The sequence below is a fragment of the Ictidomys tridecemlineatus genome, chromosome X (assembly GCF_052094955.1).
Source record: "Ictidomys tridecemlineatus isolate mIctTri1 chromosome X, mIctTri1.hap1, whole genome shotgun sequence".
Taxonomy (NCBI): domain Eukaryota; kingdom Metazoa; phylum Chordata; class Mammalia; order Rodentia; family Sciuridae; genus Ictidomys; species Ictidomys tridecemlineatus.
Window position 1 is genome coordinate 114,676,348 of NC_135493.1, and position 104,869 is coordinate 114,781,216.

The following is a 104,869-nucleotide window of genomic DNA, read 5'->3' on the forward strand; positions in this document are numbered from 1 at the left end:
CTGCCACGTAAATGTCCCAAGAGACTGGTTATAAGCCAAATATAGGATGCTATTCCAGAAGACCTATTGACAGTGTGAACTTGGCTCACAGGTTATGGTCATCCTGAAAGAAAGATAAACAGCATAATAGAGGAGAGGGAGAGAGGAGAAAGTGCTCACTTAATATAACTGGTGTCAGGGTCATCATGAAGGAACACCCAAGCACATACCACTCATCACCTTAGGAAGAATTTGTAGCCTGGAGACCTTAGCTTTATCTTTTTAATGGTGATTCAATTGCATATGGGATGAAGCTTAGCTAATCACAGTGGAGGGAAAATGTTGTGTTCAATTACATACTGTCATAGCCAGTCAACACTATTGGGATCTGTGATGGGGGAGAGAAGAAATAAAGACTGTTGGATAATGGAGGTGGATGGGAAAGGATATATCTGGCTTGGGAGGATTTTCCAGGAAAAGAGAAAGTCTTGAAACTTTAGTTGCAGCGGGGACAAGACCCTTCAGCTCACTTCCCTCCTGCTTTACACTGCTGCTGAAGCACATACGGCTCTAGCCTAACTTGATATCAGGCAAGAGTTCAAGAATTGTAAAGAATCCTACTGCCCAGAGCCCATTAGACCCCAGGAAAAATGTAGGGTAGGCCAAAATAGAAAAAAGTCTCAGTGAGGTCTGAATAATAATGCTCTTCCTCAAAATGTGGATGAAATGGTCCTCCAAGCAGCCTCTTGGGTGACTTTAGGGCTTCCTCATACTACAGATTGATTACATTTCCCAGTCTCCCTTGAGATTAGGCTTAAAAAGACGGTTGGATTCTGGCCAATAGAATGTAAGGGAAAGTGATTATGAGACTTCCAGAACAAGAACTTAATACAGTAGACATGTCTCCTCCATGTTATCTTTCTTCTTCCCACCAACTGGAACCTACAGCAACCTACCTTCAACTGAAGAGATAAACAAAACCCTAGAGAATGGCAGACCTGCATAATAGAAGGGCCTTGGGTTTCTGACTGTCCCTAGAACAGAGCTGCTTCACAGATCTGGACCATGTACCTCTGAATTGTTATCTGAAAAACAAACTTCCTGGTGCTGTAGGCTACTATGATGTTAGGTGTCTTCGGTAGAGCAACTTGCTTTTTTACCTTGTCGAATACTTTTGAGTCATTGAACCTAAATTTTGCAAGGCTCCTTTGAGAGCATTTTCTCTGTTCTTCAGGTCATTTTGTTTATATATCTAATCCCCAAAATTAGATGGATGGGGTTTTTTTTCCTGAAATTTTCTTGGTGAGAGGGAGAGGAATTATTGACATTGCACATGACTCAGTAAAACTGCTTCAAAATATCTTTTTCCTCCCCAAAGTTTACTCCCTGTGGCAACTACCATACTCTTGGTGTTTCTCATCCTTTCTCTTGCTTTTTTGCTACACACACACACACACACACACACACACACACACATACAAATTCTCCTTACCTTTTATTTGCTATACTTCTACAGTCTCCTCCTCCTCCTACCTTATAGTCTGGTGTCTCTCGACTTCCTGCTTTTCTTTTCTTTTCTTTTTCTAAAATTTTATTATTTCTTACATACATGACAATAGTGGAGTGCATTACATTCATAATTTTTTGCATTAAAATTCTTAATACACCTTCATACCACAATTTATCAAATCTCTGTTTGTATATATGGTATGTTGACATCAAATTCACATTTTCATACATGAATTTTGTATAATGGTTGACTTCCTGCTTTTCTATCCCTATCAACCATCCAGGTCACAAAATGAAACATCCTTAATGCACCCACCCTTATTAGGAGGCAGAAAAAAATCAGTGAAATAGTAACTAACTTAATGCTTTTGAAGTCAAGAAAAATACAAATAACAATACTTTTCCATCTCCTACCCAGGGAAACAAATTTTACTTGGGCATCTACTACGAACTCACAAGATGGGCATAGAACCATCTGGAAGAGAACTTGAAAAGCAACCAAAGGAATGAACCCCCAAAGTTCAGAACATTATTTGTCTCTGAACTATTAATGGAAGAACCAAGAGTAGACCCTGGTCTGCTAATCATGCATGCCCAACTTGTATCCTACCCTCCTTCCTGACCCTACCCCCATCCCTACTCTGAAACTTTCAGAAGAATACATGAGGTCCCAGATAGAATGCTTGCTAGAATCTCAGTACTCAAGACTCAGCAGGAAGGCATGCCAGGCAGAGGACTGAGGAAAAAAAGTCAACCAGAGACAACCAGAGTAAAGGCTTCACACCTCCTCTATGATCTGACAATTTCATTCCTAGATACTCAGGAGAAATGAAAACATATGCCCATAAGAAAACTTGTATATGAAAATTCATACATAGTAGCTTTATTCAGAATACACACAAACTGGAAATAAAGCAAATACTCAACATGAGAAATGATAAATAAATTATGCTATAATCATACAATGAAACATGATCCAGCCATAAAAATGAATGAACTACTGGTATATACAACAACATGGATAATCTAAAAAAAATACTGAATGAAGAAGCAAGACATGAAAGAGTACACGCTGTATGATTTCATTTTCATGAAATTCTGGAACCACCAAGTCTAATATAAATTATGATAGAAATCATAGCAGTGGTCGCCTCTGATGGGGCATGAGAAATGAGTACAAGCAAGAACAGGAGAACATTCTAGGGGTGATTGAATTAAAATGCTCTATATTTTGATTTGGAAGATGGTTATATTGGTATTCATTTGTTAAAGCTCATTTAAAAGTTCATTGAATGAGAAAAAGAAAAAAAAGTGTGTCACATTAGATTGGATAGAGAGAAAGGATGGGAGAGGAGGGGAGGAGTAGGGAAGATAGGAAGGACAGCAGAATAGAATAGACAATATGATTGATGTATGTACATTCCATGTATGTATTATATGTCAAAATACATTCTACTGTCATGTATGACTAAAAAAATTAAAAGAATCCAAAAATAAAATAAAAGTTCATTGAAGATCTTTTTCATTATATGCAAATTATACTTTAAACACATACACACCCAAAAAATAATATTGAAAGGGGGAAAAAAGACTGTTACAAGAAAACCAAACACGTTAAACTGGCAGCTTTTGTTTCTTGGTTTATAAAGTACAAAGCACGTCTCTCCTGGTCTCATTCTTTTGTCTCTCAACCTCATCTTATTTTTGACCTTAACTCCATCTCTGATAACCATTTCAAAATCTCCCACCTCCCCCACCAAAACTATCATGCCAAATCTTTTGGGTGTAAATGTCCAGCTTCAACCTGTGACAGAGACTAAATGAGAGTCTTAGGCTCATTTCTGAGTCATGTGTTTTAGGCCAGGCTGCAGATGAAAGAGGCAGGGAGCTCTTTACCAAGTCCCAGAACACAATCCCATTAGAGACAGTTTGGAACAACTTGATTTTCTGGGATATTTATAAACTAACTCTCTTTAGTCATTGATTGAAGGTTGCTTAAAATAAGCATTAATTCTCCAGAATTTTTGGCCTACAGTGAGCATAGGCAGAGTAGACTCTGATGACTAGAGAAAGCCCTCAGGCAAAGAAATGCAGAAACTGGCAGCTGGAAGTCAGGTAGACATGGACAGATATAGTCAAGTCATTAACACTGTCTGCTATAAGGCCTAACAACATAGGATCATGTATTGTTCCCCAATTGAGTCTGGAATCTTGATCCAGGTCGCCTGTATTGGTTAGCTTTTGTTATATAACAAAACATCCCAAATCATGATGGTTTAAAATAATAAATATTTAATTTATCTCATAATTATTCTGTGAGTTTCTCAGGGGATTCTTTTAGTCTGTATTAGCTTAGCTGGTCTTTGCTCAATCTGTAGTCAGCTGGTCAAAAACTGGAAGCCAGATGATCCAGAATGGTCTTACTCACATGTCTGGTGGTTGGGAGGCACCTTCATGAGGTCTGTATTCTAATTCTCCATCAGGCTAGCCTGAGCTTGTCATATAGTAACTTTAGTATTCAAAGCACAGCAAGAGAATCAACCCCAATGTACAAGTGCTTTTCAAACCCTCTGATTATGATATCTTTGTTCATGTCCTATTGTCCACAGATTTGAATACAAATTCTTCCACTCCTTGTATCCATACATTTGCAATGTGACTTTAGAACTCTTCCCATCAAGAGGTGAAGTCTTTCTCTTTCCCTTCAATCTGGGGTGGCCTTGTGATATGCTTTGGCTAATGGGGTAGTTAGACATGCAATGTAAGTAGAAACCTCAACTTTTAAGAGTTTCACATTTAAGAGCTTGAACTTTTGATATTATTGAAACTATGCTTCCTTATGAGCTAACTCATTTTAGCCTTCAGAAGGATATACATGGCCTTATCATCTCCATCACCCAAAATGACAGCTAGTCACTCACCACAGTCACTTCAGTGAGGTCATCTAGGAGCAGACAGCCTCCAGTCAATCCACTAATTGAGTTCAGATCCACAAGTGAACCCAGCCAGGCATAGTAGAATCACAAATTGAATGAATCCCAGTTGTTTTCAGCCACTCAATTTTGAGATAGTTTTTGGCATATAACAAACCAAATGATAAATGGTATAAAGGAGTGAAGTTATATTAGGTGATCAAATAAAGCCCACTGAGAAGGATCTATTTAAGCAGAGACTGCAAAAACAGCAGGGAGATATGAATGCTAAGAGAGGGTGGTGCATTCAAGGCATAGAGAATAGCAACATCAGAGGTCATGAGATACGAAAGGGCATGGAGATTTGAGAGAATTGAAAGAAGATAAAAATGTGCTACTAGGGCTAAGGAAGAGAGAAACAGAGACAAAGGGTTGCAGGCAAATCTATTCATACTCTGACTCATAAGAGGAATACAGTTATAGAATGTGTTCTTTATTAGTATTTTTCATTAACAGTACAGTCTTATTCAAGAATAATTCTGACGATATATCCACCATTTCATTACATATTATTAATATAGAAGATGTTAATAATAGTTATTCATATTCTTTATACAGTCCTTTCAAGGCTCTTCATTCTCCCCTTTCTCTTCTCCCTAGGTTCAGCTGTAAGTAGGAAGGAACTGGGAAAGAGGCAAACTTAATATTCTTTAAAATGAAGATGAAATGAAAATCCATGAACTGAACAAAAGAATTCACAAAGGCGAGACTGTGGTGTGAATTGGTCATTCAGCAAATTGGTCACTTTGCATACTGGATTCTAGAAAATTGGTTTCTTTAAAAACTTTTCGCTCCACCCTCTCTGAACCTTAACCTCTTCAGAAGATAGATGGGATGAAGCCTAAGTCCATTCTAGCTCTAGTGAACCGAGGTTTCATAGGAACCACAAGTTTCATGGGGATGAGGATAGGGATGTGCAGTGTCTGCATATGAGGAAGCAGAAATTAATTAATCTCAGACACCTGAAAGACATTAAAACAGAAAGGGATCTAGAGGATTTGGAGGTTAAGGAAGGAGAGAATAAGAAAGGAAAGCTTTTTACCTGGTCTTGAATTGTACCAGATTTTAGTTCAACAATGAACTAGTCCCTAATTTCAAAGTCTAATGCCTGGGTATAATAGGAAAGTGAAGATGGAAATTAAACAGAATTGAGACCACTGTCTCAATGATTAATTATATTCACCAGGAAAATCCCAAAATAAGTTTTGTTTAATTGTGTTTTCTTAAATGGAGGAAGGAAAGTACACCATGTCTGGCATAGAAGCAGCTTTCCCAAAAAAAAGTGGTAAATGTGGAAAGAAAATTGAAAAATATATTATACCTGAAACATCAATAGTAAAAGAAGTTTCTTTAATTGGTTTAGTGTCATGGAAAAGGCACTAATCAAGAGATTAGGAAGCTAACTATGCTTCTGCTATTAACTGAGCAACAGAGAGAAAGTCATGTTATCTTTCTGTGTCATGGTTTCCTCTTATAAAGATAGGACTGCACCAGAGATAGCAAACATTTAGCATACATGCCACTACTATTCCTGTGCAGACTGGTAAGAGAGATCACTCATAGCAATTTTTGCTATAACATCTTGACATGTCCTCAGAATCTATCTCAACACAGACTTCTAGTAACCACTGCCAAATTAACAGAGTTGCTCTCAAAATTAAACCTGTGTACTCTTTCAGACTAGACCACTGGTCTCCAACTGTGGGCTGCTGACTGCTGAGAGACTGTGAGGATACTGGAAAATGTTAAGTCAGATGCTCACCATGCCTTGTCTGTAGGATCAATAAAGTGCTATCTTATCTGGGTCTTCATTCCCAAAAGAGGCTAGGCATATCTGGCTAGGGGAGTTCAAATTCCTTTTCTACTCTGATATTTTCTATTCCTAGGTGACATTTCTCTATCTTCTACCCACTTCCCTTCTATGTCCTTCCTCCTACCCCAAATCTTCTAACATTAACACAGGCTCTTTGATCAAAAAAGAATTTCCCCACCCCACCCCCCTGTGAAAAGGGGAAAGAACCAAGCAGCATATAACATCAAATGAGTCACAGAAATCAAGATTTCTTTGTCCTTGAGATAATCTGTAACAACTTGAAGGTTGTCTGCCAAAAGTGGCTCAAGGCTTCATCCTCATATTTAAGGTCAGAAGGCTAGGGTCTTTCTTTCTGAATCATTTCTCAGACTTTCTTAAATCCTTAATATAATCCTGGGTCCAACTTTAGTTTTTCCTCCTTCATTTTAGGTAACCCAAGCTTAGGTTACATCCTAAAACCTAAGGCAATATGGAATAGGCACTTGGTCACCATCACTTACTAGTTGAATAAACTTTAGTTTTCATCTCTTTGCACCTCAGTTCCCTTACCTGTAAAGTAGGATAGTTGTGGTGACAAAGATAATGTGTGTGATAATGACAATAGATATATCTGTGGAGGACTTACTATAATGTCAAGCCTCTGTTAAGCTTGTTACAGACAACCTGTTTAAACAAACATACTTCCTTTTTATGATTGGTTGCAAAAATGGCCACAATTCTTTTCAGCTTCTATATCTTCATTCCTTGATTCTGATTATTTACCAATAATGTGACAGAAGCTACCTTGTGTAAGTTCTGAGCCTAGATCTCAACAGGGTTGGCAGATTTCTGCTCTTGCTCCTGGGAATCTGCTTAGCTCCCACATAAACAAGCCTGATCTAGCCTGCTGAAGAGGGAAAGACAGATGGACTAAAGACCTGCTTTCCCAGAAAGGCTATCATAGATCAAGCAGTCCCAGTCAACATGGCAGCTGACTCATTTGCAAGAGTGAGCCCACCAGTGACCAGGTAAGCCTGACTGTGCTCAGCATAATCGCCTAACTGATTCCATCTCAAATTGCTACCACACAGAATTGTGACACAATAAAGAGCAATTGTTTTAAACCACTTGTTTTGTGGTGGTTTGTAATAAAGTAATAAGTAATAAACATTTATTCTTGAGTACATAACTAGACTACATTTCCTATATTCTCTTGTTTCTAGATTGGCCTCATGAATGGTTCTCCCCAGTGAAACATGAGTGGAAGGTGATATGTTTTCTTCATGACAAAGTGGTTCAGGAGTTGATGTGCCTTCTCACTTTCTCTGTCAACTGGATGCAGAGGCTCTAGAAGAGGGCTCTACAATAAAAAACAAACAAACAAAAAAAAAAACAAAAAAAACCCTGAGTTCCTGAATCATCACACAGAGGAGAGACACTCACCAAACGAAAACATCCATTTGGACTTTATGTGATTTAGTAATAAACTTCAATTGTGGTAAACCTCTGAGGTTTGAGGATGTATCTGTTAATGGTAGCTGGCATTACCTTAACTGGCACACGAGGATTATGTAACAGAATTATCCTCATTTGCAATTGAGGGAAAAAGAAAAGGGAGTGCACAGACATTAATAGAGGTTAGTATCTACTTAGATATAAATGAATATCCAGCATAGATAAGTAATGGTGTATTTGATGATTATTTTGCCAACATCTAAGTTGTTAGCTTGTATGGGGATCATCTAGAAGCTATTTAAAATGTACACAATGGGACTTCACCTTCAGAGATTTTAATCTGGAAGATTAGTAGAGATCCAGGACTCTGCATTTTTAACACACTCATTGGGAAATTCTAATGTAGACAGTACTTTGAGAAACTCCAGTCTATAGTAAATGTAGCATTTCCATTGAACTTTGTAGATGTGGTACTAGAACTCATGGACAGATCTAAGCCAGGTTTCTGCAGCCAAAGGCTAGAGGCACTGAGGAACAACGTGACAGTGCATAGAGCAGCTAGCAAGATAGCCCCACACAATGCCCAGACCAGAGAACAAAGAATCTGGTTAAGTCCATTGAGTGTGCATGGAAAGGTGGAAGGAAAAGGTAACTACCACTGTTCAGACAAATAATGTGCTGAATGTGACTATTTGGCTTGAATTAAGATAGCAGAAAGTTTTCATGGAGTGGATTGTAGGAATACACTAAAATAGCATAACAAACTGAAACACTTTAGGAGAACTTGGATTTTTCTTACTTTAAATCAAATATTCATTAAAAGGAAGATTTCATATCCCAAACAAGCAGCACTGAATTATTTCAAGAAGAGGCACCAGTTATAGCTGTATCTCTTCTCAAGGCCCAGCTCAGGGAGCAGATCACTGCCCTCTAATAAGAGATTTAGTTTCTGAGGACAGAACAAGGACAGGTAGGTAGAAATTACAGAGAGGCACAGTTCAGCCTCTCTGTAAGGAAGAACTTTTGAATAATATAAAAATGGAACAGGCTGCCTTTGAGGCAGCAAACTCTGTTATTTGAAAAATTTGAGCCAAGCCTAGATTCACTGCTGTCTATTTACCAAGCTTTCTTTGTATCTAGAGATTCAAATAATAAGATGAAGACAAATCCTTGGCCTTGATGGGCTCAGATTCTTGTGAGGGAGATAGACAAATAAACTCATGACTATAATATGGTATAATGATAGCATGACCATAGCACATTTGAGTACTGCAAGACTCCACAGAGGATGCTCTTTCAAGCACAAAGGTTGAAGGCTTCCTAGAAGAAATGACATGAGATCTGAATGCTAGGTCACTCAGAGGAGGAGAGCTGGAATTCCAGGCAGATGCAACAGCACTGTGAGGGCCAGGAGGCATGAAATAGAGTTATGAGGCTAAAAGGCAATAGGATGTAGTGTAGGATCCTGGTGGATGGATGCAGGGCAAAAAGCTAGAGAGGTAAGCACAGATTAAACCTTGAGGAACATCTTGGGCTAGGGTGATGGGTTTTAGCTTCATCTTGAAAATGATAAGAAGGTAGCAGAATACAACAATTACTAATTGGGCATTATGTAAAATTGTGGATGTGTAACCGACGTGATTCTGCAATCTGCATTTGGGGTAAAATTGGGAGTTCATAACCCACTTCAATCTAATGTATGAAATATGATATGTCAAGAGCTTTGTAATGTTGTGAACAACCAATAAAAAAATGGAAAAAAAAATAAAATTAAATTAAAAAAAAAGAAAATGATAAGAAGCCATTTGAGGTTCAACTAGAAGACCTCTGGAGCCCTTTTTGATAAAAAAAAATCTGTTGATCCTAGGAAACTATTCACTTCTTCCAGATTTACTGTTTAAATTGTTAAGATGTATGTAAAAATCAATGCAATTTTAATCAAGCATATAGAGGATCTTTGTATGTAAATGAGATGGTCTTATAAATCAGTACAGAACACACTATTAGTGAGATTGGGACAATTGGTTAGCCATAAGGAAAAAGATAAAATTAGATCTATACCTTATACCATAACAAGTATAAGCTTCAAATAGAACAAGAACATAAATATAAAATAGAGAAACCATATTAGTGCTTGAAGAAAATACGAGTGAATTAATCTGTAATTGGGAATTAGGGAAAAGCTTTATAACTATGCCTCACAATCCAAAGGCAATGAAGGAAAGGGTAACAAATTCTATTACTCAAAAACAATATTTTCATGTATCTGAAAACACTGTAAACAAAGTCAAAAGACAACTGACAAATGGAGAAAAGAATTTTCAAATACATCACAGAAAAAAAGCATTAATACTCCTAATATAGGAACAACTCTGAAACTGAAGAAGAAGGTGCTGAGGAAAGAGCAAAATGAAGAGTTATTGCTTAATGGTTCAGGGATTTCTCTTTGGAATGATGAAAAAGTTTTGGAAACATGGTTGCACAACATTAGGAATGTATTTAATGTCATCAAATTATACAGTTAAAATGGCACCCCATTGTCGTATATATTTAATTAAATAAATATTTTTCAAAAATCTCAATTATAAGACAAAGGACAAGGAGCAAAAAAATCCTGACAGAAAATTTGACGTTACAAGTAGTACAAGAAGTTACGAAAATGGCCCTTAAACATAAGAAAAATGTTTAAACTCACTCATAATTAGAGAAATATAAAATAAAGCAACATTAAGATACCACTTCTCATGTATCACAGTGGTAAAACTTAAAAGTATGAGAACAAATTGTATTGGCAAGGCTGTGGGAAATAGGTACTCTCATCCCTTCCTAGTAGGTATGCAAACAGCTACAACCCTTCCAAAGAGACTATTGCAATATGTACAGAGTTGCAAAGGCAAGTTACCTTTTGGTGCCCCAAGATCTTTTCTGGGAAATGCACTCAACAGTACAGAAACACATATGCAAGAAGGTTATTCATTATGGCATCATTTGTAACTGTAAAATATTGGAAATAATGTAAACACTGATACATGAGAAAGTGACTGAATAAATAAGAGTGCCTACCCAATGAAGTACCAGAAAGATGTAAAAATAAGAATGATAAAGATCTGTATGAACTGATGAGTGATTTCTAAGACATAATGGTAAGAGAAAAAGGAAATTGCAAGATTAGCTTGCTATACTTTATGTAAGATAGAGGAGGATATAAGAAAATAGCCATGGATCTGCTCAATTGTGCAAAAGAAATACAGAAAGGATATATCAGATATTGAAGAGATTGGATAACTATAGGAAGTGGATGGACACAAAGAAGAAAAAGTGGAGGGATGGGAATAGGGAAGTAGAGATGAGAGGAAAGTGACTCTTATATAAATATACATTTTTGTTTAGCTCTGGCTTTCAGAACTCTTAGTGCTTTGCATATCCTTAAAAAATAATTACATGCAGGATGTGAAGAGAATCTGAAATGCAATACAGTCAGTAACAAATGAGTCTAATTGTGTTACTAGTGAACAATATAATCACGCTGAAGGGAAAAGAACTAATTTAAGTAACTTTGTTAAACAGTTGATTGATTGTACACTGTCAGGTTAAAGACAGCAAGAACTGTATATTGTTCTCTAGTTAGCAAATTGCTTTTCACGGGAGTGTGGATTAGCAATTTTGAAACTACTTATGTGTATACTAGGATGGAGCAAATATAGAAATTTATTGTGAATAATGAGAACCATGTTTCTTGCTGTTGAGGAAAAGAATTTCAAATTTTAAAAAAGACAAAGACTAGAATGAGGCTAGTAGTACTGGGTTGAAGGAAATGTCAGTATGAACTCATAGTTTTTAACATGTGTACATATGGAGAAGCATAGAAATAAATATAGATATGATTTCTTTTTATTCCTTTCCTAGTTTTCACCCATCTCCCCTCTTCCCTCCCTTTTTTTTTCAGATTTCAGTCACCATTCATTTATCCAAAAGGAAGTCTGAATGCTTTTTCTCTTTTTTTTATTGGTTGTTCACAACATTACAAAGCTCTTGACATATCATATTTCATACATTAGATTGAAGTGGGTTATGAACTCCCAATTTTTACACCAAATGCAGATTGCAGAATCACGTCAGTTACACATCCACAATTTTACATGATGCCCTATTAGTAACTGTTGTATTCTGCTACCTTTCCTATCCCCTACTATCCCCCCTCCCCTCCCCTCCCATCTTCTCTCTCTACCCCATCTACTGTAATTCATTTCTCTCCTTGTTTATTTTCCCATTCCCCTCACAACCTCTTATATGTAAGTCTGAATGTTTGGGGGAATAATTTGATTAGTTGATATTGTCAACAATTGCATTTTCAGGAGAAATTCTCTTCTTCATAATGAATAGGAAAAGGGGAAATTTCAGGAAATGGTTTTTCTAAAGTACAAGATGTTTATTTTGTGATAAATGATCAGGAGGCTAATACTGTACAAAACTTGGAATATCACAAATTAAACTGGCAGCACCCTCTGTACCCCATTATACCAGTTCAGTGCCTTGACAATCATATTGATCAGTGGTAATTTCCATCAGGGTCTCTCAAAGGTAGGAATCTTGTCTTGTTCATGTGTATATCTCCAATGCCTTGATCCCAGTAAGCACTAAAAATTTTAAATTGATTAGAATTGAGTCAGTGGCTCTCTTCCTGAGAAAACTCTTAGGCTTTCTTTCTAGCTCAATTTAGAGGGTGCTGTGACATGCCATCCTGCTCCTCCCTTCAGGATTGAAGTACTCATTCCCCTCAGCTACCCGGAGTGTTAGCAGCCGAGCATTTTCCCATTGGTGGAAGAGATTTGCCTCAGCAAAAGCAGTGCCCTTTACTGGGGGTGCCCACATCTAATTAACTGGTTAATGCTCCAGAGCTCTCCATAGGATCAAGAGAGGCCTTTGTTGCCACTGCACTGTAGCTCAAGTTCTCCCCTGCCTAATCCTTTCTTTTCTTTCACAGGTGTTGGTTCTGAAAGCACCCCTATTAAAATCTCTGCTCTTGAATCTCTGCATCAGTCTCTGCTCCTGGGGAGCATGACAGGCAACAGTCTAACCTCTGTTTCAGCTGTACCCTTCTCAAGACAGTCCATAAAACATCCAATGCCTGTTGGAGTCCAGGTCCACTTCTGAGCTGTTTTCACTAAGGAAGTCTGCAGGATAAGGAGCTAGGGCCACAGCCTCACCCACAAGACACTCCTATTTCCCTGCTCCTCTCCTTCCCACTCCTCTACAAATATCTGTGCATTCCTACTCAGAGATCTTGTTACCATTCAAGCAGACAAAAATTCCCTCTTTGGGTCCAAAGTAACTGTAAACTGAACACTGTTTAGTTGAAACTGAATCCCTTTGCAGGAAGTGTCTGCTTCCAATGTCTTTTAACAACTGAGCGCATCCCAAGTTCAAATCCCAGCCTCCCTGCTGAGAGGTTGTCCTGCCTCACACAGCAAAACACTGAGCTCAGCAGAGGTCCCCTTGGCACAGACCAGCTGCTCCCCCAGCTTCATTGGCAGAGTTACAGCTCAGGGTTTCCACTACCTGAAACTCCTTTCACTTAGGGATGGCTTTTGGATTCCTGTGAAGGAGATGGCTCCCACTTCCCCTCAACAGAGAGCAGGCTAGCCTGGAGTTTCCCCAAGTCAGTCTAGCCCCAAAACCAACCAGAAATGGGAATAATTTAGAGGAATGGGAGAATGATTGGGAAAAAAATCAGATGCAGATTTGACCTAGTGGGTTTTGAGTCAACAGCCAGGGCTGAGATGTCCCTTGACTTCAGCCCTGGAGATATGCAGTGTCTTCTTATGTCCCACACCCACAACAGACACCAGACCTCAATCACATAACTGTCTGGGTATCATCACATAAATGTCTCTTTATTTGCTTCTTAACATGTAGGCCTTTTCCTCCATTTCTACCTCTGCTTGTGGAACATTCTCTCATGCCCACAAAAAAAAAAAAAAAAAAAAAAAGCTTCTCTGGAAGCTCTAACATTCCTTTTTTAACCATCCCCCTCCCACAGCAATACAGATTTTTCTTTGTATTTGATGGAATCAAAATCAGATGGGTTGCCATCAGGTATACAGTATAAACTGTACTCTTGGTATTTCATCATAATAGCAGGTTCGGGACCAAAGCCAAACAGTGGCAATTTCTTCCCTTCAAAGAAAAATTGTTTTTAAGAATTAAATAGAATTTTCCTTCTTTATGCCATCCTCAGCAGACCCTTCCCCAGCCTATGGTATAATATTTTGAGGGAGATCTTTTTTGTAGAATATCATGAAGATTTCCATATTTCAAAGCAATACACTTGATGCCTTCAGCAAAAATAAATAAGTAGATTTATCAAATGAGTTCAGAGTCACAGGCCAGATAAAATTAAGGTAATCTGGCCTTAAAGAGGAAAGTTTTTTTTAAAAAAAGGAGAACTGGGGAGAAAGATTATACTGCCTTGCTGTGTAAGCATGGGAAACTGATCTGGAGTGGAGATTTAAAGGGCTTTATTCTTACCCCTGGTATTTGGGGGCCTTCCAGCACCCACACATTTTTGTCAGTCAGTGTTTAGAAAGAACTGAAGAAGCAGCAGCAATTCAGGAAAAGATTTTATTTCAGGATGGAAAAGATTAATCAAGAAGTCACATGGTTCATTATTATGCAACAAGAGGTAATGGAGCTTAAATGGTGAAAGAAATGACTTCGTAAACAATTTTTTTTCCCCTCTAAAAGGATAAAGGAAAGAAGAGGTGGAGAAAATTTCAGCACCACTTAGGAGGTGAAATGGGAGGTTTGACAATCTCTGCAGACCTCCAAAAGAGTAGGTAGCATTTCTGAGGTTGTAGTATCATTGTATAATTGTTATAGATATACTCTGCAGCCCTTAAGAAAATTTTCTTGGATCAAGGTTCTGCCCCCCCCCCCACCATTGCAGTTAGCCCATTAGAACAAAATGGTCATTTCTTCTGCTTCCTGCACTGCAATTATTTTGTTGAGAGCTATGTGGAGACTGTCAACATATAGGCCTTTTACTGTCTTCATGAATGTCTAAGGGAGATAATGGTAAGAGTGATGGTAATGGTGGTGATGGTAGTAATGGAAGTGAAAATGATGAGGTGATAATGGTAGGCATGGGGTGGTAATGACTGGTGACAGTGATGTGGTAGAGGGGGTAACTGTAATGAGAGTATTGGTGGAATGGAACTATGGTGGTAGAAATGGACTGGTGATGTGGTGATGCTAGAGGTTGTGGTGATTGTGGTAGTGCTGGTGGTGATGTGGTGGAGGAAATGATGATGATGATGATGATGATGATGATGATGATGATGATGATGATGATGGTGATGATGATAGTGAGAAAATGGTGATGGTGGTGGTGGTGGTGGTGATGTTAATGGAGATTATGATGGTAATAGTAATAGTGATGATGATAGTGATGGTGATGATAATGATATTCATGATGGTGGTATTAGAGAGACCGGTGTGGGAAATATAATGATAAGACCATTTGTTTGCAGAGATTATGTCCCTAAGATACCAGAACTCATTTCTGAACTTCCTTTAATGAGTCCTCAATGGAAATAGGTGGATTTATTTATTCTGTCATTCAATAAATGTTTGTTCAGCATCCACTATGTGTCAGGCATTGTTCAAGGTCTTACTGACACAGAAGTAAACAAAACAAACAAAACTCCCCTGTGAGTCTTCACTATAACCAGTGAGATAGACAATAAACAAAATGAGCAAATACAATATGTCATATTTAGGGTGGTGATAAACCCTAAGGAGAAAGACAAAACATAGGGGAAAGACATGAAGATGGGTGGGAGATAGTAGTGTATGTGTGTTACTTTGAATGATTGTTAAGCAAGTATTCTTTACCTTCCCCCTCCCAGTGTGGGCAGAATTTAGTTCTCTGCCTCATAAAAGTTGAGCTTTGGTCATATGATTTACTTTGACCAACAGGATTTCAGTGATGTGATGCAAAAATCATAAATTTCTTATAGTGTTTAGCTTGGATCTTGAGTTTTTATGATAGAGCACAAGAAAAGCATACCCCAGACAGCTACTGCCCTTCATTCAAGGCCTCAACAAAAACACACTGGGTAGACGTGAACCCAACCTACCACCTAAAGCATATGTAACCACAGCTGAACTCATCTTATATATAAATCAAACCTCAGTGGAACTCATGAGTATGGAAATAAATGCCTGTTGTTAGTCATCAAGTTTGGGGGTGGTCAATACAAGGCCTAATTCTGGCATTAGCTCACAAACACAGATGAGATGCAATTTTCAATAAGGTGACCAGGGAAGGCCTCATTGGGAAGATGGTATATACAGAAAGATCTGAAGGAGGTAAAGCAACAAGTAATGTAGGTAAGTGGTAAAAGATTATTCCAGGCAGAAGGGAAAGCAAGTACAGAAGGTCTGAGAAGTGAATAGAAATGACACATTTAAGCAGGGAGGCCAGTATGCCTGTAACAAAGTAAAAGAGCAGGAGAAATTATTGATGAGGTTAGAGAAGTAATGGGGATGGGGGGCAGATGGTATAGGGCCTTGAAGGTTATAGTAAGAATATTAGGAAGCTGCTAAAGGGTTTTGAGTTCAGAGGAGGAACATCTAATTTGACTTGTATTTTAAGAGGATCACTCTGGCCTTGGTGCAGGTAGAAAATAAGGTATTGATAGGTAGGAGTGAAAGCAAAAAGACCAAGTAGAAGGCTACCACTAAAATCCCAGTGACAGCTGATGGTGGCTTGTACCCAAAAGCGGGGAGCAGTTGCAGTGGTGATTTATTGTCTTGGGCCATCTCCAAGAATGCCTGGACTCTTCATCGCAACACCCCAGTAGCCAAGGAAGCTGAGGCCAGGAGGCTTCTGTTTAATGGTGGTTATCAGTAACAGAACTGAGATTCCCACTCCCACATCTCCAATCTGTTGCTTAGCACAGGGAGCGTCCCCACTCTGTTCCTCTATTGTCTGTGGTCTTAGTGATTCAGGAAAGGAAGATCTTTTTAGAACAGCTCAGGCAGACACAAATCCAGCCTGACAGCCCAGCCACAGCTCCTTGTGTACGTGGCTCCTTTCTGCTTTGTCTCAGTCGGCCATGCTCCTTTTATTCCAAGCCTCAGATGAAGAGCTTGCCTGCATTCTGGGGGCCCCAGCTGCTCTTCTTGTTTCATGGTGGCACCCAAAGTGCTGGCATTCCTGCATTCTAAACCTCCTTATTTTCTATTATCAAAGGCTCCACTTGAAAGAACTGGCCTGGCTTAGTCATTCAATAAACATCCACCTCCCTGTGGCACCATATTGTCCTTAACCAACCACTTCTCTACTTGGCCTTGGACCTTTGTAGAATAATCAAAAAGGCAGACTTATTCCAACATTTTCCAAACTCTGCAAGGCACATTGCTTATTTTTCTTTACAGTTCACTCGATTCTATGAAAAGGTAGATAAGGGGGAAAGTAGGTGCTGCATGTTTATAGGTATGCTGGGAAGGGATACTGTCCAGAATATCATTAGTTATTTAAGCTTGTGTTCCCTGCCTTTTTATCCCTCTTGGCTCAAGTTGAAAGTCTCAGAGAATATGCTTTAGAAGAGAAAATAATATTTTCAAAATCAAAATATGGCCTACAATAGATGCATCTATCTGTAAAAACATTAGAAAATGTTAACAAAGTGAACTGAATTGGCCCTAGTCCTCTCTTATTTTGTCAAGTGACCTGCAAGAAAACAAAAGGGAAATTTTGTAACAAATTATCAGAGCAGCTAAAGACCGTTCCCTATTAGCAAATCTCCAGGTTGGAAGAAATGTTCTGTCCTGACCTTGTGTGGCCACCCATGTGAGTCTATTTGGCTGGATTTATTGTGGATCTCAGAGCCTTCAGCCACAGGTTACCAAGACAACAAGCTCCACCCCAGTGATGGGAGGGGGAGAAGGTTTTCAAGGAGAGAAAAACTCCAGGCAGAAGTGTTCTTTCCTGGCTTTGGGGAAGGAAAAGGATAAGGCAGAAGTATACATGAAGCCACTGAAGAGAAGGAACAGTGAGAAGACAAAAAGGAGCTGGACGGTGAGTGTTCACCTCTTGGGGGCTCGTGAAGGAGGCCCAGTTTGTGGCCAATTTGTTAAAACCATGTACCCAATGTACCAAAAATCAGCCTAGGTTGGTTCATTAGCCAAAAGAGAAAGCAGAGGAGGTTGAACTAACTCCATTCAAAATCTAAGCTGATGTTCAGGAGTCACAAGATCATCTTTGACCATCACAGTAGGCTGGGAAGGAACCTTGAGACCTTCAGTAAAGCCACCTCACTTTACAGATAAAACTGAGGCCCAGGGCTGGAGGTCATGAAGTGTAGTCCCCAGGATATCCCTGGGAAGTGGAATGGAGCTTCTAATGCAGCTCAATCCCAAACATAAACAGCTAAGCAGAGATACTGCAGAATTCCAAGTAGAGAAATTAAATTGAGTAATGTAAAAGGTGGCAGCCGGGTTTATGATACGTGAATGGTGGATAGAACGGTGAGGCAGGACCACTGCTCTGTCTGAATTCACTTCAAAGAAGGTATTCAAGGATGAATCAAAAGTGTAAAACCAGCTGAAAAAGAAAAAATGAATTGTGTGGTTCTCATCAGCTGGTGGTAGTCTCCATGCACCAATATTGAACAGTCAGTCCCTCCCTGATTTCTGGCTCTCACAGCCTGACTTCCAGGCGAGGCTATGGATTTCCTACATCCATACTTTCCTACCTTCCCTCCAACTGTATTTCTCTAGCCATGTGACTTTTAATTAGCTGCTGTCATTTGCAGAACAAGTTTCTGGAGAGTTCAATGATCAGCCCAAGGTCATGCATCTCTTAAGTAACAGAAACAAGTCTCTGGGACAATGGGCCTAGTGCTCTCTGTCAACTCCACCCTTTCCCTGTCAGAAAAACATTACAGATTACTAATTGGATACTCAGTGCTAGAAATGGTTAACAAATAGAAATGCCACAAAAATGCACAGGTGTGAACAATCTAAGTAAGGCAAGAGAGGAAAAGGATGGCTGAAAGCTAGAGGAGAGAGGCCAAACTGTTGACAGGAGGAAAAAATAAATAACTTCTTTATTATCTGAACAGGCAGTCAATGAAAAGAGGAAATTGAGTGGCGCCCACCTCAATCACTATTAGATCATGAACCTAAGATAGCAGGTCAGAGTCAAATAGAGAATTTTGAAAGGGAAAAATCGTCACTTATTAAACAAAATGAGTTTGAGATGGGTCTCTTTTATGAAAAATAATTAAAACACCATCAAATGATTTCAAGGAAAAAAAACTGATTTTTTTAAGCAAAGGAAGAATTAATTATCAGGCTATCAGGAGCTAAGAGAATGAATCAGAAGGTGGAGGACAAGACTTGGACAACTTGTAGGACCCAAGGGTTCTCCTAAAGCGGCAGAAACCATAGCCACAGCCTGACTGCCACAGGTATCATATTTTCCTTAAGTTTCTGTTCCCTGCTAAATATTTAATTCTGATACTCCCTATACATTGGTACTCCTTGTTTAAGATTCAGAATCCCAGAAAACCTTTGCCATCTGCACCTAAGATACAGTGTTAATCTCCAGGATATATGAAGAACTCAAAAAACTTAACACCAGAAAAAAATAATAACCCAATCAATAAATGGGCAAAGGAACTAAACAGACACTTCACAGTAGAAGAAATATGATCTGTGTTTTAATCAGCTTTTTTGCTGCTTCAACTAAAGGATCTGACCAGAACAGTTTTATGGGAGGAAAAGCTTATTAGAGGACTCAAAGTTTCAGAGGTCTTAGTCCATAAAAGGCAGGCTCCATTCCTTAGGGCCCAGGGTGAGGCAGAACATCATGGGGGAAGAGTGTGGCAGAGGGAAGCAGCTCATATGGTGATCAGAAAGCAGAGAATGACTCCACCTGCCAGATACAATATATAAACCCCAGAGCCACTCCCTCTCAATGAATCACTTCCTCTAGCCACACCCCACCTGCCCTCAGTTACCAGTTAATCCCACCAGGGATTAATTCATTGATTAGTTTAAGGCTATAACCCAATCATTTCTCCTGTGAACCTTCTTGCATTGTCCCATACATGAGCTTTTGGGGATAGCTCACATCCAAACCATAACAGTCAGTTAACAAATATATGAAAAAATGTTCAACATCACTGGCAGTAAGAGAAATGCAAATTAAAACTACACTGAGATTTTATCTTACTCCAGTCAGAATGGCAATTATCAAGAATACAAGTAATAAAAAATGTTGGTGAGGATGTGGGGGAAAGGTACACTCATACATTGCTGGTGGGATTGCAAATTGGTGCAACCACTCTGGAAAGCAGTATAGAGATTCCTCATAAAACTTAGAATGGAACCACCATTTGACCCAGTTATCCCACTCCTTGTTATACACCCAAAGGACTTAAAATTAGCATTCTATAGTGACAAGGCCACATGAAAGTTTATAGCAGCTCAATTCACAATAGCCAAGCTACAGAACCAACCTAAATGCCCATCAACAGATGAATGGATAAAGAAAATGTGGTACATATACACAATGGAATATAACTCAGCCACAAAGAATGAAATTATGGCATTTGCCAGTAAATGGATGGAACTCATGCTAAGTGAAATAAACCAATTCCAAAAAACCAAAGACCAAATGTTCTCTCTGATATGTGTATGCTAACTCACAATGATGGGGGGAGGTTCACCAGATTGGATGCGGGGGTAGAGGCAGAGGGAAGGGAATAGGATGGGAATGGGAAAGACAATACAAAGACTTGACATAACTTTCCTGCGTACATATATGAATACACAAACAGTGTGTCTCCACATCATGTACAACCACAAAAAGATGGAAGTTATACTCCATATATGTATGATATGTCAAAATACATTCTACTGTCATGTATAATTAAAAAGAACAGATACATTTAATAAAAAGATTCAGTATCCCAGGAACAAGTGTCTAATTGGCTATTTACATCTTGGCTATACCAGGGGGCATAAAGAAGGAGAAACAGTTCCCCTCTGGCTTCTGTAATGAGATCATTAGCAGGAGTTGAGACCGATATTGCCCTCCTACTAAGACATTCACAATGGAGATGTATTAGCACATGCTAATTACAATGGCAAACAAGTCCCAAGGTCTAATGGTTTAACACAATAGAAGAACAGTTCTTAGTCATGTAACTGTCCAACGCCAGAATTCCTGGTTGGTGATTAACCTCCCATATGATTACCTGCAGCCCAGAATTCCTCCATACTGTGACTCCACCCTCTTATTGGACCTTGTAATCCTTTGCATTCTGCTGGAAGATGAATAAAGACAATGAAGAGGAGCAGGAAGAAACACCAACTGCTTGAGCTTCTTGACCCAGATGTGACATAAGACATTATTGCTCCCATGGGCAAGAGTAAGTCCTCTGGCCTCAACTACATGTACAAGACATGGGAAATATAATTCCTGGTAGGCAGCTGTTTCCAATCAATAATTTTACTCTCTGCAAGAGGGAGTCCAAGTCTTCAGTGGGCAAAGATAAAAAGGAGCAGGAAGGGAGTAGGTCGGATATCTGACAGCCTAAAGCCAATACATGTTTGTTACAAAATGTATTTCCAGAGACTGATAAGGAAGCCTGTATTTTCATTTAAATTAAGTTAGCTGTACCTCCTTCACCAGAATTTATAATTCTCAAGGTCAGATGTGCCCTGAGAGGTCCATCTGCTGCCCAGGATAGAATTCACATTTGACAACTCTGATGGCAAGGTAGTATTCTACCTGTATTCACAAACATCCTCTGTTGGGCAGGAAGCCAGAACAGGGCCAGGCCACCGCCCAACAATGGCGACTGCCCCTAGGGCTTTTGGCTCTAGGCTTCTGGGGTCTTCTTCCTGTTTGAGAAAAGGGGCCTGCCAAAAGAGTCCACCAAAGGGCCATCACTGGCCCAGGAGCCCAATAGGAAACTGACAACAGGCATGCCAATCAGAACCACACACACTTCCCATAGGAGTGATTTAAGTCCCTGAAAACACTGCTGCAGCTGCAGACACTTCCACTTCTACTGTAGCCTGTGCTGAATACATTGATCTCTGGACAACCTGGTGTGCTCCCTCACTGTCATGTCTCGAGTGGTTGGGGTCTTCAGGGATCTTTCATCCTCAAGATCAGTGTATTAGTTAAATGTTTAAAGCTAGACATAATGGAAAACTCAATGCAAAGTGAAATTCAGAGGGAGAGGAGATTTCGGCATAGGGTGATCAGCAGCTTAATGGGCAGATTTTTTTTCTCTCCCATCTGCTGGTTTCATCCTAAGGGTGGTTCCCTTCATGGCCACAAGATACCTGCCAGTGACAGTCAAGACTAATGTGTCCTGATACAAGTCCAGTAGGAGAAAGGTAAAACCTTTCCTCCAACCATGAAATACAAGATATTTAAGTATGATTGGGCCAACTTAGTCTATGTATCAATCTCTGAACCAGTAACTAAAACAGTGCCATGTGCTAAAGGGCTTGGACTAATCATAATCCGTCCCTTAAACTGGGAATGGGGTCTCCTCTCTCATAATCACAAAAGGACAATATGTCCATAAAATTGGGTTTCTGTAGCCAGAGAAGGAGAAAAATGGATACTGTCTGGTAAATCAACATTATCCAATGAAGATGGAGGAGGCTTTAAGAAAGGCCATTCCACTTTGGGAAAGTGCTTATTATTAAAAAGTTCTTATTTATACTGAGCCCAAATCTTGCTCCCTGATCTTCTTTTTGAAACTCTACAGCATAAGACTAAACCTTCTTCCTTATAACATAACTTTTTTTCAAAACTTTAAAGATATGGTATGTTCTTATTCTACCCCAAAGTTTTCCCTTCTTTAAGCTGAGCCCCCTTGCTTATATTCTCCCCATATGTCATTTCTCCCCTCCTCATTACTCTTATCTTTCATTTGTATGCATGCTTCCATTTGACAAAGTCCTTTCTATAGAATAATGTCCAGAAGGGAATCACATAACATACCTTGTGTTTGTTCTATAATCCCTCTATTAATATAGCCAAATCTATATATCTAATTAATAAAAGCTGCTATAACAGATAAACCCCAACATCTCACCACCTTTATACAACAAAGGTTTATTTCCCACATAAAAACCCAACTGGCAAAGGGCTCTCCTCTATGCAGTGATGCAGTGATTCAGTGACACAGGCCCCTTCCATCTTGTGGCTCTGCTATATTCAACACACAGCTTCTAAAGTCACCCTTTTTATTTGTGTCAAGCCAGAAGGGGAAAGAATATGGAGGATCACATAGAAGCCTACTTATGGGTCAGACATGGAAATAGAGCACCTCATTTGGGAGGGGTACTAAGGATTGAACTGAGGGGCACTCAACCACTGAGCCACATCCCCAGCCCTATTTTGTGTTTTATTTAGAGACAGGATCTCACTGAGTTGCTAAGCACCTCGCCATTGCTGAAGCTGGCTTTGAACTTGCAATTCTACTGCCTCAGCCTCCCAAGCTGCTAGGATTACAGGTGTGCACCACTATGCCCAGCAGAGCACCTCACTTTTGCTGGCTAGAACTCAGTCACATGGCCATACCTAACTGCAAAGAAGGCTGGGGAAAGTAGTGCAACTATTTCTGCCACAGATATTTACCTACTGGGCACCTGCATCCCATTACTGGTTTTTCTTGAGCTTGCCCAAATCCTACTAGATTGTATCTTAATGAGCTGCTACTAAGCTGACCTTCCCTTCCTGTAATTATAGAACAATGAATTATAGAATTCATCTTTTGAACCATGGGACACAGCTCTGCTTTGATCCCACTCACTGCCCATTTGGGCCTCTCATTGTGCCTGCTGCTTCTACTACTACTTTCCTCACTTTTAGAAAGGTCTCTTTGGATGTCATATAACTAAAACCTACCTGGAGAAGGGCAATTTCAACTGAATGCAATCCAGTTTATATAAAGTCAAGCAATGGTGCCGACCTGTTTCAAGGACACCCAAAACCTAAGGGAGTTCCCAATTAAATATCTCCAGTAAAAAATGGGTGAACATTGTCACTTTCTATATATTCTTCCCACTGTGTTTTTCCCCTGAATTTGCAAATAGACTTCCAGATACTCAGTTGGTTCACTCACTCATATCCTAAGTGCCACGTGAAAGAAAGGAAAAATTGTATGGCTGGCTCTGCACTGAAATGCTGGGAATTTTGAAAATGGAATTAAAGTCTGTGTTGCTTTCATTGTGTTTGGGGGCTATATGGGCCAGAGCATTTGCTCTGTGTATCTATTTCCAACCCATAATGCAAGACATGTAATTAGTGGTACCTCCGCCTCTCCCTGGCAAGCTCAATCAGGCAGAGCCCATCCAAATGTACTCCACAGGCTCCTCTTCCATGGCAAACCAGCACAGATGTTTCTTGCTCCAAAGCACCATTTTCAACCATTCCTTCTGCCAAAGAATTGTCACTGGGATGTCCCTAAATGGTATTTGCTCTGGAGCAAAAAACATTAACTAATAGGGTTATTAAATACCGGACATGAAGTTGTATGTGGCTAGAATTTTGTTACAATAAAACTTCAAAGGAGTTATAGTACCATATAGGTCAGAAAATGTCTTGAAAGACCCTTCCCCAAAAAGCCACTGTCATGATATTTTTAGAGCTGTAAGAAATTTATAGGCTTATTTGCACATTAAAGAATTTACTAAGCATCTACTATGAGCCAGGCACTATAGCGAATGAAAGGAATAGAGATGAATCCCTGGCTAGAGAAGATTCTAGGCCAGTAGGAAAGACAGACATCAGCAATTTGATATAATAATATAATAGATTTTTTTTTAAATGCGGTAGAAAGATATTAGATCTAGATGAGGTCTTACAGATCATCAAAATACAGATTTTTCTCAAACTTTTAGAACCAATATCTTCCTTTATATAAAAGTGAAAATCTCTAGGCTACCTCTGTGGCAACTAGAATACCTTCCCCACTCTTAGGAGGTATGACCCTTTTAGGAATTGGAGTTGCCTTCTGTGGATATTCTTTACTTTTTACAGGTTTATTTTTTTTCTAAACCTTCATGTTTTCTAAATACTGAAGTGCCATGTTTAAAAGGCCTTTCCTCCCATCCACCACTCCAATTAGGAAGAGGTCATGTAATCCCAGCCCCCACCCCCATTTTGAAGATGAAGACATTAAGGTTCAGAGAGAGTAAGACCAAATTTCAGGGATCCTGGTGTCCCTAGTGTTGTTTAGGATTAATAATGTAGGATGATGAAAGGAATCATAGAACTGATTTAAAAAATAGTGTAGCCCTTACTTTTCAAAATGTGGTCCATGGGCCAGCAGCATGAACATCACCTTGGAGTTTGTTAAAAGTTCAGAATCTCAGTCATTATTCACGAGCTACATGATGAACATCTGCATTTTAACAATCCTTAGGTGATTTGTATATACCCACAAGCCCCCAGAAGCACTGTTATAGCAGTCATGTGGATGCCCCCATCCCATATCTCATCTGCCCACCTGAGTTCATCAATAGGGGTGGTCGAACGTTTCAAACATGCCAAAAAATTCCTGCCTGGAATGCCTGCATCTAACTCCTTGCAAGTATAGTGGAATTAATAACCTAGAGTGAACTCTCAACCAATTAGGGATGGAAGCCAGGGAATAAATGCCCCATTCTTCCCATCCTTTAACAATGGAGTTGATGAGTCCTCAGCTGATAGGTTTTGTCCAATGATACAAACATCACCAAAAAGAATACCAAATGATCCTGAAAGATTCCATCCCCAAACTGCCTACTGGATCACAATGACCTTTCTCAAGTTCTACCTGGTTCAGGTGATTGCTTGGGTTTTCCCTGGCCCTTTGCCATTCCTCCACCTCCTAGTCATCTCCTATGACTTCAGATTACCCCAGGCATGGGAAAATGGCACCCAGTAATTTCTTGCAAACAGACTCCACCTGCTTCTCTCAAACAGGTTCCCCATGTTGCTTTGGGAATTCATCCAACAATCTCTACCTTTCAAAGCCTTGAATCAGACACCGATCTAACTGAGGCTGGAATTTCAGGGCACCACTTTCTTTATTTGGGTTAGTTTTTAATTGTAGGTTTGCCCTTCTCAAGTCGCACTGACCATAGTCCCTCGGGGACTTATTTTACTTATTTTACTTGCTCTAAGAGACATGCCTTCCACGAATGATGAATGTTGATATTCTGCCACCTAGTGGAGGAACTGGGGCTGCAGGGATGAAGCTTAAGGCTGAAAACAAGGGATCAATATAGTAACAATCATGTTCTTATTGGAATGCATATTACATACAGACTACTTTATACATAGGAGCTATTTTAATCCTAACAACCCTTTGAGGACAGCACTATCGAATTTCAGAGGCTTAATAAGATTAAGCAACTTGGCAATAGTGACACTGGGATAAGATGAAAACAATAAATGAGTGCATTAATTAGTATGTTACAACTCTGGGCAACTGAGGCTCAGTTGGGCTGGGGATCTGTTGAGAAACCATTTGGAACACGCCTCAGAATCATTTCACTGGTGAACTGAGAAGTTGTAGCATTTAGCTACCAACTCCCATTCCTCATTGATTGAGAGTTCCCCGCAGGGTGTTAACTCACACAATTCTGAGTTGTTCTGGCTTGTGACTAAGCAGGCTCCAGTGGTATCAGAAAAAAAAACTGTCAAGAAAGAAACAGAGAGATTCAAGATCCTGAGGAGAAAAGCTGCCACTTCCAGAATAAGATTCTGGTCCGGGTATGTTTGATTCCAAAATCCATCTCCTAATTCATCCCAATCATACGGTCTCAATAGCTCAGCCATATATAAAGCAGATCACTTGTCAAGTTCTTGCATGGAAAGTTCTTCTGTTTAGTCAGAGCTCTAACAATGATCAGTTAGACTTTGAGCTTGAGAGCTCAAAGTTCTTATTCCAACTTTAATTTGAACTCAGGGCCTATGTATTTATATGACTCCCCTGGTTCACTATGGGTGACTCTGGTCTTCAGTCTGTTTCATATCACCACGTTCAGAAACAAAGATGTTTCCTCAGATTTTTTAGCTTTAGCCTGGGAATGCCTGATGGATGGAAATCCTAAAGCAACCAGCTATTGCCTAGGACAGGTTGTGAACACACAATACAGCAGCCTCATAGTTCTTGACTTTATCCAGATCTTCCAGTCTTTGCATTAGTACCTTGCTCAATGTTAGAGAAAGAATACAGGCTTTCACCAGACAGACCCAGATTTCAATCTGAACCCTCCTATTTACCAGTTGGGTGATCTTGAGAAGATCTCTTGACCTATGTATTAATCTGTTTTTTATTGCTATAACAAAACACCTGAAGTTATTTAACTTAAAAAGAATATAGTTTTATTTAGCTCACAGAATCAGAGGTCAAAAATGTAGAGTGTGGGGCTGGGGTTGTGGCTCAGTGGTAGAGCACTTGCCTAGGACGTGTAAAGCACTGGGTTTGATCCTCAGCAACACATAAAAATAAATAAATAAAATAAAGTTATTCTGTCCATCTACAACTAAAAAAATATATTTAAAAAAATGTAAAGAGTGTGGCACCAGCTCTAATGAGGGCCCCTATAGCTATATCATGGCAGATAACATTATGGCAAATGGCATCATGGTGAGAGTGTGTGTGAGGAGAGATCATGTGACAAGACAGGAAGACAGAGTAGGGAGGGGCCCATCTAGCTCTTTTATAACAATCCACTCTCATGAAAAGTGCCTACGGTACTATAAGAACAATGATAATCCCTGTAGGCAGCACCCCCAATGACCTAATCATTTCTCACTAGGCCCTGCCTCTTGAAGGTTCCAAAGCCTCCCCAAATTATCACACTGAGGACCAAGTTTCCAACACACAAACCCTTGGGGGCTGCACTCAAACTATATCCAAACCATAACAACTTGCCTAAGCCTGTTAACCTTATTTGACAATTGGAGCTTATAATATCTACTGCCCTTAGGGTCATTTTGGTGATTGGATAAGATAATGTGTTTAAAGTAGGCCATTAGATCAGGCTTTGGGTACAACTACTTTATTTAGGCCACACAGAGAAGACTAGTAGGGAAGAAGATGACAAGCAGAAAAGAGAGGACAGTCAATAAAGGATGCATTGTTAGGCTGGGTACCATAATGAACAATTGTTTTCATCCTGCAGGAAAAACTGGAAAATAGTGTCAAAACTCCAGCTCAAAATTATCCCAAACATGAGTTTCTGGGACTGAGGTATTTATATACCAAGTTTTCAGAGTCATTAGTTGAATGCTACTTCAGGAGGATGTTAATTCTTCCACCTACACACCTTTGTGCAGGTTGGAAGAGTCAGGAATAAACCCTCAGACACAAAGATACCAACACTGTAGTCAAAAGTGGGCAATAGGATCCTGAAAGGACCGTGGGCTACAAGCAGGGAACCATAGCATCTGCTCTAAGTAGCCAGCCTGGGCAAAGCACTGAGGAGTTGTTCAATATGTTGGTGCCAGTCTCTTACCCCTTTCCCATCTCATACCCCTTTAAAGTCTCTATTATGCCATTTTTCTGTGAAGCACTTGCCATTCTCCTTCTTAATAATCATGGACTTATTTAATCCTTATGCATCATTCTTATTCTTTTTAAACTACATTCACCTTTCCCTCAGTCTATATTACTACCCCTTTGAAACTTACTCAACTCCCTCACCTTTGAGCTACTGTTCTTTGTTTCCCCATTTATGTCAACCATCAGCTTCTTTCCCAACTGTTCAGGAGTCAGTCTTTGTGATACTTCAGAAGTCACTTCTTCCATGACTTGTTAGCAAATGCTTTTCTTTCTCTCTTTCTCCATAAAAGGTCAGGTAACCCATTCAAAGTAAGAATCAAGTTAAAAAGTACAGTGACAGGCACTATATTACCCAGCCAGCTAATAACCATTCTGTCCACTTCTTTTTGTCAACTACACGATGATTTTTTTTAATCAAGGAGAAGTCATGTACTTCAGAGGAAACTAAGCCTCTCCCCAGAACCAGACAGGACACACATTTTGATCAAAAATAATCAGAATGCTAGCCTTTACCTTGCAAGTGACTAATTTAGATATTGTCAGGTTAGGCACTTCTGGACAATGAAACCTATGGAATTTCAGTGGAGCTTTCTGGGAAAATTTGCCTTACTCATAAAAAGGGTCCTTTTTTTTTCGTCTTCTGCCTCTGGATATTGTCACTTGCACATAATACCCAGTATGGCCATAATTATGTTGCAACCATGAGGGAAATACAAGAGAAGATTAGAGAAATGGAACAGGATCCACCATGTTGTTGACCCATTTACTCCACCCTACAGTCAGTTTACCTGATTTTATAAACCTATTTTAATTGGATCATCTTATACTTGCAAGAAAAGACACCCTTAAATAATATGACAAAGTCCTGAGACTTTGGGACTTCATTTAAAAAAACACCTCTAAAGGAATGATTTTAATGTACAGATGATCTGCTCAAAAATAATGGCTCATATATTTTCATTGGCTTTGGCCACATTCTCTAGCATTAGCATCATGATGTATGTAATGTCTGTTAGAATAAGACTGAACAGACACAAGAACACACCTAAATGAGTACATCTGGCCTTTAATTAATGAAATTTCTGAAAAGTCTGATGCAAATTGAATTTTTCCTCCATTGAGGAGGAAGCCAACCAAACTAAATGTGTTTGGAAGTGTTCTGGGTAAACTGAGGTAGTGGTAGTTTATGAATCACTTTAAACAATAAGATTTCCTTTAAATAAGCAAGCCTATGGCCAATCCATTTGGGTTCAAAGAATTCTTTTGTATAAATATATATTCTTCCTCTGATGAAAGATTCCTTAAATTGGGGTTTGGCTTCAGGGAAACTGTGAATCCTGTAAAACTAGAAGCAACATACTGTTTATGTGCAAATATGAATTTCTCTGAGGAAGAGACTCTAAGCTTTCTTCAAATTCTGAAAGGACTTTGTTACTACCTGTACACCTCCCAAAAAATGGAGTTTAGAGGCACTGCCAATGTGGTTGTTTTCAGAGTCTGGATTTTCTTAAAGAAGCAGACTCTTTTATTTGAAGGAAATCTGACAGAAGGCTAATGTAATATTTTGAGGAGCCAATGTTCAAATCCAATTTGTGAATTCTGTGATATCACACCAGATATCCTTATTTTCATGAGGGCCATAAGCTCTATGGGAAAAAATACATAAGGGGAATTTAGTAACTAGTTTCTGGACCCTGTATTCTCAGGTGGTATGGTAGATTGTTATAGTAATGGCCTTCAACTTTTAAAAAAATATATTTATTTTGTTTTAGTTGTAGTTGGACACAATTCCTTTATTTAATTTATTTATTTTTATGTGGTGCTGAGGATCGAACCCAGGGCCTTGCACATGCTACATGAGCACTCACCACTGAGCCACAACCCCAGCCCTCCTCCAACTTTTTCCACACTTCCCTGTATCCAGTCCTTGGATAGTCCCTTCCAATGCTGACTCTGAGCTTGGTTGTGTGACTTTTTCTAACTAAAGGAACAATGGCAATTGTGACAGAAGCAGAAATTTGAAAAATATTATATTGGGACTTTCCTTCAAGTACTGCTCCTGAAGCCCCTGCCACACCATCCATATGAAGAAGCCTGGGTAAGCTTGATGAATGAAGAGAACTATATGATCCAGTTCCATCCATCTTCCCAGCGTACAGCCAGTCAATCTGTAGAAGCAGAGCCAGGTACATGGTGGTAGCTGGCGGTGAGCACATGGGTGAGTTCAGTTGAGAAAACAGTAAAACCACCCTAATGAGCCTATCCCAAATTGCCGATCCTGTAAGCAAGGAAGTAGTTTTTGTTATGGTTGTTGCTGTTATTTTAAGCCACTAAGTTTCAGAGTGGTTTGTTATATAATAAAAGACAAGTGTTACTGGAATACTATTCTTCTCAAGCACCAGTGCCAGTTGTGGCCATGCATACTGGGGACAGCAGGAAAGCTGTAATATTATAGCTGAAACAGTTCTGGACCATAGGGAGGCTCAGTGGCAGCCCCTGAGGTGGTAGTTAACAAGTCAGGCTGGGAAGGATGGGTGGCCAGTGAATGGAGTGGAAACAGGATCCCCACACTGGATCCCCACTGACCCTGGACTAACTGGAGCTACCTGGCCCCAGAAAATAAAATCTACAGGGCTCCTCCTTTCAGTTACTCCATCTCCCATTTCTTCTGGAAGATGGAAACTAACAAAAGTTTTTTAAGGGCTACTCGGGCCCTTGTTTTGAGAGATTAAGCAAGAGAAGAGAAAATCGAGACTTAAGTGTCAAAAAATATCAGTGGAGGGAGGGTGGTGGAAGGAGGGAGGGTGGTGGAAGGAGGGAGGGTATTGGATGGAGGGAGGGTGTTGGATGGAGGGAGGGTGTTGGATGGAGGGAGGGTGGTAGATGGAGGGAGGGAAGAACAAAAAGAAAAGAAAGTAAAATGGTGGTGCTGGGTCAATAAATGGTGTTGGGTCAATAGACATTCTGAGAATACAGTTCTACAAGCCTCATTGTTAGGAATTTAAGAGAAGATATAGATGATTGGATTTGTTTCATATTTTGTTTTTAGAACTAGTATACGGCTGTTTTTTCCCTGTGTTTCATCATTTTGTCTTAAATGTGATATAAAAGAAACTAAAATAATAAAATAATCTTTGTGTGTGTGCATGTGTGTGTACATGTGTGTGTGTGTGTGTAAAGAATTGAGTATCAGAGAAGGGGGGAAAGAATCAAAGATAAATAAGAGAAAAAAGATATTTCAGATATCACTGGGATGTTATCAGAAGGAGCAAGAAGGAAAACATACCTTTATTGATTTTCAGGTACCTGCTCACCCATTAGCCCATTTAACCTCTTCCACTATCATGGGGAAAATGAGGTCTAGCTTCAGTTGTGACCATGCATGGAGGGGACAACAGGGAAGTTGTAATATGTGAGTGGCTCTAAAATTACACAATCCCAAAGCAGCAGAAGCAAGACAGGTCAGTACTTGTTTCACTAAGAAAACAGATCTTGATGTGTATAGTCATATGAGCATTTGGGGAGTTCCTACTAGTTAATACTATTCTAAGTGCTTCACATGATTAACTAATTTGATACTCAGAAAAACCCAGGCATGATTATTATAATCTTCTCCAATTTATAGATGAGGAAACACACACAAAGGGGATAAGCAACTAGCCCAAGATCACTTAGCTAGTAAGCAAGGAAGCAAGGACATGAACCCATACAGTCTGGCTTCAAAACCTACGCTTATAACAACTATAGTACTTTAATGGGTAACAAAATGCTATCAGATAACAAATCCACTGCAGCTGATGCTGCTTTTCTGAGGGTTCCCAAGTGGCCCAGGGATGGGCCCAAGAACAGACCTTGAATAAGAACTGACCACAGTAAAGATCTGCAAATGCAGGAATATCCACAAGGAGATCCAGTGGAACCTTCTGAAGCTTAAGCAAAAGCAGTAAATCCAGTGACAAGGCTGACTGTTTTATGCTCTTTCCAGAACCAAGCATACCTCTGGTGCAAGGGCTCTGAAGATCAGCCAAGTAAACTGACCCCCACAGGAAAGAACAAGACATAGTTTCTTCTAATCTTGGTGGCTGGACTCTTGGAAGCTATAGAAAGACTTTGCTAGGAGCTGATTAAAGACAGAATAAGGGGTTACATGGGGGAAATGAGGGCAAAGAGACACAATTGCACAGACAGATGGAGGGAAGCCATAAAGGAGAAGGTGCTCCCCAGTGGTATTTTTGTATTACTGACTGCATAGCTCATAAATTTATTTTAAGTCCTTTGGGAGCCATGGGTATGTATCCCAGGTGTACCCAACAAGAGTCTGGAATATGATTTCCCTAGAAGTTTTTCATCATTTAGACTTTAGATGATAATCCCAGGAGAAAGGGTGGCAGATTTTAGAAAGTCATTTAGTTCAGAAATCAATTGTTTTGAAGTTCCTCTAAAAGAAAATTGCCTTTGCCTTCCAATTTCCTCTAGTCTTACTTTTCTGATCTTCTTCTCAGCTACTAACACATTGAAGGCACTTTGAGGCAAAACATATCAGCAATAAGTTTAACATGAGGATTCATCAAAAAGAAGAAGAAAGAAAAATGTTTTGATGTTGGTGTCAAGGCCCAGTTTTGTGATATGAATCCAATTGGAATAAGGATACTGTAGCTTTGGCTATCTGGGGAGACTTTTTCTGGCATGTGGGAAGTCTCTGGGTCTCTTTCTCCTTCAGTGGGTTGCAGCATCAAATCATCTGCCCCCATTCCACATATAACAGAAGAAAAGGAATGTGAAGTCCTTCATTTCTCTATTCTGTGGTTCGAAGAGTTTCTAGGAAGTGTTAACACTCTGAAGAACCCAAGGTATATATTCAGATTTCTGAGATGGAAGTTAAAGAGAAGAAAAGAACACAAGGCTTCCAAAGGGAGACTTCCAGAAGTAACCATGGAAACCATTCCAAGGTCTTCAGAGTGGTGTCACATTGAGCTGAGAGACAGCAACCCCATTAGTGGGAAACGAAATCCTAAAGCAGAGAAGCTGAGCAAAAGAATGAAATGAATTGAAAATAAATGAAGCAATTTTTAATAACCAAGTGAATAAGACTCAGCAAGCAGTAAAGATCAAGGCAACAAAAACCATCTGCATCTGGAAATGAAAGATGCAAATCTAGGTATGCTTTTAGTAGCCCTTCTTCTTGTGAACTGTATTTCAATGGCATGTATAACCCTAGGCTCTTCCAGCATACCAGCTCCAGATTTCAAGACTATCCATTCTCATGCATTTATTCATCAGTTCACTCTTTCATTCAACAGCTGTTATAAGTGTCTGATGCCACATTTACTCATTCAATATTTATTGAGTACCTACCATGTGCCAGATACTTGCCTACATACTGGAGATATTACAGTAAGAAAGACAGATATATTACCTGAATTTACACACCTTGCCATGTAGCTTAAACTGTGCTCAGAAATCTGGAAAATTCAGAGAAGGATAAAACAGAGTTTTCTAACCTCAAGTAACCACAATTTCTATAGGAGGATTAATCCTATTATACAAGCATAGTAGGAATTAAATATTATACAAGAGCTGTGTCACAATTCCAGGCAAGCATATAAGCAATGTCACAAGGCAATATATTTCCATGTTCCTGTTTTATAACTGGGCAAGCTCGTCCCCAACCTTGTCTCCAGCTCTTTAATATATCACAAAGTTCTTTGTGAGATGAATCCTTAATGAGGTGAATATCTTGAAATAAATCCGCCCAACTCCTGTCTACATTTCACTCATCCCTTAACCTCTATCTCCAAGGACAAATTTGGTTTTAAGTGAATTTCAAAATCCACTCGATGGAGTAGTGGGATAAGAAGAAAAAATATTATTAAGTCTAGCTATTTAGAGGGCATTGTAAATAGGTGGTCCACTTTGAAATATGTCCCTGAGTCTGCTCTCAGCCTTTATGTACTACCAAAAGCATTTTCACTCTCACCTTTGGAATTAAGCCAGTACTAAATAACTCTGTGGAGTTCAGAATAAAACCTTAGGTCCTAGAATAAAACCTTAGGTCCTAGAAGACCAACAAAAGGTGTGGGAAGAAGAGGGAAAAATGGAATGTGAGTATCAGCCTTGACCATGGATCTTGCAGTGGTGACCATGTAAAAATAGGGCAGAGTCAGGCCTTGGCAGCTGCGTTCCTTCCTCTTACCCAGCACCTGGCATAGCCCCCTCTCCATTTAAATGACACAAGATGACAAGTTTCTCACATAGCAAAATGGCTGTACTTACTCCAAGAAAGTGACCACTGGGTAGTAGAAATGAGACTTTTAAAAATCTCTAGCTATAAAATTCTCAAAATGGGTTAATAAAAAAATCTGTTATAGGTCAGTGAATATCATTTGGACAGGAAGAATGTTTCCTTTCTATTTTGTCTTTAGCTTACTTATCATTGGCAGACAAATACAACTTAGTGAACAAAACAAAACTATTCCATAATCCTGAGCTATCACTCACTCAACAATAGCTAAACTTCAAGAAGCTAGGTGGGGGAGGCAATTTCCAAGAGCCCATGGCAAGGTTTATTGATGGGCTATTCTCAGACAAAACTGTGGCAGTCTTGATGAAGAGAGAATACATACTGTGGTTAATTTCAATTTTCTTAAATTTCTCAGTGCATCAAAATCGTTTTCACTTCATTGAGCTTTGATGGTAATTGGGTGATGAGCTACTCATTTGTCAGAATTTTCTAATTAGTAAGGAAAGAAAAGGAGTCGTCAACATTGCTTTTTTTGTTTGCTTTCCTCTAAGGAAGAGGTCATAAATTGCAGTTGGGTGCAGTTGGGTTTGGGGCGGGGGATTGTTTGTGTTTTGTTTTGTTTTGTTTGCTTCATAGGGAGAAGGCAAAGAATGAAATAAATCTTCATTTCTGGACCAGGCTCACAACTTTATACCTGGCCTAATTCTTAATACTCCAAAACTTTAACTTAAAACAACAATCACTTCTTAGCTTTTGATTCTGTAGGTCAGCGGTTTGGTCTGGGATTAGCTAGATGGCTCTCTGGTGGTTTCACCTGGAATTATGCATACAGCCACAATCAGCTAAAGGAATCTGATTGCTCTAGGGTGGTCTCACACGTTTGGTGGTTGGTGCTGGCTGTTAGTTGGTGCCAGCTAGTGGTTGAGATAATGTGGGTAGTTGGACCACACATCTTAGGCTGGCTCAAGTTTATTAATACAAAAGGCATTCTCAGGGTTACAAAGAGAGGACAAACTCTTTGTAAACAATTACCACATCCTCGTTGTCCCATGCAAGGACTCTTGCATCTGGCTGGCAATGGACTCCATATTTCATGGGGTTTTTGTATGTGTTTGTATGTATGGTTAAAATGAAATGGTTTGGAGGAAACAAGGAAAAGATATAAAAGTTGTCAGAATATTGTTTCAAATACATTTCCAGGGCTGGAGATGTGGCTCAGCGGTAGCGCGCTCGCCTGGCATGCGTGCGGCCCGGGTTCGATCCTCAGCACCACATACCAACAAAGATGTTGTGTCCGCCGAGAATTAAAAAATAAATATTAAAAAATTCTCTCTCTCTCTCTCTCCTCTCTCACTCTCTCTTTAAAAAAAATACATTTCCATATCTCTACAAGAAAAAAATCACACACACATGTACATTTGAGATACATATATAAGTGTATATATATATACATACACACACATATACAAATTGTGTATAGACAAATACATACTATGTTCCTTTGGTAACTGTTCATGCCAGAACAGATTCTGGGCACGATTTTCTAAAACAATGTTGATTATGTCTAGTCAAATAAATGAATAGTTCCATTCTTGACTTATTCATTTGATAGCAATAAAGTTTTCACACCAATTTATAAAGTGATCCATGTAATTTCCTATAGTACACGCACACATATTACATTTTCAATATTTCTAAACAAGTATTTAAAAGCAATACAATTTTCTTTTTACTTCCTAATTTTTACAGCAACATCTGTTGATCTGCTCTTTAGATGCTTTGTATAAGGAGCATAAACTAGAGATTACAAAAATAATGCATTGTGTAATATTGTATATAATACATATTTTTAAAATAATATTTAGCCCAGAGAGGCATAATAAAATGGTGGTTGAACACATATTTCATATGTTTAATTATTATATAATGTAAAGCAAACCAAAGGATTACAAAGACCCTGTATCAGTCAGAATTTGGTCAGGAAACCAGAAACTACTCTAGGTGTTTCAAGAAGTGGTTTTGATTAAAAAAATTCAATGCTTACAAAACTATTAGAAGGGCTTATGGAACAAAGTTCAGGGAAATCTGTCCCTATCTTTATTTTTATTAGTTCATTATAGTTATACATAATATTGGAATTCATTTTGACATAATCATGCAAGCATGGAACATAATTTGTTCAAATTATGTCCCAGTACTTCCCTCCTTCCCCTGTTATTTTTCCTCTACTCTACTGGTCTATCTTTTATTTATTTATAGTTTTAAATTTGTTTCTTATAGATATACATAAAAGTAAAATTCACTGTGGGATATTCATACATGTACATAGGATAGTTTGTTCAATTACATTCCACTGTTTCTCCTTTATCTTGTCCCTCCTCCCTCCCCCTTAATCCCCTTTCTCTTCTCTACTGATATCTCTTCTAATTTCATGGAATCCCCCCCAATTTTGATCTAACTTGTCCCTTGACTTTCTAACTCTGGCCTATTTCACTTAGCATGATGTTCTCAAACACCATCAATTTACCAATAAATGACATAATTGCATTCTTCTTTATGGCTGAACAACACTCCATTGTGCATACATACCACATTCTCCTTATCCATTCATCTGTTGATGGGCATCTGGGCTGATTTCATAACTTGGCTATTGTGAATTATGCTGCTATAAACATTGATGTGACAGCATCTCTATAGTATGCTGATTTTTGTTATTTTGGATAAATGCCATGGCATGGGAGAGCTGGTTTATATGGTCATTCCATTCCCAGTTTTTCAAGGAATCTCCATACTGTTTTACAGAGTGGTGGTACTAATTTGTAGTCCCATCAAATATGTATGAATGTTCCTTTTTCCCCACCTTCCCACCAACATTTATTATTATTTGTATTCTTAATAATTGCCATTGGGTGAGATAAAATCTCAATGTAATTTTGATTTGCATTTCCCTGATTGTTACAGGCATAGGTAGTTAAAACATGGGTTCAACACTCCAACACACTGGCACAGGCACCAATATCCTTAACAACACTCCTAAAAATGCAAGATACAAAACCAAGAGTCAATAAATGGGACAGAATAAAATTAAAAAGCTTCTTCACAGCAAAGAAAACAATTAAGAGCATGAAAAGAGTCCAAAGAATGTGAGATCTTTGCCACCTGCTTCTCAAACAAGGAATTAATATCCAGAATATACAAAGAACTCAAAAATATTAACACCAAAAAACAAATGACCCAATCAATAAATGGGCAAAAGAACTAAACAGACACTTCTCAAAAAAAGAAATATACCAGTGGCTCAGGAAGCTGAGACAGGAGGATCACAAGTTCAAAGCCAGCCTCAGCAAAAGGAAGGTGTTGAACAACTCAGTGAGGCCCTGTGTCTAAATAAAATACAAAATAGGGCTGGGGATGTGGCTCATCCTCAGTGGTTGAGTGCCCCTGAGTTCAATCCCTGGTAAAGAAGAAAAAGAAGGAGGAGGGGGGAGGAGCGGGGGAGGAGAAGGAGGAGAAAAGGAGAAGGAAGAGGAAGAAGGAGAAGAGGAAGAAATATAAATGGTCAACAAATATATGAAAAAACGTTTAACATCTCCAGCTGTTCCTAGCTTTTAAGAAATCAGTAGGAAGCTTCCATTAATGATCTCAGCTGCTAGCACACTGAAGTAGATAATTTACAAGAGAATACATGGAAGGTGCTGAAAAACCTCATCTATTTTCTGGGAAAATCCACACACTTTTCTGCTGCTATTATAATGGCTTCTACTTCTCTTCTGCCTTTCACATCTTGCATGGAAGCCTCTCATTTGTGGACTCCATCCTGAAAGCCTACTGGCAAGGGCTTCTGAAAAAAGTAGCCCCTAGATTTCTAGCCCCTCAGGAGCAGGGATATCATATAAAGAATTAGGGATAAATACCAATTGCCAAAATAAAATCATCCAACACAGAACCCCCAACTCCTCTTACTTTATAGTACATACTATCTTTTTTATATATTTTATTGGTGCATTATAATTATATGTAATAGTAGGAATCATTGTTGCATGTTCATACATGTACATAATATAACAATATCATTTAACCAATCTGATTTCCCCCTTTCTCTCTCCTCCTCCCTCCCTCTGGTCCCTTTCCTCTACTCTACCGGTCTTCCTTCAATTTTCCTTAAATCCCTCCCACCTTTCTTTTCCTTTTTCCTGTCTAGCTTCCATATAGGAGAGAAAACATACAAACCTTGACTTTTAAAATTTGGCTTATTTTTTTAAATGCTCTCAAGTTCCATCCACTTTCCTGCAAATGACATAATTTCACTCTTCTTTTATGGCCAAATAAAACTCAACTGTATATCTATTCCACATTTTCTTTATCCATTCATCCATTGACAGACACCTATGCTGGTTCCAGAATTTGGCTATTGTGAATTGTAGCATCTGCTGTTCTTAAGACTATAACCAATATTTTATAGACTTTAACAAAATGCAATTGATCTATACATAAATAGTTTGTGCTTTTTTTCTAACCTGAATTTATTGTTGTGTCCATATAACTATTAAACCTATAAGTTAATTTTTATGGCAATATTTAATATATTTAAGCACCCTTGAGTTTTCATGCAAACATATTTCTAAAATTTTTCCTGCTATAAAAGCAGCTATTTTATATAAATAGCTACTTTTTCTCTTTTAAATTTAATTCTTAAGTGTTATTCTGCAAATGAATTAGTGAGTCAAAATGCATAATCCATTCCTTAAAGTTATTGTCATGTTAAAGCTAATGTAGAATAGTAAACTGTACTAATAAACATTATGCAGTGTAATCTTACACCATATGGCATTAATCAGTGTGTTACTAGCTTTTGTTTTCCTCTGGGTACATAAGGGATTAAAAAGTACAGCTTCACACTAAGACATCTGGCTTCAGAACAATTTAAGTCACAAAGCAATATACATTTTTTTTGCTTTCTCACCCTTCTTTCCTAAGTCTTACAATCCCACTCAGAATTTTTGTCTAATCCCTCAAAAAAGTCCTTCTGCCAAACTTTTGATTACTCCTACCCTGCCGGTATAACCTCATGTTGAACTTCCTATCATAGAATGGGAAGGGTCTCTGGTCAGCATAGGCCACATCTCAGGAGTCTTAAAAGGCTCTGGGAGTGGGTCCACACTCCAAAACTGCTGTTTTCCTGAAAGAGGGCCAGCCCTCCCTGTACCAGGACCTCTGAGTAATTAGATCACCACCACATCTGTACTTCTACATGGAGCTCTCTCTCCTTCAACTCTTGACTTCTTCAACTGCCCCCCACTCCCACCACTTTTGGTTGCCTGCTTTCAAATCCCCTCAGAAGGTCAAGACTTTGGTCATGATTTGAAGCCATGTTTGAAAGTCACTTCCTCTAAGAGGCCACTCTGATTTCCCAAATAGAAAACATTTAACTGCAAAACTGTTGAGGTATTTTATCTCTACTCCTTTCCATATAACTTTAAATTTTTTTTCTCATTTGTAAAGTGATTCATACTCATTGTAGAAAAGTTGAGTAATATGGAAAAGATTAAAGAAAAAAATCACTCTTAATCCCACAACACACCAAGAAAATCATTGTTAACATTTTCTCATGTTATCTCCATAGATTTTTCAATTATTTTTTAAAAAATAATTGAGAGCATACTGTGGATACAGTTCCTTTTTTACTTAACATTTTAACATGAGCATATTTTCACGTTGTTAATTTTTTGATGTATCATTTAAACAGGAATGTAAATTCCATTGTGCAGATGTACTATAATTAACTAATTCTCAGTTGTTTGATATTTGGATTTTTTCCAATTTTATACTATTATACATAATACTATGAGAAACATCCTTAATAATAAATATTTGCCTACATTTCCTTAAGATAGGTTTCTAGAAGTGGATTAAACAATGGATTAAACAATGCTTTCATTTAACAATTACAAAACATAAGAATCCTCTCCCAAGAATAATACAATCAAATATATACACACACTTTTGCATACACTTGGAGGACATTCATCTGAAATCCATGTGTGAATTTTCTATGGAGCCAAGGATCCTTAACATATGCATTTTTAAATAACTAGGTCAATGCATATGAACATTTTATAGATACTACTATTTCTAATTTTCCAGAAACATCTGTCTGTCTCACTTGTATGGTACAGATACTGCTTTCTATCTTTTAGAATTATCATTTATGCCTTATTACCTCTGTTAGACTATAAGCTCTTTGAGGAAAGGGTCATGCTTGATTTTACTCTGAATTTTCAGGAAGACTAAGCAAAGTACCTAATCTACAATATATGCTCAGAAAAAGGTTATTGAATCAATAACTGAATTTCAAAGTCAGCAAATCCAAGGGAAAAGAAGTTCCAAGTTTAATTGCTAGAAAGTGATTTGAGGTATGATTCATACCCATGATGGAAGGCACCAAAAGATGGTCACTGGATCCTTCATTAAGCCTATTAAGCAGATGCCACATTGGATAGCTAAAGGGACAGTGATGCAAATAAACCTTCAATTACTATGTATCCCATTTTCTGCAGTATGGAGTGTGGTTATTGCCTATATCTGTGATACTGAGGACTCTTGCATCAGCCACTGAACATCAATACCAGTACTGAAAAATAACATACCACAATGACCTGTTAATTCTACGATTAAAATTATATGTGTCTTATTACCAACCCCCAGTTAACTTCTTGCATAATGCAAAATTTCCAAGCTATTTGGAAGGGAGCAGATACTGCGTGACAGGTATGCTTAGTGGCCTATCTAATAGCCATTCCTCTCCTCTATGAGAAGAGATCCCAATTTGCCTTGGTTTGGAAATGTGCACAAGCTCAAAGGGTGACTATGATTAATGAGACACCAGTTGAGACAATTTCATTTCTCTTTTCCAGGTACAGATTTACTTCACATAAGGACTGTTCAGTTAATGACTTTTTGTCATAACAATTCTTGAAATGTACCATTTTTTGAACAATGACTCCCTTTTGTTCTCTAATGTATTGACTTTTTCGATCCCAAAATATACTAAACAAATATGCTATAAGAAGTCATATGACATCATTTCTGTTTCAAGCTATGTCATGCTCACCAATTTTTCTTGACACACATTTATTTGTCAGAGCATATCATATGGAACAAATTTGAATTGAGCATCTTGTTTGAATGAGCCCAAAATGTTCTGCTTTGCATATAGATGCCAAGTGAGAGGGATGAAGAAAGATCACTTACATTTCCTTAGTCTTTATGCATGTGCAATTTCACATTTCGAAACATTCTCATTAGCTTTCATTTTGTCCTAAAGGTGATTTCAAAGCTATGATTTTATATTTAAGTGCAATTAGGTTACAAAATAACCATGAACCCCCTCCCCAAAGCTGAAAACCCAATAAAAGAAATACTGTAGATGAGAGAATTCAAAAAAAATGACCCCTTACCCTCTCCTCCAAAAAATCACTATAAGAACTATTTCCCTTCATTATGTTACACTTTGTGTACAAACTATATTTATTTACTTTCAAATTATTCTTAACTTCTTATATGAATTTATTTTCAGTGTTCACTTGATATATTTTCTTATCTGTGAAAATTATTTGGATATCTTGGGTAGACACAGAATGCATTATAATTTTTCCTATAAAATTAATGGAATTTTAGAAAATACATCTTTACTCTTCATAGCGAGGCTTTCAAAAATAAATTTAATTAATTAAGTGAAGGATGGGCATACTTGCTTCTCAGCTGTCCTCTGTCAACTGTTTATAGATAGGAATAAAATGAGAATCAGATTTGGCCAAAGAAAGGTAGTTTCCTAGGGAATCCTGGGAAAGATTCTTCTCCCCAATACAAAAAGAACACTTTCTCCCTTCCCTGTCTTCCTATTCTAAGTTTTAAAGTATTTTAAAGATTGGTTTGTGTGGAGCTATGGCAGCCATCCTGTGAATTTGAGGGAGAAAATGTTAGGAGAATAACAAAATGCAAACCCAGTTCCCTCACCTGGTAGAGTCAAAGAAACATCCTAGAATTTCTTCCCTCAATCATCTTGTTACATACAGTTTTTATTTAAAACAGTGTTGGTCAGGTTTCCTGTTACATGAACCAAAATATTTATAAATGATTCCACATTCATCCTCTACTCTTAAAAGTAGAAAGGCATTAAATAATAGTAACGATGCCTTTCACCGTGTACTGAGATCTTCAGTTTCAGAGTGCTCTCATGTGTTGATAGAAGTCTTCCTTTTACCCTGATCCCCTCTGGCTTTAACTTCTGTTCCCACAGGTCTTTGGTATCTCCTTTATTATCTTTCCTTTCATTCTTGAAGCTCTGCTCTGTCCTAACTTGTATGTAGATCTAAAAATGTCCCACTCCCTGAAGACATTTGTGTGTGAAGCTTAATGCACTTAAGGTTTGAGTTTATATTGCAACAAGGCCAAACAGCTTAAAATTGAATATCAGACATTTTTATCTTTATAAAATATGTAGGCCACCTTCCATGTTGTTTAGCCATGCTGTTTATATTCTGAAATTTCTTGTATACACAATTTGGGGATTGTCATCTCAGGGTTCTCCTGAAAATTCTATTCCCCTCATAATTTTATGCAATAATATTTAGCTGTCTATATCTCTGCCAAGAACAGCAGCCACCACCACATTAATTATTCTATACTTTATTACAAAATGGGCCAAATACTCCATTGGCAGAGGTTTTGAAATATTCATCTTAGTCTCTTCTTCCCACTACAGTCCATGTGGTGAAAAGGGAACAGAGATTCAGTTCTTCATTGCTATCAATATGACACCACTTTGGAAAGCAGAGGTGGATACAGTCAGCTTTGGGGGGAATGAAGAGAAGGGAGGGGCAATAGGAATAGGAAAGACAGTAGAATGAATCTGACACAACTTTCCTATGTACATATACAACACAATGAATCTCCACATCATGTATAACCACAAGACTGGGATCCTAATTAGAGTAATATAGACTTCATGTTTGTATAAATATGTCAAAATACATTTTATTGTCATATATCTAAAAAGAACAAATAAAATTTTTAAAAGAGAACACATTTTGATAGTATATTGGAAAAGAGCACAGAATTGGAACTTGAAAGATGTAGATTTTTCTTTCCAACTAAGCTTTATTATTTACAAGTATCTCAGGATCCTACTGTCCTCATATATAAAAATATGGAGAGGGGATACTCTAAAGAACATCTGGGATCCCATTCATCTAGCCATTTATAGATCAGGAATCTGGGCCTGACTACCTAGATGAGGCAACATTTAAATTATCACATGGTGAGTTTTTATTTCTTTCTAAGGTTAATTATACACTTGATATTTTAGTCATAGGCACTATTTCCTTTCTTTGCTTCCAAAGTTACAGTGATCTTAGCACTGACAATGCAAGAAGAAAGAACAAATCAAAGGTAATGAAATTCAAACTGGATAAACATATACTTGAACATGTAGGGGAGAATGTACAGGGATGTTAATTGGGGCTTTGTAAACAGTGAAATAATTTAAATATCTATTACTAGATCAGTTTACCATTATCTATTACGAGATCAGTTTTCTTACTATGGTGGCTAGGCAACAATTAGACAGATCTTCATGTATTGATTGAAAACATGTATATATAATCTTGGTATGCCTTTCATATTTTTTGTGTGTAGAAGCGTATATATTTATATAGGCATATAAACACATATATATTTGTATATATCTGAGTACACACATATCTGTGTAGTTATAGAGCTCAACAGCATGTAAACTATTTTTTTACTGATTGAAAAATATATGTTGCTTGACTACATAGATATTCTATATATAGCTATATTCTATATATACATCTCTCCATATATGCCTATATTCTCCATATAATATAATATAGACAGAATACACAAAAGACTGATAGCAGTGGTTGCCTTATAGGAAATAAAGGTCTGGGGAGAAACTTACCTTTACCACCTATTCTTTCATATCTTTTAAAATTCTAATTATATGTATGCATTGTCTGTTAAAATATAAGATAAATGAATTTTTAAAGACTACAAATTATTTTTTAAAAAATACAGAATAAAATGAGGTATGGGTGCTATTGGTGGATTTCAATTGTACACCCTCTCCCCATCCTAAACTAATAATAGTCCTCCATGTCTTAACTAGACCTAGAGATTATATGACCTAAGTTGTTAATGATGAGGTATACTGTTTTATAACCTTCTACCTGAGCCTCTCCTTCCCATGCTCAGTCACTAGACTTTAGGTACTGTATTTTGATCTCATTATGGAAGAGGCTGGGTTCCCCTCTTGGGACTATCAGCCATCATTGGATGGGTACTTCTGGACATCTCTGAATTTGGCCTAAATGAGAGGCTATCCTAAATTCATGGTAGAAATGGCATGGATAGTGGAGTCAGATTCTTCTGGATTACATCACCATATCCACCTCTTCCACACCCCATCCCAATACTGGGATAGAACCCAGGGGCTGAGCTACATTCTCATCCCTATTTATCTTTACATTTTGTGATAGAGTCTAATTTGCCTCATACTTGCAATCCTCCTGTCTAAGCCTCTCAAGTAGTAAGGATTACAGCTGTGTACCACCATATCTGGCTCAGATCTACTTCTTAATAGTCATATGCTACTGAGGTTCCCTAAGCTTTGAGTTCTTCTTTATAAGAGGAGGTGATGCTACCTTCTTCGAAAGAGTGTTGTGAGATTTTAGTGATATTAGCAATACACATGTTTGGGTCTGAAAAAAATATTCATCTCTCTCTCCCTGCCTCTTTACTTGCTTCACTTTCATTCATTCACTCTTCCCCTTGTGAATTTCATAATGGCATTCAAATTGATGTTCCTTAAAAATTTTTTCTTTTTTAAATTTTATTTATTTAATATATGCATTATAATTATACACAATAATGGGATTAATTATGTCATATATATGCACATAACATAATTTTCTCAAACTCCTTTTCAATATATTCCCTGTCCCTTCCCTCTTTCCTCCCCCATCTACTTATTCTATTCTGCTGATCTTCCTTCTATTATTATTATTATTGTTATTATTATTATTATTATTTTAATTAGTGCATTATAACTATATATGTGTGTATATGTAGATATACATATAGATAGATTCATTGTGGTTTATTTGTACATGGACATAACATAGATTTAATTCCCCAGTAATTCCCTATACTCTCCCCCTCCTCCCTCCCTATCACTTTCCTCTACTCTATTGGTCTCCCTTCTATTTTCATGAGATCCTTTTTATTAATATACATTCATTCTCTCTCTCTCTCTCTCTCTCTCTCTCTCTCTCTCTCTCTCTCTCTCTTCTCCCTCTCTAACTTCCAAATAGAGAGAAAGCATTCGACCCCTGACTTTCTGAGTCTGGATTATTTCATTTAGCATGATGTTCTCCAATTCCATCCATTTGTCAGCAAATGACATAATTTCATTATTCTTTATGATCAAAGAAAACTCCATTGTGTATATATACCCCATTTTCTTAATCCACTCATCTGTTGATGGGTACCTAGGCTGGTTCTATAACTTGGCTATTGTAAATTGCACTGCTATAAATATTGGTGTGCATGTGTCACTATAGTATGCTGATTTTAGTTTTTTTTTTAATAAATGCCAAGGAGTGGGAGAGCTGGGTCATATGATGGTTCCATTCCTAGTTTTTTGAGGAATTTCCATAATGCTTTCCATAGTGATTGTACTAATTTGCAGTTTCACCAATAATGCATGAGTGTACATTTTCCCCTACATCCTCACCAGCAATTATTATTGTTTGTGTTCTTAATGATTGCCATTCTAGCTAGAGTGAAATTAAATCTCAATGTAGTTTAAATTTGCATTTCCCTGATTGCTAAGGATGTTGAATACTTTTTTTTATATATTTGGTGCATTTGTATTTCTTCCTTTGAGAAATGTCTGTTTAGTTCATTTGCCCATTCATTGATTGGATTATTTTTAATGTTAGGTTTTTGAGTTCTTTGTATATTCTGGATATTAATCCCATCACAAGAGTAACTGGCAAAGATTTTTTTCCATTCTGTAGGCTCTCTTCATATTCTTGATTGTTTCCTTTTCTGTGCAGAAGCTTTTTAATTTGATGGCATCCAAATTATTGATTCTTGGGTTTGAGTTCTTGAGCTTTAGAAGTCTTATTAAAGAAGACAGTGACTTCACCAATATGGAGTGTTGACCTTACATTTTCTTCTAGAAGTTTTAATGTTTCCAGTCTAATTCCTAGGGTTTTGATTCACTTTGATTTGACTTTTACACAATTTATCCATATGTATATTCAGTTCTATTGAATTTAGTACCAAAAATGCTGGTAGTCTGCTTCATTCTTAATGTTCCAAATTATTTACACACACATGAATTTTTCATAACTTCTCTTTGTTGTCTTCAGTTGGAGCAACTACTGTGGACCTATTTTTCAAAGAGAAAAGACAAGTGGCAGGAAACCAGTTCATGATGATTTTTTAGAGCCAGACTGGGAGCTCAAACTTCTGGTGCTATGTCATCTTCCCCACAGTAAAAACATCCTCTTTCCATTAAAAAAAAATACCTTTCACTTTGCCTACACAAAGAACTATTCTCAAATATTTTCACACCTAAGAAGGAAATGAGCAAGAGCATATAATAGGAAAATAATCTCTTAGGCATGTAAGAATATAAGAGCTATTGTGGTTTTTCAAAAAGCACACTTAGATGAATATGACAGAAGTTTTATTTGATTATGAATCAGGACCTTGAGGCAGTACATGAGTAAGAACTTCTAATTCCTGTGGGTAAGATTAATGCATCTCAGGAAGAAATGTATGGGTTGTTCATATAATCAATCAACAAATATTTGAGTGCCAATTGTATATAAGGTGCTGCATGTCTTTTAGCTCCTTTGGACTCTGATGAAGAAAAAGGGAGGACCATAAGCTCAACCTGGGATCATAGAATGAGGATTGAGCCCCCAAATAAGAAAATGGCTTCATCCAGTACAAGTTACTATGACTTTTTTTCTAATATGACACAATTTCTTCATCTTAAAAAATGAAAAGAAATATAGACACATAGCTAGTCTTATACTTCTGCGGAGTTTTACTTGACAACGTCATTAAATCCAATAGATACTTTCCTGTTATCCTCTTACTTGACTTCATAAAAAGTATTTGATACTAATGACCATTCACTACTTTTTAAAAAATATTCACTTATTTTGGCTTCAAGAAAACAATGCTCTTCTGGTTTTCTTCCTACCTTTCTAGGATCTTTGTCTCCTGGGTAGGTTTGTCCTCCTCACCCAGCTATTAGATTTGGGATTCCTCAATACTTCACCCTTAGCCATTGTCCCTTCCCAGACTCCCTAAAAAAACTCTCATCCATACCTGTATTACAGATATTTATATGAAGATAGCTCATAAATTTCTATCTCCATCCTACACTTCTCTAGAACTACTACCAACAGCCTACTTGACACCTCTTCATGGATGGCTCAAGGGCACCCCAAACCAAGCAATTCCAAACCAAACTCATGAGAGTCCAAAACAAACCTGGCCTTTATTCATTGTATGTTCTCTATTTCGTTAAATTGCACCATCATTCATCCAAGGGATGCAGGATTGAAGCCAGTTGTTATTCTTGGCATCTTTCACATCTGCCTCCCTCATAACCTCATAACCAAGCATTATCAAGTCCTGTTGCATTTCCTCCTATCTCTCTCTTTTATCCTTCAACTTTTCCCAATCCAGCTAGTACAAGCTACCATTATTGTTCACATCAATTACTAGATCTTCCAGTCTGTTCTCCACATCCTACAGCAAAATCATCTCCTTTAAGTGTAAATGTGAGCATATTAACTCCCCTACTCATATCTCCAGTTGTATATAAAGTATGTTGACACCCAATTCATGTCTTCATACATGTACTCTGGATAATGATGTCTATCACATTCCACCATCCTTGCTAATCCCCTGCCCCCTCCCTTTCCCTCCCACCCCTCTGCCCTATCTAGAATTCATCTATTCCTCCAATCTAGTTTCTGCCACACTGATCTATTTTCAGTCCTTTCTATTTGAGATGTTCTGTCCAATCGCAGGGCTTTTGCACATACTCTTTTTGCCTAAAATGCCCTTCTTTCTTGAGTAAGTAGAATAACAGTCTCCCACCAAAGATGTTCATGTCTTGATTCCCAAAACTCATAATATATATTACCATATATATATATATATATATATATATAACTTTATATGGAAAAAGCAACTTCATAGATGTGATTATGGTAAGGATCTTGAGATGGACAGAGTGTCCTGGATTATCTAGTGCACTTATTGTAATCACAAATGTCTTATAAGGGAAAGAGAGTCAGAGACAGAGATATATTAATGGAATCAGATGTCATAGAGAAGAGGTATTTAAACATGCTATGTTGCTGGCTTTGAAAATGAAGAAAAGAACCATGAGCCAAGGTGACCTCTAGAAGAATAGGTGGTCTCTAGAATCTGAAAAGTGCAAGGAAGTGGATTCTCCCCTAGAGCTTCCAGAAGGAATGCAGCCCTGCCAAAACCTTGATCTTAGGACTTTTGACCTCCAGACCTACCTTAGTAGCTTTATGCATGGAAACCAATGCTCGATAATAAATAATAAGATAATAAATCTGTTGTTTTAAGCAACTAAATTTGTGATAATTTGTTACAGCAGCAGTCAGAAACTAAAATACCTTTCTTCTCCATATAATTGATTGCTAAATTCCTTCAGGGAGGCCTTCTCCACATTTTGACCAGGTCAGATATACAAGCCCCCTTAACTAAGCATGTCCTTACAGCTCTTGTCACAGTTGTATGGTTGTTGACAGCCCAGCTAAAAGCTCTGTGAAGTTAGAAACTACATCTACTTTTGCCTATCAGTATATTCCCAACACCTAGCTATGTCTGTTATATATTAATATTAATATATTAATGTTATATAATAGTATTAATTTAAAAGAAATATTACAAAGTTCTATAAATCTCTAAAAACTGATTTTTGTCATAAGATGAAGCAAAAGAGACATGCTACACATTAGGGATAGGTATTAAAATGCATCAGAACTAAACAGCTTCCAACAAACAACTGTGTCTGGAACCTTTCAAACACACCTTTATTTCTTCTAAAAATTGGGATATTTTTATCAGAACTCTGCTTGCTGTGACATTCTTCAGACCAAAATCTAGTACCTTGTGTCATAAGTCCCTTTACGGTTTACAATTAAACATCATATTTTTTGTTACTTAAAGAATCTTTTGAGCTGGATTCTACTGAATGTCTTAGTAGCTTTATGCATGGAAACCAATGCTCGAAGGAATTAAGTGAATTTTTCAATGAATCACGATTCCCAAGAAACAAAGGAAGATCTCAAACTGAGCTATTTTGATTATACATGCAGCATGATCCCCAGTGCATTATACCCCATATTAGGTTTTGCCTCTGTGGATTTAGCAAGTTTCTTCATTTCAGTGTTGAACATGCTATTGATAAATGCTACCCATGTCTTAAGCAGCTTTTGAATAAACTGGTATTTGTCACAAAGACATTAAGATTATTATGGGCAAATTTGTTATGTCTCAAATGCTTGTATTTAATGCCTTTGGAGAACAGAGATTATGAAGAAGGTAAAAATATTGGAAATGATTCTAGGGTATGACTGTGGGAATGTGCAACTAATGTGGAGAGAGACAAAATCACTGAAAGACAGAAAGTCAAGGTACAGAAAGGCAGAATATTGGAAGTTATTGACATGGTATGGAATTCCCCAAGAATCATAACAGGAGCAGTGTTAGAGCAACAGTGAGGGAGAGCTAAAATCTTAGAGAAGGGGGGAAAAATGACAACAGATGGCTATAACAAGAGGAGCAGTAGGTGAGATAGCATGATGATCCAAGATTCAAAGATGGGAAGAGATACATGGTATTACTAACAGGACTATAATGTGGTCTTGGAAACTAGAAATGAACCAAAAGAATAAAGCACCCATCTCACCTTCCAGTCTAGGGTTATGAGAAATATGGGAGACACTTTTGGATGTTTCTGTTTCCAGAGATGATTGACATGTGGATCAGTGAACTGAGGTGCCCTGAATGTGGGCAGCACAGTCCAATAATCTGTGGGCCAGGATGAAACAAAAAGGAGAAGCTCTACCTACTTCGCAAGCTTGATTCCTCTTGAGTGGGTGTTTTTGTTTGTTAGCTGTTGCTATTGCCTATGGACATTAGACTCCAGCTTCTGCAGCCTTTGAAGGTAGACTTGCACCAGTGACTTTCCTGGGCCATCAGCCTTGGATTGGGGCTGCATTATTTATTCCTCTTGTTCTGAGACTCAACTTCTTGGACTGAGCAGGTACTGATTTTCCTAGCTCTCCAGCTTACAGACAGCCATTGTGGGACCATCCAGCCTCTGATAATGCAAGCCAATCTAATAAATCCCCTCTTATAATTATCTATACATTTTGTTGGGTTTTTCCTCTAGAGAGCTTTGGCTAATACAGGGGGATTATGTCAGATAGTCACCAAAGATTCCCCAACAAGTCCTATGTACTCTCCCCTTAGATCAGTATTTCCTATTAACCAATAGAATACTTCTTTCCTGGGAATGCTCCCTTTGAAACTCAGTCATCATTTTGTGAGAGATTCAAGCCATAAAGAGAGGCCACATGGAGGAAAAACAAAAATTCTGGTCAACTTCCCACTGGTACTTTTTACCAAAAGCCTGCATTAATTGCCAGCCATGTGAATAAGCCATCTTGGACATTCTAGTCTACTCAAGCATTCAGATAACTGCTGCCCCAGCTGACATAAGCAAAACAAAAATCCAATTGAACCATTCACTCATTGTATCATGAACAATGAAATGGTGTTTGAAGCCACTACATTTCTGAGTGGTTTGGCTATTGTAGATGACTGAAACAGGGATGCACAAAGTCAGGTGAGGACTAAGGTAGGTAAGTGAGGGATGACCAAAGAGTTTGGGGTTTCATTTATAACATACATCATCACAGATAATAAATTTTTCCCCTGGGCAACTAGAAGAATGGAATTGCTTTGGGGAATGTACCTCCTCCCTGTAGCCTCTGCACTGATTCATATTACAATAATGATTTATGTTTTGCTGCAGGACATATTCTTTGCCACTGAAACATGCACATACTCGAGACACAGAGTTTCAATCCTGGATCTGAAGAGGAGGTCTCCAGATGAATTGTAATTTCAGGTTGAACTTTAAAAGTTATTTCTACTTTAGAGGTGTCTTGATCTAAAACCCATCACCCAAACACTCAGGAATTAGGACTCTGCCTCCCCCTTCATGTATGATTCTCTTCCATGAAGGAGATGCTCTGAGTGGCTTTCAGGTTAATATGAAAGAAGCTTGAAGCTGCAAATGAATTGAGTAACCATGACAACAAAAAGGGAAGAAAACAAAACAATTATGCCTATGCAAATTCCTTCCTGAACCATCAAAATGAAAGAGAACATAGCTGTCAACAACAATGTCTTATGGCCAATGACAAATGCAGAATTAGTTAAAGCCACTGGCATCTGTTGGCACAGCTACGATCAGGAAAAAAGGTAGGCCTTCACAACTCACTCTCCATGTTCATATTTACAATGTGATGGGTGTGTTTTAGTGTATCAATGACTTTCAAATAAAATATATTATATTTTAACGAATTATCTTTGGTCCAAACCTCCTGGGACTTTTGCTCTAGTGGCACCACTAAAGCCCTTAACTCATCAAATTCCAATCTGCATGAGATAGAGCAGTGCTTCTCCAACTGTAATAAGTGCATGATTCACCTGGGCATCTCATTAAAATGCAGAATCTGATTCAGTGGTTCTGTAGTGGGCACAAGACTCTTCATTTCTAATAAGCTCCTCCAAAACCCACATTGAGAAGGGACAGTGTTAAGGTTAAGAGTATGAATTCTGCATTCACACCACCTGATTTCAAGGCCTGACCCTGTATATTAATTAGCTCTGTGACCTTTGAGAAGTTACCTGGCCCTCTTGCACTTCTTTATTCATAAAATTTGGATAATAAAAATGGCAAAAAATAGTGTCTAGCTATAAAAGTTATTGGGTGACCTAAAGGAGTTTATGCATTTAAAATGTTTAAGTAAGTAGTACTTGACATGTCATAAGCACTCGATAAATATTAACTACTGTAATCTTCTTATGTCTTACCTGCTAATGGAACATTGTTTATATACTGGGACTGTATATTCTGTGTTTAACCAATTAAGTCACAAGTTTTCATTTCTGTGAATTTTTCAATGAAATTGACATGTGTTTCTGGGTATGGTGGTACACATCTGTAATACCAGTGGCTAAGGAAGCTGAGGCAGGAAGATTGCAAGTTCAAAGCCATCCTCAGCAACTTAGTGAGTCCCTAAGCAACTCAATGAGACCCTGTCTCTAAATAAAATATAAAAAAGGGACTGGGGATGAGGCTCAGTGGTTGAGTGCCTCTGCATTCAATTCCTGGTACCAAAAAAGAAAAAGGAAAAAGAAAGAAATTGACATGTGCATTAAAATAGATTTAAAATCATAATCTAGAGCTTATATATCACTTACATATTTTCCTGCATATATATGAAAGACATATTTTTGAATGCTCTAATCATTCACCTATTACATTTCTCAAAAGAATAGAACTCTTGAATCACAGCCTCTGGGACAGGAGTCCCCTGTGTTTCTCTTTCACTAGCAAAGCAATAAATCTTTTTCCTTTTCCTCAAAACTGTTTCCTTGCTTTTGGCATCTGGGACAAGAATCAAGCTTTCAGTAACAAATTTGGCAACCCACATGGGACCTGAGAGCAGCCTCCACTCCAGCTTTCTTGGGAGGGCTGGCTCTCCAAGGAACCACACTTCCATGCTGAGGATTGAAGGTAGCTGATAAACTTGTTTAGAGCCAAGTGTGGGAGAGTTAGGAGTTGGGTTGCTCCATCATGGTCCACTTTGAGATAAAGAATACTAAACTCAGTAAAGTTGGGACATCCTTGGCCATCTGCATGATCCATGCCCTATGTATGCCTTGTCCAGTCACCTGCCATCTGCCATTGTGGACTTCTGGACTGCTCTGATACTGAATACCCTTAACTGTCAATGCTCCACCTGATAGAGAACAGAACTTTAGGTTACTTACCCAATTTTGCCCTCTTTCATCAGGAAGCAACTTGGAGAGGTTGTTACCTATTTTCCATAGAAATGGAATGTAGAAACTGATAGTGGGGAAATGTAACAGAGGTCCACTTTATGCTTTGAATATAGCCCTTGCTGCTCTGCCAATGCAACTTATTTTTTAAGTGGACATGTTTCTTTCTATTCTTCTTTCCCTGGTCCTCCTTAATCTCTCCCCCTGCCTAATCTCAGGGGAAATAGGATTACCTTTCTTTCTGATCCTAGACAGAGTTATCTGTCCTTGAGTACACACTCAAGGAATGAAGTCATCCAGACTTTGGGGATGGTACCAGATCTCAGAAATGACTATCTCCCAAATTTACAAGTGAATTACAATTTCAAGAGAACACGTGGAATGTAGCCTTTGAATCACCTCTTTAAAAGCCCCATGTTCCTGCTGATGGGCAGAATCACAGCCTCTGAGACAGAAGTCCCCTGTGTTTTTCCTTTGTCAGCAAAACAATAAATCTTCTTTTTCCTTTTTCTCAAAAAAAGAATAGAACTCTAAAAAGATAATATTCATTTCAAAAATTACCATAAGTGGTATACTTGTCACTCAACTTTAAGTCTTATAGGTGTGCCACATCTGGGACAATTGGACTTAACTTTAATCATAGATATTATCACAACTCTGTAAGAAAATTGGCTCCACTTTACAAAGAAGAAAATGAAGGTTTACCGAGGTCACAGAGCTAGTAGAAGTGTTTGTCTGATTCCAGAACCCACAACATCTATGTTGTGCCTGTCAACAAGGAAGGAACTAACTATTCATGACTATATACCAAAGGAGCTAGTATAAATACTCACACAGTAGATGCTCAAAAACATTTGTTGAATGGATGACCCAGTGTAATAGGCGTTTTTCCCTCTAAATTTAGAGACAAGTGTACTAAAGTTCAATAGAACTTTAAAACTTGCTCAATTATACCACAAATGAAAGAGTTGGGATGAAAATGTAGGTTCTTTATATTCCATCATAGAGTTAATATCGACTTTGTCTGCTGATAGAGATGAAAGTAAGTAATGAAGACAGGCTAACTGATGAGCAAGCACTTGAAAATGACCAAATTCAACAGGAGCTGCTTGAGCTCTGTTGAGGATAATTGACCAAAAGAAATGCAAAACTAATGCATTTTTTCATATGCAACTTATTTGTCAGTTTCCCTGCTCTGTCAGAGCCTCTAACAGTTGTTTGAATAATTTCCCCATGTTTCTTTGAAGATTCAGCTAATGGGTTATTGGAAACTCCTTCAGTGGTCTTATATAACCTTTGGTGGTTATCTTAGTTTGGGTCCCCCTAGAATTCATTGCAAGTAGTTTATTTGGGAGGTAATGAGAACGTGAGTAGGAAAGTGGAAAAATGTTTCAGAAAAAAAGAAGACATCCAACTAGGAATACATTATCAAACTATCTTCCCACACTAGATCATTGGAAATTAATCCCATGAGGATATGAAGGGGAATGGTAAGAAACACAGGTCTCAAATTCATCCCACATAAAGGGAAAATAAGTTGAAGTTTTACAGACCAGTGGCCAAGAGTAATTGATGGAGGGCTGCTCCCAGTGGTGTTAATTCCTTAGCACTTCAAACCTACCTATATTATAAGTACAGAGTAGCCACTAGTACTTCAGAAAAAAAGCCATCAGGCTCACATTCATTGATGCTGCCATTTAGATGTTAGTAGGAGCACTTTGAATGGTAGCATTCAAGAGATATGGACAGGGAACCAGGAGAATCTGATAAAAATAAAAAGAAAAAGAAGCTCTTTTGCTGCTTCACACTACTAAAGCTCTCTAAGATGGTAATTACATAGAGAAAAAAAATTACCTACTTGTCCAATTGGAGTTGTTGGGGGGAAGGGTATGCAAATATTATACATTTTCAGTTAGGTACTACACAATCATTTCCAAAAAGGGGATGCAGGAGGCGATGAACCAATCTATTGACAAGAGTGTTGATAAGCAGCCCATGTCTATATCTCTTAACCCTGAATTCATTTAAATGGATTGCTGAATTTGGTTGCTGAAAAAGGAATAAGAGAATCTGTACTTAGGGGATGGTAAGGAGAGAAGGTTCAGAGGAGGTGTCCTGTATGTGTTATTGGGTTTGTTCTTAATCCCAGAAGGAAAAAAATACATATATTTTCTAAAATATCAGTGTGTTCTCCAGAATCAGTGAGGTCATGGAAACCATAATCTTTGCCATGTGCTCTTGCAGCCACAGTTATGCTAATTAAACCAGGGAGCTCTGGTGAACACGGTGAAATCAGACTTGAGTCTGGGAACTGGAGGGGATGGGAAAGCATTTGGGAGCTTTGAGAGTTGTTTCTGTGTTCGAGACTTAAGTCTGAGGCTAATGGGCCCCTAATTTTCCTTTTATTTTCCTGACACCTGGGCCTTGGAATCCACACATACCCCGGAGTGTGGAGTGGTGGACAACAAGATATGCCATCACTGTGGACCTGATCTGTCATCCCCAATGACTGAAAGGAAATCTTTCTAAGAGGGTTTTGAGACTGGATTTGGGGTCTAGAGGTCTGCAGATATTATTACTATTTTTACTCAGTTTTTTAAATCAAGGGGCCCTAATGTCATTGTGAAATTACAGTAATTAGGCCCTCAAGAAGCCACAATAGACATTTATTAACATTTGGAACTCTAGAGTAGAAAATACTGAATGTGCTTCCACTCCCCAGTACTTCTTCCCCTTCACCCCTCTTTCAAACCATCATACAACCTTTACTCCAAAGACATCTTTAAAAGCCTAGAGAAAGTAGATTTGCTCTATGTGTCTATGCAGTCTCTCTTTGTCTGACCCCTTCTTCCTGCTATCCCTACTTCTCCATACAGAAAAAATGTCTTTAAAACATAGAACGATTCTGTGTATATTTGCATAACAGCAGTCCTCTCTATAAAAATAAATCCTGAATAGATTGCTCTATTGTATATACATGTGGGCATACATGTCACATATACAGATTTATTTTTCCAAGAACAAATGTCTTAATGTTTCTTTTCCTTGAGAAAAAAAATCACCACTGCCAGAATCTCAAATTCCATGTAGAACTTTGCAATAACAGAGAAATTAAATATAGTGAAGAGTCAGATTTTTGTTTCAAATAGCCGTGAATCTCCAAAGACTTCACAAGTCAAGTAAAAAGCTATTCTTAGAATGACTTTGTTCTTTACAGTAGATGAACAATCTTTAGGATACCAAAAGGCAATTAAGTTACCAAGGTTTATACTTTCCCTGATGCAAAAAGGGGCCATGGCCACAGAATTATTTCAGAACTGTGAAAAAACACAGTTTGAGAATCACATTGTCTTGAGTTCAAATCTAATCCTTCCTCTTTCTTGAGCAAGTTTCTAAACATCTCAGTATCTGTTTTCTCTTCTTGAAAATGGAGCTATAAGGTTATTGTGAAGATGAGAGATATGTAAAAGCAACTGCCACAAAGAAAGTGTCAAGAACTGCAAAAAGTCTAAGATTTATCCTTCTTGCAAACTAACAAGCTAGCCTGCTTGTCAAGGAAATAATAATCTTTGCCAAGTTTTGCAGATGCTGGTAGAAGACCTAGGACTCCTAGATTATAAATAAGGGACAGTTTATTAAAACAATGACAGTAGCCAGATTATCAGCATTTTTTGCATGTTTCCCAAGTCTCAATTTACACAGAGTGATCCAAAGAGGGTCGAGTGATATCTGCATATACAAATGGGTTTTACTACAGGAAAGGAACCCTGAGCTTAGGAAACTAGAATCTTTAACAATGAATAGTAGGCATGCCTTTCTTTTGTTCCTTGATGTCTTTAATTATACTAGATGGTAAGCCAGGTGACCCTTTACTGGGGAGGAAAACACTATGTCTATCTTCCAAGGCTATTTGCTAAACAAGAAGCATCCTTGAGAAGGTAGCCCAGAATAAAGGGTAATCAGTATCTCTGCATGCAAGATGCACAGAAATAAGGGAGAACCACAGAGAATAACCTCCCAACAGCAGACTCTCAAAATATGGTAGCTGGCAATAGAGATGGGGAAAGGGTGATAAAGAATAGTAACCATTTCTCTGGCTTCAAAATGACCCCATTTTGCAGGGCCTCAAGGAAAAAGGCTACATACATCCTTCTTATAGATGAGACAATCTAATTCTGTGGGGAAAAAAGGTTTTAGAGTCATGAAGACATAGGTTCAGATACTAACTCAGCCATTCACCTACTAGGCAACCTCAGTTATTTCTTAACTTTTGTGATCCTCTATTTCCATGTTTGTCAAAAGGGAATCATAAGCTACTAGGTACTACATATACACTAACAAGTATAAAGTGTATAGAGAATCCAATAAATGGCAACTATCTCCATTCTTCTATGAAACAGTATTTATGGAAAATCTGATACATGTCCTTCAATTTTTCATTTGAAAAATGATTATTATGTATGTATTTTGTACCAAACACTGGACTGGGCAGTGCTGATAAAAAAATAAGTCAAGAATGACAACAGACTTTGAGGATAGCACTGTTAAAGGATGGAAACTGCTCAGTACTCGCAATAAGAGGCAAGTTCCAAACTAGAGGTCAAAGCCAAATTCTTTGAGTAACTCATAGGAAGAAAAACCAACTCCAGAGGATGCTGAGAAACCTTCACCAAGGAGCAAATATTTGAATTTGGTTCTAGGCAGAATGTTCCCAGAAAAGTGCTTCATAGGATGGAAAAGATGTGAAAAAGCTCATGAGTCAAGGGTAAAGGTCCAATGGAGAGGGAAAGGAAGAACACACAAAAATTTCCTAGGCAGGTTGGAGCAGGGAGTAGTGGATCAAGATGTAAGGGGAAGTGGACTCTGGAGAGAGGGAACCCTGTTTTTTGGAAAAGTATGGTAGGGAGAAGAAGGTAGAATAATATACTATAAAATGAGAGCTGGAGAGGAAATAGAAGAATATCTAATGATCTCTAGTCCTCCACTTAGAAAGGCAATATACCTGTGATATTTTCTAATAATGGCCTTAGTAGTATTTCCAGTTCTACAAGCTTTTCCAGAAATTGGACACTCTCTCATAAAGAGACCAAGTCTATTTTCCTACCTGTTGAAACTGAGTGGACTTTCATGACAGCCACAACAAATAGAATGCAGCAGAAAATGATGTGTGACTTTCAAGACTGGGTTTAAAAAGCTACTCTATCCTCCATCTGGCTCTCTCTTTCTTGAGATGATTATCCTTGAAACTGAGTTACCGTATTGTAAGGAAGCCCTAGCTATGTGCAGAGGTCTAGTTAACAACCCTAGCTAAGGTCACATATTAGTGAACAGCCTTCAGATGACTCTAGCCCTCTGCTGTCAAGTCACCAGCAACCTGAGTTCATCAGCTGAGCCCCATTGTATAACAGAGATAAACTATTTCTGCTGTGCCCTATCCAAATTCCTAACCCAAGAATTCTTGAGCACAATAAATGGTTGTTTTAGGTCATTGAGCTTTGGCGAGTAATTTCTTATACAGTAATTAGATGACCACAACTGGGAAGTAGCAAAGTCTTCTTAAATAGAGCTGTGGGGAACTGTCTTTTAGAGAGTAATGAAGAGCTTTCAGTGAGGTAGAACCTACCTGAGGTGTGTGTATCACAGATTTGCAAGGGAATCAGGCTTAGCATAACATTTTTGAGCTGGGCTCAGAGAGTACAAACAGTGGACAGTTGTATCCTACAGGCAAAGGGAAATAAGGACCCTGTTTTCTCAGCATCTTGAATTCATTATCCCAACAGCATCTCTACCCCTCACACCAGACTAGTTGCCTCACATCCGTCTCCTACTAATCTTTATTCTTCCTTCTTATTTCCTGGCTTAAATAGGTTGGCAGCACAAACCAGCTACCCAAACTAGAATTTGGTACCATCCTTATAAAACAACACCTGTTATTCATTTCCATGTGTCATTGCTTCAATTAAGGCCTTAAGCATCTTTTTCTTACACTACAGTATATAATATACATTATAAAATTGACTACAATTAGTCCCTGTGTCCACAGCTTTTGCAATGTGACTTTGCAGTTCTTCCCATTAAGACATAAAATCTGTTTTCCTTTCCTCAAATCTGATGTTTTGTGACTTTCATCAGCCAAGAGAATAAGACACAAGTTATGCTGTGCCAATTCTGGACCTGGGCCCTCAAGAGGTCTCATGCATTTCTACTTCCTGTCTTATAACTTTGCTTAGCTTCCATATGAACAAGCTCAGGCTACTCTGCTGGAGGATGAGAGACCAAATAGAGCAGAAACAAGTCATTGTATCTAACATCATCATAGACCAGATGGTCCCCAAGCAATAAAACTACTGATTGTAAATATATGATTGATCCCTGCTGAGACCAGAACCACACGGATGAGCCAGACCAGATTGCCAACACACAGGTTTGTGAGCTGAACAAACGACTTTTGCTTTAAGCATTAAGTTTTGAGGTAGATTGTTATGCAGCAAAAGCTAACTGATATATGAGACAATGGCTTCCTAAATAATCTCCCTACTTACAAGGTCACAAATCTCTCCTCACAACTACCACCAACACAGCATCCCTTCTGCAAGACACATAAAAACCTCAAATCTGATTTTTTACTTTCATACTTAAAGTGTACCAGTAACTGTCAATCAATTATAGGATAAAAGTCAACCTTCTTAGTCTTAGAAATAATAAAGGGCTTTTAAAAATTTAGTCCCAAAATTATTTCCCAGAATTCTTGACCTCCTATCTTTCCCCATCTTTTAACTTACCATTGATCCATGTTCTATTATTCTCAGTTCTGATAGAAGAAAACATTCCATCCCTACATTTCTCCAGGCTTGTGCTCTAATAGGCTATTTTAGTAAGAATATCCCTTCTCCCCTATTCTCTTTATTCCTCTAGAATCTAGCACATTTCCTGGCATATAATAGGTATATGTTGAAATAATGACTAAATTACATTCCATGATTGTGCTATGATGGATCTATAGCTACCATTTGAGAAGTGCTTTCTATGTGGCCAAGTACTGTACAATATTATGGCAACCCTATTAGGTATATCATTATCATAATCTTCATCATACTTACACTGCATATTAGGAAACTGAGGCTTAGAGAAGTCAGATCATTTACCAAAAGGTATTCTGCTAAAAAAAATTAGTGGAGCTAGTACTAGAAGACCTAAGGAATTCAATACTTCTTTTCGTGTCAACAGTATCAGCCCCACCTCTATAAGCATCTATGTATTGGCTCTGTTTTCTTTACTAGCCATTGCTGACCTTTTCAATCTTGAACTTGTAATTTAATATTTCAAAGTGTTTGTCACTAGTTTTGTCTCATTCATATTCTTTCATTTAATGGGTGTTTCCCAAAGGGAGACAGAAAACAAATTTAAATGTATGTTGAGAACTGAAATTTTAGACATTGAGCTAGAGAAGAATTTCCTTGGTATCTAAAATCTTTATCTCAGATAGGTTCTTATCTTATAGTTGGTGAACTATGTATAGCCCACAGTCTGTTTTTCTATGACCTTCAAGCTAAGAATAATTATTTATAAAAGGGTTGTAAATAAAAAGAATATGCAATGGAGACCCATATGTATCCCACAAAGCCTAAAATATCTGCTATCTGGCTCTTTACAAGAAAAATTTGCCAATCCCATATTCCACTCATATTCTTCCCTAATTTAGTTTAGATTCCCCTAGAAATCAACTCAGAGGAAAGGATTCTAATGCAAGTCATTTATTTAGGTGGTGATCCCCCAAAAAACACCAAAAGTGGAGTAGGGAATTAGAGAGAAGGGATGGGAGACAAATCAATAAAGTATGCATTGTCAACCTAGTTATTACTGTGATCAACTATAGCTTAAACCCACAGTAGAAATGTGGAAGACAATATAGAATGCTCACATCAGAGTCACTCCACCCAAGGGATGTGGATGCTGGGATATTTATTCAGCAACTCTCATCAGTCGTTGACTAACAGTTACTTCTTGGAGGGTGTTAATTCCCCAGAAATTCCAGCATTCCCAGAATAGGGAGAGAGTAAGTTCTAATTGTCAGAGAAGGTTCTCAGGCAAAGAATGGCAGGGGCTGGTAATTGCATGTCAGGTAAGTAAACATAGAAATGGTAAATACCAGGGGATATTGGTAAGGCATCAGCAGCATTAGCCACAACTACTTTCTCCCACTCTTCTTTGAATAAACTATACTTATTTTTTTTTAAAAAAAAAAGGTGTGTTAGTGTCAAGATTTAAAGTCCACAAACTGGGTGTATGTAAATATAACTTTATTTCTTGCTTTCAGGCTCACATCCCAATTGATGATACTAAATGTAGTCATCTCAGTTTATTAGCATTAATCTCAGTTGGTTACTTAGTTTCTCCAAATTTTGCCTCTTTATCAAGGATTATTCCTTCTCTTTTCTCTAACATGGTGACTAGGTACATTTTTATGGTTCTGGGGAATATGGCCTGGTCTTTCTGCTGTCCTCTGGGGATAGCCTGGCCCACCTGATCACTTGGCATCATTTCTTGGTCTCCACTGATGTGTGACTGGTCTCTTGGGCATTGTGCATGGACTTTGCCATTGCCTTCATTGTGAGGTTTCCAAATTCTGCAGCCTCCCTATCCTCAAACTTTCTCAAATACACCTGTTCTTTCAATGCTTCCGTTAGGCATCTGGGAACTCTCTATTGCCTTCTGGAGCATGCAGACAGTGAGGGTACTGGGATGCCTCTCACCACTGCTGTTACTTCACTTCTCCCTCATCAAAGATCAGGAATCACAATGTTGCTGCAGCTTTCTCTGAGATGCTTGTATTTAATCTAGGGATATACCTGATGAGGTGGTCACCCCAATGCTTTCATTTCTTTCAAGTTGGCATGTTCCTACCATTCCAATTTCTAGCCCCTTGTACTATCTGGAAAGTGGGAAGCAGAGAAATGGGAGAACTTGCATCTTCTTCCTTTCTCTGTGCCCATATTTTTACTTCCTAGAACTGGAAAGCTGTTCCCTCCCTGGTGCAGATGTGTTTCCCTTACTTTCACTGTATCCTTGTCCTTCCTACTCTATGGCTTTTATATGACCAACACTGGTCTTAGTCTGTTTGGTCTGCTATAACAAAATATCATAGTCTGAGTGGTTTATAAACAGCATATATTTCTCACATTTCTGGAGGCTGGGAAGTCTAAGACCAAGGTATGGAAGCTACTGTGTCTAGTGAGAACCCACATCCTAATTCACAGGGAGCAACTTTTTCCTCTTTCAGTACACGTTGGAAGAGGCAAGGCAGCTCTCTGGGGTCTCTTTTGTAAGGCCATTTTTTGAATTTGTGAGGGTTCTGCCTCATGATCTAATCACTTCCCAAAGATACCATCTCTTAATATTATCACCTTGGGAACTAGGTTTCAACTTGAATTTTGAGGGGACATAAATTTTCAGACCCTACCAGCCTTCTAAGTTTTGGTTTCTGTTACATAAGAGTCGAGCTTCAGGAGTCCCAAGAAAAACCTTTCCTTTCCCTTTACTAGTCTGTCTTTCAAGACTATTGTCACAGTAAAAGAGTTTTTAAAAATTAGTGGAAATTTAAAGCTAAGCAATGACTATTTTGTTCCATGCTATATCTATCCTCCCCTAGGACAGTAAGCCTCCATCTTCTGCAAAACCTTAGTGGCTGAAGAACAGCAGGTGATTCTCCTCCTCCTCCTCCTCCTCCTCTCCTTTTCCTCTTCCTTCTCTTTCTACTTTCTCTCTCTTCTCTCTCCCATTTCTGTTCCTCTTTCTCCTCTTCCCCTTCTCCTTTTTATTATTCAATAAAACTATTTACCAAAAGTAGAAAACACTATTGGATAATATTACAAAAACACTATCCTAATATGTAATCTAAATTGAAGAATAAAATCATGGGAAGTTGTGGAGTATTGGCTTCTATTTTTTAATTATATCTGCTCCAAGAAAATGAAAAGAAGTTTGCCAATAATTAAAATATTGAGTAAATTTTATTGCATTTTGCATAAGTCTAAATTCAAGTTAATTATTGTTATCCAGAGGGAAGTTTTGAAGCCAGATGGAGAAATCTTCAAATATTACCTGAACTACACCAGGTAAAACATTTTAAAGCATTTTTCCAGGATAAAAGAAGCAAGATCATGAATTCAGAAGACATAATTCTCATCATCAATCATCAATTGATAGAACTAGAACACCAACCAGAAGTTACATTTCTGTTAATGACAATTTCATTTCCCAAATGTGTAAATACCCTTAAATTTGTAGATTCTTGTTTGGGGAGGTATTTTTTTAAAAAAAAACACTTGTAACATACATTGGAAGATGGATGAACTTTTATGTGGATAAGATTAGAGTGGGCAGGGCATTCTGTTGGGCTGTTTGAACAGGGCCAGAAAAAGATCCCCATCCCTAATTATCAAGATGCCAAACCATAGAGAAATATTCCTATAACTTAGGAATGACTCTAACTAGCAATCCTATGTTAACATCTTTTCATTAGCTTCACCAAATATTTCATGCACACTATACACAAGTCACTATGCTAGGGCTCAAAGATGAGTTGGTGATGGGGCAGAGATGAGGAAGAAGCAATTGATTAAATCAGCAACACTTTGGTGTGACTTAGTTTTTCCACACATTTTTCCTTTCTTTGGAAATTAAACTTACAAAAACTCTGGGTATCTAAGGGAGAGCAGGAAGAAGAAAGAGAAATAGAAAATGGAAGTTGAGGAGGCAACTACCAGAAACTATGCTATTTCCTATTTAACTTTTAATTCTACCTCCCTCACACCCACATTTTAATATTTCTCAAGTCAAGATTTATCCTATAATCTATAAATAGACTTAATAAGGCAGTGCATTTCTCCTTTGTTTTAAATTATTAAATCAAGCTTGTTATTAAATAGTGCTTCTTATAATCCATATTTGTATTTAAAGAGAACACTAATATTTTAATTGAATTTTTTGAGGTGATTATAGATTTATATGAAGTCATAAGACATAGTAAAGAGAGGGATCATGTACCTTTTATCCAATTTCCCCTAAAGGTGACACTTTTCAAAACTATAGTGCAACACCACAACCAAGATATTAGCAATCCATAGATTATATGGAATTTTACCAGTTTTACTTGTACTTATGTGTTTTTATTTGTATGCGATTTTATTACATGTGTAAATTTGTGTAATTTGTAAATCCACCACTACAATCAAGATACTGAACACTTTTATCACCATAAAAATCCCTTATATTGCCCTTTTATAATCATATCCAACCATATACACACCTACCTTCCCATCTCTAAACCTTGAAAACCACTAACCTGTTTTCCACTTATAAAATTTTGTCTTTACAAAAATGTTATGTAAACTCAAGCATACAATATATAGCCTTTTAGGATAAATTTTTTAAATTTGACATAATTTTCTGCAGATGCATTTAAATTATTTGTACTGCACCAGTAGGTCCTTCCTTTTTATTGTTGAATAATTCTTCACAGAATGTATGTACCATGGTTTGTTTATGCATTAATCTGCTGAAGGACAGCTAAGCTGTTTCCATTTTTGGCTATTAATTAGTACATTTATTGAGTACTTATTCCATATGTTATGTACTTTCATATTTGTTCTCCCAATTTATCTTTACTTTCCCCTTGCTCCCCAAAAATCCTTATGAGATAAATATTAGTAACTGCAGTTTGTAAGTAAAGAAATTGAGGGTCTACAGTGCCAATCTACATGCCAATTTCACACAATTGGAAAATGGCACAGTCAGAAATCATAGTCAGATACTCAATTCCCAAGCCCATGAGTGCTAGTTATCTGTTTACTTGATGGTTTGTCCCTTGGGTTATCATAGGTATTGGGGTTGAGAATGGTCAAAATGAACCCAGAGTGAAAGAACTCAGGGCTATTTATGCATCCCCAGGTTCTTCCACTATTTTCCTACTATATATCAGGACAGACCTGAGGAAGTGCAGAGTAAAATACCTGGCAGCTCTCCTGCTTGATGGGATTTCTTTTGGGGAGGTACCTGTGCTTAAAAGGTCATCAACAAACCAAATTAAAAAAATGTTTAGGTGATATTTGGTTTCCCTCACCTAGATAAACGCTCATTTGGTTTTTGTGGACTTTTACTACTTTCTCTTCAAATTGACAAATGTATCAGAGTAGTGGTAGTTAAACTGACACATTGTCATTCTGAAAACAAATGACTGGAAATGCCACATCAGCTCCTATAATCTCAGAAAAAGTTTCAGAGAAGCCCATCTACCCAGGGAAGAGATATATCATAATTCAAGCACAATCTTTTGGAGGAATGAGTATGCCTGTCAATAATAAGCCAGCCCTCTGTGCAGACAGCCCTGAGGAAGATTGGCATAGGGATACCATCTGCTTTGGCACTGCAATGCTGGGGCAGTTGTTAAGTGTTAAGCACTCTATTCTAATGAACGTGTTTTTCCCACAAGCCCATTACCTACAATTGTCACTTCCACTTAACACCCCTGACACCAATCAGAAATTTTCCTCTACAGGGCAACAATAAGAGGGCACATGTATATTTCAAGGAGGAAATTAAACAATGATGAGATGGAACCATCCATCTACCATAATGTCTACAGTGACAATACCAAGTGCTAACAAGGTTCAAAACAATAGAAATGCTCACAAAATGCTGGTAGGAACACAGAATGATATGTTTTAGAAAACCATTTGGCAATGTCTATTGAAGCTAAACATATGTGCTACCTATAACTCAGCAATTCCACTCCAGAGATAAACTGAAGAGAAAGAAATGCATACATCTACCAAAAGACATGCACAAAAATGTTAATAGAAGGGCTGTGGCTGGGGCTCAGTGGTAGCACACTTGCCTGGCATGTGTGAGGCACTGGATTCAATTTTCAGCACCACATATAAATAAATAAAATAAAGGTCTATCAACAACTAAAAAATATTTTAAAATGTTCACAGAAGCTTTGTTAATAATAGCCAAAAACTATAAAATCTCAATGTTCATCAATGTTTCAATGGATAAATGAATTGTTGAATATTCATGCAGTGGAATACTACACAAAAAAAATTTCTGAGGCATACCACATGGATAGATCTTATGAATATTACATTGAGGTAAAAAAGCCAAATTCAAATGAGTACACACTTTGTAGTACCACTTATATGAAGTTCAAAAGCAGGGAAAACAAATTATGATGATCAGAACAGTGGTTACCTCTGGGAATGAGGGGGAAATGGTTGCTAAGTAAAAGGTGACATGGGGAATCATCTAGGGTGTCAGAAATGGTTCTCTATCTTGACCTGCATGGTGGTTACTTGACTGTAGACATAGGTAAAAATTCAGGTCACCCTTTAAGAATTTTGGCATACCATTTAATAGTAAATAGAATAAAGTGTATTGTTAAATGGTATGCCAAGGGCGGGGGTTGTGGCTCAGTGGTAGCACACTTGACTGGCACGTGTGAGGCACTGGGTTTGATTCTCAGTACCACATATAAAAAAAATAAAGGTCTATCAACAACTAAAAATTCTTTTTTAAATAGTTTGCCAAAATTCTTAAAGGTAAAAAAGGGGGGGGTGGAATTGTTACCCCCATTCAGGTCTGAATTGGACCACCTTTTTTACTGTCTTTCCCCTCATCATTATCTATGGACACCAGGACATGTAACAGAGCCAGGTGATTGCTCCACCCAACAAATTATTTGGGGGAGCCAGACTGATACAATGGTAGGCATAATTAGTAGGAAAACAGATGAGAGATTGGTACTGCAGTCTGAGACAGGATAAGCACTTCATGCTAAAATGCCTCCAGAGACTTTTTCTGTCTCCTGTTAACAAAAGGGTGACTCATGCTGAGGCGGAGATGGAGGAATTATTTGAGCATGGATGATTTCTGCTCCCTTGGAAACTTGAGTTCAGGAGACAGACAGAACGTGCATGCGTGCGCGGGCGCACACACACACACACACACACACACACACACACACACACACACAGTGATCTACCTCTGATAGACAGATTCCAAAGGAATTTAAATACTCTAAATGAGAGATAGAGCTTTAAGAAAAATTAGCAGTGAACCAAGCTCACATAATAGATGTATTTATCCTTTCTATTTCTCTAATTTCCATTTTTCACACAGTAAAATTCACTCTTCACAGTGTATAATTGTATAAGTTTTAACAAATGCATATAGTTGTGTAGCCAGAATCAAGACACAGAACAGTTTTTCGACTGCCAAAAAAAAAATCCCTCAATGTAGGACTCTTTGTGATCAACTCCTTGTCCCACCCTTAAATCTTGCAAACACTGATCTGTTTTCCATTCCTATAGCTTTACCTTTTCCACAATGCCACATAAATTGAGTCATACAATATGTAGCCTTTGAGGTCTGAATTCCTAATGTAAGGCATTTAAAAAATCATCCATATAATTATGTGTATCAATATTTCATTTCTTTTTATTGTTGAATAGTATCCCCTACTATACAGGTAGAAGTTTGTTTAACCATTCACCAGTTGAAGGACATTTGGGTTGTTCCTAATTTTCAGCAATTATGAATAAAATTGCTACAAACACTCATGTACAGGTGTTTGTATGAACACATTTTCATTTCTTGGACAAATAAACAAGTAAGATTGCTGATAAGTGAAGGTCTAATTTTATAAGACACTAGAAGTTTTCCAAAGTATACTTTCCCATAGCAGTGTAAGAGAGTTTCAGTTTCACATCATTGCCAACATTTGGACTTAGTGCTTTTTAAACATTTTAGATACTGTAATAATAAGAATGAAGTGCTATCTCATTGTGATTTTAACTTTCATTTCCCTAATGACTAATGATGGTGAGCACCTTTTCATGGGCTTATTTATCATACATTTATCTTCTTTGATGATGTATCTGTTAAAATCTTTTTGCCCATTTTTTAATGGAGGGTTTATTTTCTTATTGCTAAATTTGGAGAGTTCTTTTGTCTGGACACTAGCTCTTTGTAAGAAGTGTAATTTGCAAATATTTTATCCCAGTCTATGGCTTGTCTTTTCATTCATCTCACAGTATCTTTGGAAGAGCATAAACTTTTAATTTTAGTAAAGTACAATTTATCAACTTTTTTCTTTATGGATCATACTTTTGGGTCATGTCTAACTCATTTGGGTCACAAAGATATACTCCTGTTTTTTTTTTCTGGAAGCTTTGTAGTTTTATGTTTTATGATTACTATAATCCATTTTGAATTAATTTTTGTATAAGATGTGAATGTGTGTCAAAGTTAATCTTTTGCAAATGGATGTCAAATTGTTTCAGCATCATTTATTGAAAAGACTATCCCTTTCCCCCCATTGAATTGCCTTTTGCAACACTGATGAAAATCAATTGATTATGTTTGAGTGGGTTAACTTCTGGAACCCCTATTCTATTTCATTGATCTATATTTCCAGTCTTTCACGAATACCACACTGTTTTAACTAATGTGGCTTTAAAGTAAATCTTTATATCAAATAGGGTCAGTTCTCTAATTTTGCTCTTTTTCAAAGTTATTTTATCTATTCTAGTTCATTTGCTATGTAACTATAAAGTTTAGAATCAACTGATCAATGTCTACCTCCAAAAAATCCTGCTGGGGTTTTTATTAAGATTATGTTGAATCTATAGATCAATTTGTAGAGAATTGACACCTAAAAATATTGAATTTTCTGGTGGATAAATATATACATCTCCCCATTGCTTCTTCAGTGTGTTGTAGCTTTTAGCACAAAGATCCTGCACATATCTTGTTAGAATTTAAATGTCTCACATCTGAGAGTACAACTGTAAATATTACTATGTATAAAATTTGAATTCCAATCTTTAATCACTAATAAATAAAATACAATCAATTTTTGTATATTTATCTTGAGTTCTGAAAATTGCTAAACTGACATTATTTCAAGCAGCTTCCTTGCAGATTCTTTTGGATTTTCCATGTAGATAATTATATCTCCTGTAAATACAAACATTTTTTTCCTTTCCAATCTGCATGCATTTCACATATGCATTTTGAGTTCATCTCCATACATAATAAAAAGTTTTCCCTTCCAAAATTCAAACTTAACAGTTCTTTTTTTTAATTTTAAAAATATTTTTTGTATTTGTAGATGGACAAAATAACTTTATTTTATTTATTTTTCTTTATGGTGGTGCTGAGGATTGAACCCAGGGCCTCACACATGCTAGGCTAGTGCTCTACCACTGAGCTACAAACCCAGCCCTAAGCTTTAGAGTTCTTAAGATGTTGCTCATCTTTTGTGTTTCACACTGATAACTAAAACTAGGGCTCAACAAGACTACATTAGTCAGTATAGGTTAGATTTTGCTGTAGAAACAAATAGCCTCAATATCTCAACAACTCAAATGTCTTAGAACAACAAAAAAAATTTATATCTTGTTTATAGTACATGCCCATTATGAGTGTTTCCCATTATGGTCTCTCAGGGACCCAGGCAGATGGAGCAGCCACTGTCTTAAATACTGCCTCTGACTGTGCCAGAGCAAAGAATTCTAGAGGTTTTTCACAGACAATTCAATTAGTCTTCAAAGTAACTCATATATATTCTACTCACAAATAATTGACCAGAACAACTCACAATGACCCCACCACAAGGGTTCTAGGAAATCCAAGTCTGCCATATGTCTGAAAGTGGAGAACCATAAATATTTGGTGATGTATACTGATGATTATTAAGGAACACACACACACACACACACACACACACACACACACACACACTGAGGAAAATAAGACATTTAAACATCATTCTGATGCAAGAAAGAAAGTAGCATGTGACTTTAGAAAGATAAGGAAAAGGTAAATTGGAGTTAAAAGGTTTCCCTACATGTACTCAGAGGAGGCCTTAAGTGACTGGAACCTTCAAAATTGTGCCTTGAAAGATGGTGGAAGCATGCCTACAATCCCAGCAGCTCCGGGAGGCTGAGGCAGGAGGATTGAGAGTTCAAAGCCAGCCTCAACAATGGCAAGGTGCTAAGCAACTCAGTGAGACCCTGCTTCTAAATAAAATACAAAATAGGGGTGGGGATGTGGCTTAGTGTCCCAATGGCCCTGAGCTCAATCCCTCATAACCCCCCAAATAAAGAAGAAAAAGAAAGATGGTGGAAGATGGATGTTAAATATGTTTACATTTCATAACATAGTATAATTGTTAAGAACAGTGATTCTGGAGGCAGATTGTTTACACTCAAATCCCAGATCTGCCCAGCACTAATTGTGTAACCTTTGGCAAACCACTTAACTTCTCTGTGTATTTACTCATCAATAAGATGATGTTACTACTAGTATCTGCTTCCTAGGTTGGTGAGAGGTTTAAATGGGTTAATAGTTGGAAAACTCTAGAGTAGTACATGGCTCATAAATGCTATGAATGGTAAAACACACACACACACACACACACAAATCCTTTCCTTGAGAATTTTAAATGCAGAGACTGGATAAGAAAAAAAAACTAGAAAATGATTTGTCTCTGATAAAATTTATACCTGATTCAGTAAGCAAAGTCTACAAATCGATAATGCTATCTGTTGGCTGTTTCCTTGACCCTGAAGCACTGAGCAGGGTCTCCTTCTTTCACTTTACAAACAAATTCAGATAAGATTTCTTTAGTATAGGTCAGCATTCTCCCTTCTCTGGCCAGAACTAACCAAAGCTGGATATACCAGTTGAACCATTTCAAGGAGATTTTTCTCTCTGGCTTTGGAGATTTACACTGTGTTTAGGAAGTTCTGCTCACCAAGCTACATATGAAACTAACCCTTCACTCATTGCCTGCATCAGGATGTCTTTGAGTACACAGAGGAGTAGAGATCCCAGAGGACAGATAAGCATGTGGAAATAAGGGATTTTCTCAGAGACACTCTGTCAGGAAAAAGGTGGAGCCAACACCAGAAGACCTCCATGTCTCTTAAAAGATGAGCAACTGAAGAAATATTTCTACAGTGAATGGGAAAATAATAAAGATCATAAGAGGAGTAGTAAAGAAAATTCCCATTGGTTTAGCTTGTGTGAATGAACAAAGCTCCTTCCAGTATATTACTATGTTGGGTTCTCATGGAAAGCCCATAAGGAATGTGAGAGTTAGTATTCACTCAATTTCACAGCTGAGAAAATTGATGCTCAGAAAGGTCATAGAGCTTGCCCATGACATTGCAGCTAGCAAGCAGCACAGGAGAAACTTGAATTCAGAGCTCCTTCTACCACATCATGGTTATCCTTAAGGCCCTATTTCCAAAAAGGTGGAAGGTATATTGCCAGTGGAATGCAAAAAATATGATTTTCAACTTATATGTTTTTTAGAAAAACTGTAAAATCGGGAAAACTAGTGATTTGTGAAGCTTCCCTCTTCAATAAATTTTGTCTAAAACATTAGTCAATTTCAAGAAAATCTTATGTAATTAATGGCACAGATGGTGTGCAGATATGGCAAAAATTCAGTCCCCAGAGGACTGAAGGCTGGAGACCCTGCTGCACAGTGGTTGGAAAGAACAGTGACTTGGGGAAAGGTACTCTAGACCTGGCTTTGTCACTAAAGGACAATATGACCTTATACCAGCCACTCACCTGTCTGAGCTTCATTCAGCCTTATCCAGTGTAAAACAAGAGTGTTGGTTGCAGTAATTTTTGGAGCCTCTCCAGCTGGAACCTTCTCAGATGGAAGCTGGGTGTCATGTCCAAAAAAGTGTGAAGGGTGGGGCCTCTTTGGCCCCCTTATGCAGTCAGCTTTAATTTGCCTGAAATAAAGCCGACAGGAGGCTGCTGGATTCAGGGCACATTCCTCTCTGTCAGCTGCTCAGGATCTCTTTTCTCAAGAGCTTCTAAGGAAGGCCCCTTCCTTGGCTGCATGCCCTGGGCCCCGCAGCCCACTGCAGAGGGGAGATCAGGAAGGACAAAGGGGGAAGGAAAGGGTTTCTGCAGAGCCGTCCTTGGTTCTTCTATAATGAAAGCACAATATAGAAGACTTGTCAGAATTCCAGCAGGGAGGGGATTAGGCTAGCATGAGGAATGGAATTCATGACAGGCCCACTATGAATGGGGTCAGGGTCAGTGGGAAGATTTTTTTTACAGGCATGGTTCCCATTTGAATGCATCGTAGATATACTCATGGGTGGGTGGGATAATGGCAGCTCTCCTACTACTGACTCAAGTAGGCACCCAGAATAATGAGGTACAGGAGGGTTGCCATCAGTACTGAAATTATAAGGAAATCCAAGGCCACTCTGACCTGCTTTGTGACATTGGGCAACAATTTAACCTCCCCATGCCTCAGTGTCCCCATATATGAAATGGAAATAATAACTGTAGCTATAGCCTAGGGTTATGGTGGGGATCAAATAAAATAATGCATAGAAGGCCTGGCATGTGATAAGAACACAATTAATGCTACTGACTGTTTTTATTAATAATGTACTGCAAGGCCAGGATAGAGTTCTAGCTTGGAGTTAGAGAAACAAACATGAGTTGAAATCCTGATTTGGCCACCAATTAAAGTCCTATCACTTTGGGATTCAGTTTCCATTGAGAAAACAGTTGAATCTAAAAGTAACATAGTCAAAAGGGGGTTGTTGTTAAGATTCCATTGTGTGGCAACATAACCACTGAGCAGAATATCCGGACATTTGACTTGCTCAATAAAGGATAGTTGTGATAGACATGGAACTGCACCCCCCCCCAAATCCTCCCTTAAGGAAAGATTCATGGCTGCAGCTGCAGGGAGCACTGCCAGCAGGCAGCATTCATTGTGAGTGTCTTCATGGACTGAGTGTCCCTCGTAAGTTCTCTGAGGCAGAACCTCCCACTTTTTGGTATTCTCAAGATATTCAGCACAACACTGCAAAGATAGCAGGTCAGCTCTAAGTGCTGAAGGATGGACTGGCTAATTTAATGACTTTACTTCTAAAACATGGAACACATTTCAATGGAATGTCCTTTGAAACAGTTCAGGTAAGAGAAAAGGAAACACTCCACGTAGTCTCATTCCAAGCCCACAGTAGGGATGAGGTTGCCCTTGCCAACATCTCTTATCAACTTAAGAGAAATTTTTTTAAGATAGGATACAGAGCTCCATCTTTTTGGAATCCAATTTAGTTCTCATCAAAATCCCTCTGTTCTCTCCCCAGGCCTGGCTGGGAGGGAGGACACTAGCTTCATGCTGACCTCGTTTCCAGTCAAGACTGCCTGTGAAAATGCAGTCTTGGCAGATGTGCCCTTTCGAGAAGATTTTTATCTTACAGAACTTGACAGATTTTCGGCCTCACTCTTTAATTTGAAGTTTCTCATATTACCCCCTCCCCTCCCGCCATTCCAGCTTGGGTAATTTTTCTCAAAAGCGACAGTTTCTCAGTTGGTGGTTGCATTCCAGAGTTGGTTAATGTAAAAGGCAGAATTGCCACATCTTGAATAACTTAAACCAAAGTGAGGACTGAATATGGGGTTGACCATAATGTAGCACAGTCTTGGGCTTTGGAGTAGTCGTTTCCAAACACCAGCCAAGACCCTCTTTCCATGAAGTTACAATCCAATAAGGGTACGGTAAAATGCAATAATGGCCACTGACACTTTGCAGCTCTTTTCATGAAGAGGTGGAGTCCATTTCTGCACCTCTTGAAGCTGGGCTGGTCTTGTGACTTATTTGACCAATAGAATGCAACAGAAGTGACACTGTGAAATTCTTAGCTTAGAGCTCAAGAAGACTTAATATTTCCACTCCCAATCTCTTTCAACCTTTCAATAGATGAATGGATAAACAAACTGTGGTATATGTACACAATGAATATTACTCAGCATTAAAAGAGAATAAAATTATGGCATTTGCAGGTAAATGGATGGAACTGGAGAATATCATTCTAAGTGAAGTAAGCCAATCCCCCGCAAAAAAAAAACAGAGGCCAAATATTCTTCTGATAAGTGGATGCTGATTCATAATGGTGGGGAGGGCATGGGAAAAATGGAGGAACTGTGATTGGGCAAAGGGGAGGGAGGGGAAGGGAGGTAGCATGGGGGAAGGAAAGATGGTGGAATGAGATGGACATCATTACCCTAGGTACATGAATGACTGAACATATGGTGCAACTTTACATAGTGTACAACCAGAGAAATGAAAAGTTGTGCTGCAATTGTGTACAATGAATCAACATGCATTCTGCTGTCATATATACCTAATTAGAATAAATAAATAAATAATCTCTAAGGTTTGTTTTCAAGAAACAGAAAAGGACTGTGTGGCTGAGTCCAGTAAGAGAGGAAGAAACATGGTTATAGGGGAATACAGAGAGGTGAGTCAAGTGCAATAAGAATCCACTAGAAGTTTTTAGACCAAAGACACACAGTATCTGATTTCTAACTTTGAAGGTCACTCTGGCTGAAGGGTGGAGGATGGATTGTAGAGGGCTGAGTGGAAACAAGAAGACTCTGGAATTATTTTAGAGGGAAATCCTATGGCATATATGCAGGCTTGAACCCAACTTTTGTTACTTGATCCATGTATCTAACAAACTTTACATTATTGCCATTGCTTTACTATTTATATGCTTTTTCTAAAATTTTTATTGAGGAGTTTATAAAAGTTTTATTTTATTTTTGATTGGAAAACAATAATTACATATATCTGTGGGAAATAATAGGTGCATGAGGTTTTCCTCAACCTTAAAAAAGTAGATAAAACATAAATCCAGCATCTAGTTATATTGTAGAGTATCTGGTTCAGAATTCCTTTTTATTTATTTGTTCTCTTTAGATATACATGACAGTAGAGTATATTTTGACATATTATACATACATGGAGTATAACTTATTCTAATTAGGATCCCATTCTTGTGGTTGTACATGATGTGGAGTTTCACTGGTCGTGTATTCATATATGAACATAGGAAGAATTCTCAATTTCACAATTTGTGAATGGGATTAAATTTTTCCCTAGTAACTTCTCTGAAGGTAGAAACTTCTTTTGAGAAAATTCCTCCTTTGAATATTTTAAACCAGAATCCCAATTGTAGTCTCCACATTTATTTATAAACCACTTACTTAAAATGTTATTTTTCCTAAAAATTCATTTAGAAACATTGAATAACAATTATCAAGAAACAGTATAGTTAGGTGATTAAAATCATGGTCTATAGAGGCAGTCTGCCAGTTTCAAATTTCAATTCTGCCATTTATTCCTTGCATGATCTTTGTCATGTTCATAAAAATGGGCAACAATAATACCTCCCATATGGTGGTGTGATGATTAAATACTCAGTATAGTTGTTAGTACATAGCAGGCACTCAGAACCAGCTATTATTATTTAACATCAAATGCCCTTAGGACACCAGTCACAGGGCTACTTGTCTTTTTTGCTGTGACCATCTGAAAGATGGAAAAATCACATTTAAAAATTAACAAAAAATGTCACATTTCAGATTTTTACTAATTCAACATTTCCTTACTAATTTTCTGTCTCTGTGAGTTCTGACTATACTTCTGTTGTCCACTGTTGACTGGCTGTCACGTTGAGGGTCCCCTTAGCCAGCACCAGCTTTGTGCTCTCGATTGTAGGTTGTATATGTAAGAAATGTCAACTGCATACTGCATGGAAACTATGTCAGATACTGTGGTAGAAAAGGTGCATGCTGCTCCATAAGCAATGGTTTTCTAGTTACTCATGAGGTTTCAGTTAGAGAGGGGTTGAGGCTAAGGTCATCTGGCCACCTTATGCAGTCATATATCTAGTGGAAATATGCAAACAGCTGGCAGCTGAACAACTTTGGGCTCCTTATGCCTCTCTATCTCTGTGTGGTCACTCCAGGTGACTTCTCCAACTTGGAAGCCACAGTGTGGCCATATTTCTTACAATGGCAGCTCAGGGCTCCAAAAGAACTTGTCCTGAGTCAGGAAGGGGGAGCAGAGAGAGAGGACAAACACACATCAGGCAGAAGATGCATTTCCTTTTATGATCTAGCCTCTGAAGTCACATATTAGTCACAACTAATACTGTGTTCTATTATGTAAAGTTGCAACAAGAGCCCAACCAATGTTCAAGGCAAAGCAACACAGACTCCAAATCTTGATGGAGCTGTGGCAAGGTTCTGGAAGATGATGTGAGATTAGAAATATTATGGCCATTTTTTCTGGCTCTGCCACCAATGGAATGAACAAGTCAGTCAAAGCATGACTTGTCCTGGCCATGGAGACGATATCCATGTGAATAAAAAAATCACAGTTCATGGTTTAGTTTGTAACTTGATCTGGTGGGATTTACCTTTATTGCTTTAGGGATAGGATGATTATGGAGGCAAGGGAAAAGAGAAGAAGAAAACTCTCATCTATCAAGCATCTCTTATGCCCTGAATGCTTTACACAAAGTTAACTACAGATCAGCAACTATTCAGTACATGATTTGGTGGGCTGGCAATTTGAATATATTCAACTGTAGTTTTTCTAATCTGCATCAGGCTCAGCTGATTACTGGGCTGGCTTGAGCAGCATCAGTGGCTGCCAGTTCGACTAGAGGCTGGCTGACAGCTGAGGCACTTTGGTTCTCTTCCACATGGTCTCTCATCCTCCAGCATACTAGCCCAGACTTCATATAGTGGAGGGGTCCAAGAGCACAAGCTGCATTAAGCAGGGATTTTTCAAGTCTCTTCTTACATCACAATCACCATTGTACCATTGACTTAAATCAAGTTGCATGGCCAAACTAGATCTACAAACATTACAAGACTGTGAATACAGAGAAGAGAGGAATGTGTGACCATATTTCAAAGTACAATAGCATGAGATCTAAACTTTTATTCACTAACTTGTCTGCAATAATACTTCACAGAAAAGAGTCCCAAGTAGAGAAGGACCATATTGAAAACTCTCTATACTTTTACTAGGGGAGTAATGGAAAAGCAAGAGCAAGAAGTCTCCAGAACTTCTAAGTCTTACCAGAGTAAGCCCCATGTGGTCCATGAGCAGGTACCACATCCAACCTTGAACGAAGTCAGCATAGTTTGAGGCAAGGAAAAACTGAATGGAAGAAAAGTGAGGGGAAATTTTGAGGTATTGAGAATCTGAGAGGTAGAGAAAGAGTGAATTTAGGGGTGCAACCAAGAGACAGTGCTACTAAACCAGGTTTGTTTTGCCCATTGTGCAGTATGACAATCACTGAAAGGAGTTTTACCAAAAAAAGAGAATTAATCCACAAGGTGGCCAAGTGCATGGAGATGGGAAAGCAGGTCTCAAAAACACCTCCCAGTGAATAAGGTTTGTGAATATTTATGGGATGAGGCAGGGGGAAATGTGAATGGAGGTTAACTAAGAGCAAATGAAGCAAAAAAGTCTAGAGGGTTTATTGAGGTTTTCCTAGGTTTCAAAGGTATGGTTAAGAAGGCTGGTTTTGTAGCCAGACTACCTGGGTAGAAATCCTAGAACTCTGCTTATTTTTGACATTGAAATGTGACATACATGTAAAACACAGAAAATTTAGGACACATATTCAAGGTTCAGTGAACCATCATCATTGTTATTATTATCATCACCATCATCAATGTGGAAGTTACTGAGAAGGGAAATGGTACGAGAAAGGATTTTGACAAAATTTTGTAACACTTCACTTTCCCCCTAACTCCCTTTTGAAGATGGGGAATGAGAGAGCAAGAAGAAGAGAGAGGGGAAGGAGAGAGGAAGGAGAGAGAGAGAGAGAGAGAGAGAGAGAGAGAGAGAGAGAGAGAGAGAGAGAGAGAGAGAAAGAGAGAAAGAGAGACAGAAAGAGAAAGACAATGAATGAATATAAAGAAGCCTGAAGTACTCATTTGTTTTTTATCTGTTGACTGTATTTCTTTAGACAGGATGTCAACCAAGACTGGACATGGGGAAGGTAAGGCTTATATTGGGATTATGCATGCAAAATGAGGTTCTTATTTAATCCTCACAATCATTCTGCAAGGTAGGCACTGTTATGCTTCCTTTTTTGTATTCAAACTTCATTTACTACATTTGTGCTAATTTCCTTTTATAGTTTAGTATCACAAATGAATGAAAATCAAAGGTCTTATTAAAATGTAGATACATTTAATTATTTCCTATGACCAGATTGACTACACAGAATATGGATAAAATAAATTTATAAAACAAGGACCAATATTAGGGTAACAATAGAAATAATCACATCAATTTCTTCCAATGACACCCATTATAGAAATTATGTATAATATTGGGTTTTGCTCAAATATTCTTTTTTATAGGTGTGGAAACAAAATCCCAGGAAAGCCAGGTAGCTTGCTTAATTAACATCACTTAGTATGTGATAGATCAGGATTCAAGTCTACATCTGTCTTACTGTAGGTTCCGTGTCCTTATTAAATTTAATAGGAAAATGTTATTTCCTTTATTGTATTTCTTTTGTTTCAAAGACAAGACATGATCACTCTACCAAGTGAAACAATCCAAAAATATATATTAATAAGACTATCTTCTTTTATTTTGCTTTGTTTTGTTGTTGTTGTTTTGGGGAGTTGTTTTTTTTTTTTCAGTACCAGGGATTGAATTCAAGGATGCTCAACCACCAAACCACATCTCCAACTCTTTTTGTTTTTTAGTTTGAAACAGGGTCTCACTAAGTAGGTGAGGGTCTCACTAAGTTGCTTAGGCTGGCTTTGAACTTGTAAACCCTCTGCCTCAGCCTCCTCAGCCACTGGGATTACAGGTGAGCACCACCATTCTTGGCCCAAGACCTTCTTTAATATCACACACTATGACCAGGAGCCTTGCCTGTTTTTCCCCAATACTACTAAATTATCCAGTGTTACCAGCATGATGTGTATCTTTCTACACAATTCTCCAAACACCTATAAACAGAAATACACATGTGTAGAGTTAATTACTGTTCATTTTTACACAAATTGGATATTATAAATTACTCTGCAACTGTTTTTTCTACCTTAAAAAATATATCACAGAGATCTTCCTAAGGTAATCAATATAGATCTAATTGACTCTATAATAACTTCACAGTCTGTGGTGTGGATGGGTGTATACAATTTATGCAACGATTTCTCTAGTGACAAGTATTATGATTGCTTCAAGGTTTGGGGTTTCCCTACAACAAAGACACACTTATAGATTTACTTATATACTGGTGATTTATATCTATAGAGTATATTCTAAAATGTGGGAGGGACTTTTTGATCCTAAATGTTGCAATTACCTGTTACCATAAAATAAGCAAAACTTAGAGGCTTAAAAAAGATGGTTCTCCCACATGGATAGTAAGCTGGTGCCAGCTATTAACTGGGAGCTCTGTCAGTTTTGTAGGCCAATAGCCTTGGTTCCTCTCCACTTAGGCCACTCAGGCTCTTTGGGCTTTCTCACCACATGGATCTGGGTTCTATGAGTGAGTATCTGAAAAGAACCAAGCAGAAGTTACATAATCTCTTTATAAGCTAACCTCTTAAGTCATACCATATCACCTCCTCCATATTCTGTTTGTGAAAATAATCCCTGATCCAAGAAGGGGAGAACTAGACTCTGCCTTCTGATGGGGGCAGGCAAGGGTTTAGAAGAATATGTAGGATGAAAGATATTGTTACAGCCACTTTGGAAAGCATAGTCTTGCTATACCAAGATCATATAGCTATTAAGGGATAAAAACTAAGACTTAAATCTTGGTCTGTTTTTCATTCCATAATGTGATATTGTTTCACTGGTATGTGAGTAGAGTCATCTTCTGAAGGCGGGATTTGGGGTATGCGAACCAAGTCAAGGAAAGACTGAATTGGAGAACCAACCATGCACTAAACCTTATGGAAATCAACATACCAGTATTATTCAAGAGCCCCTGTGTGTAGTGAGATGCTTCTCTGCCCTTAGCATTGCAAGGTTAAAGAGAAGAAGGTCAGAAACCCTCTGGGTCTTCCTAATACCTTGGCAACTGACTTCCATCCAGAAGATATCAGTTTAGCACTGCTGCTCCCATTCATCATTGGCCACGTATTCCCAAAGGGAGTCATCATTCAGCCTCAATACATGAGTATTATCATCAGCAAAAAAATAAAATCATCTCAGTTCTGCTTTTTCCTCTATCCTTTTCTTCTTTTCACATTTTTTGTTTGAACAGAATGGAGCAATTCAAAGAAGGAGAGTGTAAAAACAGAAGGTAAGCTGGGCAGGAAAGCTAGCTACCACATAAATTAACACACTTATGTGGTTAGATAAACCCCCAGCATTGTGTTATTGTGCAAAGTGAGGCCATGAGTGCATACAGAATATTACGTTTTTTTCTTTAAAAAAAAAAAACTGTCCTTGGGTTGTTGGTCTTGGTTATTTCTGCTACTTATATGCCTTGTTTATTTACCCAAAACATAAACCATGGCATTGCTCTGTAGCTGCATCTATTGTAGGGGGTTAGTACTTAACTAAGCTTTGAACAGTTTGTCTCTAAAGAATAATCCCCATCTCTACTTTCCATCCTCCAACTTCACCACTTCCCCCACAGCTTGGCAGCAAACCCCTTAATGGAGTTCCAAACATCCATTCTTCCCTCTTTCAAGGGGATTAGGCCCAGGCAGGCGGGAAGAAGGAACTCTGGCAAATTCCTATGAATTTGTGATAGGTAGGAAAATGCACAGCAAAGATGCAGTAGTACACATGTGCCCTGAGCTCTCCTTTATGAGATGAATGGTAGCCATACTTAGAGACAAGAGAGCTTCCAACAAACCTGAAGCAGTCAACTTGAACTCAGCTGGCTGGCACAGTGGGATGGAGCAAGGCAGTCCCTGGTCTTTTCAAGCTGCCTTCAATCCCTGTAGGGTATGATGCTTAGGTTAAAAGCCAGAGGTTCTACAACAAACGTACCTCAATGGGACATTGTTAACCTACAGTGGGCAAAGGCCTCAACAGACACCAAAGTCTACAGTCTTCAGGAGCTCAAGGAAGGCCTGGTCATCCTGAGAGGGTTACATGCCTTATTCACATGGAGAGAGAGGTCAGAACCCAATATGCACCAACCAAAGGCATAAGCCTGGCATCCAGTGAAGGCAAAGGAAGCTGCCTGCTGTTTTCCTCATGGTGCTGGGTAAGTGCTGAGAAACAAATTTTCACCAAATGAGAATTCCAATATCTTCTAAAAGATCCATTTATATTATCACAAATGACTACATTTAAACCAGATTGCACATTTCATTTACTTTTATCCCACCAATAATCAAGAAGGGGGTTAGCAGACTCATTAGCAGAATTGGCAGGTGTGAAAAATCCCTGCCGTCCTTCACTATAAAACTCAACTTCTCCCTGGGGTCTGAAGCTAGCAGAGGTGGAAAAAAACAAAACCACACACACACACACACACACACACACACACACACACACACACACACACATAGAGGAAGAAACTCTGAAGGCAAAACAGTCAGGGTTTTCAGAGTCTGACATGCTGACATTCATCAGCATTAGTCAAATGAACAGTTAAGCCACAGGTCAGCAACCTCTCCATTACTGACTCACTGCTCTGAAGAGCTGGCAGAAGGTGAGCCAGATATGTTTGAGAGGCCCACAAACTTAGATATCTATAAGTTTGTGGTAGGTAGGAAAGTGTGAAGCAAAGAAGCAGTAGTACACATGTGCCTTGAGCTCTTCTTTCTGGGATGAATGGTAGCCATACTTAGAGACAAGAAAGCTTCCAACAAACCTGAAGCAGTCAACTTGAACTCTGTTGGCTGGCCCAGTGGGATGGAGCAAAGCAGTCCCTGGTCTCTCCAAGCTGCCTTCAATCCCTGTAGGGTATGATGTTGCAAGGCAGGCTGGAAAGTATATTTAGCTATGTGCTAATGGAGACAAGGACAATGGCTTTTAGTGAAAAAAATATATGTATATAAATATATATATATATATATGTGTGTGTGTGTGTGTGTGTGTGTGTATTAGTCTTGTCCACAATATGCCCCTGAGGCCTTGAGATCTCTTCATTCCTGAGGCCTCACCTTTTTGACCATACCCACACCTCCAGAAAGCTGTCACCTTGGTATAAGGTAACCCTATAAAGACTCCTAGTAATACTATGGCCAAGTACCCTCAGTTCTCCTATCCTGACCTATGCATATTGAGTAGAAATTTGGCAGGAGATCATTGTCAGAGGAGAGCTTAAATGAAGCACAAAACAGCTTTCTGGAGAAGGTGTGGATGTGGTCAAGAAGGTGAGGCCTCAGGAATGAAGAGACCTCAGGACCTCAGGGGCATATTGGAGACAAGACTACTCTCTCTGTATTTTTTTCCACTAAAATCCATTGTCCTTGTCTCTATTAGCACACAGCTAAATAAATTTCCCAGATTTCCTTGCAATAGGCATTGAGATATGACTGAGTTCTGGTTAATGGGATGTGGATAAAAGTGAGGTGAATCATGTCCTTACCTAGTCTGTGGAACTCCCTATACGATCATCCACACTCCCTTTCCCCACCTGCCTTGCAGATGCAGAGGCCCAATTGGATAACAAAATGCAGATGCAAAACCCTAGGGGAGGACAGAACCTTAGATGAAAGAAACCTGGGTTCCTGTTTTAGTCACTTTTTGTGTCATTGTAACCAAAAGACCTGACAAGAACAATTTTAGAGGAGGAAAAGTTTATTTGGGGGCTCATGGTTTCAGAGGTCTCAGCCCACAGGTGTCCAACTCCATTCCTCAGGGCCTGAGGTAAGGCAGGACATCATGGTGGAAAAGTGTGGTGAAAGAAAGTGGCTCAGGACATGACACCAAGAAATAGAGAGAGCTCTGCTCACCAGGTATAAGATATATACCCCAAAGACACATTCCCCCAGTGACCACCTCCTCCAGCCACACCCTACCTGCCTACAGTTACCACCCAATTAATACCTATCAGGGGATTAATGCACTGGTTATATCAAGGCTTTCATAACCCAATCATTTCACCTCTAAATTTTCTTACATTGTCTCACACATGAGCTTTTGGGGGATACTTCACATCTAAACCATAATAGTCTCTAAATGATTACATGGAGCAAAATCTTCATCCCTATATGGCCAGTTGGACTTTATGTGAGCAAGAACTAAATGTCTGTTGTGTTAGGTCTCCAAGATGTGGGGGTTTGTCTGTTATAGCAGTTAACATTGTCTAAATTAATTCAGTGGGTAAGATGAACCATGAAAAGCAATCTTCAATGTTTCAAAATTGGGCCAAAGACAGGCCATGATGGCAATAATTCTAAGAGAAAGCAAGGAAGTTAACCAAAAAAAAATGAGCTTCTTCAATCAAAAGTTTCCCTTCCCAATTTGAGAAGCAGAACCATGTGCCAAGAACAAATGCTTTGTAGGCCAAGAGGCTAAATTTCTTCATCTGTGAAATGGAGTTAACCACATCTAGTTCTTGGACTTGTCATACTCAATGATATTACACCTATGATGTATCCAGCATAATGCCTGATGTACAATAATAGGCCTGCCTTAAGTATGAGTTTTCTATTTTCTTCATTGTCTTTCTTTGAAAACTTCTCTACACCACCATTTTCCTCCGTAATCACTGGGTAGTGTCTGATTTCAGCAAAATGGCAGACACTTTTCCCAATTTACCAGATGCAGGATAAAGACAGAAGCTGGAGCTGGTCTTCTCTGTCATGCTGGGGAAACTTGACCAAGACTTTCATTTCATTGATTGATCATGTTCATTTTGAACTGCATTTGGCTGCTTAGAAAAATTTATTCCCAGTCTTCATGGTGAGCTGGAAGGCTGGCCTGGCCCCAAAGACACCTCAGCAAATCTGCTACCCAGCTCCAGTGGCGGGCAGCCAGGTGTCTGGTCCCTTAGCCTCAGTCATGCAGCTGTGACTGACAGGCAGCAGGATACTGAAGCTCTGATGTGAAGATCTGCTTTTCCTCCTAGAAAAATAGCAGCAGGCTCCACTGGAAAGCAACCCCTTCTAATATGGCTGATGCTCGTGCCCCACTGCCCAGGGACCCACACTGGGGATCAAAACAGCAGGCTTCTCAAACTAACTTTGCAGACTGAGTTGAATAAAGTTTCAGACTGAGGTTGATCCAGTCTGACCCTAGTGTGCCACTTCCTGACAGTAAAATGAACAGAAAAACAAGAACTGAATGTTACTTCCTCAACAATCTCTTGCAAGTATAGGCAGCTCTAGTAGTGGACCTCAACTCTGGCTGCACATTAGATTTACCTAGGAGCTTTAAAAAATTCTGATGCCCAGGCCATAGTCCAGAACATTTACATCAGAATTTCCAAAGCCAGAATCCAGGCAATTCTAGTTTTTTAAAGCTCCACAAGTGATTCCACAGTGCAGCCAAGGGTAAGAATCACCAGTCTACAGTTTCTAAGTACTTGATCAAGTAAATGGTGAAAGAAGAGATCGTAAACTTAAGACAGGAAAAATAACTGTAGTTATTTTCATTGTTATTTTGTAGTCATATGCTTGATGAATGGAGGGGCTGGAACATGACCCAGGTCTTTTGGTATTCAATTCAGTTACCTTTCTCTTTACTCTAGCCTCCTCTTCTATAAAATGCAAATAGCATTAGTACATAACCCAAAGGGTTGATATGAGGATAAAAATAACTCAGTTTTATTTTTGTTGATTTTAATTAATGTGTGAATGTGTCCTTCCAGTGTGGCCAGCAATATTCAAGCAGTTTATAAATACTAACCCAGTTTAGTTCATTAAAAAGCCTCCTGTCCCCTTATATACTTCACTATTAATTGCCTTTAAAATGCATGAACTTTTTGACCCAGAAAATCCATCTCCTATAATTTATGAAAAGGATGTATAATTAAAGGCCTATGAAAAGATATAACTACAAGGATGATTAATACAGTTTGGATTTGAATGTCCCGCAAGGATCTATGTGTTAAAGACTTGGTCCTCAGTGTGGTCTTATTGGAAGGTGGTGAAAATTTTAGGAAGTTGGGCCTTAGGTCATTGAAGGACATATCCTTGAAGGGGATTGTGGTACCCTATCTATTTCTTCTCTCTCTTTTGCCTCTTGGCCATGAGGTAGTAGTTTTGCTCCACCATGTGTGCCTACCATGATGTACTGCCTCACCACAGGCCCAAATCAACAGGGATGATCAATCATGGACTGAAACCTCCATAACTATGAGCCAAAATACATTTTTTCTCTTTGTAATAAGTTAATTATACTGGGTATTTTTATATTGATAGAAATTTGACTAATAACATGATAACTGCTGTTTTATTTATAATGACAAAAAGCATAGAAACTAAATTCCAAATATAAGGAGTTCAGTAAAGAAATTATAGTATGGCTGGGCATGGAAGTGCGTACCTGTAATCCATCCTAGTGACTTGGGAGGCTGAGACAGGAGGATCACAAGTTCAAAGACAGCCTCAGCAACTTAGCAAGGCCTTAAGCAACTTAGTGAGACCCTGTCTCAAAACAAAATATAAAAAAAGGCTAGGAATGTGTCTCAGGAGTTAAGCACCCATGGGTTTAATCCCTGATACCAAGAAAGAAAGAAAGGGAGGGGGAGGGAAGAGAGGAAGGAAGGAAGGAAGGAAGGAAGGAAGGAAGGAAGGAAGGAAGGAAGGAAGGAAGGAAGGAAGGAAGGAAGGAAAGGGGGGAAGAAGAAAGATATTAAAAGGTGAAGTCATCCTCTTTTTCCAGCTGGAACCATGGAGGGTGCCAAAGAGAACAAAAAGAAGGTTCCTGCTGTACCAGAAACCCTTAATGAAAAGTGAAGGAATTTCACAGAGATGAAGGTAAAGCACCTGAGAAAGAAGTCTGTCCAAAAGATGCTTCGAAAGTCAAGGAGAGGGCTAGGGATATAGTTCTGTTGGTAGAGTGCTTGCCTCACATGCACAAGGCCCTGGGTTCAATCCCCACCACCACACACATACAAAAAAAGAGGGCAAGGAGGAAGCTTATCTATGAAAAACACAATCATTACTATAAGGAATACAGGCAGATGAACAGAATGGAGATTTGTTTTTTTTTTATTTGCTCTAATTGTTGTACATGTCAGTAGAATGCATCTTGACACATTGTGCATGAATGGAGCACAACTTCTTCCTGTGGTTGAACATGGTGCAGAGTCACAATGATAGTTTAATCATACATGTATATAGGGTAATAATGTCCATCTCATTCCACTGACCTTCCTCTCCCCTCACTCTCGTCTGCACAATCTAAAGTTCCTTTATTCTTCCCTCCCCCACCCCCCATTATGGACCAGCATCCACTTATCAGAGAAAACATTTGGCCTTTGGTTTTGGGGGTTTGGCTTATTTCACTTAGCATGATATTCTTCAACTCCATCCATCAGAATGAAAATTCAAATGGCTAGGATGGCAAGAAAAGCTGGCAACTTCTATGTACCTGCAGAACCCAAATTGACATTTGTCATCAGGATCAGAGGTATCAATGGTGTGAACCCAAAGTTTTTTAAGTGTTACAACTTCTTCACCTTCACCAGATCTTCAATGGCACCTTCGTTAAGCTCAATAAGGCTTCAATTAGCATGCTGAGGATCATGGAACCATATATTGCATGGGGGTACCGAAACCTGAAGTCAGTGAATGAACCTACAAGTGTGGATATGGCAAAATCAATAAGAAACAAATTGCCTTGACAGATAACACTTTCATTGCTCTATCTCTTGATAAATATTCTGCATGAAAGATCTAATTCATGAGATCTATGTGGTTGGAAAAACACTTCAAAGAAGCAAATAACTTCCAGTAGCCCTTCAAATTGTCTTATTCAAGAGGTGGAATGAAGAAAAAGTCCACCCATTTTATAGAAGGTGGAGATGCTGGTAATAGGGAAGACCAGATTGACAGGCTTATTAGAAGGATAAACTAAGGTATCTACCATGGTATTTTTGTAATCTGATCAGTTAATAAAACAGTACCTGCTCTTAATGTTAAAAAAAAAGCTGAAATATCATGACTCAGTTTTAAATAGTGCGTGACCAATAGACCCTAGAATAGCCCTATGATCTTACCTATATAATCTCCTTTCCTTGAGTGATGGGAGAACTTGGCACTTGATTTTATTAAATACAATATAGCAAATGTGATGGGATGCTACTTCTGTGGTTAGGTCATGATAGAGACAGATATAATACTTGCCATGTAGTGGTGCACTCTGTAATCCCAGTGGCTGGGGAAGCTGAGGCAGGAAAATTGTGAGTTCAAAGCCAGCCTCAGCAACTTAGTGATGCCCTAGGCAACTCAGAAAGATCCTATATCAAAAAAGTTTTCAAAGGGCAGGGGATGTGACTTAGTGGTTAAGCATCCCCAAGTTCAATGTTCAGTACCAGATAAAAAGAAAAAGAGAGAAAAAAATAAATGAATGAATATACTCATCTTGTAGACCTTAAAGAAACAAACCACCATATTGTGAACCCTCCATGTGGTGGGCCTCATGGCAATGAACTGTGGACAGCCTCTAGGGCCTGAGGCCAGCCTCCAATAAATAGCTAGCAAGAATATAGGCCCTCAGTCATATAGCCTCAAGAATATTAATTTGGTCAACAATTTGAATGAGCTTGGATGTGAATTCTTCCCTAGTCAAACTTTTGGATAAGGATGAAGCCTGATCAACACCCCAGTGACAAACTTGTGAGACCCTGACCAGAGGATCAAGTTAAGCTGAGCCTGGACTCCTGATCCATGGAAACTGGGAGATAATAAATGTGGATTGTTTTAAGTCACTGAGTTTTCAAAACATAAAACTTGCCCTATTATAGTTAAAGCAACATCCCAGGGTTTCATAAATTGACTTCCAGACCACTCACGTATAATCGAATCATGCCTTTATTGAAGCACACCAGTGGTGACTGATCAAAACATAAAGCTGTTCCCCTGATCAGCTCCAAACAATTGCAAGAGCACTCCTTTAAGCAAGAAAACTGAAAAAGGGGTGTTTGAGGGTCTAGCCAATGCAAGCAAGCCAAGTTACAGAAGCAGGAGAGTGCAGTCAGGCGGAGGGACACTTAGCCAATCACAATTAGTCAAGTCATTCCAGTTACAGAAACAGAGCCCCATTACCCTAGTAGCAGAAACAATGCCCCATTAGGTAGTTCCATGTTCTTAAAGGTTTCTATAGCAAAAAGGAAAAGATCATCTTGCCCTGGTCATGACCCTTCTACTTGGCATGGTTGTTTTATAGAATGGAGTCACAAAACAAAATGGAGTCACTTTTGCTTTACTATCACAGCCCATAGTGTAGTTAAGTGGTAGAGTACATGCTAAGCATAGCCATAGGTTTAATCCCCAGCACCAAAATCAGAAGAGAAAAAAATTCCAGTAGAAGTGTCATGAAAGGGCATAGAAGTGTCACAAAAGACATTTATAAAATATTGTTAAATTACAAAACTCAGACTATAAAACAATATGACCCAAACACAGAGAGAGATACGGGTAGACTGTGAGAAGCTGATCATACAATAGAACTCAGAATGACTTTTATTTCTTTTTGATTCTTTGTACTTTCTAAAAGTACTTTTATTATTAACATAATATTTGAAGACACTGAAAATAAAAATACTAAAAAATATTCAAGTATTAACAATATTTGAACTAACAATAGTTATTTCTGGGTGGTGAAATTATGGTTGAATTTTATATTCTAGAAGTCTAGAAAGTTATTTTTAATTTTCCTGCTTTGAAGAGCTGATGGTGACTGGTGTAATTACACAGAATAATTCCCAATGGTTTTTTTTCAATTATTGAAGAAAATTTCACCATCATTTGCTCCCATATTTAATTAAGAGAGAAAAAACATGTAACTAGGACCTGTCTGCCACACCCTGAGATATAAGATAACATAAAGCTAACAACACAAACACATGGCCTGTATTCCAAGCTACTCATTTGTTGTATTTTATGAAATTTGGTAAATCACTTCACTTTTGTACCTCTATTTCCTCATCTGTAAAATGAAATAATATTTATCTTACAGGGCAAGGGTATCATGGGATCTCAATAAGATACTATATAATTTAGTTTTAAATGAGCCTGACATGTAACAGGTGCTCAGTAAATGCTGATTAGTGTTATTATCATCACTGTTATTATTATCATTAACCAACTTCCCATTATAGGGGTGGCCAGTATTTAAGTCTTGGTATCGATCTTAGTTTCAACACCTAAAACAAGCACAAAAGGAAAACATAAAAATTATAATTATGGCATTTTAGCTCAGATAGTAGAAGAAATCTCACATCCCTTAAAACACTAAAGTGGAATGTTGTGGGATACTGAACACACATTTTTCCCAGTACAACACTAGAGATTTTTAAATAAAATTAACAGTATGCTCTGCTAGGATGATATGGGATGTTTGAAATTGGCCCTTTAAGAATCTGAGTCAAGCTGGTTTGACTTTTATTACATGCTATAATAAACTTATTAGTTATGGTGTGAGGTGAGCCAGGTCTAGGTCAAAGCTCCTTCTCAACATTCCAGGGAGCTCTGGGAGCTGGGTGGGAGGTGGAAGAACTCCAAGGCCACCGTGAAGCACAGCTGAAGAGCTACAGATGCCCTTAGGATAATGTCAAAATCTGGGCTTGGTTTGGGTAGACCAGGTCAAGAAGACTTGACAAACAGGCTGGAACAAGGGAGGGGCCAATACCAGGGGACCCATAGGCTAAGCGGCTGGTGGTATGGCCACAGGCAATAAAGAAAATGCTCAGCCAGACAGGCTGCTGGGTTCAAGGATGTCCTATGAAGTTTTGACTGCCTGTAACAGACCTAGTCTTGGAAGTCAGGCAGAGAGTTGTGGGAAGAGGCACAGCCAAGGCAACCAATGATGCAAGGAAGCCAAGCTACTTGTAGCAGTGCCACAGCTATGAGATGCCAAGGATGGTTGTTGTCCCAAGGAGCAATCCTAAGAGATGAGTCTCTTTCAGAAACATGTGGCTCTAAAACACTCCCATATACAAGCTCAGAATTGCTCCTACAGTGAACAGAAATGAAATCCATCTAAACTGTTTCCAAGAAAATTCTTTAAAACCTTCCTGTTTCCTCAGGAGGATCTGGGTTCACATTCACAAAGACGAATAAAGCAACGAAATGGCAGTATTTGTTTAGATTAGGATCTCAGTAGTGCATTGGAGAAAGCAGCAGGGTGTTCCAGAATCAAGAGAGGGGACAAGGCATTTCTCATAGATTAAACATCATCATTATTATTATCCTTTAAAAAGAAACTTTGGATTTTTTTGAGAACTGGGCTCTTAAGATTCCTATCCTGAAATATTAGGTGGGACCAGTTTTCCAATTCACAACCAAAAAGGTAGAAACAAATTTAGGCATAAATATTTTCTTATTCAATAGTGAAACTGTTGACAGTTTAACTAGTTTCCTCCCCTGGAAGGAAGATAACTACCACAAAAGGGCTTTCTACTTTGGTACTTTTCTTTCTGTTGTCATGTCCAAGCCCATATTCAGGTAATTGCCTTTTCAATTAAATCTCTAGGGAGAGACTCAAGAATGCAGGTTGCATTCTTGTGGTTCTACCATTCTGTAGGTTCAAGGTTGCCTGAATATCATCCAGCTGCCAGAAGGGGAAGAGGGAGAGCATGGAGGATCCTATACCAGTACCTAGCCATCTCAGCCTAAAGGTTACACCTATTCCTGCCACTTATAACTCCTTGGAGAGAACAAAGAGATATGGGGAAATATAGTCCCTGCTGGGGAGTCCCTTCATAGCAATAACTGTACACTAAGGAATAGGGAGCCTAAATCTTTGGCGATTCACCAGCTATTTCCTTCACTGTCTCCTTACCTACTGAATCACTTATAACCTTGAGGATGGCATTCAAAACCTACCTCAGTTGAGCCTTGATCTAAGTAAGTCATGGATGTCATCTTCTGTCTAATCAGGATGACCCAGTTTTCCCTGATATATCAGTTTTCATTGCAGAGAAAATCATTCCAGAACTTAGTGGCTTAAAACAACCACCATTTATTAGCCTGAAGTTCTTCTGGTTGGTGATTTGTATTGAGCTCTTTGGTCCAGCTTTACTCACTATATGTCTGTGGTCCCTTTATGGGGTGACTGGAGTATCTAGAGGGTTCCCCTGCTGAAAAAGCTTGTGCTTCATGTGGTTCCCATCCTCCAGCAGGCTAGTCCTGATTGTAAACATGGCAGTTATAAGAATAATAGCAGCATTTTACCAGGCTGCTTAAGGCCTAACCTAAGCTCAGAAGTCACACAACTTCACTTCTAGAGCAAGCCAAGGTCAGTTCAGATTCAAATAATGAAGAATAGATTCCACATCTTTATACATCAAAACTACTACACCAGGTATATGCTGTGCTCTCAATGCCTTCCTTACAATATGCCACTACCTAACCACCCCCCTTTACCTTGTCTTTGCCTGTGGACAAGGCCTAGTTCAAATCCATCATAATCATAATGGCTTCTGCCTTAATTTGGTTTCTTACAAATACAGAGCCTGAGACAAGGACTTGAGTATACATATTGAGTAAAGAAGTAAAGAAAGTAAAACACAGATGGAGGAAAATCCAATATAACTTGCTTTACTGAGATCACTGATATAAGCAATAAGAAATTGATTCCATAGAGATCCTCTCAGAATGGTCCATCCTTCAAAGAACTGGAGTTTGGAGACTTAATCGACCAGCTCCCATCTTTAATTGGTTTTAAGCTACTCCAGAGGACAGTATATTCCCTCACCTTTTTAAGCTGCTCTTGTACATGGACCAAGCCAGCTCCTACAGTGTTAGAGAAAATCCTGAGGCAGAAAGACACACAGGTTAACACATGGAGGTAGGATGCTATCAGCATCACCATGAAATTGCTTGGAACTATCTATTGCAGATGTGTCCAAAATCAGAGAAAGAACAAGGAATGTTCTATGAGGCACCAAAAATGCCAGGTATAATTTTCCTGATTGAAAACAAATTCTGTTGAAAACAAATTCTCCATCCTAGAAATCCTGTGCTCTGAAGGTTCCATCACTTCTATGGTACCCATCATAAATCTTTTCATTGAAGACCATTCATAGATGTGTATAAACTCCTTGGGGTTCTTGGAGGACAGAAGTAATATCAATAGAACTTTTTAGAACTCTAAGTTGGCCCCTGTGCAAAGCCCTATCAGTCTTTTTAACTGAGTAAGAAAAGAAATATCTAGATCCAAGATATTGGAATGAAATATTTAATTCATTCATTCCATCAACAAATAACTGTAAATGTTTATAATGTGTAGTGCCAAAGCAATTTCAAAATGAATTAAAAAAAGAAGACACTAATCTTGAGAAGTCCTTGATCCAATTGAGTTTATAAACCATACATAAACAGGGGCTGGGATATAGCTCAGTTGGTAGAGTGCTTACCTCGCATGCACAAGGCCCTGGGTTCAATTCCAGCACCATAAATAAATAAATAAATAAACAAACAAACAAACCACACCTACATACCAAAAAGTCTAACACACCCAAAGCAACAAGTAAGCATCGTGGGAGTGATTTGGGAGAAAGCAACAAGTAAGCACTGTGGGAGTGATTTGGGAGAACAATGGTTAGGTAGGGAACACTCAGTGGAGGTGTTATAATGGACCTGTCTGAGAGAGATAATGCAATAAAAAGATGGTGCCATCTTGTCCCTAAATAATTCACTATTTTTACATTACTTAGATGATAAATTAGATACACACACACACACACACACACACACAAAGAAATACACACTTCTCTGTGTCTGGGTGAACTCATTTTCCACACATCATGGAATATTTACAAGATGGCAAAAGGAACAAAAATAAAGTTAGTGCTCCCTTAAAATCCTACCACTTCTGAAAATATTTTGGCATAGTTATTTCTTGCCTTCTCCCCCCTTCAATCCTGTGCACTTATGTTACAGGGTTGAGGTCATACTGAATGTTGATTCCTGGTTGATTTATCATAAGAGCTAGAAGAGACAGAAAATTGAAGTCAGCTTCCTCACTATATAAATGAGACATGAAATCCCCAAAGAAACCAAGTGATATATAAGAACTGAGACCAGAACGGAGATCTCCCAGTCCCAATCCAGTCTATGATATGATGTTGCCTCTATTTAGCAATTCTTCCTTGCCATATAATTGTGAATCCAGACTTCAGAAACTTGTGTTTGGGGCTTAAAATTCCCAGTTCAACATATTCACTTAAAACTGTCTATATAAGCATACATTATAGTGGAAAAAGCAAATGGCTACAACCAGGGCCACTATCAGGGTTAAAGGAGATAATATAAATGAGAGAGCACCCAGTATACTGCAGGAATGGGGTGTGCATTTGTGTGTAGAAAGGGCAGAAAAGAAATTCCAGCTATATTTTCTCCCAATGTCCTCAAGTATAGGCACACAGTGTTCCGCAGCTCATGTTGAAATACAAAACAACAAAGTTCTCAGCCAGGAAGGTGGTTCTGCCAGGTCTCCTCTCTGTGTCTGGGTGGACTCATTTTTCTATAAACTTTATGGTCTTTTGCAAAGAATGACTACAAGTGCTACAGATGTTGCAGGCTCCAGTGAGCAGATGTTCATGACTGGAAAAAATATCTCAGGGAAATTATACCTCAGCCTTTTAAGTCAATGAGCTAAAACCTAACATAACATTCTGGGTTCATTTATTATTTCTCCCCTTTATAGCAGGCTGTGGATTAGCAGCAGTGAAACAACTGTACTTCCTGGGAAGCAGCCCATGGTCACCAGAGTCACAGATAAATCCAACCTCTCTGTGCCTTAGCCGCTATGATTATCCTTCTTCTGGGCTTAACTGACAACACAAACCCTCTGTTATGAGAGAAGAAATATATTCAGGAACTCTATGGGGAGCAACAAAAGCCACACTTCCCCCATATCTCTTCCCATAGCAACTTCCAACCCCTCCACTGTCATTATCACCCATGCCAGGTTCTAGAGAATCAGAGTGTCAAAGAGAGCTTTGGAATTATTTAACCCCCTCTTGTGCTGGAACCCAAGAAAGTCTTATAACAATTATGTATAATAATCATGAAGGCTTAAAGGAATTTTAGAAACAGCTTTAGAAGGAATCACAGCTTGCTGTCTTCTCTCTCTCTCTTCTTTCATTCTTCCCTTTCTGTGTCTCCCTCCCTCTCTGTCTCTCCTTCTCCCTCTCCCTCTCCCTTTTTTCTGTAAATACAAGAACATCTCCTTTCTTCTCACATATAGCTCAGTGCCTAAACACAGTTTTGTGGGGAGGGATCAGTTTCTTTGTATAAAGCTAGGCCTAAGTTTTCTTCAAGAATAAAAACAGGCCATAATACTCACTACCATGAGCACACAACTACACATGCTGTTCTCTTTCTTTTCCTCCACCCAACCTCTCCTCCCTTTGTAGCACTCCCACTTCCCAAGCTTAGAAATAAATGACTAATGAATAACAATCTCCCTGGTATGATACTTCAATGTTAGTCCGGGACATAGCAAAAAGCAGATTCCAAGTAATTTCAAAAGTAGAATCTGTTCAAAAGCATTCTGCTCCTCCCTCACATGAATAAATAGGGTGCAGATTGGTTCACAACTAGATTCAACACAGCTAGAATATAAAGAGAGAAACATATCCCTTGAAACAAAATTGGGGGGAAAGTCGCATGAAAATATTGTACCCACTTTAAATTCCCAAGGGGAGAACAAGTTTCCCAAGTAAGGCAGGCAGTGAGAACAATTTCTAACCAGCAAACACACAGGTACTTCATTGTTGAGCCCACTCCAAGCAATGTAGCCAGGATTCACCCTCGTTCTGTTAGTGGCAATTGGCAAAGGTCCAGGTTCCCTTAGTTTATCCAAACTGGTTTATCTATCACTCATTTTAATGCATAGAATTTGTTTTCAAAAGTCATCAACAAGGGCTTCTCTTATAGTCTGACTGATTCACTAAATCCATGAAATGAAACAGTAAGTTTGATGGTCAGAAATTAAAGAATTCCCATCCGATGGCTTTATTTTCCCTATAAAAATCATGACACAATTATTTCCTACAAATTTAGTGCATTTGGCACATGTGTGAGCTTGCTTTTGTGTGTGCTGGGTTGGGGGCAATATTGAGGAAAATAGAAAAGGTTAGAAATAACCTCTGCAGAAAATGAGAAGACAAGAACTAAGGACAATAGATAATCAACTGTTTAAAACACACCATAGAACTGATCCCATAAATGTTGGTCAATTTTGTTGATTTTTTCAAAGACCCAGCTTTTGGTTTCACTGATATTTCTCTACCACTTTTCAATGTCCTATTTCATTAATTTCTACTCTAATCTTTCTTATTTCCTAACTTCTTTTAGTTTGCTGTTGTTTTCCTAAGTTTATTAAAGTATAAGTATCAACCAGAATCTTTCTTCTTTATCGTGGAAAGCTTTTATTTCATCTTCAAATCTAAAGCTTAATTTTGCTGGATACAAGATTCTTGGTTGACACCCATTTTCTTTCAGAGCTTGATATATGTTGTTCCAGGATCTTCTAGCTTTCAGGGTCTGTGTTGAAAAATCTGCTGTTATCCTAATTGGTTTTCCCCTATATGCAATCTGATTCTTTTCTCTCGTGGCTTTTAAAATCCTCTCCTTATTCTGTATGGTGGGCATTTGTATTATAATGTGCCTTGGTGTGGATCTGTTGTGATTTTGTACATTTGGCTTCTTGAATCTGGATTTCCAATTCATTCTTCATGTTTGGAAAGTTTTCTAATATCATTTCATTGAATAGATCGTTCATTCCTTTGGTTTGGATCTCTATGCCTTCCTCTATCCCAATAACTCTTAAATTTGGTCTCTTTATGCTATCCTATATCTTGAATGTTCTGCTCATGGTTTCTTACCATTATTGCTATGTGGTCTATGTTCTTTTCAAGATTATATATTTTATCTTCATTGTCTGATGTCCTATCTTCTAAGTGGTCTACTCTGTTGGTGATACTTTCATTTGAGCTTTTAATTTGATTTAATGTTTGTTTCATTTCAAGTATTTCTTTTTGTTTGTTTGTTTTTAAAGAAACTCTATCTCCCTGTTGAGGTGATCTTTTGATTCTTGGATTTGTTTATGTAGCTCCTTGTCGAAGTGATCTTTCATTGCTTGTATTTGCTCTCATATCTTCCTTGAGTTCTCAGAACATTTTAACCATGTATATCCTGAACTCCTTCTCTGTCATTTTTTTCTGCTGTGTCTGCCAGTGATTCTAATGATGTGATGTTTTGATTTGTTTGTGGTACTTTCTTCCCTTGTCTTTTCATGTTGCTCATGTGTCATCCTTTCCTGCTCTCTAGGTATGGGGTGTTATTATGCTATAGATTTGTAGTGCTCTAGTAGGGTTCCAAGATCCCTCCTTTGTAGGGAAGGACAATATTAACTGATCTTAATATCAACAATACATTACCTATGAACAAACTGTTGTTATTAAGACATTAACAGTTTAGTCTCAATATATAGAAATGTTGGATTCAATTATTATCTAAAATATAATCAGTAGTTTCATAAAAAGGTTTACAGTTTCTGATGGTGAACAATGACCTGGGAGTTGGGAGTAAGACAATATGCTGAGTGGGGGAAGATGTGAGTATATAGAGGTAATATATCTTAGGAAATGTGAAACAGACATCTAATGAAGAGGGTTAGTAGCAAGAGGATAGACAGGAAGTAATTTAGGGTAGATAAGTACATGGGAAGACATTAGAGTACATAAAACAAACACAGATATGTATTTAGAGAAATACAGGATGTTAAAATAGTAAAATTTGTAGGGGAGAAGAAAAATGAAAGAAGAAAAAAGAAAACAAAGGGCATATACAACTTCTCTATATTATATTATTCAGATGATTCAGTCCTCAAAATTCTACTTCATGCAAAGTTCTTGGTTTCACATGTTGGGGATGTGAGGGCTGGAGGATAGAGGGGTAGAAGAGAAAGAGAGGGAAAAAACTCAAAAGAAGAAACCAGGGTTGTAGCTAGTTATAGAGATCCATTTCTTTTCTGTTTCTCTTCTCATCCAATAGGTGGGGCTGTCTGTTTTAAGCTGGTGTCTCTGCCCTCATGATGGTGTAGGTACCATGGTGGGAAGACTGATCCTGGTGTAGGGCATCTGGAAGCAGGAAGTGCCACCTGCCAGCCTCTGCAGGGAGGCTGCACCTCATAGGTCTCTTTTTGGGACCTCTCATCTGACTTGAGTACTGTATCTCCCTCTCTTGCCTGGAGATTTCCCAGCTCCTGGTCTCTCTGTTAGGCTCCAAACTTTAGTCCCATTCCCTTTCTCCCACTTAGCAGTTCCCACCTGCAGGACCTCTCACAGCCAGGCTCACACCAGGTGAGCGGCACCCTGGTCATACTGCACACCGACCCAACTGGGAGCTGTTTTTAAGTTGAATGGTCACTGTGCCAAGGTCGCTGCTGAGGGGTGGGGGGAGTGAGTTGGATACCTAGTACCTGGCCAGATGGAGATCCAGTCTGAGAGCTGAGAGCTGCCCACACCAAATGTGGCAAGAAAGGATATCCAAGATGGAGTTGGTCTGCTTCCAGTGCCTGGGAGTCTGGTGAGGTGGGGGAGCTGGGTGATGGCCTTGTGCTGTGGGTAGGTAGCAGCTGAGTGACCTGCATGGGAGTAGAGTGCAGTCTGGAGTTCTGCAGAGGTGCTGAGAAGTGATTCTGCTAAGCTGCTTGAGAGCCCTGCGTGAGCTAGAACTGTGGGCTTTGGGTTTCAGGCACCCTGGGTCCAGATTCCTGCTCGAATGCTGAGGCTCTGAGCCCTGAGCAGGGGGTCATAGTGCTGGTGATTTCTCAGGAAATCAGCTTTACTATAGGGGTCCTCTTACACTCTCTGAGATGCAGTATTCCGACTAGGTGAGACCTGGGTCACAGAGTGACACAGGATGCTGCCTGCCTCTGGCCTGCCATCTTGAGAGCCCAGAATCTTTCTTCTTTTAATATAGGCAGTTAGAGTTATAATTTTCTCTGTAAGCACTGCTTTAACTACATTCTATAGATTTTTTTTTGTTTCTCATTTCAAATATGCCAGCTTTTGTTATACGTCTTATATCTTTTTTGTCCCTGTATTCCTTCATCACTGACTTTTTTGTGTCAGATATATTTAATGTACCATATCTTCTCTTGTACTACATCTTTGAGTCATTTTCTTAGTGATTGCCTTGAGTGTTACAATCAACAACTTATAAATATTTAGTTTGGATGAATATCAACCCAATTTCAATAATATGTAAGAAATTTTCTCTACATTCCCTTTTTCCTCTTTCTTGCTGTCATACAAATTACATCTAATTAATTATGTGTTCATCAACACAGATTTATAATTATTGCTTTATTCAATTATCTTATACTTCTTTTACTGGTACTCTATTTCTCCATGTGGATTGAACTTACCATCTAGTATTCTTTTCATTGTAGTCTACAAATGACTTTCTTTTGAGTTTCTTCTACTTGGAAATCATTGAGCCTCTTGGATTTGTAGATTAATGTTTGCCATCAAATTTGGGAAGGTTTCAGCCATTATTCTGCCCATTTGTCTGTTCCTTTTTCTGGGACTCTCATTGTGTATTGGCATGCTTGGTGTACTACAGGTTTCTGAAGCTCAGTTCATTTTACTGCATTCCTTTTTTTTCTTTTTCATCTAAGAATGGACAATCTTAATTTGCCCATTTTTGAGACTACTGAATTTTTCTTCAGTCTTCTCAAATCTACTGTGTTACCCCTGTAATACTTTTTAACCCTGAATTTCTATTTACTCACTTTTTACAATTTCTCTCTCATTATTGAGTCTTTATTTGGTGAGATCATTCTCATGCTCCTATGTTTCCTTTAGTTTTTAGGACAGAGTTTCCTTTAGCTGATCAAATATATGTAAAATAACTGATTTAAGTTATTTGTTTAGTAAGCCCAATATTTGAGCTTTCTCAAGAACAGTTTCTATTGATTGTTTTTACTTTCATATGTGGGCTATGCTTTCTTGTTCCTTTGCATGTCTTATAATTTTTCAAAACTATTTTGTATAATATAGTCTGGCAACTCTGAGAACTAGCTTCCTCCCTAGGGTTTGTTGTTGTTGCCATTCATTTTGTTGTGGCTCTTTGTTTAGGAACATGCCTGAACTAATTATGTTAAGTCTGTAGTCTTTGTCCCATGTAGCCACTGAAGTCTCTATTCAGTTAACTTCTGGTGAGCTGATGATGGTACCATATTTACTTAAATGCTTTGAATGAATAATTCTCTGAATCTTTCCTGAGGGGCTCTCTGTGCATGCTGGGACACACTTTTTACACTCAACCAGTTTGGATATTCTCCATGTTCTTATCCATATTCAGCCACATATATTCAACCATATTTCTTGAATTGTTCCAAGCCATTGGTTTATTTACAGAATTTCTTTAGAACTTTGCCTTAGCCTTCACATTATGCTTGTGCAGAAACTTAAGATCAGTCGGAGGTGAGAGCTTAGGGCATTCTCAGTTCTTTCTTAAGCATATATGCAGCCCCAGGCAGGAACTCAGATTCATACATGTAGGTAGCCTTCTAGATTTCCAGGAATATGCCAGAGCTTTCAAAGCCCCTATAAATATTTCATCCCCTAGTTTTTCCATTAAGTGTTTTAGTTGTCTTGTTATTTGTCCCAATTTTACCACTGCCTCAGGCAGCTGTGATATTAAACAATTGCTACTGATTGTTTCTGACAAATGCCCTTGAGGAGAAGGGTTTTCACACTGGATGAGCTCTGAGTCAGGTCAAATAAAGACAACCCTTGTGAGTTGAATATTCTAAGGAACTTTAAAATAGGTCAAATAATATCACTAATCTGGGAATGTGGTTTTGCAAGAGCTCCAACTCTATTCTAATGCATGGAGTAACTGCTAGGCTGCTGGTTATCACTGCAATTGCAGGCTGTTAGATTTCAAGGCTACCATGAGATTGGAGAGAGGGTGATGAGAATAAGGCAATAATACCAAAAAAAGTCAGTATTCTTCAGGGGACCCAATTATTTTTAAAATAAATAAATAAATAAATGCTTCTCAGATTGCTGCAAATATTCAGTTAATTTCCAGGGATCTAAAAATGCTTATTTTGACCATATTTTCCAGGGTCTTTGTTACTTTTAGGGGAGAAGGATTTTCAGAAGTCCTATCTCTCACACCCAATGACATTACCCACCCCACCCCAGACAGTTGATACCTTCAGTCCTGGGCAGAAGTGAGATAGATTAGCTAATGGTATGGAAATAAATATGACTGTTGATTCTCAGTAGGTAGTGAATTATCATTTTAAATTGTCCATCCCTCTCTCTATCCATGCCTTCCGCTCTATGACATTGCAACTCTTCCATTTAGAGGTGGGGTCTATTTCCATTAATAGTGCTTCTTGATCACATAACATTCTTTGGTCAAGTATAATGTAGAAAAAACAAGTGTGCCAGTTCTGAACATGGACCTTAAAGCAGTTAGTGTTTCCATTCATCTCTTTTCTATTTCTGTTATGGCCATGAAAATAGGTCCAGCTAGCGCAGGGGATGTAGCTCAATGGAAGGGCACTTCCCTTGCATACATGAGGTCCTGGGTTCAACCCCCAATAACACAAAAAAAAGGAATAAAAATGCTAGAAAATATGTCCAGCTAGCCTGCTAGTACAAGAAGTGAGACATAGGAAACTGATCTGGACCCTAGCTTGTAGCCAAGTCTAGCCAAGCTCAGTTTGTATCATCCAAATGCCAGTCAACCCATAGGTATGTGAGTGAGGTGTGTGAACAAATAATTTAAAGCACTGAGTTTTGACTATATATATTGTCAATGGATCTTTTATTTATATGTGGTGCTGAGGATTGAACCCAGGGCCTCACACATGCCAGGCAAGCACTCTACCACTGAAATACAGCCCCAGCTGGGATGTTTTTTTTTATGTAGCATTATGGTGGCAATAGATGATGAATACAACACATGCTACTTGATTAAACTCTTAAGAGTCTGCCTATTCTAAGAGTTAGACCTTGAATATATCTAACAGTTATTTGTACTACTGCTGCTCCTTCTTCTCTAGGTTAAGTTACCATTTTAGACTTTCAACAGTTATAGAATAAATATCCCTAATATAAAAAGGCAACAACTGTATTAGGTCAAACACACTCAAGCCAGTTTCCACCTCTCGGGGAAGCATGCAGCGAATCATTCCACAGAAAACACAAACAACATCAAAAGACTTTTTTTTTCTAAAGAAAACTGTTCTATTCTCTCTGAGGAAACAGTTTGCAACAGGGAAAGCTGTAATGGAAACTCTAATTTTCATTTCAAAGATTTTCCTCAAGAAAAGTAGCTATTTCCTTCAGAGCAGTTTGGGATTACACTTTTCTGATTTTTTGTTTCATTTGTAGGGAAAAATGTTTCTAGCCTCGATATTTTTCTGGTCAAAATTTGGTCAACTACTAGCCCTAAAACTGATAGTCTGTTAGAAAAAGGGTGTGAAGGTACTTGGTAAACTTTATGGGTGTTTAAAAAAGTGCTGGTACTTTATCAGTTGACTAGTCTCTTGCTCAGTCAAATTTTTAACCTTCAGTAGGAAAACTCTTATGTACTGATGTTAATCATGCTTGATGGTCATTTACTAATCACTGGAATATTAAACACTGAAGTAAGCATAGAATAACTTTGTTAATTCTTTTGTGGACATAGAGAACAGTGTGTGCTATAAATTGTTGAATAAATATACACATATGAAAGTTAAAACCCCGGAGTTCACTGTTTGATTTCTCTGCCCTCAATCTTAGGATATGTATTATTTATATAACCTCCTTCAAATGGGGCTTATATACATCAAAGAGTTGCTGGTTTTCTAAATGAAGGCGAAACATACTTTCTTGAGAACCAAAGAGTAAACCAAGCACAATTATTTGTTTGGATACCCACAACATATGGTAGATTTACAACTTACTTGTCTGAGTTTGTGATAGCCACTGTTTTTTTTTTTAACCTATGACTGGAATGACTGGAGATCCAAACCACAATATTGGACCATGATGTAACTTAGATAAATTAAGCCATGTGCTAAGGATTATAAAACAAATAATACTGATAATGTTTTCACAAGAAGTCACCAGTTGGTGGGTATTTGCATTGTATCCAGTATTGGTAATTATGAATAAAGCTCCTATAACTATTTGTGTACAAGTCCTTGTGTGGACTTATTAATTTCTCAAGTGGGATTGATAGGTGGTGTGTTAACTGTATGTTTAATTTTATAAGAATTTTCCAAACCTGTTTCATCCACCAATAGTGTATGAGTTCTAATTGTTTTACATCCTCATCAACACTTAACAGTGTCAGGATTTTTCATTTAACCCTTCTAATAGGCATGTAGTATATATCTTTGTGGTTTTAATTTGCATTTCTTTAATGATTGATGAGTCTGAGTATCTTTTCAAGTGTTTATATGCCACTATATTTCTTTTGTGAAATGTGTATTCAAATTGTTTGACCATATTTTAAAGTCTTCTTATTAATGAATTGTATTTAGCACATAGATATTCATGAGATATGTCTTTGAAATATTTTCTCCCAAGTAGAACTAGAGGATTATGGGAAGGAAGGAGGAGAGGGAAAAGGAAGACACTGGGGAATGAGATTGATTAAACTGTGTTATGGACATGTACAATCTCACTGTTATGTATAATTATAATGCACCAATAAAACATTTTTAAAAAATATTCTCTCCTCCCATGCACCTTGTTCTTCAAATTTCTTAACATTGTTTTTAAAAGTGCACAAATAACCCAATCGATAAATGGGCCAAGGACCTGAACAGACACTTCTCAGAAGATGATATGCAATCAATAAACAAATAAATGAAAAAATGTTCACCATCTCTAGCAATTAAAGAAATGCAAATCAAAACTTCTCTAAGATTTCATCTCACTCCAGTCAGAATGGCAGCTATTATGAAGACAAACAACAATAAGTGTTGGCTAGGATGTGGGGGAAAAGGTACACTCATACATTGCTGTTGGGACTGCAAATTGATGCAGCCAATATAGAAAGCAGTATGGAGATTCCTTGGAAATCTGGGAATGGAAACACCATTTGACCCAGCTATCCCTCTCCTTAGTCTATACCCAAAGGACTTAAAAACAGCATACTACAGGGACACAGCCACATCAATGTTTATAGCAGCACAATTCACAATAGCTAAACTGTGGAACCAACCTAGATGCCCTTCAGTAGATGAATGGATAAAAAAATGTGGCACATACACACAATGGAATTTTACTCAGCAATAAAAGAGAATAAAATCATGGCATTTGCAGATAAATCGATGGAGTTAGAGAAGATAATACTAAGTGAAGTTAGCCAATCCCAAAAAAACAAATGCCAAATGTTTTCTGTGATATAAGGAGGCTGATTCATAGTGGGATAGGGAGAGGGAGCATGGGAAGAATAGATTAACTCTAGATAGGGCAGAGGGATTGGAGAGGAAGGGAGGGGCATGGGTGTTATTAATGATGGTGGAATGTGATGGTCATTATTATCCAAAGTACAGGTATGAAGACATGAATTGGTATAAATATACTTTGTATAGAACCAGAGATATGAAAAATTGTGCTCTATATGTGTAATAAGAATTGTAATGCATTCCACTGTCTTATATAAATTTAAAAAGTGAATAAGTTTCAATATTTTTTAAGTCAAATTTACTAATTTTTTCTTTTATGGCTTGTACCTTTTTTTTCTAACTGGGAATTGAACTCAAGGGCACTTAACCACTGAGCCACATCCCCAGACTTTTTTGTATTTTATTTAGAGACAGGGTCTCACTGAGTTGCTTAGGGCCTCACCAAGTTGCTGAGGCTGGCTTTAAACTCATGAGCCTCCTGCCCCATCCTCCAAGCTGCTGGGATCACAGGCATGTGCCACCATACCCACCTGGCTTGTGCATTTTTTAAATATACTTTGCTTACCCCCAAGAATCCTTAAATTTTCTTATGTTGCCTTCTGGAACTTTTATATTTTTAATGCTAACATTTTGATTTGTGATATGTTTCAAGTTAATTATTACATATGGTAC

At 38.3% G+C, this 104,869-nt stretch overlaps 1 long non-coding RNA gene and 1 pseudogene across 2 annotated transcripts; both read left to right on the top strand.

Moving 5' to 3' along the window:
- The first annotated feature begins 17,642 nt into the window (after window positions 1-17,642).
- LOC110597671 (uncharacterized) lies at window positions 17,643-52,456 on the top strand. 2 transcript variants are annotated; one of them, XR_013431902.1, is made up of 3 exons: window positions 17,643-17,791; window positions 20,985-21,205; window positions 51,740-52,456. It is a non-coding gene; the product is annotated as an uncharacterized LOC110597671 (long non-coding RNA). The 2 variants fall into 2 exon arrangements; XR_002483427.3 differs by having other exon boundaries at window positions 20,985-21,152.
- Window positions 52,457-86,478: 34,022 nt separating this feature from the next.
- Window positions 86,479-87,726, top strand: LOC101967038 (large ribosomal subunit protein uL30-like; annotated as a pseudogene).
- Window positions 87,727-104,869: the final 17,143 nt, after the last annotated feature.